This window comes from Zosterops lateralis, assembly GCF_965231275.1.
Source record: "Zosterops lateralis genome assembly, chromosome: 26".
Taxonomy (NCBI): Eukaryota; Metazoa; Chordata; class Aves; order Passeriformes; family Zosteropidae; genus Zosterops; species Zosterops lateralis.
Genome location: NC_139786.1, coordinates 4,541,274 through 4,678,984, shown reverse-complemented (window position 1 = coordinate 4,678,984; position 137,711 = coordinate 4,541,274). Strand labels below are relative to the sequence as shown.

General features: G+C 50.8%; 7 protein-coding genes across 14 annotated transcripts; 4 read left to right on the top strand and 3 right to left on the bottom strand.

Annotated features, from left to right (window-relative positions):
* Positions 1–24,371: 24,371 nt before the first annotated feature.
* WNT2B (Wnt family member 2B) lies at positions 24,372–41,290 on the top strand. 2 transcript variants are annotated; one of them, XM_083878616.1, is made up of 5 exons: positions 24,372–24,601; positions 36,568–36,788; positions 38,313–38,590; positions 39,001–39,265; positions 40,318–41,290. In XM_083878616.1, the coding sequence occupies exons 1-5, from the start codon at positions 24,444–24,446 to the stop codon at positions 40,545–40,547; spliced, it is 1,152 nt and encodes a 383-aa protein (XP_083734742.1). In that variant the 5' UTR covers positions 24,372–24,443; the 3' UTR covers positions 40,548–41,290. The 2 variants fall into 2 exon arrangements, with proteins under 2 accessions (XP_083734742.1, XP_083734743.1); XM_083878617.1 differs by lacking the exon at positions 24,372–24,601 and adding an exon at positions 35,203–35,560.
* A 7,647-nt stretch (positions 41,291–48,937) lies between these two features.
* ST7L (suppression of tumorigenicity 7 like) lies at positions 48,938–70,609 on the bottom strand (the record flags this gene model as incomplete). Its single annotated transcript, XM_083878642.1, has 16 exons — positions 48,938–49,678; positions 49,912–49,981; positions 54,823–54,962; positions 57,549–57,641; positions 57,783–57,933; positions 61,062–61,164; positions 61,883–61,955; positions 63,135–63,249; positions 63,521–63,618; positions 63,742–63,896; positions 64,702–64,780; positions 66,642–66,757; positions 67,288–67,342; positions 67,833–67,992; positions 68,943–69,025; positions 70,414–70,609. The coding sequence occupies 15 exons, from the start codon at positions 70,607–70,609 to the stop codon at positions 49,928–49,930; spliced, it is 1,671 nt and encodes a 556-aa protein (XP_083734768.1). The 3' UTR covers positions 48,938–49,678; positions 49,912–49,927.
* Positions 70,610–71,157: 548 nt separating this feature from the next.
* On the top strand, positions 71,158–82,286 carry CAPZA1 (capping actin protein of muscle Z-line subunit alpha 1). The gene is made up of 10 exons (XM_083878496.1): positions 71,158–71,243; positions 75,522–75,585; positions 75,842–75,893; positions 76,712–76,775; positions 78,088–78,294; positions 78,690–78,769; positions 79,188–79,266; positions 79,761–79,832; positions 80,414–80,476; positions 81,049–82,286. The coding sequence occupies exons 1-10, from the start codon at positions 71,205–71,207 to the stop codon at positions 81,187–81,189; spliced, it is 861 nt and encodes a 286-aa protein (XP_083734622.1). The 5' UTR covers positions 71,158–71,204; the 3' UTR covers positions 81,190–82,286.
* Positions 82,287–83,536: 1,250 nt separating this feature from the next.
* On the top strand, positions 83,537–90,309 carry MOV10 (Mov10 RNA helicase). Its single transcript, XM_083878657.1, is given in 23 exon segments — positions 83,537–83,717; positions 84,438–84,531; positions 84,628–84,764; positions 84,847–85,085; positions 85,167–85,407; positions 85,588–85,710; positions 85,799–85,952; positions 86,041–86,195; positions 86,316–86,492; positions 86,576–86,723; positions 86,814–86,975; positions 87,070–87,297; positions 87,299–87,363; positions 87,365–87,501; positions 87,594–87,713; positions 87,802–87,904; positions 88,089–88,212; positions 88,292–88,483; positions 88,624–88,698; positions 88,811–88,936; positions 89,121–89,209; positions 89,342–89,463; positions 89,681–90,309. Coding segments are annotated over 22 exon segments (3,138 nt in total). The 5' UTR covers positions 83,537–83,583; the 3' UTR covers positions 89,457–89,463; positions 89,681–90,309.
* Positions 90,310–90,725: 416 nt separating this feature from the next.
* On the bottom strand, positions 90,726–99,660 carry RHOC (ras homolog family member C). Of its 2 annotated transcripts, none has more exons than XM_083878497.1 (6): positions 99,585–99,660; positions 98,054–98,320; positions 92,397–92,554; positions 92,049–92,169; positions 91,623–91,753; positions 90,726–91,483 (listed from the first exon to the last, which is right to left on the bottom strand). In XM_083878497.1, exons 2-6 carry the CDS (start codon positions 98,073–98,075, stop codon positions 91,310–91,312), a joined length of 606 nt encoding a protein of 201 aa, XP_083734623.1. In that variant the 5' UTR covers positions 98,076–98,320; positions 99,585–99,660; the 3' UTR covers positions 90,726–91,309. The 2 variants fall into 2 exon arrangements, with proteins under 2 accessions (XP_083734623.1, XP_083734624.1); XM_083878498.1 differs by having other exon boundaries at positions 98,248–98,320.
* A 1,948-nt stretch (positions 99,661–101,608) lies between these two features.
* PPM1J (protein phosphatase, Mg2+/Mn2+ dependent 1J) lies at positions 101,609–110,105 on the bottom strand. Of its 2 annotated transcripts, XR_014591785.1 has the most exons (10): positions 108,881–110,105; positions 108,086–108,409; positions 107,495–107,607; positions 105,847–105,931; positions 104,203–104,321; positions 103,977–104,040; positions 103,702–103,809; positions 103,409–103,560; positions 102,134–103,148; positions 101,609–101,974 (listed from the first exon to the last, which is right to left on the bottom strand). XR_014591785.1 is itself a non-coding variant. In XM_083878329.1 (9 exons), the coding sequence occupies exons 2-9, from the start codon at positions 108,338–108,340 to the stop codon at positions 103,001–103,003; spliced, it is 1,044 nt and encodes a 347-aa protein (XP_083734455.1). In that variant the 5' UTR covers positions 108,341–108,409; positions 108,881–110,105; the 3' UTR covers positions 101,609–103,000. The 2 variants fall into 2 exon arrangements, 1 of the variants encoding a protein (XP_083734455.1); XM_083878329.1 differs by having other exon boundaries at positions 101,609–103,148.
* Positions 110,106–116,360: 6,255 nt separating this feature from the next.
* Positions 116,361–127,754, top strand: TAFA3 (TAFA chemokine like family member 3). 5 transcript variants are annotated; one of them, XM_083878716.1, is made up of 7 exons: positions 116,361–117,058; positions 121,763–121,836; positions 121,959–122,043; positions 122,115–122,233; positions 124,490–124,639; positions 125,119–125,243; positions 126,544–127,754. In XM_083878716.1, exons 4-7 carry the CDS (start codon positions 122,116–122,118, stop codon positions 126,553–126,555), a joined length of 405 nt encoding a protein of 134 aa, XP_083734842.1. In that variant the 5' UTR covers positions 116,361–117,058; positions 121,763–121,836; positions 121,959–122,043; position 122,115; the 3' UTR covers positions 126,556–127,754. The 5 variants fall into 5 exon arrangements, with proteins under 5 accessions (XP_083734842.1, XP_083734841.1, XP_083734838.1 ...); XM_083878715.1 differs by lacking the exon at positions 121,959–122,043; XM_083878712.1 differs by having other exon boundaries at positions 121,959–122,233.
* The last annotated feature ends 9,957 nt before the right edge of the window (positions 127,755–137,711 follow it).

Sequence of the window (137,711 nt, the reverse complement as noted above, 5' to 3'; positions counted from 1 at the left end):
CGGGAGGATGTTTGTTTTTGTAGCAGCTGGATGTGTCTCGGGGAGGGATGGGAACGTCTTCTGTCACTCGTGGGCCGGGAGGAGGCTGGCAGGGCAGGGATAAAGCTCCTGACAAGTTTGGACTAGCAGGCGAGTTGATTAGCTGAGAGATGAAAATTCACAGCTCGGCTCTCTCGGGGGCCGTGAGCTGCCGGAGGGATGTTTATGTGAGTGAGGGGAGAGCACTCCGTGGTGCTGCCCCACAGCCCGGGCCGTGAGCACAGCCCTGTGTCCCCAAGGCAGGGACATCCATGGACATCCATGGACCCGCCACCACCCCTGCCTGGGCCGGGCGGGGAGGAGGGGACCGGGAACAGCCCTGAGGGGACCGGGGACAACCCTGAAGGGACCTGGGACAGCCCTGGGGGGACCTGGGACAGCCCTGAGGGGACCTGGGACAGCCTTGGGGGGACCGGAGACAGCCCTGGGGGGACCGGGGACAGCCTGGAGGGGACCGGGGACAGCCCTGGGGGGACCGGGGACAGCCTGGAGGGGACCGGGGACAGCCTGGAGGGGACCAGGGACAGCCTGGAGGGGACCGGGGACAGCCCTGGGGGGACCGGGGACAGCCTGGAGGGGACCAGGGACAGCCTGGAGGGGACCTGGGACAGCCCTGGGAGGATCTGGGACAGCCCTGGGGGGACCGGGGACAGCCCTGAAGGGACCTGGGACAGCCTGGGGGGCCGGGGACAGTCCTGAAGGGACCTGGGACAGCCTGGAGGGGACCTGGGACAGCCCTGGGGGGACCTGGGACAGCCTGGAGGGGACCAGGGACAGCCCTGGGGGGACCGGGGACAGCCTGGGGGGGACCTGGGACAGCCCTGAGGGGACCTGGGACAGCCTGGGGGGACCTGGGACAGCCCTGGGGGGACCGGGGACAGCCCTGAGGGGACCTGGGACAGCCTGGGGGGACCTGGGACAGCCCTGGGGGGCCGGGGACAGCCTGGGGGGACCTGGGACAGCCCTGGGGGGATCTGGGGCAGCCTTGGGGGGACCGGGGACAGCCCTGGGGGGATCTGGGACAGCCTGGAGGGGACCTGGGACAGCCTGGGGGGACCTGGGACAGCCCTGGGGGGATCTGGGGCAGCCTGGGGGGACCTGGAACAGCCCTGAGGGGACCTGGGGCAGCCCTGGGGAGGACCTGGGACCGCCTGGAGGGGACCGGGGACAGCCTGGAGAGGACCTGGGTACCCCGGCTCCTGCATGTCCGGGCCCCAGGCACAGGTCACCCAAAGAGCAGCACAGTGGCTGGACATGCCCCATGTCCCCAGGCGGCTGCGGGCACCGGGCTCTGACCACCAGGCACTGCCTCGGGCGTTAATTTGGGATGAGGGCCACAAAGAAACCCGGCCCGGCCAGGGCAGGCACTTGTCAGCTGAGAGCCCGGGCTGGGCTGTGTCTGATGGGACCGATTACCCGATGATAGACAGAGATAAATGTGTACAGCTGGAGGCAGAATAAATCGATGCTATATGTTGTATAATTGTCTTGAAAATAAGGCGATGCCGGGCTCTTGGAATGCTTTGATCTTATCAGAAGGACAAGGAATACACTAATGGCTTTAATTAGACTTTGGGGATGAAATGAATTCGGCCTCCTGGGTGAGCTGGTTTCTGGAATTGACCAGTGGTGGGGATAGAAAGGCTTTAATCAGATTTAGGCTCTTTAATACCCACAGTGGTGTGTGTCTGCATGTGTGATACAGACCTGCTGCTGGGCTGTTTCCGTGGGGCTCTGAAGGCTGCCTGTGCTTGGGCTTGGAGTGCCATTGAGAGCCGGTTTTCAGTGCTCTTTTCCAGCTGAGCTTAAGCTCAGCAGAAGCTACTAGTTTCATTTATTGACGTCTAAGTTGCAAACAACTTGTCAAAAAGCGGTGGAAAGCTGGGAATCGTTTAGTTTCCCAACAGCAGGATCGCGGCAGCTGCTCCGGCAGCAAAGCAGCAAGTTGGTCATGTATTTAATTGTTAATTATCGCATTTACTGGCTACAGTTGAAGCAGGGGAAAGCGTCTTGTCTCTCCAGGAACACATCCTTGTGCTGTCCCCGAGAACACCCGAATCAGCGGCGTTCAGTGCACAGAGGATGAGCAAGGTCTGACTCAGCGCCGTGACTCACCGGGTGAAGCCCTTGCTCATCCACCGGTGCTGTGAGGAGGGGTGGGGATGTCCCAGCCCCTGCTCCCCCCGTGCCTGTGTCAGGGCCGTGTCCCCGAGTGTCCCCCGAGCAGCGTCACAGCAGCATCCCCCAGTGCCCGAGGCTTTGGCTGGGGCTGGGATTTTTCAGAGGCTGCACCTGCCCTTCCCTTGGTTATTTCCCAGCAGAGCTGCAGTGCTCGCTGAGCAGCAGCAGCCCAGATGCTGACGCTAAACAAGCTGCAGTTATTCCTCCTGGGCTGTGTTTATGCCTTCCCTGTAGTAACTACAGACTTGGATTATTTTGGTCGGTTGACATTATCTGTTGTGCTTCCCTTATGTTAATTTGTTGGGCTTAGATGAGCTCCTGAAAAGGATTTAATAACAAGAGCTGCTGCCAATGAAAGCACAACCTTGTTCAGCACTTACTGTGCAGCCAAGCCCTGGGAATGCTGAGCCTCCCGGCGTGGCACCAGCTCCCAGCAGTGCTGGGGTTTCGTGTGAGCACAGGCAGGAGCACAGCGAGGTCAGTGCGTGCCCCACAGGCAGAGGAGGTGGGACCCAGCTCTGCCCAGCCATGAGTCCCCCAGGAGCGCCCTGATGGTGCTGGGGACAGGGAAAGCCACAGCTCAGCCTCATGCAGCGGGCACCCACTATTTGGGGATTCTGGCTGGGCCATGGCTGTGGCCCCCAAATTAGGGAACAAGGATGAGGCCCCTCCTTTCCCAGATCCCCAGGGATGCCCATTCTGTATCCCTCAGCCCAGAGGGGTGAGGACACCCCAGTGTGGTGGTGGGATCCAGCCTGGTCCCCAGGGGGACTCCATGGACACCTCATGGGTGCCCCACCACCAGCCACTGACAGGAGAGGAGGATGCAGGAAGGCAAGGCCAGGAAGGGCAGAGCTGCCAGGGACAGGCAGCACCAGGGGCCTGTCCCCCCACACCACCCCACTGGCTGCATTGCCCCGGGTTGTGAGATCACCCGTGTGTGTGGGAAAGCTCCTCACCTCGGCACAAACACACACATGCTTAGTAACATAATCTCTTAAAAGCAAAATCCCAGAAATTCCTTTTTCTTCGTGGAAAATGTTGCCTGGGGGAGAAGCTCAGCATGAAGGATGAAAGCTTAATCCTTGAAGCAGAGCAGGGCTGGTGGGGGGAAAGAGTATAAACATGACAGTTGTTGCTCAGTGAGTCGGAAAAAAAAGGTGAAGGGATGAAAGTTGTGGTGGGGCAGGAGAGTGAGGGCTGTGGGGAGCCCCAGCAGCGCTTCCTCCCTGACCGGGTCATATCCATCATCCCGTGCTGGCCATGACAAATGCACAGGTTATCCCGGCAATTTCGGGAACAGAAAAATGCTCTGTGCTCTGCCGAGTGAAGGTGGGAGAATGAATGATGCTCTGTACTTGTGTAATTCACCACTGGCGACAGCCCTGGGTTACCAGGTATCAGCACTGACAAAACTGGGAAGGAGCTTTACTCAAGATCAGGCACTGAGCATTATAAAATAAAGCAGCAGTGTGTGTCAGATTGATTTTTCCATATTCTCTGAGCCGTCAGCACAGATGATGGCAGGTGATGTGACAATGCTCAGAAGGAATGCACTGAAGGAAGCAGCTTACAGCACCTCACTGCCATCCCCCAGTAACCACCACTCCGACCTGCCTTCTGCAAAGCCAGAGAAAACCTGTTTAAATCAGAGTTAAACCCTCTGCAGCGCTGCCTGGTTTAAGCTGAACCTCCTTGGCAGCAGGAGAGACAGGGAGGTGGCAGGGCAGTGTCAGGAGGAGCACACAGCTCACAGCTGGGGATGAGGACACGGGGGCCGTGCACTGGTGGCCACATTTGTGGTAGGGGAAGGAGCTGTGCTGATGGTTTGGGGCAGAAATGGGTATTTATTGTCCCATAGTTCCTGGTGGCTCTTGGCAGGTCCCAGCGAGCCAGGCCAGGCTGGAGCCATTGGGAGCCCAGGAGGTTCCCAAGACAAAACCTCCCCAGCCTGTGAAAGGGGTTTTCCTTGCACGGCATCCCCAGTCTGAGAGAAAAACAAACAAGCTCCACTTCTCTTCTTTATTTTTAATTGGCAGTGGAGCAGCAGAGGTGGGGTTACACTCTCCAGAGCCCAACCTGCTCTGTCTTTGCTCACTGCACAGAAACGCTGTTTATGGGCTCAGATTCCAACCTTCTCCTCTCTCGAGGCTGTGAAGATGTATTTCCTCTTGTGCCATTTCTCCTTCTGGCAAGCAGGCTCCCAGGTGGGTCTGGAAAATGTCAAAGTGGGAAATAAAGTTGTTCACTAAAAAAAAAAAAAGAGAGAGAGAGAGAGAGAGAGAGAAGAAAAAGAGAAAAGGAGCAAGGCCCAGAGGTGCAGTGTGAGATTTGCTGGGAGCTGACCCCTCAGATGGGAGTGTGAGGACTCAGACATGGAGCATCATCAAATTCCCACTCTGTCCCAGTGCTGCCAGCACTGGGCACCACAGCTCCACCAGCACGGCTGAGGGATCTGGATTTTTCACCCCCGGAGCCAGCTAAAAACACAGGACAAGACAAACAGAAATAAAAATAACCCAAAGCTGACATCTCTGGCCTGTACAGGACAGCAAACAGCAGGCAGGCACTGGGTGGTGAGGAGTCACTCTGGTGATGGGGTGCCCTGCACTGCTCCAGCCTGAGGAACCATCACCTCAGCCCGGGGGTGACAGTGACACAGTGACACCATCACAGCGTGGCCTGGCTGCTGGTGCCAGGGCCACCTCCACCTGCTGAGCTGCCTGGCAAGGACAGCTCAACCTGCACATGCTGGTGAGCATGAGCCGCCCCAGGAGCACCGGGGCTGGGCACAGATGCTGCAGATTAGAGAATGAAAAGCTGGGAGGTTTCTGCTGAAGACATTTTTCCATTTGTGAGGCCATGGGGTGGAGCGGGTGAGCGGGGTGGGGGGGGGGGGGCAGCGCCTGCAGCAACAACAAAAGGCAGAGCAAGGGGGAGGGGAGCACGAGGGAGAGATTTTTGATTCATACTCAAAAATTACCCAAACTTTATTGCCAGAATGTCTACATTTTTATGTGCTTAAGCACAGTGAGTTATGGAAATCTTAGAACAATGGAATGATCTCCTTCATTGCCCTCAATGCGCTCAAAGTCACCACCCCTCCTCACCAAGAGGAATCTCTTTTTCTCTTTTACTGACTTACAAAAATGCCTCTGCTATCAACACCCTCCACGTGCATCTCATAAATACCAGGGTGGGACACTGGCCTATTGGTGGATGTTTTTTATAAATCCATCTCTGCCCCAACCCTCACTCAAGAAGGTTTTTATGGCATTTGGTTGATCTGGCAAATTTTCTGCTAGAACCTGCCCAAACGAGAGGGGCTGTGAATTCCTTGATTCACGTCCAAGCTCAGAGCTTTGTGGTTCCCCTGCTCTTGTCTTTGCTCTGTGGGAGTCCCTTATCTGTCAGTCACGTACTGATCTTATAAATCCTCTGCCTCTCCATGTGAGAGCATTGCAGGGTGTGCCTTACACGCTCCATCTGCCAGGTAAGGCACCAGCCATCCAGCTCCAGCACGTGTTTTGCAGCCCTGAACATGCAGAATAAAGTAAGTTTGGGTGGGTTTTAGCATTGCAGAGCAGGCATGGAGCAGATCATTCATTTGTGAGCACCCCAGGGGCAGAGAGTGTGTGGGTCCATCCTCGGGCAGCGCCCAGAGTGGAGGAAAAATCCTGCAGACAGCAGCTGTGCCTGCACAGGGAAGTGTAAAGTGTGCACAAGGGCCGGCAGAGAGCACACGCCAGGGTGGTTTCCTTTGCTGCCGAGATAATTCCTCCCCACCCCTCTAGAGCAGCGTCCTCCCCGGCCACACAGGCCTGGCTCTGATTTACAGCCTGCCAACTGACGGGGCTGCAGGCAGAGAAAGTGCTGAGGTGGGAGAAAATGAGGACCAGACCGGGAGAGCGGGGTGGGGGGAGTTGCCGGGGAGGTTTCAGGAGCCAGAATCGTCCCACCTTGGCTGCAAGCACCGGCCGCCGAGGGGAAGGGGAGAGCTCAGCCTGAAGGGATTGGGGCATGGATGGGAAGCCCCAGTGTCTCCACAAACTCTTCTGATTCCCCCTCATTTCCTGGCCATCCTGCCCCGCCTCAGCTCGCCCAGGAGAGGGAAGCTGAGCGAGCCACCGGGAAAGGTCTCCAGCCCTATAAACTGACACCATTGTTTATAATATTCCTAAGTGCCATTGCATGATGATAGCAGTGCTCTGACAGAGGAAATTTACTTTTTTTCCTTCTTTTTAAAATAAAGTTAGGAAGCTGCAAGGCCCCCAGAAGATGTTTTGGCCATTATCCTGGGTTTGTTTGCTTTTCTGCTTCCCCTAAGTGACACAGGGAGGGCCATGTCCTGCTGCTGATGTTCTGGCACTGTCACAGCACCCACAGTGCTCAGCTGGGGCAAGACAATCTGAATCCCTGCCGGCACCAGGCTGGCAGCCAAAATCCCAGGACAGAAGCTTTTACCAGCCTCCCTCCAGACAGCCAAAGGCCCTTCCTTCCTTCCTTCCTTCCTTCCTTCCTTCCTTCCTTCCTTCCTTCCTTCCTTCCTTGAGAAGGGAGCATGGCATGTTGGAGGATGGAAGATGGACATGGAGCAGGGAGGTTACAGCAGACTCTGTCCAAAGCACCCGCAGCCTCTGGAGCCACCCACAGCTGAACTTCCTGTGAAAAAGGCTTGGATTTGAGGGATGAAAATTAAAAGCTGTTGATCTACTGGATGACATTTATCAGTGCACATTTCACATCCCGGGGGATGAAATCATTACTTTGTCATTACTATTTGTGTGCAAACACTCCTCCATAGGAGTCCCACACTTTGCTGAGGGCATTGCAATTTCCTCCAATCTCCAGTTTGCTTATATTGTGCTAAAACCAAACAAACAATCCCTGAAAGGCAGCAAGAGCTGCAGGAATCCTCTAAAAAAAAACAAAACAAACCCACCAAAACAGGAGGGTTTTATCAGGGCTTCAGTGCAGGACACAGCAGGGATTCTGTGAAGACACTGAACCCACTGATGGGCGCCCCCCAGAGCACCCAAGCCTGTGGGTGTCAGCAGGTGTGGCTCTTTCCTGTGGTCAGAGAGGGGGCTGAACGTCACTGACCTGTCCTTCCATCATCTGAGGCACAACAAATCATAGTTATGGGATCACAGGATATGCTGAGCTGGAAGGAACCCACAAGGGCCATCAAGTCCAACCTCTGGCCCTGCACAGCCCAACCCCAAAACAGGGAACAAGGGGTAGGAAGTTTCTAAACACACTGAAGGTGGCTTAGGAAAAGAGGTTATGAAATGCAATTAACGTTTTTATAAAGTGTCCTGATGGCACTCCTTGGTCACTGTATGATTTTGATCATAAATCATAAATGAGCTGGAGAACTGAAGGGAATGGCCAGAGGGTGTAGGCCAGGATTGGTGTAGGATCAGAGTGGACATTAAAGTGAGTTTGTAACAATGACTGAGCCATGACTGATGCACAGTCAAGCACCTCAAAACTTGGAAAAACTAATTGCAAAACCCATAAACACTGACTTCAGTACAGGCATAATGAGTGTGACATTTGGCTTCTCATTGCTGAGCTGCTGGTCCAACAGCTCACCAGCCAGAGGTCAAGACTCCCTGTTCCTCTTTTCGATATGCATCATTCTCGTATTTTCATGTTGCTGGACACAAGAAGGAAAAAAATCCCTCTGAATTATCCAACAGGGCGAGACTGTAAATGCTTTCCCAGCTCCTCCCTGGGCCGGGGCTGCACGACTGCCCAGGCACCCGCTCAGCCCAGCAGGAAAATGGGACAGGGAAGAAAAAGTGCTGCAGTTTGGGTTGATAAACAGACCGTGGAAAGGTCCTAAATGTGAGCCCACAGCCAAGAGCTGCCCGAGCTCTGTCCCCATCCCCGTGCCCGTGGCAGAGCTCCCAGCCCCTCGTGGCTCCACACGCATGGGCTGACCTGGAAGACATCTCTCCATCCATTACCAGTTAATGCAATGGAACTGGCTGACAATGGGCTCAGAGCCTGCCAAAATCCAACATGAGGCCTGCAGATGTCCCTGGGACCAGCAAACCCTGCTGGAAGATCCCCGTGGAATGAAAGGTTACCCTCAATTTGCTTCAGATGCTGCTCACACCACCCGACAGGCATCACTGGAGGAGGGGCCTCCATCGGAGAGAAAAGATAAATCCAGCTCTGCCTCCAGACTGTTACTGTCTCCTCTGGTTCAAATTAAGTGACTCGGGTCATTTTTTATATGTTGCCATTTGTCTTTTACCTGAGGGCATTGCGGAGAGGAAAGAAGGAAAGGTGAATCTAGCACGAATGCAGGGAAGGAGCAGAGTCTTTAGTACACAATTAACTGAATTGACATGGGGCTCTCCCTAAAACATCAAACTGGAGATTAAATGCAGGCACAGCTAATTCCTCGCCAGTGGGTGCAGTGATAAATCAGCACCAGTGGCCGTGGCTGCAGGGCAGCATCCAGCCCTGACCCCAGGGGTGGCACAGAGACAGCCCAGCTGCCCCCAGCACTGCCAGCCCCACCTCAGCACCTCCCACTTTGATCTCTGAGAGCCAGGAGTGAGACTGATGCAAAGATTCAGGAGCCAGACAGGCACAGGGTGACACCAGTGCCACCACCAAAAGCCACCATGCACTTATTATTCCAGGCAACTAAAATGCAATAAAGAAAGCGATGTCTTCTCACAGCATCTGCTCTGTGTTTCCACAGCCAGTGCCAAAGGGCTTGAAATGTGCACTGACTGTTCAGCAAGCATTTTAAGGTACTGGGTATCTGATCAAGTGCTGTATTAGAGGCAGATGAACTGCAGGAAGCCTCAGGTGAGTGAATGTCAGCACCGTGGGGAGCCCTGGCAGGTGGACCTTATTTCTTTCTGATGCTTATATCAGCCTGGCTCACCCACATGGAGAAACTGCTTGGCTGAGGGACAAAAAAGGGGATCCAGTGCCTGATATGCCACAAAAACCTGCCCACTGTCTGCCCTTCCCAAGGGTTTCAGAGAATCATTAAGGCTGGAAAAGACCTGTAAGACCATTGAGTCCAACCATTATGTGCCTGTAGAAATAAGAATTATTGGATCAGCCTCAAGGTCCACTTCCAGGAGTCAGGAGAGGCTGGAAAAGAGGCTGGGAGCCTCTTTGTCCTGCCCCCACCGGGGCTGCACCCTTGGCCATGGCTGAGGATGCTCCAGCAGCTCTGCTGCTCCCCAGGGTCACATCCCTCTGCCCAGGGAATCAGCTGGCACTGGGAGCAATCCCTGTGGGATCACTGGTGTTTGTCAGTGCCTTCCTCCCAAAGCCAGCCCAGGACACAGCCCGGGACACAGCCCAGGAGATTTATTTCTCCTGACAGGCTCCACACACGCCACTGTTCTTATTCATTGCTCTTGACACGTCTTCTGCCACACTGGGCAACCTTTGGGGCCAGCCCAGAGCCAGTGCTGGGGGTGTAAGATGTGAGTAATTTTCAGATGATTTATAAAATTAACATCCCCAAGGCATCCCGATGTTTGCCAAGGTAAATTCTGTGTCTGTTCTGGATGACTTCATTACCCAGTGACCCCTTACATAATTTTCATTTTCTTTTAAAGTAGAGAGATTACACTTGCAGCCCAGCTGGGCATCCCACAGACCCCCTGCAGCACCACGACCCTTGCCAATGTGTGTGGGAAGGGAAACCTTGCTTCCAGCACCTGAAAACCCATCCAAGCTCCCAAATCACCTGCACTGCCTTCCTGCAAGTGCATCAGGGCAGCTGAGCTCCCCATAGAGCCCTGGGAATGCCCTGGCACAGGGAGAAAAAGCATTACATTGCCCTCAAATTTCCATACTAACACCAAGCCAAAACATCTGATTCAGTGGAAATACAGAATGAAATTCAGACCTAAAGCCTGTGATCTCTGCTACTTTTATCAGAACACAAGAAGCTCTATCCCAAAGCACTCTCTTCTCAGGGTATTTGGTGATTTAATTAAAATATATATTTTTTTTTTCTCTATCAAAAGCAGATGCATCTCATGTTTCCACTGAAAGAAAATGTAAGCTTTTAGAAAACAACAGTTTGATGAAAATCTGTTTTTCCTGCCCTGTTTGGAGCACTCAGGGAGAGCTCCATCCCCACACCCGGCACTCGACCTGGCTAACCACAAACCACACGCCTGCCTTGGGTCAGGCTCCTTTTTTCCAGCACTCTGATTATTTTTTCTCCTGGGGATAGGGCTGGGAAGGACTCAGCCTCCAGCTCAAGACAAATCCTGCCCTTTCAGTAAAGTGTAATAAACTTCTTTCCCCGACACATAGGAAAATGTTTTAAGGCAAGACTTTATAGAGAGCATCAATCACTTTGGAGGTGATGGAATTGCTGCAGAATTATAAGCAAGTCTGAAGTGTCTACAGAGGACTCTAAACACTGTCTTCTATTTATTCTCTGTGTCCTTTGTAAATGTAAACTTCTGTGGAGTTCAGAGGCCCTTCCGTCTCCACGGCCTGTCAATCCAGCACCTTTCACCACCGCTAAAATCACAATTAAAAAAAAGGGGGATTACAAAAACAAACACAGAGCTCGCGCGCAGTGACGGCTGCGGACTGTTGTGGGAGCAACGCTGGGATCCTGCCCCGTGTCCTCCCCTTCCCACCACTGGAGTGCAGGAATGGGAGCCCTGCAGCCTCCTCCTGCCAGCCCCCCTGAGCAGGGACCGTCTGTCACAGCGGGCAAGGGAAGAGCTGGATGGAGGAGAAAGGAGAGCCCCTGGCTGGCCACAGCTCCCACTCCTGGTGCTCATAGCGAGGATGGAGGAGAGCTCATGGTGCCCACAGCTCCTACTCCTGGTGCTCATAGTGAGGAAGGAGGAGAGCCCCTGGCCTTACACAGCTCCCACTCCTGTGTTCTCATAGTGAGGATGGAGGAGAGCCCCTGGCTGGCCCCAGCTCCCACTCCTGGTGCTCATAGTGAGGATGGAGGAGAGCCCCTGGCTGGCCACAGCTCCCACTCCTGGTGCTCATCTGCAAACCCATCCCCACCCCTCAGGGGAGCAGGAGCAAGGAGAGAAATCCCCAGGACTAAATCCTGGGGATAGAGACCCAGCTGGAGGCAGGGCAAGTTTCTGCCCTTGCTGTGCATGGGCAGGTTTTCATCTCCCCCAGACACCACCAGCAAGGAAGGGTTACACAGTGCCCTCCTGCATAAACACCCACCGGGGCTCCAAAAGACCCTGAGGAGATCATGCAGAGGACAGGGCACTGACAGCAGGATGGAGCCGGGTGTGGGAGAGCCATCCCAGCTGGAATGCTGCTCAGAGGAGCAAGTGGGAAGTGACTTTTCTTCCACAGAATGAAAAAAAAAGAGATAAAAGCTCCATAAAGTTAGAAGATAATCTATATTTAAAACTTCTCTTTGACAAAATATCTGGAAAAATTACTTCATACAGCTGCTCCAGAGGGGAAAAAGTCTCTTTTGAAAAATACCTCTCATGAGAGACTTCCTCCCAGCCTGGAGCATCCTGATCCCAGCACAGAGAGACTGCAGGGAACACAAAGGCTGCAGGGGGACAAGTTGCAGTGTTTTGTCCCTACCCATGAAAGGTCAGGAAATAAACAACTGGGAGCCTTTTGGTTATTTGCAGTAGCAGAGGTTTTGGTAGGTACAAACAGTCTACACAAAACTACACATCCACAAGCATCACTTTAGCATCAAGTTAAAGAGGGGAATTCCTGCAAGGGTCAATCCATGGCCCACGTTACCTGTGCCTGGGACAGCCCTCGGCCCCACTCCTGCCACCTGGCCGGGGTCTTGCTCTGCCAGTCCATGTGGCACTGGCTCTTGCCAGCATCTCTAGTCCTCTCAAAAGCTCTTTGCCTCAAAACCCAAATCAAAACGCAATTATTTCATCAGAAAAGCAGCATTTTGGAGGCTCCCCTGTAACACCCTCACTAAGCCAGGCTGACAGGCCAGAGTTCAGACAGGTGACACGGGGCAGGAGCGTGGAGAGCTCCCCACGCCCCTCCTGATGGTCACTCACTGTGGTCCCCCCATCCCCTGCAAGGCTGGGGTTCCCCCCCATCCCCTGCAAGGCTGGAGTCCCCCCATCCCCTGCAAGGCTGGGGTCCTCCCCATCCCCTGCAAGGCTGGGGTCCCCCCATCCCCTGCAAGGCTGGGGTTCCCCCCCATCCCCTGCAAGGCTGGAGTCCCCCCATCCCCTTCAAGGCTGGGGTCCCCCCATCCCCTGCAAGGCTGGGGTCTCACAGCTGTGACCCGGCGCATCTCCCGCAGGTGTGCGTGCCCCCGGCCGGTAGCCAGGTGGCTCCGTGCCCAGCCCAGCCGGTGCCCAGTCCGGTCGCCAGCCAGCCGGGCCGGTAGCCAGCAGGTAGCGCTGCGGGTCCGTCCCTGGCCCCGCCGGCTCCGCCGCGTCCCTGCGACCGCCCTCCGGGGTCCGTCTGTCCGTCCCAACCCTGCACGAGGGACAAGGAGCGTGGGGGCCCGTCCGGCACTGCCGCTGACACCGAGCGGGCGGGGCCGTGTCCTCCAGCCCGGCTGGCAGCCGCTGCCTGGGGATCCCCAGGGCGGGACCCGAACAGCGGGATCCCCAACCGGGGACTCGTGTCAGGATCCCCAGCGCGGGACCAGCCACCGGGATCCCTGGTGAGGGGCGCTGCTGCTGCTCCGGATCTGTGCGGACAGGGAAGGGAAGGGAAGGGAAGGGAAGGGAAGGGAAGGGAAGGGAAGGGAAGGGAAGGGAAGGGAAGGGAAGGGAAGGGAAGGGAAGGGAAGGGAAGGGAAGGGAAGGGAAGGGAAGGGAAGGGAAGGGAAGGGAAGGGAAGGGAAGGGAAGGGAAGGGAAGGGAAGGGAAGGGAAGGGAAGGGAAGGGAAGGGAAGGGAAGGGAAGGGAAGGGAAGGGAAGGGAAGGGAAGGGAAGGGAACACGGTCGCATTTGCAACAGGTCTTTTTCATGCTCCAGAATGTTAAAACATTCCAGCGGCTTCGACATTCCGCTGCCTCCTGGCTGCACTGCAAACAGCTGATCCCTGTAGGATCGCACCCGCAGCCTTTCCCAGGGCTGACCTGGAGCATCCCTGCCTCCCCAGCCCACCCCGCGGCCTCCCGCCCTGTCTTCAGCTGGTTTGTTTGCACTGAAGAGTTGCTGTAGCAGAAGTGCAATTCCAGCAAAAACTGGCAGGGAACCCAGGGACCAAGTCCGGAGTAAATTCTGATAATACTGTGTTTACATCAGGAATTTCTTTGGCAGATTAATCACATGAATGAAGTAACAGATGGGAACTCGCTGGAGACACTGTAACAGGAATTCCAGGGCAGGGCCAGGCTGGCAGTTCACCCCCTGGAAGCACCACTACCGGGACCACCTCTGCAGGGAGGCAGGGATGGGGTCAGACAGGGATCAGGGATGGAGAAAAGCAGCACCCGGAGGGGAATTCTCCTCCAGGAGCCAGTCGAGAGCAACCAGGACAGCAGCTTGTCCCCTGGCACACACCAGCCTGCCCTTCCAAGGCTCGTCACATCCAAGAAATGACGGGCATCGAGGGCAACATTGCAGGAAAGGTGTCATGCTCCTGCTGCCAATACACGCGTCCCAACATTCCTCCGGGGGTCTGGGAGGCACCAACAGACCACAGCAGGCTCTGGGTACCACAGCAGGAAGGACAGTGCTCAGGTGTGAGGGGAAGAGCCCAGCATTACGTGGTCCATACCCAGTCCCTGGGAGCCGGGTCTGGGAGCCAAGGAGGCTTCCTGCTCTCCCCTGGGGCTGCAGAGGGGAGCATATGGGGCCCTTTAGCTGGGAGCATAAAAACCCAGGGCTGTGTTAGTCATCAGCTCCCTCATGTTCCTGCCACTGTTGGGGGACACAACTCTCAGAGCAGCAGCAGCCAACAACTGCTGGTGTTTCTGTCAGCTCCAATGAACAACCGTGTTCAACGCCACAAGGGGAGAGGGGGCCTGGAAACCCCATCCAAAAATAACAAGTTTGAAGCACGATATCCTCGGCAGCCCAATGGCTCCATCTCTCCCCCAGTTTGCCAGGCAGCACCGATGGGAAGCAGACTCTGAGGGCCAGGATGAGCCAGCACTGACTGAGCTCTGTCCCCCTGCCTGCTGTCCCAGCACCCGCCGGCTGCACGTTCCGGCTCGCCGGGCCCGGTGAGTCACGCGCCATTAACATTCTCCCAGTGACATCTCCAAAATACTTCAGGGATAAATTGGTTGCTGGCTGATTTGCAAAGCATTTAGGCAAAATTATTAGGAGGAAGGTTGGTGGGGAGCCAAGAGCTGGACCCTGAGGGAGGCTGCATGCTTGTGGGTCACTTGGATGCTCATCCCGTGGCCTTGAGGAGCTCAGCTGGGGCCCCACAGGTTGACAGCACCACCTGCCAGCCAGTAAACATGGTAAAATTCACCCTCATCAAGGGCTTAAGGGCCCTGGCGCTGTTGGATAAACAGCACCATGCTGAATGCACACAGAAACTTGGCAGAACCCATCTCAGCATCTCCAGCAGACCCCTGTGACTGCAAAGGGCACCTGGAGGGATCCGGAGCCTGGTGCCCACTGCCATCCCATTGCCTGCCCACAGCCCTGGGCCATGGGCGCGTGGTGGGATGCAGGATGCTGACAGTCCAGGGGGAATTGGTCATCAAAAACCCAGGCAAGAAAGGAGAATGCCCTAACCATGTTTTGCAAAGCCACAACTCCACATAGCCCTGCTCTGCCCACAGACCAAAGCAGTGGCACCCATCAGTCTCTCTTGCCCACTCTGCCTGGAGATGATGTGGAGATCTAGGCTGTTAGAGGGCTGGAAAACCTGAGATAGGAAGGGAAATGTCGCCCCAAATTTATTGTATTTACTTTCTCCAGTGTTTTCAGAATTTTTTAGTCTTCAATAGTTTATATTATACACATTTATCAGCTTTCCTTCAGGCTTTTAACCCCAGATTCACTGTCTCAGGTTATACTGGAAAGTGATGAAATGGGCATTCCTGGAGCATCTGCTGAAGGGGAGGGCCGTGGCCAAATTTAATCAAATGAACCCAGTGCAAGGCTGCTGCACAGTGAAACCTTCAGTATCCCTGGCACTGTGGACGTCCCGTGGATCTCCACACCCCCACAATGGCCAGAAACACCCCCCATTTTATCACCAGCTCTACCCACACATTTCCTATTCATTTGCACTGGATTCATCTTATTTTTTCAGTAGAGAAATGGGCAAATCCACACGTTATAAAAAAAAATATTTGCAACTCAAATGACCCTTTTCTGTAGCAGTCTTATTTTTAAAGGGCATTTTCAACCCTCCAAGAAGCCAAGGCAGGCAGCAGTGACACCAACCCATCCCATTATGTCCTGCCTCAAGACCCAGCCACGGCAGGAGGGCAACAGTCCCCGAAATAGGGGGAAATGACACAAATGAAGGGAGGACGTGAGCAAAAATGGCATTTAAATCCTGGCAAATGTATAGCTAATGAGTAAATTAACTCCCTGGCTGTGATCTATTGAGCAGCACAGCCCCAAAAGCGGACAATGGGATCAAAGGCGGAATTTCCCCGTGCTCTGCCCGGGGTGCCGGGCTCTGTGCCCGCCGTGCCCGGGGGCCCTAAAGCTGCTCGCCGGAGTTCAAAGGAGCCCACACAGCCCCGCGCAGCTCCCCGGGGTGGGACACAATCCCCAGGTTTTCCGCAGGGCTGTTTCCCAAAGGGAGGAGAGCGGGGCTGGCAGCGGGGCACAGACACCCGCGGTGACCCCGCGGTGGGATAATGCCGCTCCCGCTGGCAGGATTAGCCACAGAGCAGGACAGCTGAATCAGACGCTCAGCCCTTAACAGGATTACGCTGCCGGGAGCTCCAATGAAAATACAGACACCCTGCCCACGGGCAGGCCCCCGGGGGTGAGCCTCCAGGGGGTTATAAAGTCATGATAAAGCCGGGCTGCTCATGGATAAACAGGGAGTGGGCTCAGCTTTCTGCCGGCCACAGGGGATTCACACAGGCAGACACGGACAGGAGGGAGCAGTTTTAAACTGAAAGAGTGTGATTTAGATTACATGTTAGGAAGAAACTGTGCAAAAGTGCCCTGGCACGGGTTTCCCGGAGAAACTGTGGATGCCCCATCCCTGGAAGGGTCCAAGGCCCAGCTGGACGGGGCTTAGAGCAAACTGCTCTAGTGGAAGGTGTCCCTGCCCACAGCGGGGCTGGGAAGTAGGTGAGTTGTGAGTTCTCTTCCAACAGAAATCATTTGAAGATTTCTGTCATTCAGGCTCCTTGGTGTTCAGGCTTCCCCCAGAGCATCTCCCCAGCCAGGAGCAGGAGGCTGCAGTCACTGGGATGGCTGGAGCTAATCCTGTGTCACCCAGCAGCACAGGCTGCTGTCCCCTTCACCACAACACCCAGACTCGCTGAGACCTCGGTGAGCCACAGCCCAGTGCCCTCCTGGCAACAGGGACAGTGTGTGGCACTGCTGGGGGAGCTGGGATCCCACCCCAGCATCAGCAGGAGTGAGCTGGAGCCCACTGGGAGCACAGAGGCTGCTCCTTGGGACACACACTCTGCAGAGCACTGGGCAGGGAAGGGGTGTCCATCACGACAGGCACCACAGCAGAGGGGCAGGAGAGGAGCTGGGGACTCTTCTCCACTGCCAGGGTTGAGGGCCCTGCTGTCAAGTTGGGGTCTTTCAATACTCATTAGTAACTCTGGATCAAACCTTCCATTTCCATGGAAATACAAACCTTTAGGTGTCCAACCTCGGGGTCTCTGCATTCCTCCAGAGAGGCTGGATGCCTCTCAAGTCACACTCCTCACCCACCAGGATTAGCTGAATAACCAGGTCAAAATCAGTGCCTGAATTCAGCTCAGCATGGGGCTGCTCTCATTACATCTCTATTTCCTTGAAAGTGCATTTGCACCCAACGAGACATTTTTAAGGTGCGGGGAAGCACCAAGCTAAACAGAGATGTACATTTTTCCAGGTTAACAATGGTTTTCACCTGCTTCAGCCTGGAATCACCACAATAGCTCTTGACAGCAGCACACAGGTTATCAGAGCAAAGGCTGAAAGCACAGCTTGCTGCCCTGACTCCTTGTTGGATTTCTGAGAGGCTGGCAACTGAAAAGCTGATCCAATTTATCCACAGTTCATTATCCAACATAGCATGGCATTGGGACACTCACAGACATAATCCAGCTTCCTCCTGCCTTGCAAGATGTATTGACCAAAGGCAGGAAAACAGAGCATTAATAGCTCTCTGCTGTGCAGCTGAATCCGAGCAGCAGCAATGAGATTCTTTGGGCTATTTCTATCCAATCTCACACAAGAGTAAATCAGAGGCTTCTATAGACTTTTTCATTAAATTTATCCCCATTAATACCAACATAGCAGAGAACAGAATTTGTCCTTTTTTTTTTACGTTTTTCTGATATTTTAAAAAATGCTAAAACTCTTCAGCTTCTAGCTGAGCTTAAGATAAAAGTTAACCTCTGAACCATAGCAGTATCTTTCATGTAAGGCACAATACAGAGAGGGCTTTTTACAGCAGGTTTCACTCAGCAATGTGTGTTTCAGGCTGTATTTCCCCCCATCCTCACCTGATCTGGGAGCCAGGGTACAAGGAACCACTAAACCTCACCAGAAATTTCTGAGGGTGGCAAGAGGCACCAAGAGTGCCCATGGAATGAGACTGGCCAGGACTGAGTGTGAACCTTGCTCCATCCCTGGAATTCTTCTAAGCCAGTCTGGACACGCCATGGAGCACCCTGTTCCAGTGGAAAGTGTCCCTGCCCATGGCAGGGGGTGAGAACAGGGTGATCTTTAAGGCCCCTTCCACCCCAACCCTCCTGTGATTCTCTGATCAATAAGAGGAGAAAGAGGCCCCGTTCTCTACCCCCTGACCACCTGAACCACACCTGAGAGACCACATTTTGTGCCTCCCCACGGTGGCTGCTGCCCTGGCAGATGCCCCACGGCAGCGTGAGGGCTTTGTAACAACCTGTTATCTGATCTGAGCTCTCTGGCCTTTCCTCTCCGGCAGACAGCCCTTCAAACCCATTCAGGGATGATGAGTCACTGAAGAAGCACTTAAAATCCATCCTGGATGATAAGGTTAGAGCTATGTGTGGTGCATTTCCTGCCCTAGTTTGGAGTTATGCTTGGGCTCTCCACACTTCCTCACTTATTCCACCTTCTTTCTCCTTCCAAATTCCCCACCATGCTAATCTGCAAAACCTCGAGCAGCTCAGTGGAGATTCATCAGGACTGGGTGACCACACTGGGCTTCAATAGGGAGCAGGCAGCAAGGATGGACCAGGTTTGGGAAGGCACAGCATTACCTGCTTCAAAGGGCAAAAAAACCCCTGTGGGAACTTTGATCAGGAAAACTGTTGCAGTGGTTCCACCAGCCCAGGAGCAGCTGCTTATTTGGCTGAACAAAGCAAACAACCTCAATCACTCCTTGTATGGCTCCTTTAGGCCTTTCACCACCCTCATGTCCCTCATCTGGACATTCTCTAACAGCTTTATAACTTCATTACACTGTGGTGCTCAAAAGGGCATCCCGGACTTGAGGTGAGGCTGTGTAGGTGCAGTGGGTCCTCTTTGCTCAGGAGAAGGTGACCCCTGTGTCCAGGAGCTGAGTGTGGGCTCATGACAACAGCATTAAATCCCCATCCCTGTCAGGGACCCACCTGACCCCATCCCTGGCTCACAGCGTCCCCCTCACTATCAGCTGTGCAGGATAAGAAATTTGCCTTACATGAGTGAAATGATTATTCTTAATAATCAGGCACTGATCATGTTCCTGAGGAAAAGGAAACATAAATCCCTCCCTGCACTGACAGCAACAACCCACATCCCCAGATAGGGGAGAGCTAATTAAACCTGGTCATTCCAGCCAAAGCCCAGCCAGCGTGTTTGGACAAGCTCTGCGGTCAAAGCATGTGCAGGGTTTGGCCCTATTTCCCCATTTTCATTAATCACAGGGAAAATTCTCCACTTAGAAATAATGCTAGAGATATACCTGATAGGGCTTTTTTTTTTCTCCCTTGGCCACTTCCCACTTGGCAACATGGATGGAGTTCTGCCTTTGCAAAACATTTTGAAACCTGTTTCTGTTCCAATTCAGAATCACCCACCCCAAAACTTTCCAGGTTATCTGTAAAATAAAACCTAGGGAAATTAATGGCTTGAAATGCTTCAAACTGATAAACCCAAAATATATTATTTTAACTGTAATTTTGGTTTGTGTTATAAAGCAGAGTGAAAATGTTAAAAACCACAGAACAAATAGCCCTTACAAATGGGAAATGTTTGGGAATTGAAGAAATAGAATGTTTTTGCCCTGGGGACCCCCTTCCCTTTCCTCCAAAGCTTGACAGAGTTTCGCAAATCATTTCAAGTTCGATGTGCTGTGTTTTGGGGGGAGCTGGGTTGTTTCTGCTGGGAAGGGTGAGGAGAAACTCCAGGAGCAGAGAAAACATCTGGAATCCAGACAAGGTGCATCGGTGCCGCAGTGGGACCAGACCCTCCAGTTGGGCTCTAGCGCTGCTTTAGGCTCGATTTTGGTGCTCCTGAGCCCCGTTTGAGGCGCTCAGTGGAGTCCAGAGGAGGCAGAGGTGTGCAGGGAAAGGCAGCTGCTCCGGGGATGATTTTTACTCCTGTAAAAACCCACCTCAAACCCTTCCCCGGTTATAAATAAAGCAACCACTGACCTCGGAGATTAATCAGTGGGCCGGTGTCTCTGCGTGATGTCACGGCGTGTTTTTCCACAGGCCTGTCAAGGCTCAGCCGGGCTGATGTGCCGCTGACAGCCGGGGCTCGCCAGACGGGACTCGGCCCGCCAGGATTTATGGCAGCTCCCTCCCGGCTCTCCCGCACACACAATACACAGATGCCTCTGCAGGATGATGGAAACCGGGGCTGCTCGGCGCGCTCTGGGTATTTTTAGGTGTTATTGCACCATTCCTGGCCTTCCGTGACTCCTGTGACTAACACAGCTGGATTTGCGGCCATCCAGCTGAACCTGGGCGCACGGAGCTGCTCCAAACCTGCCGGGCTGTGGGCGGGGAAGGGAGGGAAGGAGCCAGGTCCAAGCTGATGCCATAGAACAGGATGGATCTTGTGATGAGAAACCAGTTCTCTCCAGTTCTCTACCTGGGACGGCACAAAAACTCCTGGCTGGAAAGCCGGGTCTGTCATCAGGGCTTTGATTTCACTATTTGACCTTTGCTCCTGCTTGCAGTTGAACCTGCAGCCTGATCCCCTTGCCATGTTCACAGGCAGGAGCTGCTGAGCTCCAGGTGGGCACATGTGGGAGGTGTCCCTGCACTGTCTGTGCCCAGACAGCAACGGAGGCCAAAGGGTTACAGCGACCACACGGCTGCAAGGCAAGGCACTGCATGTCCACACAGCAATTCATCAATTAATCTGAGAAGGAACAAAGCAATTAACACTGGAAGCAGGGGATAGACTAACCAAGCACATGCTGTCACTCTGCTAATAGGGCTGCCCTGTGCCTGTTTGTTTGGCTTCTGTTCCTATGGAGGTGGGGGTTGTTTCGAAGGGTCAATTCATTGCTCTGGTTATTTGTGTCTATCCAAAATTCTTAACATCTCAGAGCCCGGGGAGATAGCCAGGGGCTACCTGGGGACTGCTCAGCCTTTGGGATCCGTGTTCTTTTGGGGGATAAAAGACCTTCCTACCACAGCCAAGTGCTGGGCTCACTAGATCTCAACACTAACCCCATACTCACCTCTGCTGGACCAGGCACAGCTTGCAGAGTTCCCTGGGCTCCCATGGCCCTCGTGTCCTAGTGTTGTCCCTCAGCAAGGTTCAAAGGAACCCCTTACCCACCCCAGAGAGGAAACTCTACCCTGTTTCCAGCCAGCTGGAACTGCTCCTGAGCATCATCCTTGGCACAGTCTGGGGAACTGGGGGGTCCAGGGCCACCTCTGCCAACAGCAGATGCCCCAGCATGGAGCAGGACTGCCTGTCTCAAGCCCACCTCTCTCCTGGGGCTCCACTGGTGCCACTGCAGTGGGCAGTGACAATGTCCAGCACTGTGTCCCCTGCTGTGCTGTGCCTGGAAATGATGGAGGCTGTGGTCCCAGCAGCACACAGCCCCTCACAGTCCCTTCTCCACAAGTCCAGGAGTTGGCTGAGCTGCATTATCAACCCCAAAACAAGTTCCCAATAAATATGTCCATAATAGTTCTTTGTTCCCTCAGGGAAAGGGATTCCCATGAGGTGAGCCAGCCAGGCACTGAGGGTTATCCCAGGACAGTGGTTTTTCCCCTTGGGTTCCAGGGGCTGTGATTATGCAAGGCTCCAAGTTATTCCTGGGGCTGCCACGTGAAAGGTGAGCCCCCTGGCAGTGCCCAGCAATGCCTCTGCCACCTCCCCTCAGCCCCCAGCACCTGTGCCTGCACAGTCAGAGCAGGAATCCAGCACTGCAGCAGGACAGGCAGCTGGAGAGGGCAGGGCAGGCGAGATCACACTGCCTTCCTCTCCATGCAAAGGTGGGGAGACTTCTGCAGAGCAGGAGTGGCTCCGGTGCCCATCCATGGCTTACAAACCCTGTCTGATGGTGCCCTGAGCAGCCTGCAGGCTGGATGCCTCCTACCGAGCAGCTCTTTGGGGCAGGGAATGCCACAGACAGTCTTGCCCATGTGTTTACTTACCCTGTTCTCCTCCTTCGGCGTGGCACTGAGCGTGGAGTGCTCCTCTGCCCCTCGGCACAGCTCCGTGTGTGTGACACCGGCCCTGCAGCAGCCTACCCGGCTTCCTGGCATGGCCAGCCACCACCTTCAGCACCCAGAGCAAGTCTGTGGAATGACCGACCTGCTAAGAAAATAGAGAGTTCAACTCCTTTGAAGTTAATGAATTGTGAAAGCCTTTGAAAGCAGAGCCTTGTTTATTTACTCACCACAGCTCATGTGGGTGAAGCACCCAGACACCCTGAGCGCTGCTAATTTGAATGGAAGATCAAACACAGGGCTCAGCCCAGCTGGAGGAGTGAGAGCTGCCCTGGCATCTTCCCTGCCAGGGAGAGCCTCGTACAAACCCAGGGCAGTCCATGGCTTGTATGGAGAAGAGCATCAAATAAGCCACCAGGCTGACAGAGAAATTCGTTATGCTGGGTACAGAGCTCTGACATCCAGCCTGGACATTTCACTTCAACACCAAAATTCAGCTGTGATCCCTCCTGCAGACACCCCTCACCCTGCCAGGGCTGCCCCCTGCTCTCATCCTGAGCTTCATCCCCAGGCAGAGGTTTCCTGCCCAGCACCACATCCCAGCCAAGACCTGCACGTTCACATGAACATCGGGCCTGTCACCTCCTCCCTCTCCCTCCCCATGAGAGCAGAATACAGAGTACTCAGGCCACTGTCTTTGTGTGAAAACAGCCAGTAACAGAGAAAAGCCCACAAAACGGCCACAGCAGAGCCTCCAGCACTCTGCCCACTGTCATGGGTCTTCTAAACAAGTTCACAGCCTTGCACGGTCTATAAATATCAGCCTTTTCAGTGCCACCGCTTCGAGGATAAGCTGTAATGCAATATTCTGTGTGGGCTCTCAGACAAAAGGACAGCACCCCACCAGCACCAGCTTTCTGTCACTGCAGTTTTCCCAAGTATAATTGGATTATAACCATGTGTGAGCTTCCAGTCCCTGCTTCTCCCAGGCTGGGGAAGTGGCTCTCTGATCTGAGCAACGGGAATAGGAAGGAAAGAGCAGAAGGAGCTGAGCTGGCTGGAGGGGAGGGGGCAGCCAAGGGCTCTGGCAATGTGGAAAGGACTTTGGTGGATAATGGGCTTTACAATCCCAGTAATTAATCAGATATATCGCGAAAGTGCTGACAGTGAGAGGTTACCAAAACGCCTTCTCACCTCCATGGTGTGCATGGAGCAGCCAGGGACCGCGTGGGGAAGAGGGAACTGCCAGGCAAGACTGGTCTGCAGCAGCTGTCAGTGACCAGATTGAGAGAGGAAGGAAGGAGGGAAGGAGGGAAGGAGGGAAGGAGGGAAGGAAGGAGGGAAGGAAGGAGGGAAGGAAGGAAGGAAGGAAGGAAGGAAGGAAGGAAGGAAGGAAGGAAGGAAGGAAGGAAGGAAGGAAGGAAGGAAGGAAGGAAGGAAGGAAGGAAGGAAGGAAGGAAGGAAGGAAGGAAGGAAGGAAGGAAGGAAGGAAGGAAGGAAGGAAGGAAGGAAGGAAGGAAGGAAGGAAGGAAGGAAGGAAGGAAGGAAGGAAGGAAGGAAGGAAGGCTGAGGGCCCGGGGCAGCCCCTGTCTCCCTGTCCCACAGCCACAGGTGACAGACACATGTAAAACAAGGGAGAGCTCTTGCCAGATTAGTGCAGGGGCTGTGTCTGACCTTGGACACTCACAGCCGATGGTGGCTCTGGCTGTGGCCTCCCCACGCCGGGGAGTTTATCCCACTGTGTCCCTGTTCCCCAGAGCGCTGCCTGCGGGTCCCGGGCACCTGTGGGGTCTGCACCGCCCCAGCCCCACGGCCGGGACCCTCCCGCCGGCTCCTGCCGAGCCGATCTCGGTGCGCCGGCCGCTCCTGCCGCACCGGAGCCCCGAGCGCGGCTCACCTGCGCTTTCCCACCCGGCAGTGACACCTGGCGGGGGCGAGCCCCGGACCCCACATCTCACATCCCGCATCCCGCATCCCGCCGAGCTCCTTCCCCGGGCGGGGCCCGACGGGGCGGCCGCGAGCGGCGGCTCCTCGGCGCATCCCCGCGGGTGCGGGCGCGGCGGTGGGAGCGGCCCCGGTGCGGGGCGGCGGCGGGGGCAGGAGCCCGGAGGGGGCTGTCCGACGTGCCCTCGGGGAGGCGGGGGTCGGTCGGGCCGGAGCGGCGGCTCCGCGTCTCTGACTCTGCCCAATGAGAGCCCGCAGCACGGCGGGCGCCGGCGATATTTGGCCGCGGCCCCCGCGCTCCCATCCCCAGAGCGCGCTCGCCCTCCGCGCTCAGCCCTCCATGGCCCGGCCCGGCCCCGCACGGTGCCGGCCCCGCTGAGCCCCCGGCCCCGCTGAGCCCCCGGCCCCGCCGCCCCCCGCAGCAGCAGCATGAGCCCGGCCGCGGGGGCCCAGCCGGGGCTCGCTCAGCAGCGCGGACGCGCCGCGGGGCCGTGACGGGCAGTGAGTGCCCCGAGGGGAGCGCGGGCAGGACCCCCTTCCCTTCCCCGGTCATTTCTCCGTCTGGACCCCGCCCCGGAGAGATATGCTCAGCCCAAACCGCCTGGAAGCGTCTCCTGGGATTGCCGTGGCCCCCGGGCGTGCGGAGTGCGGAGCCTTCCCTCGGACAGCGGCGCCCCGGCTTTGCCTTCCCCTCGTCCTCCTCCTGCTGGCCCTGACGCCCCGCGCCGACTCCTCGTGGTGGTGAGTGAGGCCCCGACGGGCCCGGGGACACCGCGGGCGGAGAGGCGCGGGGACCGGGATGGGGATGGAAACGGGGATGGAGACAGGATTGAGAACGGGAACAGGCTGGGAACGGGGACAGGGTGGGGACGGGGATGGGGACGGGGATGGGGACGGGGAGGACGAACCAGGGGTGTCGGCAGCAGCGGCGGGAGCGCAGCGAGCCCGCAGTGCCGGAGCTGGAGCCCAGCGCCCGACGTGCGGCCGGGGGAGCGAGCGGGGACCGGCCGGGCTCCTGCGGGCTCCCCGCGGCTCCACCTGCGCCGCTCCGGCCGCGCCCTGGGCTCCCCGAGCCTTTCCCCGGGGCTGGTACCGAGGGGCCGGTACCGAGCCTTTCCCGGGGCGCCGCCGCCGCAGTGGCCACGGGCACCCCGCGCCCCGAAAACGCCGCCGCTCCTCCCTGGGGACGGTTCGTGCCGGGCCGAGCCCCGCTCGCTGCGGCCCCTCCGACAGCCGCCCATCCCTCCCGGGCACGGCGGGGACCGGGACCAGCCCCGGGGCGGGTTAGAGGGGCAGCAGCTCGGATCCCTGACCCAGCTCGGATCCCTGACCCAGCCTGGATCCCTGACCCAGCCCGGATCCCTGACCCAGCCTGGATCCCTGACCCAGCCCGGATCCCTGACCCAGCCCGGATCCCTGACCCAGCCTGGATCCCTGACCCAGCCCGGCCCCACGGGCTGCCCTAGTGCCAGCACAGTCACACTGCTCTGCTCCAGGGGAGAGAAGCAGTTGATGTCCCCCTTCCTTTAGATAAGATGAGGCTTTGTAACAGACAGACATTGCGCCATAACAAAAACCTTCTGGAAATTAGTCCCCTCCTGCCCCGGTTGGTGTACCAGTGAAAATTCATCTGTGCACAATGACAGTAATTGGGAAAACAAGGATCGGGGAGTTTTCCAAACGACCCTGTGCTGTTTCAGTAGTTCAGCAACACTGGAGAGAAAAAAAAAAAATAGTTGGCTGTGGAAAAGTTCTCAGTGTCCCCCACCCTATAAAAGTCCTTTCTAATCTTGTGGAAAACAGTGTTTTCCGTGCCAATCTCATCATCATTAACAGATCACGGTGGATGAGGCAAAACTTAATCAAATTCAACCCGTCTGCCACTGAAAGAAAGCGGCGATTTCTGGAAATTCTCAGCTACCGTGAAGCACTCTCTGCTAAGGGCCCGGGAGCACTTCACAGTCCTGCCGATAGCACAAGTATTCCCGGTGTTCGAGAGCACGTCTGGGCGTGTGGCAGGGCTGGCATCCCTCGGAGAGCCATTCCAGGCTGGGAAGGGCGGGTGGGAAAGCTCTGGGGCTCGGAGGGAGCGGGGGCTCCAGGGGACAGGCTGCCCGGGCAGCTGGGGGCAACCGAACACAAAAGCGACTCCTTCAAGAGACCAGAAAATGCTTTGGGGGGCAGATGGAAATAGAAAGAGCAAGACTATTCACAGCCATGCCCAGAGGAGCTTTCCCGAAGCCTGGTCAGCTGAGGGGAACTGGAATCACTGGGAGAGAAATGAGTCACGGCTGGGGAGTCTCAGGTTGATACAAGCACTGACCTGGCTCCCAGAGCCAGCCCTGCCCCAACCCAGCAGGGCAGGTGAAGACAGGATGGCTTCTCTGGGCAAGGTGAGGTTGCTAAAATGCAAAAAGCTGAGGAAGGAAGGAACAGTGGAGAGGTTGGATTATTTCCATTGCGGAGAGGCTGGAGAGAGGTTTGTTAGAGCTGAGGAGTGGGTGCGTGGGATAACACGGCTGGAAAAAAGGAGGAATGGAGTAGTCAGAGCATCATCTGCCCAGAGATGGGCAGTTCTGGTAACACACGTGGGTGCTGCCCGAAGAGTGAAAATTCCTTCTTTAGGAGGAGTGTTAAAACCACTATTTCCCCTGCTGTCGTACCCCACTTCTCCCGCGGTCTGCCCTCATCCCGAGTGCGTGTCGCTTCCCAGCAAGCGGGAGGAAAACCAGCCACGTTTTAAGCCTCAGTAGCTGTGGCTTGTTTGGAGGAAGCTGGATTTAGCTCCCACAGGAGTTTGTGTCCTCAGCTCGCAGGCCGATCCCCGGCTGGCAGCTCCAGGGGAGAGGAGAGGAGAGGAGAGGAGAGGAGAGGAGAGGAGAGGAGAGGAGAGGAGAGGAGAGGAGAGGAGAGGAGAGGAGAGGAGAGGAGAGGAGAGGAGAGGAGAGGAGAGGAGAGGAGAGGAGAGGAGAGGAGAGGAGAGGAGAGGAGAGGAGAGGAGAGGAGAGGAGAGGAGAGGAGAGGAGAGGAGAGGAGAGGAGAGGAGAGGAGAGGAGAGGAGAGGAGAGGAGAGGAGAGGAGAGGAGAGGAGAGGAGAGGAGAGGAGAGGAGAGGAGAGGAGAGGAGAGGAGAGGAGGGCAGCCCTGGGAGCTGGGCTTGTCCCCCACGCAGCCCCACGGCCTCGGTGCAGCCACGCTCCAACCTCTGGACATTTTTGCCAAGCAGTATTGGTCCCAAGGACCTCAAATACAGGACTTTTAAAACAAAACAAACAAACAAAAAATTAGAAATTGAATATATTAAGCTCTTAAGAGTCACACTTTCGATTGAACTTTCTCTTCTGGAAAGCAGAGCATTCCTAAGAAAAGCCTAAACTGTTGTGCTGGACATGTCAGTCCTGATAAAATAGCATGTTTAGATGAAATTGTGTTTTACTGAAAATGGTTTCAACCAGCTGTGGTTTGGGAAAAAGTTATTCAGTGATTTGCATAGGTTTCCAAGCACATCTTTAGCACCACTGATATTACAGTAAATACATTTGGTGGTGCATCATCATTCCTTATTTTAATTATTATTGCCAAATTCTTCTAGGGATTCACACACAATAAACTTGTGGAACTAGAGGAAATGCTTTTCATTTTCAGAGTCAACTTTTTAAGTAGTTTAATAGGAAAAACTGGGTCCCCTCTGATCACAGTACATGGAAAGGAAATATCAACCAAATGTTTCTTCTAAACAACTGCAAATTATTAATTTTCAGTGACGTCAGGCATGGCCCAACCGCCTCACATAAACGCCAGGAATTGGTGAACTTTGGCATCCAAAAGAGTGGCTGTGGGTGTGTGTGTGTGTGTGTGCACACGTGCTCAGAGCCCAGACCAGGGGACAGGTTGGGGACAGTGGGTTTGGCCTCTGTGGTTGTGGCCAGGCTCCGAGGCCACTGTGACTAACAGGGACAGCGGGGTGGCTGTGGCTGTGGGGAGCAGCACCCTTGCAAAAATACTTCCAAACTCCAAAGTGTTACTTAGCAACAAAATACCAGCTGAAGCACAGACAGAAATTAAGAAGGAATGCAAGGGGAAAATCCCTAAATCCCGTTTACACTTGCGTGCACTGGGGCAGGGGGAGCAGTGTGGTCTGGGTATGGCGGCTGCCAGGGCTGTGCCCTGCACTCCCTGAGCCCGTCAGGCCCCAAAAGCGGCCTCCGAAATTCCTTGGGAAAGATTTGGGAGATTAGACAAATGTTGCTTATAAATATAAACTGTGCAATAAACAAACTTGGTGTAAATAGCTAAGTAGAGTTTACTTGCTATTGGGAGCCCAGAGAGCCGTTCTGGTGTGGAAAGCCATTCTGAAATTAAAGTTTTGGTTAAAGAAAAATGTACACAAAGCCCTGTTTGCCCCCCTGCATCCCACCTTCACACACACCCACTCTCCTGCAACCCACACAGACCCCCCCCAGCTCCCCAGCACACCAAATCCTTGTTAGCTAACTTGTTTATTGCTAACCACAGCCCTTGGAAACTACAAATATTTAATTTTGTCTGGCATTGGAACAGATGGGAGGCATCAGGCTCCCAAAGAGATAAAACAAATCTGTGGAAGGAAGAGGATCGCAAGTTTGGGTGTGGGTTGGAGAGCGTGTGGGAGCCTGGCAACCACATGGGGCTACCCATGGTGCTGTCAGGATATGGGGGCTCTGAGAGAGCTGATACATCCCAGGGTGTGATGCCCATATGGGGATTTTGAGGAATGACCAGTCCAGAGTCAGGCAGCCATCATGGTCCAGCTCCCTTCCTTGGCCAGGGCAGGAGTGTGTTTATGGGCATGGAAAACATTCCAAGGGCAAATCATGAATCAGAAGTGCCCATGGCTCTCCCTCTGTGCCAGAGCAACCCCTGGACAAGGTGCTGGGCTCTGGCCAAGGGTTTGGCAAGGACACCCCATGGCAGATGGAGAAGGGGACATTCCCACCACGATGGGCTGTTGGCTGTGCTCCCACTGGGGCTGTTCTCCAGGATTTGCCATGTGTTCCCACTGTGACACCAGAGCAGTTCATGGTCCAGGTGTCATGGATGGGCACAAGGAGCGATGGAAAAATGGAGCCACACACACGTGTGGATACAGGCTATAGGAGAGAGAGGCTCATTTGAGCAGGCATCATGCTAAGGTGTGTGGGAGGGGAAATAGCATAAATAGGAATGTTTGAAATTAAGCCAAGGGAAAGGCAGCTGCATGGAGGAGCTGCGCAGCCCGCTGTGTAACCCCTGGGGTGCCGCTCCTCCCCTCCGTGCCAGGCCCAGCTGGGCAGACCCTCAGCAGCCCCCGGAGAGCTGTGCTGGTAGAGGGTCTCAAAGGCTGTGGGGGGGCTCCCAGGGCCCTGTGTCCGTGCCTGTGGTCCCTTTCTGAGCCGTGGATGAGCCATTGCCTCCACCTCCAGTGCTTCTGCTGCCCAGCAGGTCATCACCCTTTCAGTCTTGGCACTGCTGCAGGCAAGATACAGAATCACAGAATGGGTTGGAAGGGGCCTTAAAGCATCCAGCTCCAGCCCCTCTGCCATGGGCAGGGGACAAAGCTCCAGGAGCAGGACTTACCACCTCCAAGGGGAGAGGACGTGCAGCTCTTGGGACACGGAGATCCCTGGAGTGTTGGCCCCGGCTGTCACTTTGTTGTTGCAGAGCACTTTGCATGGCAATAAAAGCAGGAGGTCAGTGACCAGGAAGTCTTTATCCTGAGGCGCTCCGCTGCTTCAGCTCTCCAGGCAGCCATGCTGTGAAAAATAAGTTTTAAAGTAATGTCAGACTGATGGAGAATGAACCCCATGGCCTTTGCAAGCAGCCCCGGTGTTCTTGGTTAGGGTGGATGGAACAGATGGGTTCTCTCAGGCACTTTGCACCGTTATAATAATCCTAACTGTGCTGCTTAGTCCATTTGTCATTAGGGTCACTTTCACCTATGGGAAATCTTTCTTAGAAAGAAATGCAGAAGGAAAAAAAATCCTACTGCTTTCCAAACTCATTAGCTTTTACTATTACCAAAAGTGATTTCAGCAGTGCCATGAAAAGATCTGTGCTGGGCCAAAGCCCATGGAAACACAACTTCTTCTTGGAGTAGCTCTCATCCAACACAAAGGATGTGCCATGGAAAAGAGAATTGTACATCCAGTTTTATTACCAGAAGCTGTCTTACCTCTCCACCTCTTACCAAAGGACTTTGAGATTTGGGGAGAAAAAAAAATTGGTTCTTAAGGGCAAAGCATATTTTTAATGAGCAATTATTCTGTATTCATGCACCACCAAAAATGTCCCTGAGGAACAGCTTTCACCCAGCGCAGACTGAAGTTTTCAGGCCTTTCAGGTTACTCTTATGCAATATGCCAACAGCAAAGCCTCCCACAGGGGCCTGGGAGACAACAGACTACAGCACCCACCAGCTGCATCTCCCCTGGACCACAGTGTTTCTGTCCTCCTCACAGAAACTACATCCCAGTGACTGCACAGGATGCAGGAAAACCACAGAGAGGGGACTCTGACCAGGATGTGAAGGCAGACAACTTTGCGAGAGGGATGCACATGAAAGAGAAAGATAACGATGCAGAAAATGAGAAACAAGTCCCTTGAGTGGCACTGGTAGTCACTCAGCATTATATTAAAAATTATTGAAGTGAGACTAAGGCTCTCAACATGCAGAGTAGTGGCTCTAAGTGAGGAAATTAGGACTATTAATCACTCAAAGGCGTTAACAATTCCAGCAGGCCAGGATGGCCCTGTTCCCAGTGGGGCTTAATAAAATACTCAGGGTTTGTAATACTAAAATAATATCTCAGATGTTTATAGCACCTTGCAACCCAAAGTGTTTGGCAGTTGGCTGTAATTTGTCTGCCACAGCAGGGAGAGCAGAGGAAGGATGGTGCAGCATCCTTGGGAGGTATGCAAAGAACTCGAGGAGGTGAAATGCTGCCAGGCAGGATGGAATTTGCTCTTCAGCAGGCAAAGAGGCAAAGATGTTGGATTTGATCCTATCTGCACAAGCTGACTTCAACAGCTGCCTGCAGCTTTCCAGCCTCCCTCCAAAATACAGATTTCATGAGGACTCAGTGGGATGGGGAGAGACCAGGAGCCAGGACAGTTTTGCTCCCGAGCTGATCCTTCAGGACTGTCAAAGCTGCTAGAGGGCAATGGGGAACTGAATCACTCTTCCCAGGGGATGGGCTCCAACAGCCTCTGATGCCACCGGGAAGCCAGACCGTGTTCCCTTCTCAGCCTCAGAGCTCTTTTCAGACCTCAGAAAAGCTCTTTTCAGAGCTCAGACACAGAGACTGCCCAGAACCCCCAGGAGCAGCCAACATGGCCAGGGGTCCAGGGATTCCATGTTCCCTCAGCCAGGTGAGCACACTCTGCACTTGGTAGGGAGGAGCTGTGCCAGGAAAGGCAAATTCTCCAGCTGAAAACCCATTACCCGGGATGTCAGAGCTGCTGCCATTTCTCAGACCCTTTAGGATGAAGGAGCATCCACCTCAAAGCCATTGTGCTGAAGGGGCTCAGGGTGCTGTGTCTGGCCAGAGCTCCCTTGACCCTGTCCTCTGTCCACCCTGCTCCTCTTCCCACCCGCCTCTGCCACCAAACAGGGAGGTACAAACTGCTGGCAAAGTTTTGGGATCCTCGAGTTTTCACCCACAAACTCTCTGTACATTAATCAGTGACATCAATGAGGGAGGAAGCCTCATGCACTGGTTCTTTGTGTGTCGGGGACCAGCCATGGGCTCCCTGAGCTCCCTCACCCCTGGATCCTGCCCCCTGCATCACCAGGGCTGTTTGCACAGACATCCTTCTCCCCTGTAGAGCTGTGACAGTGATTTTAGTTAAGCTTAGCTTCTATTCATCTAATCTAAAATTGTGCCTTTAATGGTATTGGTGCAACCCACAACGGGAATTTATGACGTTTCAAGCAGCTGTTTAATTCAGAGCACTAAAATGCTGGTTTGTCTGAGAATGGCAATTCCAAAGATTTCCCTTTTAAAATCAAGTCATGTTCAAATAGTTTTTCCAGTGCCTTATGAAATGGTGAAAAATTAAGTCTTAGCTAAAGCAGAGTCTAGTGTAAATTCCATTGGAAACTGAATTAGGGCACTCCCTTATTTTGCAGGTTTGGTATTATGGAAGAGCAACAGGACAGTTTCTGATTCCATGCAATTTTACGAATCCCCATTAAATTAATTTCTTTCTCAGAACCTCATTTTCAAAGGGACATTTCCCAGCTGAAGTGTCCCAGCGAGCACACGCAGGGAGGAGCACAGAGCTCTGGGCTGTCCAGACCATCACCTGGGCACAGGGCAGAGACACACCCGGAGCCCGCGGGTCGGGTGGGCTCCGGTGGGGAGCGCAGGGCTCGGGCACATCCAACACGGAGCCGAGCCCTGGAACGGGGTTAGCACAGCCGGCACGCCACCAAGTAAATAGACGCGTCTGCCTCTGATTTGCATGTTTATCTTAGAAGCAATTTAGGTTTCTCCTTGTTTACAAGAGCCAAAGTCAGCAGACTCTCCGCAAGAACAACAACTTGGAAGGCAGCGCGTGACGGTTGTCTCCTGTTCCCCCGGCGCTGCGGGATGTGGGGACGGGCCGGCTGCGGCCTCTGCATCTCTGCGTGCACCCCTGCAGCGTGCGGGGAGGAGGAGGGCTGGCTGCAGCCTCTGCATCTCTGCATGCACCCCTGCAGCGTGCGGGGAGGAGGAGGGCTGGCTGCAGCCTCTGCATCTCTGCATCCACCCCTGCAGCTTGCGGGGGGGAGAAGGGCCGGCTGCAGCCTCTGCATCTCTGCATGCATCCCTGCAGCGTGCGGGGAGGAGGAGGGCTGGCTGCAGCCTCTGCATCTCTGCATCCACCCCTGCAGCTTGCGGGGGGGAGACGGGCCGGCTGCAGCTTCTGCATCTCTGCATCTGCATGCATCCCCAGAGCTTGCAGGGAGGAGATGGGCCGGCTGCAGGCTCTGCATCTCTGCATGCATCCCTGCAGCTTGCGGGGAAGAGGAGGGCCGCCAGGGAGGAGGAGAGCTCGACCTCGCAGTCTCCAAAAGCACCTGCCCTTGGGGCACGGAGGCTCCGTGCTCTGCTGTTGTCGCCTTGCGGGAAGGGAGGGAGGGCGGTGTCCCCCCACAGCACAGCCCCTCACACCCGGCTCCTGGCAGCGGAGCTCGGGGGCGAAATGGGAAATGCACCGAGCTCGGAATTGCACTCTGAGGTGACCCAGGGTGTCACAGGGGTTGTGCCAGCCCCTCACCCGAGCCGGGCAAACACCTCCGCGCTCAGCAAAGGGCGATGCCGGGGCTTTGTGCAGCCAGAGGAGGCAGCAGCCTGTGGAATCCCATTGCACAGGGTGGGGGATTGTTATCCCCACATGCACTTAATTATCCACTTTCTTCTCCCCTGCCACCCGGCTCCTCCTCACTGCAGGCTGACAGCTCCTGCTTCTGCCTCTCTCCTCCCAACCCTGAAGTCCGGGACTGAGTAGCCTCCAGCATCAGAAGTTATCTGTCACAGACTTTTCTGAACTCAAGGCTTGGGGTTTGTGGGGTTTTTTTCGGCTGAAAAAAATGCAGCTTCCCCCAGAGTGCAGCACTGCAGAACTGTGCCACTTCCAGCACAGCTTCATTTGTTTGAAAACAAAGTTCTGATAAGGCAGCTGGGGACTTCTCAGAACATCCATTGTCTTTCCCATTGCACTGTTTTTAAAATGTCACAGATTTTGAAAAGTAAAATTGGAAGGGATGCTTTCATCTATCCAAAACAAATGTTTGGGTTTTTTCCCTCCCAAAATTCTGCTTGGCGGAATTTTCTGATGTTCCTCGTCTTGCTCCATTTCAGAGTAACTGAACCCAACTGGAGCATTTCTCACCAAGTGGAAGCTTTTGCCTTTGCCGAGATAACCACGACCTTTCCAGGACATGGGAGGAATTTTCCCTTTAGTTGTGTGTTAGATTTCAGTGCAGAAACCCTGATGGAATCCTGTAGGTGCTGTTGTAAATCCGCTGCCACGGGCAAAGGGAGACACAGCCACTGACCCTGGCAGTTCTGGATGCATATGGAGAGGTGCTACTGCAGCACTTGGTGCCCTTCACACTGCTCTCCTTCCACTTTCTCCTGCCGATAATGTTTGCTCTGATCTGGGTATTTGGCAGGAGAATTAAGGAGAAGTAATTAGCTTCCAGTGTGAAAAAGGGAGTGCCTAGTGTTTATCTTGTCTGGAGGGTTTCCCTTGATCTCGGTCTCCCAGGGGATGGTGTTAGTGCTTTATCCATCACTCTCCAGTCCGGGAGGCAGCTCCACTGCCAACTCCTGTGTCCCAGCCCACTCACAGCCACTGCTGTGCCTGGAGACCAGTGACCCCTCAGCAGTGCTGGCACAAGGCAGGGGATGGGATCCCCACAAGGTCCCTGGTGAGGTGGCTCATCACAGAATATTTTACCTTTTCCAGCTTCCCCAGCATCACTTTTGTCCAGCAAAGAAGAGCTTTGGCTACTTCTGCACCTCCATCCTGCTGCCTCCCAGCATCTCCTCACTGCTCTTGCCAGCACAGGCAGGGATAAGCCATCCCCATCCTTGCTGGGCAGAATGAATTTAGGGCAGGGCACCCGACCATGCTTCCCCATAGGAATTCTGCAACCCCACTCGATGCCATCGTGCCATCATCCAGCTGGTGGGATGCTTCCCTGCCCTGCCTTGTCCCCATGGGAAGGAACAGGCTGCTCTCACAGTCTGGCATGAGCAAGGCAGTGAAACATCCTCAGTCAGCAGTGCTCGAGGAGCTCCTGTTGGCTTTTCTTCCCAAAACAGCTTCTGCTACTTCCCTGTTCCTCTGCTTCAGGATGAAAGGCTGCTGAGCATGCCTGTGACAATAATGCTCACTGCCCCTTGGAGTCTGGGTTTGCAAAGCCATGGGGAGCTGGGTTTATTATCCTCAGCTCCAGCCCGAGATGACCTTGTGCTTCTGCCAGCATTTAAACAAAATATTTTAAAAGAAAGAACAGATCCCATTGCTTTCTGTGCTTGCAGGGCTTTCCTGAGCCTGGGAGCTCTCTCTGGGGTGGAATGGAACTGAGAGAACATGTCCAGAGAGAGACAATGAAATATTGTCAAAGCTTATTGCTTTTTATTATTATTGAGGGAAGGTTTTTGCTTCCAGTCTGGGGGGTTAGAAAAAATCTGAATATCACCCAAACCTCATCCCTTCCAGCCAGAATCCCAGCTCCGTGCTCTGTGGCAAAAATCATCCTCAGGCACAAGCAGCCAGAGGGGTGAGCGGGTGGTGCAGGCAGGAGCTGACTGGGATGGAAAATTCCATGTTGCTGCCATTGTCCGGGATGGTGTGAGAGTGCCGGGCAGAGCTCAGATCCCTCCCCCGTGGCTGTGGAAAGCCGCCCCTGGGGCTCAGCCAGGCTCTGGCAGGCTGCTGTTTGTGCCTTGTCTTTCTGCTCTGAGTTCCTGCTCTCTCCCCAGCGAGGGCACCAGGAAACAAGCAGGGTGCAGGCAGGAGAGGAGGCACGGCACAGTTGTACCAGTTATGGAGCTTCAGGGCATGAGGATAAATGTTCAGGAGATGCACAGAGAGGAATCGACAGCTGGGGGAGAACGGTGTGAGTAAGGAGTGCAGAATCGAGAGGTGAAGACTGCTCCTCCTCCTCCCTCCCCTGCACACGCCACAGGTCTGTGCCATGGACATTCCTGATGGATGCAGGCAGGAGGGAGGGCAGAGCCTCCCTGAGCCACCCTGGGCTCAGCTGGGCTCCATCCTGCTGTGCTCAGCAGGGCTGGGTGACAGCATGGGGGTGGGATGTTGGGAAGAGGGTGGGAGGGAGGTTTTGCACATCAGCAAGTTTCTCTGCTGCTGTCCCAGGAGTTGACACAGGCCAGGCTTATGGGAGACATCCCGTGACTCACAGCACCCAGAGCTGGCTGTCTACTGGGGGACACGGGCTCCACGGACCCCTTGCTCCTTCTGCAGTGATGTACACACTGAGAAAAGCTCTGTTGCTGCTGGCTGGGGCATCTCGGGATTATTTTATCAAACAAAAAGATTGCAATGACTCAGCTGTGCCCTGTCCCTGTGTCCTCCCTGTCTGAACCACAGCCCCAGGCAGGGCTCAACACGCACCTCAGCTCACCCCTGCCAAGGGGATGCTGCAAGGGACACACTGCTGTGGAGAGATGGTCTGGGCAGAGCCTGCAGCAGCTCTGACACAGCTAGAAAGGAAAGAGGAAAAGCTAGGCTTCAATATAAGATCCGCCAGGCAGGGTGAGGACCTGGAGTCACTTGGTTTGTTCAGCTGGAGGACACTGAGGTCAGACCTCATTGGGGTCTGCAGCTTCCTCCTGAGGGGTAGTGGAGAGGCAGCTCTGATCTCTGCTCTCTGTGACCAGGGGCAGGACCCAGGGCAATGCCTGGAGCTGTGTCAGGGGAGGTTTAGGCTGGATATTGAGAAAAAGTTCTTCTCCCAGAAGACGGTCGGGCACTGAACAGGCTCCCCAGTGCATTGGTCATGGCCCCAAGGCTGCCAGAGCTCAAGAAGTGTTTAGACAATACTCTCAGTCACGGGGTGGGATTTTGGGGGTGTCCTGTGCAGGACTCGATGATCCTGTGATCAGGATACTCAGTGATTCTGTGGCTCCCCCCTGCAGGAAGGCAGTGATGAGGTACCATTCTCTCTTGCAGGTACATCGGGGCGCTGGGCGCAAGGGTGATCTGTGACAACATCCCTGGGCTGGTGAACAAGCAGCGACAGCTCTGCCAGAGGTACCCTGACATCATGCAGTCGGTTGGGGAGGGAGCCAAGGAGTGGATCCGGGAGTGCCAGCACCAATTCCGGCACCACCGCTGGAACTGCAGCACCCTGGACCGGGACCACACTGTCTTCGGCCGCGTCATGCTGCGAAGTAGGTGCTGCCCTGTCCCCTTCCCACCACCACAGGCCTTGTCTTCCTGGGAGAGTCTCTCCTCCCACCGGGCTGCCATGCCCGGTGGTTTGGATTACTCCCTGAGGAGAGCTTTGCCTTTCCTTGTAAATTAATCAAGTAGTAATGGGAGCAGAGCACTGCATTTGGAATGGCTGCACCAGATGAGATGGAGCAGGGGGAGCACTGGGGGAGAAGGGGGAAGGAGGAGACACCTCCAGAGAACAGGCTCATATGTAAACAGTAATGGGATATATAAATATTTAGAGAGCGGGGTTGGCCAGGACTCAGCAATTCACGTGGGAACTGGCCGTTCCCTCGCATGGCAAGGCAGGCAAGGCACAGATGCAGCTCCAGTCCTTGCTTCAGGCTCCAAGGTGGAGGAGGACCATGGCCATGGGGCAGGTGCCAGCCCTGCACAAAGGACTGGGTATGGCCCTGGCTGGGGGAGACCTTCCTGCTCCAGGTGAGGGATGGATACAACACAAGTGGAGATGCACCCAGGAAACGTACCCAGGGAACAAAGAGGAAAAGCTCAATGGGGACGGGGATGGAGCAGCATCGTGGGCTCCAGCTGCCATAAGAGTGCTCTGGGAGCAAACAGGCCTGGGAGCTGGCACAAGCCCCAGCACAGGCAGCAGCACTGCAGGACAGATGCTGCTGCATCCCATGACGTGCTGGGAGCATCCAGCCATGTGGCCTCCAAATCAAAAGCGGCTGAAGAGTCTTTCCACTCGCAGCTCGTATGGAGGACACGTGAGCACCACAGAAGGAGCTGGTGAGTGGGGGGCTGGCTCCTGCCTGGAGGGGATGGGGCAGCTGCCCGTGGGGTGGACAAGCAGCAGAGCCACAAGCCAGATGCCCGACCTAACTGGAGGGAAGGGGACTGGAATGCTGAATGCAGCATTCACCCTGCCATGCGGCAGCCTGCCTGCTCAGCCTCTCTGTTCCCATCACGGCACCTTTTCTCTTTCTCGCATCCTCTCCTGGCAAAGGATGGGAAATGATGAAAGCTCCTTGCCACAGCCCCATCCTGCGAGACCCAAAGAGAGCTCTTCTGCCTTTGAAGTTGCTTTCAAAGGCTCTCGAAATGAAGAGTAACATGGTTTTGATTTGCAGCTTCTTTTACAACATTATAAAAACAGCTGCGAACTTGAATCAGAGACATAAAATAGCAGGCGGCAAGCTGTGCTGTGCGGGGAGAGCTGGGCTCGGCCGGAGCTGGCGCTGTCCACGCTCCCACAGAGCCAGGAGGGAGGGAAGTGACCCCGGAGGAAGGTGCTGGCTGCCCTCAGCACCTGTGGGCACGTACCCTGAGCATTGCAATTAGTCTGAAGGGCTCCAGGGAAGCCCAGGCTGGACACTGTGGTCTGCAGAGATGGCTGGGCTTGGCTTACCCACACACAGGATGGTCTTGCTCCTCGTGCCCTGGTTCTTCCTGGGCTGCAGGCACTTGGCACAGGCTGGCACGCTCACTCCCCGTCCCTGTTTCTCTCCCCGTGGCAGGCAGCAGGGAGGCCGCCTTCGTGTATGCCATCTCCTCGGCCGGGGTGGTCTATGCCATCACTCGGGCGTGCAGCCAAGGGGACCTCAAGGTGTGCAGCTGTGACCCGCTCAAGAGGGGCCGCTCCAAGGACGAGCGCGGGGAGTTTGACTGGGGCGGCTGCAGCGACAACATCAACTATGGGATCCGGTTTGCCAAAGCCTTTGTGGATGCCAAGGAGAAAAAAGTGAAGGATGCCCGGGCACTGATGAACCTGCACAACAACCGCTGCGGGAGGATGGTGAGTGCAGCCCCTGCAGCAGAGCCCAGCACTCGCCCATCCCACTGGGACCCTCCATATGGGACTGGGCAGCCAGAACAGCCTGGCCAGAGAAACGGGACATTGGGCATCTTTGGAGGGCAGCTCCTGCTGTGGATAAGGCTGGATGCTGCCCTGCCTTCCCACTGCTCCCCTGCACGCTTTGCCCTAGGGAATGGCCCCATGGGGATGGCAAGACCTCGCTCACCTTTGCCTCCTGTGTCCTCACTGATGTTGGCATCAGTGACCTCCCTACACAGCCCCCGTCTCCCATTAGGAGCCCCATCCCACACAGCCAAGGGCTGATAAACTGCACTAGGAATGAGTGGACACTGGTGCGGTATCTGATGCCCAGGGTGACCACTGGTCCTTAACCATCCCTCTTCCCACAGGCTGTGAAGCGCTTCCTGAAGCTGGAGTGCAAATGTCACGGGGTCAGCGGCTCCTGCACACTAAGGACTTGTTGGCTGGCAATGTCAGATTTTCGAAAAACAGGGGATTACCTAAGGAAGAAATACAATGGGGCCATCCAGGTGACGATGAATCAGGATGGCACTGGCTTCACAGTGGCCAACAAGAATTTCAGGAAGCCCACAAAAACAGATCTGGTCTATTTTGAGAACTCACCTGACTACTGCGTGATGGACAAGTCAGCAGGTAAAACCAGTGAGTCAGCTCCACTCATTACCCAAAAGCAAATATTCCTCCCTTCCCAACAGGCCAGCAGCTCCCAGCTAGCCCAGCCTGGGGGCTCAGCTCCCCCACTCAACTCCAGTCTTCAGAGAGGGGTTACCCAGACCCAGAGTCCCCACAGCACCCCACTGCACAAGCAGAACTGCATTTGTCCAAAATCCCCAGGCTTTACACCAAGGCCCCAAACCCCTCAGGCTTCTGGTCATCACAGAAGTGGAGTGTATCCTCAGAGCCCATCATCTGCAGAGCAAAGCTCCCTTGAACAGGCAGCAGAGAGCCTGTTCCATGCACAGGCTTCTGGCTGCTCCTCTGAGCACAGCCTGAGGCTGGGATGAGAGCAGGAGAGGCGTCAGGGCTGCTGGACTCCTGCAGAGATGACCAATGGTTTCTCAGCCTGGGGCATTCCCAGTTTAGTTCTGAGCTCGGTGGGGAGCACATGGTCCTGCCATCCCTAGCCTGAGCAGAGAGGGCATTCTGAGCTTTGCCAGCTGCAAAGCCTGGCTCAGTGGGCACACACTGCTCCAGGGGTCCCCTAAGGCACAGAGGGGCTGCAGAGAACCCATCCCTGTCCCCTACCATCCCTGTCGCCTACCCCCACCACCCCTACCGCTCTGGCAGCAGCAAACACAGGCTTGGGCATGGGAAAGGGGCCATGCAGATTGTCATGGAAACCCAGAATGTTGTGGGTTGGAAGGGACGTGAAAGATCATCTCAATCCACCCCTCCGTCATGAGGGACATGAGAGACACCAAAGCTGCATCCCTGGCTGGGCTTGTGGCATCTCATGCCCATAAAGCACAGCAAGTGCAGGAGTCGAAGTGGTGCCTTTGGAGACCCCAGTGCAGCAGGTGCTGTGACAGAACAATGAGATTTCCCCCCTAAAGCAGCCACACCCAAGGTCCCCAGTGCAGACAGAGATGCCCAGCCTCAGTAGGAACCCCTGCAGGTGGGTGGGCAGGGAAGTGTTGGAACAGGATGGAGAAGAACACCCTGACACGCTCTGGTTCCCCCCACAGGCTCCCTGGGCACGGCGGGCCGGGTGTGCAGCAAGGTGTCCCGCGGGACAGACGGCTGCGAGGTGATGTGCTGCGGGCGCGGCTACGACACCACGCGCGTCACCCGCGTCACCAAGTGCGAGTGCAAGTTCCACTGGTGCTGCGCTGTGCGCTGCAAGGAGTGTGAGGACACTGTGGATGTGCACACGTGTAAAGCGCCCAAACGGGCCGAGTGGTTGGACCAGACCTGACCAGACAGGAGCACTGAGGGAAGAAGCCACTGCCATCCCCCTTGCAATTTTTTTTAAACCCACTGTGCCCTGAGGGCCACGATGTTCTGGGAGCTGTAGTTCAACTGCATGGCTTTTATTTAATTAATTCTACAAAGCACTAAGTTCCCAGGAGGTACTGTGGGCCCTTCAATGTGCTCAGCAAAACTAATCCCCGACCTAGCAGGAGGCTGCGATCCTCACTTAAACTGTGAACCTGCAAAGGTTCTCTTGGCAAAGGGATCGTGCAACCAATACAGACTGGGAGGACTGACTGTCGTGATGGACGTGATGGTTGAGGAACCCTGCACCTCCCCAGAGAATCTACGTTACAGTAAAGCTTCACCAGCAAAAAACACTAGTTCAGAATAATCCACTCTTGCAAAAGCATTCTTGCTTTTTCTTTTTTGCAAGGCCAGAGGAACGGTGTTGTGAATCCGTAGGACAGTTCCATGATACCTGTGTTTCCCTCAAGCAGACCTGGGACATCACTAACCCCACTGAGCAAGGGTCACCTCTGCGTGAGGCTTGTCCCTGTGTCCCCAGCACAGGGAGGAAGTGGAGTTGTAGCTTGGAACTGAACCCTGAAGGACTGCACAGAGACAAAGGCCACCTCTAGATGCTGGTGGGCACAAGGGACTTGAGAGAGCAAATGAAACCTGTGAACTTACTGGTAGGTTCTGAAGTCAGCGATACAGCAGCATCTCTGTACAACTCACGTGTATGTTGTGTATACTGCTTATTATTTTAAGTCAAAATTCATTATAAACCCATATCAGAAAATTATGTCCTTTGCTTTTTGAATTCCTACACACGCAGTAGGGCATGTCCCCAGAGCAGGAACCAGGCCCCAGCATTTCTCTTCCCCACTATCTGCAGCTCCTGCTCTCCCAAAGATTCCTACAGAGCTGAGCATCCAAAGCCCCAGGGGAATCCATTCTCAGGACATGTGGATGCCCCATCCCCAGAAGTGTTTAAGGCCAGGTTGGACAGGGCTTGGACCAACCTGGCTGAGTGGCATCTATCCCTGCCCATGGCAGGGGGTGGAACAAGAAAAGTTTTAAAGTCCTGTACCACCCAAACCATTCCACGGTTCTACAGCACTGGGTCGAGCAGATGCTAGATAAATCTTCCAAATCTTTCCCATTAAAAAATCCCCAAACACTCCAAACATAATCAACTAAAATTGAAGCTGATGAGAGGAGGAGAAGGCAGCTGCAGAGTTGGTAGGTACATTATAGGGATCCATGCTTCATCTCTTCAAATTTCCTCTTTTCTCCACCAATTTGAGCAAGCAAACATTACAAAAATGCTTTATTTAGTGTACAGATAATTTATAGAGTCTGGTCAAAAGGTCCCAATCCACACAAACAAATACAATGTATAACAGTTGGACCTGGAAACTAAACTGACCCAGGTAAAAAAAGAAAAATTATCTTAATCATTGCAATTCCTGAGGCTGAGGGTGCTCCTGCAGTTTCCCCACCTGAGCTAGGCTGCACATTGTCCCAGGCAGAGCTGTGCCTCTTCTCTGAGCCAGGAGAAATGGGGTTCATTTTCCTAATACTGCTCAGCTTTGTGCTGATGGGCAAGTAAGGACGTTTCACACAGAGGAAGTTTTTATGGAAGTTCCAAACTCACAGCAATAAGGCCAAGTCAACAGGGACATTCACCTGCAAATTCTTTCTGCTGGGGTCTGCTTTACTGCTGCCAGAAGGCATGTCAGAGGTCTCCAAGAAGCTGGGGTTTTCTCCTGGAAGCAGTGAGATGTGTGGGCAGGAGGGAGCTGAGCAGGCTACAAGAGCAAAGTCTGAAGGAAGGTCAAAGGAGCAGGATGGGATTAAGGCAAAGAAGATTATTGCAGTCCTAAGCCACCCATCGGCTACTGCACCAAGAGCATCTCCAAGCAGGGATTTTACTCAATGGCCCTAGGAAATAGTTTAAGTGGGGAGAGAAATCCACTTTGAAACCAGCTTTGATGGGGGAACTGCTCAAAGAATTAAAAGAGCCTGCCATGGACTGGATTAAACACCTTCCTTGATGCCAAACCCCCGAGAGTGCTCATGCCGAAAAAGGATCTTTAGCAGAGCTGCAAAGCCACAGCCAAGCCAAAAGATGACACTTTAATGGAGCTCTTAAGGGAATTACAAGAATCCCACCTCCCCACTGCCTAACCTGTTTCCTACAGCATTAAACCAATTCCCTAACAGCACAGGAGGGTTGTGCAGCACCTTCCCTGCTCTTGCATTGGAGCTGGTGTTTATCCAGGAAACTTCTGGTCTCCCCCCAGGCCGTTCCAAGATCTCTGAATTTCAGGGACACACAGTTTGCCCATCCTGGCTGTACTGAGGAATGCTAGCAGGTGAGCAGGAGGTCTGAGGCAGGCCAAAGGCATCCCAAGGCAGTGCAGCATCCGTCAGCACGGGCTAATCGACCGGGAAAAGCCTCTCATTCATCTTCATTACTGCTCCACCTACTCTCAATTTACGACAGACTTGAAAAAAATGCTGCCCCCTCAGCCATCAATCCAAGCCTCCCTCCCAGAGCAGGACACACTCCCTGGGCTGGGAGGGACCCAGTGCCTGGGGACTCAGGGTCAGCCATCAACAAACTCTGCTTTTGCAGAGGGCCCCTGGAGGGGTGTCTGTAGGATATCTGTGGGCCCACCTGATGAATAACACCTTAATCAATGGCTGCTGCCTAAATACATCTTCCCCTTGAGTGCAGATGTTCCTACTCTAAAACAATGAGGGAAACTCCTGAACACAGGTTGTCTTGGGTTTACTAGCTTCCCCCCTTTCTTGTTTTATCACTGAGATGCTGAAATTGGATGCCTTCAGTGCCCTGTAAAGTAACCACAGCTGAGACAGGAACCCTTCCTAGTCCTGCCAGATCCTCCTGTGCAGCTGCATTCCCCTGTCACAGCAGTAAATAAGAGGAGTCAAACTACTTGGAATCAAGTGCTACAGAAGTACCTGGAGAAGCAGTCATGGAGACAGCTCATCGAGCCCAAGTTCACCCAACACAAGAAGTGAGTTTCTTCTGCAAAGGACTGTGCAAGGCTACACCCATTTATTAACAAGCAATTAGCAGAAAACCACAGCACTGGAATAGAAATACATCAGTCAGCCAGAGCAAACTCCCAGTGCTTGTGCAAGACAAGATCCCACTGTGGGCCAAAGGAAATTCAGACTGGTCAGTGCCCTACTGCAGATGAGCCCCAGGGAAGCTCCCCTCAGCACACTCATCCTTGGCAAGCAACTGTTTTCCATCTCAAAATATTTCTGAATATTCTGATGAGGCTCCGGCCTCATCAGGGAACACTCAGTCCCTCGCAGAAGTCCCTCTTAAGTAATCTGCCTAAAATGTGGAGAGATCCTTTTATGCAAGTTCATCTTCTAATTATCTTCCAGTCAAAAACATGTCTGCACTCAAGGACAAAGTGCAGAATCAATTGCTTAATGAGGTTCTGAATATATTACCTTCTCTGAAGCAGCTGCACAGGACATATAGGAGGAGGCAGAAGGTGTTGGAAACATGGAATCATGTACAGGGCCAGGAATTGGACTTGACATCCAAATGTTCCTTGTCTCTTCTACAGTCCAGGAGACTCTATGATTCTGATTTTCTCTATGTGGGTGAGAACAGGCCTTAGCCTAGATGACACCATAATTTTTTGGGGTGGAGGTAATGGCAAGATCCCTAAGTTCTTGAGCTCAGTACTGCAGGTGAATACATTGCCAAGCTACATCCCAATCCCAACACCCCCTTGTCTCCCCGTGGGCCTTTTCTGTTCTCCACTGGGTTCATAAAGGCACAGAAGGCTTTACTCAGGTACCTGTGATCAGTGCAATCCATGGGGGGATCACCTGTTTTAACAGGCCCAGCCCACAGGGGCAGATTTATTGTGGCATTTGGACTAAGACTGGTAGAGCCTGTCAAGATGCGTGTGCAAGCTCTCACATCCCATATTGCTGAGGCAGAGTCACAGAGAGCTACTCCAGCCAGCAGCAGGGGGGTCACTGCTCTGGAATCACAGCCCGTGAGTCAAGGCAGGAGAATGCAATAGTCACATACTGTGTCACTCTGTTTTATAACTGACGAAAGCCCACAGCCAAATTAGCAAAGAAATCAAGAGGTTCTTAAGAGAAGAGTCCAGCCGATGAGGCTGCACTGTGATTTCATAACTCAGTGCATCCAGAGTAAAAGGAAAATGTTGCTGGCCAGAAATAACCAAAGGGGAAGATCCCAATGGAGGAACACTCATCGTGGTGGATGCACCCTCACCGATGCCGTAAGCAAGGGTGTGTTATCAACTCTCCCCAATGACCAGACTCACTGAAGATCCCACCAAAGAGCACACAACAGCAGCTGAGGCTGGAAATGAGGAAAATTCCAAGCATATGAGCAGCATCCCTGATCAGGGTCTTGTCCCTCCAGTAAGGGCTGGGGCATGCAGAGCACACCCTGCCAAGGAGGCTCCAGACAGGGAGGAGGCAGCCAGAAGACAGAGCTGGAAACTGAAGCTGCCTTTACTCTTTATCCACCTTTACTGTAAGATGGGTGAATTCAGAGCACATGACACTGAACACAGAAGCCCACTGTGATTGTTACTGTCATCCTGACTGATCTGTACAGATTTTTGACCCAAGAGCAGGTGACAACAGCTCATACATCACCTCTGCAGCCATCCTAATTAAATGCAGACAAGAGGAGTCTGTCCCTTTTAAGAGCAAGACAGGGCAAGTTGGGCACTGCTCAGAGGCTGGTAGAGTTTGAATACTGGAGAAGAGGCTTAGACTGGGTATCAGGAAAAGGCTCTTTCCCCAGCGGGTGGTCAGGCACTGAACACGCTTACTAGGGACTGGTCATGGCCCCTTGGCTGCCAGAGCTCCAGGAGTGTTTAGACAATGCTCTCAGACACAGGGTAGGATTGTTGGCATGTCCTGTACACAGCCACAAGCTGAATTTGATCTTTGCAGGTCCCTCCATCAGCTCCAGATATTCTGTGATTCCATGACCTCCATCTGCCCTGCTGGCCACAGTGCCCTCTGCACAGAGCACAGCACAGTTCCCACGTGCTCCTGACCTGCACAGCTGGGCCCATTCCGACACCTCAGCACTGCTTCCCAACCACACACCCCACACATGAGTGTTTGGGAGGTGCTGCTCCCCTCACTGTCTCATCTCTGAGCAAGGGGGAAGGGCAGTATTAATTTATGTCTGGCCAAGCCCCATACATACATCTCCTTTCCCTAAGGGAGTCTGCTCTCATATTTAACCTCTTCATTCTGCTGGCACTGGAGGTGGATGATGCAGCTTGGAGAGGTGCAGGCACTTCCCTCTCCCCCTCCTCCTGGAATCTTCCTCTCACTTGTGGTCCTTGGGATTCACCCAACGTTTCTCAGGAAAAAAAGAGAAGAAAAAAAAAAAACCCAGGACCTCTAGACAAGTATGTATTTAATAAGCAGTGAGACAAATAAGCTCCAGTTATCCCAGCAGAATTACAACACCAGAGAACAATTTTCTGCATTCCTCTGAAGGCTTGAAGGAACCCAATTGCCTGCTCTCAGGCTAAATAGGTACCAGACACCAAGTGCTCCATAAGCAAACAGAGCCCCCAAAGTGCAAAAATGAAATAAGTAAAAAGCTTCACATTACATATAAACCAGCCGTTTGCACCTTGTTATTAATGGTCTCAACTATGACCTTTACACCCTGCCTTGCTCAGAGTCATGGATCTATGAGGCTTGGCACCCTCGCAACAATTCCAAGATGAGGAGCAGGGAATAAACACGCCTGGCCAGCACTGGAGACATGGAGGAAGGGAACTGGCCTGTGACAAATCTGGATGGAGAACCACCCCAGGGCCATCTCCATATGAATTTGTCCCCATAACCTCAGTGACCAAGGTGTCCGACAGCATGTAAAGACCTTTTGCCACATACATATATACATAAAAGCTACTAAAAGGAATCTATTCCAAATTTTAGAAATGAAGGGCTCCCAGCATGGTAAATATCTGTCAGAGATTATTCCCCAGAATTCTGGTGTGATTTATAGCCCACATGAACTAGGGTTGCAATGAACAGACCTTGTTACTCTGAAATATTTATTAGTCTAAACTGCCTCACCTCTGCTGTAAGAGTGTTATTATTCTAACAGTGCCAATAGCCAGTGGAAAGTTTTGCTCTAGCACCCACTGTACCATCATGGTACACTACATTGAAATGCTCCTACTTCAGTAGGTACATGAAATCAAATAGCCATAGCACATAAGCATCAAACACCTCAAGTCAGACAACATTAGGAAGCTGTTTCAGCAACGTGTTAATTCACATTTGTGTCATCTCTGCAGATGCACATGCAATAAACTCTTGATTCAAAAAGATCTTTAGACACTTTTCATTAAAATCAGTGGTAAGACAGGGCAAATTCACACAGGAATTCAGTTGTTTAATTGCTTCACAAACAATAGTTCTACTGTGATAACACTTCCCCCTTTCCTACTCTTCCTGTCCTTTTTGGAAAATACTCCTGGAGAAGTCAGAGGCTGGCAGGAAGAAATGCCGCTACATTCTCTTCCTGGACATCCTGATCACAAACTAACTTGTCCTGACATGGTGAGACACTGTGAGCACCCAAAGCCACCCAACAAATCAAACTCACCCCAAACTCGAACTCTGTCTAAATGATCAAAGAGACTATAATTATCTTGGTTTACAAATACACAGATCCAGATATAGAAATAAATGCTGATCTTCAAAATTTGACTTTCACTGACTACTCTGAATGAACTGAAATGAGTCCATTAATGCCACATAAAGGCCTGTGAAAAAGCCATTGCCATCCCAATGGCTGTCAAGTCACCACAGTTCTTGTTTCAAGGAAGTTACATCAATATTCATCTTGTCCTGAGTCATAATTGTAATTTTTTATGTATACATACATATAAATACATATGTGTATATATACACAGACACAACATAACTGATATGGCATTACTAAGGTATGGGTCAGGTGCAAGTCCCTGCTCCTAAGTGGGAAAGGAACACTCCACAAAAACACAGACGATCCTGCTGGAAAACCATAGCATTCCTTCCTCAAGAACTGCTGGCACTCCTAGAGACAGGAAGATTTTCATTACACAGCCTGCTGCCAGCTCTCCTTTCAGAACAAGCCCATCCCCTTTCTGTTACTGTTATGTCAGGGGAGGACAGTGAGAGAAAGCAGCTCTTGGGATGATACATGGGAGGCAGAGCTTCATTTATAACCCCACACAACTGCTGGAAAAGGTTCAACTTTAAAAAGCATTAGCCTGGTTACCTTATGGGCCCCTGCAGATCACAAAGTGAAATCACATGAACACAACAGGCCTATTAATCACCACAGTGATTCCAAAGTGAGAAACAGCCCCAATGACCAACTGGAAAGAAAGTTGAGAAAATTACATTCTAGTAGTTAGGTAAGTCTAAAAACACTGGTAGTATCTTTCTGTAGGGCTTCCCTTTTGATTCCTTGATGAATTCAGACAGTTAACCTGGATTTAAGTCCAGTCAACAGAAATATACATTGGAGAGCAAACAATGGCATTTCTACCCCAACAAGTGTGTTTCCCTTCAGTTAAGAATAAACTACACTTACATGATATGCAGAGGTGACTTTCTGTTCTTCACAGAACTTGGTTTACAAGGTAAAGGAGGATTTGAAAATAAGGGAAAAAAACCCTGATTCTTGATCTTCTGTGTAAAGAGGTATTTTATGTCAATTCAAATGACTTGTAATTGACTGACATAGGAATTGTTTCAGAGAATACAGTAGGCTACGGCAAGCTTCTTCCATCCAGGATTCAGAAACTGGATTAGTTTACACCACTTTGGAAGAAGCCATCAATGTCACAAATAGTCACAAAGACAATAGAGATCAAACATGTAAAATCTCCCCAGTTCTTAGTGGCAAGTATATGTGCTTAGCTGCAAAAAGTAAGATTATGGATTTTCATGTGCTCAGAGTGAGCATTTATCCACAAGCCTGTGCTATTTTTTCACTCCCCTTCTAAGCAGCCTGGGCTGATATGACTTTGCCGCCCCCATGCCAAGCAGCAGACCTGTGTGGGAAAAAGACTTTTGCTCCAATGGGAGAGTAGAAATGGAAGTCACACCAATTACCTCAGACCTGGTGGCTGTCACAGCCATCTTTTCACCTCTGCAGTAAACAAACCCTCAGGGCTGCTCTGTATGTGAAGCAACTCCTTTGAAGAGCTTTCTGCATCTCCATTCTCTTAAAGTCTTCACATCAATAGCAACACTACTATGGACTAACACTTGAAAGTTCAAGTCTCCCAACACACTCCCACAGAGATATCACAACACTTTGGGCAGTTTCAGAAGCCATCCCATCTTTTGAAAAGCTTTGTCTTGAAGAATAAAAGATGCACAATTAAACCTAAAGAAGTAACATGAAATAGAGAAATTTACCATCTCCGTGAGTAATGAAAGCTCACAAAACAGAGAAGAAACAAATTTTTGTTTGCACATGATAATCTATATTAAACAGACACTTAAGAAGTCAACAAATTCAATGTGTTAAGTAGCAACATTTTAATAAAGAAAGCAGAACCATACTTTGCTGTTAACAAATATTTTGAAAAAGGCTTATAAAATTAAATCTAAGCCAAGTATCCGGTGCATCTGCAGCTCAGAAGGAAGCATCAATACTCCAAACACCTGCTCAGTTTGTGTATTCTCCTTTCTTACAGAGGAAGTATGAGCTTCCAGTTGTCCAAGTGATTTAGAGAGCAATAAACTATTGCTCAATAAGAACTATTTTCTTAGATGATTACAGACTAAGGCCAAAGAAGAAATTCCCATGTTAAGCACCATCAACATGGAAGCCTGTCAAGGATATTAGTTTGAAGAGCTGAGATTTCTTCCTTGGCCCCCAAAGCTGGGGGTCAGCCAACCACCAAGTGAGGCTCACGAGAATAAAATCAAACTATCATGGAAAATACACTCCAGTCACACTAGAGTCAGCCGATGCCAGGGGCAGGACAGCGGCAGGTCCTTAATGTGCTCCATAGTGAAGATGAAGGGTGAAAGAAGAGTCCCAAAGCACTGGAAGAAACAGAACACAACAACAGATCAGCTCAGTTTCCAAACCAACTTCCTTCTGCAGATTCAAGGTACGAACAAAAACCACCCTGTGTCTTTCCCTCAGGGCAACAGAATTCCAATCCCTTCACTGCTGATGCCATGAAATAGGCTTGCTGTAAACATCAGATACTAATGAAGACACAGAGAAGAAGAAAAACCCTCTGAAAGCCCCAGTTCCAGCCTTGCCCACTCACCCCTGGCACAGTCCACTCAGCTGGAGGCCAGAACACTGGGAGCACTCACCGGCCACAGCACCCGCAGCACCTGGGCAAAAGCACGAGGGTTAGGATGGCATTCCTCCACACCACAACTCTTCCAGCTGCTCAGCACTGTGCCTTCAGTGCTAAACACACTAGGGAGGGGAGGACAGGGGATTTTCAGAGAATCACAGAACCATTTAGGTTGGAAGGGACCTTAAAGATCACCTCGTTTTTTCAATATTCAGGCACAGATTATTTACAGGTCACCAACTCAAACTGAACAGCCCATCCACCAAGACCAGTCTGTGCTTCCAGACGGGATCCATATTCTAGATGCCATCTAAACAGTTCCAGAAGTAAGATTAGGCTAAAACAAATTGTGCAAACTCCCCTGCACCTTCTCAACCCATCCCCCAGATATTCCACTGGCACTCAGGTTATCCTTGTGCAAACCCTCATTTCATGAATTTGCAACAACAGGACTCATTTACTTTGAAAGTTTTACTTTGGCCCTCCTGGCTTCTATCATAACCTCAAATATTACATTAAAAATGCTTTTAAAACATAACATTCACAGCAGTGAATGAGCTGTAGGAGCTTTTCCTTGCAGTGGGCTTCTTCCCTGCCTGTTTGCGTGTGGCACCTTCACATTAAGTGCATGAGTTAAGATGTAGATTAGCAAGGCAAGAAACCTTTGCCCTTGGCATCGACACTCAGCTCTGACAGGAAACTTCAGGCTTTTTTTTCCCTACCAAGTGTAGAACCACTCATTACACATTGGCAGGGAAGTGCACATCTCCAAACTATACACATTTTCTCTTAGATAAGCAAAAGACTCAAGTGTTTATAAATATGAAAAGTTCAGCAGCTGGATAAAAAGTTAATTCTCCAGTCTCACTTAATGAGCTTTGGGGAAAGTGGTAGGGGGATTTGTTCTTAAAGTAAAGCAGAGTGTCACACAAAGCAGGAATTGCCAGACACGGCTCTGCTTTGCCCTATTTTCTGTCCCTAGATGGTTGCCACGGACAAAATGGCAAGGAATCCTCCAACAGGGAGCTAGGGAACAGCCAGAATGAAAAATGTCTTCTCCTAATCTTACAATCATAAAAATTAGCCAATTTTTAATTTAAGTCCCATGACTTCTTTCTTCGTTGTGAAAGTATCAAACAATCCGTACAAAACCACATTGGAACAGGGACCGTCTTAGGATTTTGTCCAATTCCCTGAAAAAGAAAGTTGTTTTCAGTAGGCTACAGCAGGAACACTGCTCCACTATTTTTTCAGTACTTTAGTGATAATTTACATTGGTCTATTCCAGTAACATAAGGTTCCGATGTAAAAAATGTGATTGATCTGCTTGGAATTGCCAATCTGTATCACTGGTGTTCCTGCAGACTTCTTGGTGTCTTTGTATTACAGAAGGAATTGTGCAACCTCACTTTTGCAAGATGATACATGCCCACCCAGTCCTCCATCTAAGCAATTATTTAAAAATTCATACTAAATGAAAAAACAATCAGACTCTTCTGTCTGCAATTTTGACAGAAGTTGGTTTACCCTAGCAGTGTTTTTTCAGCTTGTTCAGAGAGCTGTTCACATTATCGTCATTTGCGTACCTTCCTCCCTTCTGTCACTTACTGTGAAGAATCTAAACGGTAACTACTTCAGAAACAGAGCTGTCTAATGATCAAGAACAGTGTGATGTTCCAAGAGATCAGAAATCTGAATAAAACAAACAGCGAGGCCCAGGGAGCACCTGCTGGTACTGCAACTGCTGTGGATCCTCTACCACTGCCTGTTCCACTGTCCTCACCAGCACCAACTCATGCAGATATCAAGGAATCATAGAATAGTTTGAGTCGGAATGGACCTTAAAGATCATCTAAATTCAACACCTTGTCAAGGGCAGGGACACCTTCCACTATCCCAGGTTGCTCCAAGCCCCATCCAACGAGCCTTGGACAGCAGGGATTTGGCAGCCGCAGCTCCTCTGGGCACCTTCCCAGGCCCTAAGTGCATCAGCAAATGCCCAACATTGTGCCAGGAGCAGTCCCCAACACCTGCAGCCCCCCCGAGCCGTGGGGGGCACCAGGAATCCGCACGGCGCTGGTTCCCAGGCGGGAGCAGCAGCGGTGCCAGCGCTCCGGCCGCGGCCGATGCTCCGGCCCTCTGTGTACATTGGAACCAGCAAACGCTTCCTTGTGATTTTTGGCCACTTGGAATATTTTTAGCAATTTGCCAAGGTTTACCCCGTGATTTATTATGGAGGAAACAAACTCAAGCACTAACAAATGAAAATATGTAAACTCAGACTTTTCAAGTCAATAGAAAGGTATTCGACTTCTTAAATCCCTTCTGAGACATTCAGCTCACTGTGGATTCAACTGCTGGAAAAACAGTTTGATTAAGAAGTAACTGAAATGTAATCTAAAGAGTCACTGCTTGGAGATTTATAGTGAAAAATTCCATATACACAATACTTTCCTAAAACTGTGTTCTAGGTTTCTTGGAAATTCAAGAGTTGGAAATACATTTTGCATTGCTTTTATCTATGGCCAAAGCATCTCCAGATATACCAGCTAGAACTTTATTTTCTCAAAGTACTATATGTAATAAATTAAAAAACAGTAAGATGAAAAAATACTTGAAGAAATAAAGTACGTAGGAAAAAATAATTTTAAAAGCTTAAAGCACTGAAATGACTTGAAGATATAATGCTCAATATAGCAAATAATAACTGCTTTATTACCGTATGCCTGAGTGGAAATGCTGGTATCATTAAATAGAAGATAACCTTCCATTTTTGGTATGAAAATTCAAGTATATGCTACTATTACAGACCTCCAGAAAACAAGAGAGTATGTATAAAGTGTTAGCAACCATCACAGCATTATCTGTAGTTAAACAACTGAAGCAATCTATTAACTAAAACACAGAATCATAGAATGGTTTGGGTTGGAAGGGACCATAAAAGTCATCTAGTTGCAACACTGCTGTTGTGAGCAATAAAACCAGTATCATTGTTTCTTACAAGTTTTCTGAATCCCTCTGAAAACATCAGGAGTGGAATCATGAGTACAATCATCTAATAAGTAAAATATGGAAGAATTTTTATCATTAGAGTACGATTGAGAGTCAACATTAATTCTAGCTAAAATAGCAGAATACTGGCAGTTGGTATTTCCTTCTCAGCTGTCAATCTCAAGAGAGTAATACATTCCCTTCTTGCCCGATGATCTCAGTACACAATTTCAACTTTTGCTGATAATGAACTGCCACAGAGAGTGTCAAGGGCCCCTTTTCCTGTGCCTGCTACCACTGATTTGGTTGGGGCAATGCTGTGGCAATGTGCACTCTTCTCGATCATCTATTTTTTTCAGCTGAACAGACACTATCCATCTTTTCCTAAAGAAAATAAACAAAATAAACACACTGCCTAATGACTAAACCCTGGGAGGCTTTTCCCCACACTTGGACATGTCACTGGACATCCCAACTGCAAAACCAACTCAATTGTACAAAGTCTTGTCTTTTTTTTTTTTTTGGTTCAAGAAACCCAGCAGAGAGAACTTCACCAAGCAACTCTTTGTTAGCATAACATTTGACCTGGTATCTCTTTGGAAATCATACAACTTTGCTAATGCAGCCCTTACAGAATTAATCAAGCAGATAGTTAGCCCCTAGTTACTATGAATCCAGCCAATTATGAGCAGCACTGAAATTTGTCACTGGCATGTCCAACTACATTTTCCAGCATAAAGATCAACACCACTGAGTGGAAATGAGGCCCCACTCTCAGACCTGCATGACTTGGACACTAGACTGGGCTCACTAGAAAAGCCAACACTTTTAGGAACAAAGTATTCTTTAAAAAGAAGGGCTTTCCTCCTGGGTCTCCATTACCTGCTGCATTAAACCAGCCAGGATGCAAAAGTCTTTTACCCTCTATTTTGATTAGCAAAGCCAGAATAAATGATTCTGTTAAGAGTTCAGAGCTCTCTGCTCTACTGCAGAAGATCCACAGTTCAATAAAGGCCAAACTTACTGCTTGGAGTTGTTTGAGAAGCTGGAGTGGGAAGCTGCCTATGCACTTTGTTTGTCAGCTTCCAGAATCCAAGGTTAAAGAGAGCAGATGCTAACAAACTAGTAAGGGAAAGAAACCCTAAAAAGACCAGGGCAGAGAGGGAGAAAAGAGACAGGTACAGAAGGCACCCACAGGAACAGACATATTTAAGATACATTTAAAGCATCACAATTATTACCAATGAGTCCAACTTCTAACCTTGAAAAGGTACTCAAGTGACAGAACTGTGGTCACTGAACATTCTCCACCTAATAAGTAAAACCAGATGAGATACAAAACCACTGAGCTCCTGAAAGGTTAAGTGACAGCTAAACTCAGTTCTGAACCTGGTTTGAAGCAACCAGTTACTTTACCTGTTCTCATCCCTTCCATTTACATCATGCTGTGGGTTTTCAATGCTCAGAGAAACCTGTATACCTGCAGTTGAGCCCGCCTTTTACTCACTTCTCAAAATCTCCAGTCAACAAATTTATTTTTGAGGCTCTCCCACTGCAATCATGCACTTCAACAAGGATAAAATCCATACTCACCTCAGTGTTCTTGTGGAAAAATTTCTCTGGTGCTGAAATGCTGCTGTCTCACCATAACAGTGCAAACTAAAGCCATGGTACGTAATAGTAATAGTTCATCTCTTGTCAAAATACATATTGTGCCCAAATTTCAACGTGTGTTTGTCACTATGTAGATTCTTACAAAAGCAGGTAAAATAGTTTATGCTCCACAAGCATGAGATTGACTAGAGGCTACTTCATCCTGGACCTCAAAATTCCCAAAAACCCAGGAGATACCTTAGCAAGCCCCATGATAGAGACAGTACTTACAGCTTTTGCAAAAATGACCATCAGCTCAGGGAACTGGTGGGTCAGTAGGGCCAGCATGGCTGAAAAGGAACACAGGCCTGCTGTGAAATGGATGAAAAAGGGAAGCTCCTTCTGGGGATAAACGGAGACTTCATGAAATGCTGAAAGGAAAAAACAGAGAATGTTGACATTTGATAATCAAGGACTGCTTTCTGAATTATTTATGGCCTTGTAACTCATTTCTGGACTTTCAGAAGGAAAGACTCTTGCAGCACACCTTAGGTTCCAGTACTTTAACTTCTTAATTTTTTTTCCCCTACATCACATGCTTTTTTAAATTATTAATAGTCTTTACATATTTGTTTTTGTTATTAATATTCTCTTCCCAGTCTTCTTTTTCACTTTCATGGCATTTATTTTTGAAGCATTTCATCAGGCTCGGTTTTTGGTACCTACTTTTCTAACAGGACAGAGGGAACACCTGTAAAGTTCACAAGCTGTCAAAATTACCCAAACCAAATAAAACAATTCAGGTGTTTTCAACTCTCTGGAGCTCTAATCCTGTTACCTGAAAAGAACAACACATCTCCACACCCCATAAGAAGCTGAGCAAGTACAAAACGACCAGCATGCTGTGTTCCCATGTATTTCTTAGTACTTCTTGAAGACTTCTGGTTGTAGACTACAGTAAATCTGTTCAGAGCAGCTGACAGAGCAGACCTCAAAGAAAACAGCACTAGGACTGGGTTATAAATTCTGTACATAGCAGCTCCTTGCAATTTCCAATCTCTGGTAACAAAATCCAAAGCAGGTGATTAGCCAGGCTAAGGGTGGCATGTGGAGCTTTCAGCACTCACAACACTACTACTGGTCACTCGCCCAGGACCTGCTGGGTGAATTTGCAATTACTGGCTCTGGATACCTGCAGCTCTGACTTCTATCCAATGATTTGAAAAGATTTTTAAGTGAAGAAAAAAACAGTTTCTATAGACATAAGTAATTATAAAAGCACTGCCCTTCTTGACAAGCTGTTTTTAAAATCTAACCAAAACATAAATTATAAATGAGTCTTTTTTTGTAAAATGAGAAAATACAATTGCATTCTTTCTTAAACTGAAGTCTGTGGAGGAAAAAGACACTTTACCCTCCCAGTTACTGCTTCTGAATGCTAGCACATTAAAGCACCATTAGAAGAGTAAACCCAGCAAAGTGTCTTGTGCTCTTGCAACTCATTAATGGCAAACTGCTCAGGGTTTGTTTTGGTTTTAATGATAGATTTTGAAGCACAATTAAGTAGGATATTTGGAGATCCATGTCTAACATCCATAAGAGATGTTAATGGTACCCAGAGATTCCTACTATATAGAAACTCACCTCATTTCTAAAACATGGAGAATACAATTTAGGAAAGTATTTTAAAAATAGGAACTAATTCTTTTAGCAGTAGCTTCTCCTACACTGGGAAATTAAAACCAAATTCAAAATAGGTAAAGACAAATAAAGCTAATTCTATACGTTCACAGACTTTTAAGAAGCACTACTCCTCAACTACTCCTCAGACCAATCCAGGTTTTTTGAATCATTGATTTGATCAACATTATTTTAAATAGATAAATTTTTCTTAAATTAGGCGTCAAGATTTCTTGAGGAAGTACTGCAATAAAAGTGTTAAGATGATTTTATTTATAGGTAGTTTTATATTTAAAACATAACAGGAATGCGTGAGTGATCCTGTTGAAATATCTGCATGTGTTGGTGTTTAATTATGCTGGGAAGTCTACAATTTAGGGTTAGTTGCTAACCAAGGAATTCCTTGTGCAATATCCTGCATAAGTGAGAAATGAGTAATTTAAAGCAGTCTGGGGGCAAATTTAAATTACACATTTTAAATATAACTTCAGGCTTTTAAATAGAAACACGTCTGTGCAGTTTTCCTTTCCGCAGCTGTGGTCTCTGTAGGGCTGCTGGTGCTTTTGCAGTAGCCCTTTCCAGTCCCTGGGGAATTGTGTTTCTTCAAGATATAGAAGTTCAACCTCAAAGGAATTAAATTAAAAAGTATAATTAACAGTTCAATTCTAACCTAATTAATGCTATTTTCCTAAATATCATGAGCACAGGGAGTAATGATATAGTTTATTTGTCTTGCCCAAAGGAAAAAAACATGTAGGCTCATAATTGCATAAAGTTTTGGATAAGACTTTTCAGTAACAAATGTTAGTATAAATCCATAGAAATACATGAATAAGAAGTTCCAGGAGGCAGCCAGGAGATAAATAGACCATTGAATTAACAACAGAAAGCAATCCATGTTCTATGAAGCCACAGATTATCCAAAGATTCTCTGTAAGATCACAGACAGGTTTTACTGGATACCCAATGCAGGACTAGAACCATGGACTGATTCCATGCTGCAACAGCAGTCAAATCCATGAATTCTTTTAAAAGCAATTTTTAACAAATGGTCAACTTGGTTGTTCTCAAAGTTAGCCAGACTCAGTCTGGCTGTACCACACACAGATTTCATCTCTGAAGGACTCAGGCTATTACAGCATCAAGCTGACATTTACCACACACACACACACATCAAGTGCTTCAGGATCTGTTGGGAGGGACATCAACAAACAGCTGAACCCCCTTCACAGGAAGCTCAAACTAAAAAAATCACAGTAAGGTAAATACAGAATACCACAAACTGAATATGTCCTTAGCCTGTGTTTTATTATCATTACTGCTTAGAAACCACTTACTTGGCAACAGCTCTCTGTCTGCTGTTTCTGTGCAGCTTGGGTAGGGATAGAAAAGATGTCCTTTCTCTAATGGGTATGGGATCATCCTAAATGCTGCAAAAAAGGGTGACTGACATTAGATCTGTACCTGATCAGGCAACCTGCTTCTCGCAAAGAGAACCAATCATGTTTGAGGGGGGTAAAGGCAGAGAGACTAGTCTATTGTACAGAAAAAAAATAAAAGGAGATACTTACTGCCTTCCCATGTGCAGTGCAGCAGATTTAGAGCCCCTTCTATCCTCTTCCAGTGCTGGAGGTGAAAAAAGGCATATGCTACTGCCTCACTATCCCCTCGCTTCAGAATGTGCTCTGGAGGCAGCACGAGGCTTTTCATTTCTAGTAAATACTGAAAGGAAAAATGGAAAGCACACCTGGTTACATGGAACGTTCCAAAACCTTTCATTGCGAAACACAAAAGATCATTTTAGATGTAACTAAGTGTAGAAGGAGCCAGTTTCTACCACACAGCAGCCAGGCTGCACTAAGTGGGAAATGAAAAGCAACAAAACACACTCCTGTGTATATGACTCTTAAATTAGGCTTTCACACACAGACAAAAAAGTCAAGAAAAAACATACAGCTTCAATAAGACAAAATATAAATACATTCTTGTGGAACAGACATTAAGGATAATGCTGCAGGTGCAACACCAATGAGGGACAAATTTAGGCTGGTATAAAACCCCAAACCAAAGGTGTTTTTGCTCATTACTTCATGACTGAAAGCTTCAATGTAGGCAGTTGAGAACTTGTTAGCTCTGAAGTATGAGCAGCAAACCTGAAAGTGTCAGTGTGCTAACCAAAAGAAGAATAATAAACCAAACCCAGGAAAACCTTCTTTTGATGTGGTCTTACTGGGCTACCACAAAGTATCTTTGATTTCAGATTTTTTTCAGTTTCAGCCCTCTCCCTCCATCAGCAGAAAATCTGGTGCTCAGAGGGGTCAAAGAACACAAGGATTAGTCATTTCATATTTCTTTGCGACACAACATGCAATTTTTTGAATGTACCACATTTTCTCATAGTATGTTAAAAAAGTCAGGTATTCATTTGAATTTTAGCTTTCAAAAACAGATGACTGCTTTTTACAAGAACAAAATGACAGTTTCAGCTCTAGTATTTACCTGTGAGCTGTCCTCTCCTACCACATAGTGTCTCATTCAATAACAGCCAAAGTTAATCCACATCTTTGATCAACGTAGCTGGCAATTCCTTGGAGTGTCCCCCAAAGTGTAAGAATGCAGCTAACTCACCGATTTATTTCAGCAGATGCCACAAACTATGAGATTATTTACTAATCCAGTTTGAGGACTTAACTTTTCCCATTCAGACTCTTCAAGGAATGTAGGAGGGGTTGTGCCCCAGCCAAATAAAGCACATTTGCTGCCTGGCTAGGTTCTTCTCTCAATGCCTTGGGCCTGCACTCCAGAGGGTAATATTCTTGCTAATCCTCTCTAATCCTCTTCAATTTTTTTTTTTCTTTTTTAACACAGTAAAGGATCACTCACACAGCACTGCTGTGGGAAAACGGTCTCAAATATCTGACCCCTGACCTGACTCCTCATGCTCTCCACAGTGCCCACTTTTCCATTATGCTAACTGGGAATATAAATCCAGCAGTGGTGGTGAAGCCCCACTGCAACTATTGCCACAACACATCAATGCTCAACTCCAGGCTTTGGCCCTCTCTGAGCCTATGTTACCACATAAACAGAAAAATTCCAGTCTGGCAGGTTTTCACATCCATGTTTAAGCATAAAACAGGCAAGGTGCCAGTGCTGAAGCTATCTCAGTACTGAACTAAAGGTTTTGAAGTCTTTATACACAATAAAAATCTCTAAGATATTCAGAAGATGACTGCAAAAGACCGTTTCATAAAGTATCAAAATGCAGTTACAAATTTCTAATTTGAAATGGTTTAAGAGGACCACTTTTCTAGCTGGTTCTAGCTTTCCAAAAAAAAAAAAAAAAACCCAGCCTTATAAAAGCAGAACAACGACAACAAACCTTATTTTATTTTCCTTATGCAAAATGTTACATACAAAGACAATCATTTTCATCAGATGTGCAAACAGAGATTTCCTGCTTTACAGACTCGTTTTTAGTCTATGGGACAGAACAGAGTGGAAATTCGAAGATGAGATTTTCTTCCCCCTCTGTGATCCACTGGACAAGTTGCTTCACTCCTCTGCCCTTATTCATTTGTTTGCTTTGACCATAAACATTTCAGAGTTTTAAACAGCCCGCACCAGTAAAATTCTGCTCTGTCATCCAATCAATTAGTGCCTCAAGGCAATGTTGTAATAAAAAACCCATGAAGAATGGATAGATGTACAATTAGAAGAGAAAATCAAATTACTGAAACCTGGAATCAGTTTCTGAATTTGTCTGCAGAACTATAGACTGTATTTTAACAACGGCCTGTTTGAAATGATCTCTAACTTCTTTAAAAAGGTATATGAGGCTCCAGAAACAACTGGAGGATACCCAAAACCAAACAACTTTTAGATAATGATAATGCATTATAATCTTCTGCCCCTAAAGGCAGAGGCTAAAGAAAAATCTGTCTGAGACTGTCTGAAATGAACTTGCTAGGCTCTTGATCAGTCATGCAAACAAGCAGCAATTTCTGCCAGCAATTAGTTCCTGAGTGCACATTCTATTGGATTGGACAGGCAGACAGGACGGAGCGCCCGGATCATTCCAGCCTCCCCAGCAGCAGCCACTGGGGCTCCAGCATCATTTCCAGAGGATTAGACCCTGCACTGAGCCAACCTCCTGCTTCAAGGTTTCATACTGAGAGCATCACTGGTACAGTAAAAAGCGATGCAAGATGTTATATTTTCACCCAATGCTCCATGGAATCTGTGTTTTGATGCCAGACGTTAAATTACAGCCTGTGGTGATACAGACTCTTAATCTTGTTTACACGTGGATGAAGAAAATAAGTGACTGCAGCTCTTTCAATAACCATGGAGCCATGGTTGAAAGCCCAGCAGAATAAAGGGGTTTGGAATACTAGAGTGATTATTGTTTGGAGAACTTAATTGGCTTCAGGGACTTGGAAGCAGGGTGCTGGAATGAGATATCCTAAAGGTCCCTTCCAACACAAATCATTCTGTGATTATTTTATGACTTTAAATATCTAAATTTGTATTTATTAATGTCCACCCTTACTGAGAGTAAAGCATCTTCAGTAATACATTACTGGATTTTCCAACGGGTTAGGAAATTCCAAGTATAAATTTTTGTGCAAAAAAACCCTGTCTGAACATCAGCTATTACTTAAAAAAAAAATCTGGCCACAAAACATTTATGATATAAATACTAATGTTTTAACAACTCTATGGCTGGAGTTGTAACCAAATTGAAGAAAATATGTGGCTAGAACGGCTCCAATAACAAAATTATATTATAATATGGTATTTTTCAGAATACATTACAAGTGGTCCAATAGGAAATAAAATACTCTTACCTTTGGAACATGAGGGTTAAATTCCACAGCTCTGTGAATTGCTTCCACAGCATTAATTTCTGCTGTACTAAGCCCTCTTTTGGAGGCAGTTTCTGGGGAGAACCTGAAGAGAAAAACCCACCTTGAACAAAAGTAATAAATAACAAATGCTAACCAGGTGTTTATTTGCACTGCAAGCTTGGAGTTCATTAAAAATTGGCTGATTTATAAAGAAAGATAAACAAATCCTTCCAGGAGAAAAATGTTCATGTGAAGTCAGGTATCTTACTGTTATCCATGCCCATATGACATATGAAAATTCATGTCAATCATGTCAGGTGAGTGCCCTGACTTTCAGCTCCCTGTTACAGCATCACCTGCTGGGAGCTGGGGCTGGGCTCAGACCACAGTGAAACACCAGCATCAACCACCACAAATACCCTGCGCCCACCCCAAAAAACAAATCCCAAGCAAAACACTGAAAACAGAATTTACAAGAAAGCACTTGGCCAATACATTGGCTTGTGAAAAATATCCCCACCTGTACTAACTTTATGGATGCTTAAAAGTAGTTTTAAATTGTGTTCTATTACACACACATATATGTGTATATATAAATACACTCAGCTCGCTCTTAGAAATGTAACTGCTACATATCTAGGCATAATCAGGGATTCCAAAAAGACAAAAAAAATAAAATAATCCTTGAATCGAAGCAAAGATTTCTTTACAGATTAGAAGTAATTTTAAAATTTAAAAGATTTAGACCTTTTTCCTTCATATTTTACATCAGAACCCAAGATTAGCAACAAACAGTTATTTTCACACATGTCCTTGCTTACCTTTCTGAAACAGCTCTGGCTTTTAGCAGAGCTGCTGTGTAACATATTGCTGCTGATTTGGGAAGACTGATATCTGTGATAAAATAAAATAATTATTTATCAAAGCTGTAAGATTCTAAGGCAATACAAACATTTTAAACCTACATCCTTTGAGTTAAAGATTTTTCCTTGGGTATGGGAGACAATGAATGTAACATCTGGAACATTTCAGCTGTGATTAAAAACTCTGAATTTCTTTGCACAGTCACCAGTCAGTCTCAGATCAAAAATTCAAAGTTGTATTTAGGTAATAAGAGTCATTTTTTGTTCCTAAATGTACCAACACACTGAAACTGAATCCAAAAAGAAATGTGCATATAAATACACTTAAGAGCAGAATGTATTTCCTGTATTAATCCACAAAGATTTAAAGTCAGCTTCTAATCTTTATTTAATTTTGCAACTGTATATTAACAGAGTCTTATACAATGCTGAGAGACTGACCATGAGCTGACCACAAAAAATTACATTACAGACAGGTAGATGAATTTTAACAAAAATGCATTTTCCGTTCTTCTGCAGTTCCATGGGGAAAATTCTATTAGTTGTAGCTTTGTAGAATATCTGAAGCCAAGTCTGAGCTGACAATTACAGATTAGAAGGTTAGCACTCCACAGTGTAAGTTTACTTTAAAAGCAGACAAAGTCTGGGGTCTAATTCCCAAGTACCACGTTGTGTATAGTCAGATGGTTCTTGCTTTTTTTGTAAAAAAACACAGGCCCATCCTGGGCCTGTCCATCACTTACTGCAAGTCTGGCTGTTGTGTCAAGCAAAAAACACAGGGGTGCTGCAGGGAGTTTGAAGCTGGTACTCATTTTTCCAGATGCTCAGAAAAAAAAGTCAGCAATGCTTTCTTAAGAAAGTGTCACAATTCCTGGTATTACCACAAAGAAGCACTGGGCAAAGTGGAAATAGTTTTCATAAATTAAAAAGAATCCACCTAGAAGAGAATCAAGGAATGGGAGCAGGGTGCTAGGCTGGCCATGTACAAGTGGCACAGGATTTGGGCAAAAACATCATAGCTTTGATTCCCTGAGACAATGAAGAATTGACTTAAGAGAGAGCTCAACAACTGAGAATAACTGTCACAAAATACTGCTACATCCCTCCATTCCAAAGGTGATTTAAGGCCCTGCTTTGACAGACATCCCTTGACCATCTCACTTACACTCTTATTCAAAAACATCCAGATTTTCCAACAGGCATCACTTACCATCATACTTGGCTAAAACTGCCTGGACATCTGCATAAGCCTGTAACTCCAGAAGGGCCTCTAGGAGGTTTTCATGGATATTCAGCATACTGAGAAGTGGAAATTCTTTCATCAACTGCAAATCAGTAAAGAGAAATAAACTACATATAGCATTGCAGTTGAATCACTGAAATACTTAATAGCAATCAGTACAATAATGTAGGATTTTTTAATGTTCTCTTGCCTCAGAGTGCTAGAAACTGGCATGGAGGCAGCATGAAAAGAACAGCATCCAATCATGACATGCAAATCTCATGGGAAAATAATTCAGTTAGACTAATTATGATGCCTAGGACAATGTGACTGAAAACTATGGTTAACTCAGGGATTTTTTTACTTTTACTTACGTCTCTCATCATTTTTACTGCTTCTCTTATTCTTCCAAGTTTCCTGGCACACATAGCTAGTCTCCTTTTCACATACACCAATACATTGGTGTCTCTTCCTGATTACAAAGACAAAAAAATGTTAGCCTACCTGTTTCAGTCCTTACCTCACCTAATTATAGCTTTAGTTTTACATTTCTGCTCACACAAACCCAAGAGTTCATGTGATTCCAAGTCCTTACTCAGCTGTGCTTCATGCTGGGGGCTCTGAGAATGGCAGTTCTGAGATTTTCTGTAAATCATTTCTCCTGCTTTCAGAGCCTGCTTGAAATACTTCTCAGCATCCACAATGGTTGTTGCCTCTTCCTCAGCCAGGAGGACATACGCAGTAGCACAACTGAAATAAGAGGAAAAACCTACCAGTTATTTTGAGGGAGTAAGTTTAGTGTTTTTAGTAGTGTTAGAAGCAAAAAAATGGTCAAGATTCTCTTATGTTTAAGACATAAGCACTGACGATATTAAAATTCCAAACCACTGACTTGAGTTCAAAGGGGGAGTGACAGGAAAAAAGAAACCTTTTCCATTTTACAGAAAAAAACCACACACCCCCCTCTCATGTGGAGAAAAAGCAAAGGAATGAATTGTTAAAGCAAGTTAAATTATTTTCCTTGAAACTGTAAAAATGGTCTGTAATTGTCTGGAAAGATTTTTTATTTGGTTCGCTTTTTCAAAACCAGGAGGTTTTAAGACATTTTGTGCAAAAATAATAAGGCAACATAATCACCCAGATCACAGTTCTGGGTGAAATTCTTTGGTTTATGTTACAGAGTATTTTTAAATCCTTTACAGGAGTGGCATCTGTGAACTCCAAATACTATTCTACCACAATGTCATCTCTGAAATATATTATCTTATATTCAATTAAGACCATTCCATACCTGAATAAGATTTCTTATTTGTTATTGCCACTAATACAACATTTTAAGAAAAAAAGCAGCACAACAGATGTTTTTAGTAGAATAGTTCAATACTTCAGGGCAATTTACAGCCCCATGTGCAATTCCCAGTCCAAAGAGTCCCCCCTTAAGCATTCAGAACTTTGCTAAAAGTGAATTATTAGACGAAGAAACTGATAATGTGCTCAGTATCCTTTCACTTAATCCTTCACACTAGAAACACAGCAACTAGACTTATAAACTTACTCATTGTTCAACTCTAGAGCCTGATATGCTGCTTTAATTCGGGCCTGTGGGTTCCTCTCTCGCCACGCTTTCTGCATAACTGTAAAAAACCATGGAAAGGCTGATGAGGGACATGGACACCTGTGAAAGACCTGGGAGCCAGTGGAGGCCACTCTCGCTGCTTCGAGCCAGCTCTAATTAACATTCCTTTCCAGCCTGAAAATTCCTGTTTGCTGTACAATTGTTACAAGGAAGAACAAACAAGTGTTTTAATTTCAGCCTGTTCCTACCACAAGCATCAAATTCTTGCAACAGCTCAGCTTGCAACGTCCCAAATTTAGTTTAAGAAAGCAACACCACCAGGAAGATTCCACACTGACCATTTCAGAACTCCTACACAGAGCAAAGAAACAGCTTACATAACCAGGCAGATGTACAACTTTTAAATTGCTACAGATTTCTGGAAACATTTCCCAAGACCTGTTGAAAGCTTGGCAGGAGCAATTGTTAAACACAGGTTCTTGCATAGACCTGCACAGAACTTTAATTTAAGCTTTCAAACAGAACTTCAAAGAAAATAGTGATGGAGTAAGTGGTGTCTTGCACAGGTAGAGTTTTGTACTTAAATATGAAGTTGGTCAGAATAGCTGTGGCTGCCCTGGACCCCTGGATGAGTCTAAGGCCAGGCTGGACACTGGGGCTAGAGCAGCCTGGGGTGGAGCTGGATGAGCTTTAAGGACCCTTCCAACCCAAACTATTCTGGGATTCTGTTCCATGATTATTTTTAGACAACTGTCAGATCATAAAGGGTTATCAATTTCTTTTTAAATTTACAAAGCACATTTGAGTGGCATCACATGGCAAAGTCAATTCAAGATACACATTTATCAGCTTATTAGGAAGTGTTCTAGAGAACGAGTAAAAAGGGTGAAATTATTCAGAAGTGTCCTTTGAACTACAACTTGAATTCAAAATTATTTCAATGCAATGACTCTAAACCCCTCCCCACCATGCTTCCATTTGTTAAAACTGGAAAACACAAACTGAAAACCAACTTCTAGGAAAACAACACCCTCGGAGCTACCATTTTCTATGCAGGATTATTAACCTTCACACTAAAAACTAGTTCTGAAAGAACTCCAAAACGTTCATGGAGTTCTATATCTGGCCTATCTCAAGGATGATAAGAAAACTGAAGAATCTATACATGTTTCTTTTGGAACAAAACCTCCTGCTGTCAAGCAAGAATAACGTGGAAAAATATTTGAGTTTTCTTTCGGAAACAAAATATTAGTCTTGGCTCAGCAAGCGAGACAATTCACTCCCTTTTTTTGAAATAAAAACATATCTTTCATATCAAACATGTCACAGCCAGCTGACAAGGAACACCTCCGGAATGTGACAAATTGACAATAATTCACACCCACACTGACAATAACCAGGTAAAGAACATTTTCTGTACTAAACATGTGGAACACAAGGAAAAAAAAATCTGGAGACTGCACAATTCATTACTATGGTTTAAATTAGACCACATTTTGGCTGTTGAGAATATAATCCAGGTTTGCAACATCGTGTCAATTATTTGAGATGTGTGTGATCTTAAAAAATGTCAGGATCCTGACAGCACTAAAGTTGTAGAGAATGCACAACATGAAACAACGTCTTTCCACTAAATTTCACAAAACACTGAATTTCAAGGTCAGGGGGCTTGGAGCAGTCTGGGATAGTGGAAGGTATCCTGGCCCATGGCAGAGGAATGGACTGGATGGGCTTTAAGGTCCCTCACAACCCAAATCACTCTATGATCCTCTACAGCTATTAAACCTCTTTAGGACTTGAGAGATGCTACAGTTTCACAAAGTATTTGACATGATAATAACCTGCGCTACTTTGAAGTTTACTAAAAACACACACTCGACAGTGCCCAATGCTTACACACCTTACACAGACATCAGTACCTGTGTCTGAAGGCCGAAGGGCATCCGTGTCACACGTGAAAAAGGTTTGATGATCTTGAGCAGACAAATTCATGTCATAGTAAGTAAGAGGCTCCTTCCCAGTCACCCACATGTACCTAAAACAACAGAAATTTCAGTAAGAGGCATTCCTAGTAATTAGCAATGCTGATAACAAGGGGATATCTGATGTGTCTAGTGCAAAAAATCAGTAATAAAAAGCTACTAACGCAAAGTTTCAAGCACTATTGTTCAATAATCTCTAAAGTTCTAAACAACTTGGGAACTAGCTTCCTAGAAAGCAGCTTTTCCCATGAAGTAACACTAGGGGACTTACAACATAGTTTAATTCTCTTTAATAAAAGAGAATTTAGATTGAGAATCACTGCCTCAGCCTCTGAATGAATTTTTTTTTCCTACTTTACTCTCAAAAAGCCCTGATGTTACAGTAATATTTTTGTTCTTAACACTGAAACAGCCAAAGCTTGGCTTGGTGCCTTTTAAACACAGAGTTGGTATCAATCACCCCTATAATCTCCCAGGCCTCCAGCTGTCTCCTGACATTATCAGTGCAAGCTCTGTGAAAAAGGCATGTGCATACCCTCGAATAAATATAAAATTATGCAGTGGAAAACAAGATAACTAATACCTGCTATACTCTGCCCCTCTGAAAAGATTGAGAGGATTTCGCCACACTTTGCACTCTGAGGAATAAAAAAAAAAAAAAAGTACTTTTAAAATTAAAAACATGGGAAATATTACCTTGGCATTAAAATGCAGTAATACAAAAGCAGTTGTGCTTTCGAAAGCATCTTTAATTTATTATTATGCAATCATCACCTTCATAAACTTCTGCTATTCCATAAATATTTTTGCTCCCCAGCATTGCTTAGGATACAAAAGCACAGGATGGGAAGATTAGGCAATGCATGTACGTACATTCATGCAGATATTTAGAACAGTAAATAACTAATGTTACTGAAACAGTTTTAGCTAAATGTATAACATCTTCTAAATCATATTTTTAACAATGAATGGTTTAGAGTTAAAAAACATTATTATTTAGCTTATTTTTACCACTATTAACAAACCACTTTGTAAGATGTAGGCTTTTTGTCCATTTTTTACAAGCCAAAGCCTTTAAAAAGCCACCTCGAAGCTTAAGGAGAGCTCCTGGAACTCATCAGGAATCACCTGGCATGTTCTGCCTGCTGGTCTCATTCTCCCCCACTGAGAAAGCTGCTGGGGCTGGGGGGCTGTTCTCTGCACCCCCGATGAGGGGCCTCAAATGGCTCACAGACACCTGCTCAATGAAAGATGTGCCGTATTTTCGGAAGTGCCACCACTCAAACACCTGCCAGGGGAGAAAAAAGCACCAGAAATTTCCTTAGGTGACACCCTCCCAGCAAACAGCAGGGATGAAGAGTGTTCACAACAAGTACATCCCCTTGCAAACGATCAAGGATGGAACTTATCTCCACACAGAGTAACACCAATGACCTGGTTTGGCCGGTCTTGTCATGTAGGAGAACTCAAAGAACAGGAAAGAGAATGGACAAAACCCAGAAAAATTTTAGTCAAATGTTACGTTCCTCCCTCCCCGGGTCACTAGGGTAACCCATAAACCTTTCCAGAAGTGTCTGTATAGGGAAACTGGGAACAGAACCAAAAATCCATTATATCCTCTTTTTCTGGTAAGAATATTTCAAGCTGTAGCCCTACCTGTAGTACCAAACTTCTAGTATTCAAAACAGGTGTAGCTTTTTATTTCACAAAAATAATCTAAAAGAATAAAGGATAAAATGGCCCATTAAACTGAGATGTTCTGCTAACCAGAAAGAGAGAGGCTAACAAAGAGAAGGCTAAGTTAACAGCAATGACAGTCATTTGGCAGAAATCTTGGGCCAAAAATATTACCATCTCTTTTTGAAGCTATTAAAAATACCTGCCTATCACAAGCCCTCAAGGACTACACCAAACTGTCAGCCCTGGACCTGGATCCTGTGCCTGGATTAGGTACTGGTCTCCTCTCTGGTGACCAGTGGCAGGAGCCAAGGCAGCAGCTGGAGCTGTGTCAGGGGGCATAAACCATTCTGGCATTCTGTACAAATCATTTTCTCAGACTCATGCAGTCCCAACATACAACACATACAGCAAAAGAGCTGCAACAATACAGAGAAGTTCCTTCCCAGCACAAAGGCACCCTCTAGAGTCTGATATTCATTCCCTTTACTCCTCATAAAGTCATCTGAGAGGTGCTAAAGTTGTTAAAAAAAAAAAAAAAAAAAGAAGTGGACTACTTACAAATATCAGTCCAGATATAAAAGATGAAGTTACTGTAAGGGCAAAGTAGAATTTTGGAGTCAAAGTGCTTAAGAACACAGTCACTGTTAAGAGAAACAAAATCAAAGACTTAATAAGTAGGACTGAAAAACAAAAATAGCTTGTCTATTAAAGAATGCTGAATATCATGCAAATATATAGTATACTACAGCCCTAGTAGCTTTATAATGCTACACTGTTAAGGGAATCCTCACCACCTATTATTTTGTTTGTATCTCCCTGTGACAGTCAATTTTTATATCTAACCAAAAAAAAAAAAAAAAATCCACTGTACATTTCTAGACAAAGCATCTTATGGATTCACCCATACAGTGGCTGGTAGACCACAACAATTTAATGTATTCTTTCACTTTAAGACAAAATCATCCTGTTTTGATGCAAATTTATATTCAGTGCTAACATACATTTTACGCAGACCTCTCCCTCCTGCTATCAAGAGCACAGCACAGGGAATGCAGTTATCTAGTGGTGCTCTGAGCATGGTCTGGACTCACAGTGCACATCAGCCCTGTCACCTGCCCCCAGCACAGGCTGGACAGAGACAGGGGCAGGCAGGGCAGGCTGTAGCCTGACAGAGCCCCAGGCAGGAGCTCAGGCAGCACTGGGGCACAGCCTTGGCTGCTTCAGCTGCCCCAGGACTGCCCAGGCTCAGCCGTGTCCCCAGCCCTGGGGTTAGGGACAAGCTCAGTGTGTCACTGGGCAAAGGTGGGATGCACGACCAGCCCACAAGCACCACTGAGACAGACTCACCGATTCAGAATATCAATTAGTTAGGGAAAGACCTATCGAGTCTGTGACCTGTCTCCACCTTGTCAACAAGACCAGAGCACTGAGTGCCAGGTTCAGTTATTCCCTGAGAACTACGAGGGGTGGGGACTCGACCACCTCCCTGGGAAACCACCCTGGGACTCCGCCACCTCCCATTCCAACGCCTGACTACTTTTTCACGAAGAAATTCCCCCGATGTCCGACCTGAACTTCCCCTGGTGCAGCTGGATATCGTTTCCTCTTGTCCTGTGCCTGTTCCCCGGGAGCAGAGCCCAATCTCCCCTGGCTGTCTCTTCCTAACCCTAACCCAGCCCTTCTTGTCAGGGACTTGTAAAGAGGGAGAAGGTCTCCCCTGAGCCTCCTTTCCTCCAGGCTGAGTCCCTCCAGCTCCCTCAGCCCCTGCTGGTGCCCCAGACCTTCCCCAGACCCGTTTCCTTCTCTAGACACACTCCAGCCCTCAACGTTCCTCCTGAAAGGAGGGTCCCAGACCCAGACCCAGCACCCAGCCCGGCGGACAGTCACGGCCCCGCTCCCCGGGATAACCATTCCCGGTACAGCCCGGGATGCTCGGGACGGCCGGGCCGAGCCTGCCCTGCGCGACCGCCCGGCTCCACAGGCAGGGTCCGCCTCCCCCCGGCGCGCCGCCCGCCCCCGCCGCCCTCACCGGCCGCCAGGCCGTCCCGGAGCCGCACCGGCACCCGCAGCACCGCGTACAGAAGCCCGAGCCCGGCGGCCACGGCAAGGAGCCCGCGGGCCCAGGGCGTCGCAGCCCTCCGCCGCAGCTGCTCCCAGCGCCGGAAGGCCGAGGCCGCCCCGAGGCACGGCAGCCCGCGGCCGCTCCCGCCGCCGCCCTCCGCCATAACCGCCGGCGGGGCACGCTGGGACAGGGGCGGGCCGAGCACCGGGGCGGGACTCCGCCAGCGTGGGCAGTCCGTTCACCCACCCCATTACCGCTGCTCCAGGACAAAGCGCGGGCCGAGCGTTCCCCACACCACAACTGGGATGCCCGGAGGCTCTGGGACGCGACAGGTCTGCCGCCGCCGAGTTCCCGATAGCGAAAATCCTGCCCGTTCCTATCGATGGGCATCACGGCGTCTGCCCGCAGCTAAGATGGCAGAGGCCGTGCTTCCGGTCTACAGCTCCCGGACGTCTCAGCCCACAGGGCACGCCGGGACGGGGCCGGGATCACCAGGACGGGGCTCCTCTAGCGTGGGCAGTCTGTTCGTCGAGTCCATCACCGCTTCTCCACCCAAGCACATTCCACACAATGACCGGGAGCCCCGACGGCTCCGGGAGACGGCGGCTCTGTCAGCCGGTACCGCGAGAACCCGCCCGTTTCTATGATGGCGGCAGCGCGGCGTTTGCCCACAGTTAATATGGCGCCAGCAGCGCTTTCGGGCCGCTGCCCGGCGCTCCCGTCATGCCCTGTGCGGGGCCGGGCACACAGCTGCCAAGATGGCGGACCTGGAGGAGCGGGTGTCGGATGAGGAGAAGGTAAAGGAACGGGGTGGCCACCCCTCCGCTGTGGGCTTGCGCCGCTGCCCCCGGGAGGGCAGTGGGTAGGGAGTGGCGAACGAGCTCGTCTGGTGCCGGTGTGCCAGCCTGGGGGTGCCTCGGGGCGGGCGGGCCCCCGAGACCACCGGGCCGCCGTCGCCGCCCGGCTGTTCCCTACCAGCACAGCGCCTTGCCCTCCGATTTCCCCGCTGCCTTCCGATTTCCCCGCTGCCTTCCGATTTCCCCGCTGCCCTCCGATTCCCCCGCTGCCCTCCGATTCCCCCGCTGCCCTCCGATTTCCCCGCTGCCCTCCGATTTCCCCGTTGCCCTGCGATTTCCCCGTTGCCCTGCGATTTCCCCGTTGCCCTGCGATTTCCCCGCTGCCCTCCGATTTCCCCGTTGCCCTGCGATTTCCTCGTTGCCTTGGTGCAGCTGAGGCGTCTCGCCCAGTCGTTGTGCATGAAAATGGACATAGTCTCAGCCTAAACCAGGGGAGGTTTAGGTTGGACATCAGGAGGAGTTTCTTAACAGGGCGATTAGACATTGGAAGGGGCTGCACAGGGAGGGGGTAAGTCTCCATCCCTGCTCATGGTCAAGGAAGGAGTGGACGTGGCACCCAGTGCTCTGGTCTTGTAGACAAGGCGCAGGTCAGGCACAGGTGGATAACTTGATCTTAAAGGTCTTTCCCAACCAAAACGATTTTGCTAAAATGTATTTTCTGCGCTGCTTTTCCCAAATCAACAAAGTAACCAGCGTATCTGTAAGATGCTCTGCAACCTCTTCACTTCCTAAACACCCTCTGAAGTGTGTTGTCGAGTTTTCTGCTCACCCCAGCTGCCGACAGGAACTTTGATGTAGGTCCTACAAATTACACTGTATGGAAAGGACTAAGTAGGAGCAAATAGAGCCATAATTGTCTTAGGAGAGGGGGAAATAAGTAGTTTGTTCCTCTTGTGTAGGAATGTGGGAAAGTTGCAGCCTGCAATTTCTCTGATAGGTAACACACTGTTGTCTACACACAGTAGTTTAAAAACATACTGCTTCTCTTCCTTACATCACAGAAGTCTTACATTTAGTGCTTGCTTTGTTTCTTAACATTCTGGAGGAGTTGTTCAATTCAAGGATCCTACAAGTCCAGGGGTTGCTTTCATTTTTCCCTTAACTGCAATTTCATCTTCATTTCAGTGACATGATTTGTGAAACAAGCAGAGCTTTAGAGGTGCAGTTCATCCATTAGTCAGTATTTTAGGTGATGTTGTTTGAAATAAGTATTCCAGAGCAGAATTGATATGAACATTCAATTTCAACTAACTCCATGCCTCACACAGGCAGAGAAGAATAACCTTAAAGGAGGATCTGAAAGAGAAACATGTAGGAAGTATTTACTGTAGTATCCATTTTCTGACTATTCAGATGAGTCTAGAAATTTATAAATGTTAATTTTTAAGGTCTGAGTTTACCAGTACCTTAAAGTCAAGCAAAAAACCCCAAAAAATTAGTTAAGCAACAAAATTAATTCATTCCATCCTCCAAGCTTCACTCCTTTATACTCTGTGGGTGTATTTTAGGTGAGAGAGTCATTTCTCAGACAGGCTGGAAGAGCTGAGGGTGCCCAGTCCAGAGAAGAGAAGGCTCCGGGGAGACCTTAGATCCCCTTCCAGCACCCAAAGGGGTTCCAGGGGAGGGACTTGGGACAAGGGTCTGGAGTGACAGGACACAGGGAATGGCTTCCCACGGCCAGAGGGCAGGGCTGGGTGGGATATTGGGAAAAATCCTTCCCTGGGAGGGTGCTGAGGGTGCCCAGAGCAGCTGTGGCTGCCCCTGGATCCCTGGGAATGTTCCAGGCCAGGTTGGACACTGGGGTTAGAGCAGCCTGGGACAGTGAGAGGTGTCCCTGCCCATGGCAGGGGATGGAGTGGGATGGGCTTTAAGGTCCCTTCCAGCCCAACCAGTCTGTGATTCTGTGATTTTCTTTTAAGTTCCTCTGAAATCTCCCCTGTTCTGCTCAAGCTCATTCTGCTGCTGTTTTGATAGTTTAAACTAACGGCTGAGCAGCTTCCCTTCCCCTCAGACACCTTCCCCATTTTAGAAGCAGGAAGTTGATGCTGCAGAGCTGAAATGGCACCTGAAATGGCCCCGGGGGCCAGGAAATGGGACAGGTTGCAGAAAGTCCTGTTTTGGTGTTTCTGCAGAGGAGCATCCTGACACCACCCACCAGGAAACCAGCTCTGAAAACCAACAACCGTTCAAGTGCTTGACATTTCAAATTAATCACTCCCCAGCCTGTTTCATGCACTCCTGATTTCAGTAGTTTGACGGAAATGTTTTTGTATTTTATTGATCTGTGAGAGGCAGGGCAAGGGATAATTATCCAAGTGAACACTTGCCACTTGCAACCTTTGCTTTGTTCAGAACTGGGTCTGTAATAACATCTGATTGAAGTGCAAAGGCCTTTCTGTGTTGATTTAATTTTGTTCATCCTTCTGAGTGAGAGAATTTGTGGAAGACTAAAAATTTCTCATGTAACTGTTGGGGTTTTTATCTGTTTGTTTGTTGTTTCTCTTCCTCATAAGGATTTCCTTATGAGAATCCATTGATCTAAAGTTCAGCCTATTAAAACAGTGACCCCTTTTGCAAGGGTTTCATGTTCTGCAGCCACAACATCATTGCATAAATTTATAAGATATTAAATTTTATAGCTTTTTAGGGGCCTTTTTTTGCCATATGTTGAAGCACCTTATAAAAGAGATTCTGTTCATCCAGGGAGTTAATTTTCACAGTGTATTCCAGTGCTGTCTTCCCACTAAGAGACATCCCAGCATTAGTGGTGGATACTTGAGAGAGCTTTAGCACAGTGATATTCTGTGCTGTGCTCACAGTTGTCCTCGCAGAAATCTTTCAGCCTTTTGGGGCAGACTCTGAGCAAAGTCCACTGAGGATACAGAGCAGCAGGGTCTCCCTAAACTATGCCAGGCTTTCTTCATCACCACACAAGTTTCTGACAACAAAATTTGACAATATTGTGGCAGCAATCTCTCCTAATTACAGCTCTTTAAATAGTGAAAGTTTTCAAACAGTTAAGGAGCTCCATTTTTAGAATTGTTGTGTACTCCACCAACCTAAAACCAGCAGATTAAGAGAAAATGGTTTTATGTCCTGCATCGTATCAATTACACAAGATACTGTGTTTTTAATGTTTTCTTCGTGTTGCTCAATTACTTCAGGCACAAAGAATGTATATCTATTTTTTGAAATCATTGCTAATTTGGAAGACAATCTATTTTTATCTGCAGCTCAATCCAGTTAAGGCAGAGTTGTTACTTGATCCTGTTGAAAAAAGGCAATTAGCTTTTGTTTGGAAAAGTGTTTATCTCTTTTTGTGGCTTGCTTTAAATAATTATGTGGCAAACAATACAAATAATTTCTAATTAAAATAGGGAAGACTGTTGAGAGAAGCAAGTTATTTCCAGCTCTGGTGATAACCCAGGTGAGGCAGTTGGATATACATACACAATTCTTTGTTTTGCTGCTCAAAATGAAAAGTAGAAAGTAATCAGAGTTGCAATGAGCAATTCTGCAGTGACTTTCAATAAATGTCTTGTTAGACCAGAGAGCTCATTGTTCAGCTTTGTTAGCTGGACTTATCAGAGGAAATGGGGCATTTTTATTATTCTAAGGGAGAGGTTTCATTTTGTGACATTTCCTCTTTCATTTCTTCCAAGAGCTTTCTATTACTTTTGGTCCTATAAAAGCCATAAAAGATTTGATAATGAAAACCATAAACTCTAACAAAGTCCAAGAGAATCGATACCTGACTACCTAAATTCTAACAGTGCAAGACATGTATATTGGATTTCAGAACACGTTGCAGTTTTATTACACTTTTAGAAAGATAAGGGGAGTGGTTTCCAGATTCAGAGTTTCTGGACATTGAAAGTTGGCCTTTTCAGTTATTGATGCCTTCATCATCACAGTTCCACATGCCTCCATAGAATCCTAGAATGGTTTGGGTTGAAAGGGACATTGAAGATCATCCAGTTCCACCCCCTGCCATGGGCAGGGACACCTCCCACTAGACCAGGTTGCTCCAGGCCCTGTCAAGCCTTGCTTTGAACAGCCCCACAAGACTATTTCTATCTTGACAATGCAAGCCTAGATTTCTCTCTAAATCTGCCACTTTCTGTCACTTCAGAGTTGGTTTTGTTGGTGAATTGCTTCAATATGGATGAACTCAGTAAATTATCTTTTGTCTTTAATTACTTTTCTGCTTCATTGTAGGTGCGTATAGCTGCGAAATTCATCACTCATGCACCCCCTGGAGAGTTCAATGAAGTATTCAATGGTGAGCAATTAAGGAAAAAATGATCTGTGGTGTTTTCTTCATGTTTTATCTATTACAAAAATCTAAGGCTGTGTCACATCATACTGCTTTTAAGGTTAGTGGCTAGGGAAAGAATGCAGTCCTTCTGGACTACTTCTGCTTAATGAAATTATTTAATCATTTTAATCTTTGCATTTTTACACTTGAAAACGAAGTGCATAAATAGAAACATTTGTTTAAAAAATCCAGTAACACACCTGAACCCTTTCTTCTCCAGATGTCCGGTTATTGCTTAACAATGACAATCTTCTCAGGGAAGGAGCAGCACAGTGAGTACTAAGACTTCAAACACAAGTCACATTCTGTTTTCTTACACCCATCGTTCTGTGAGAAAAAAACCCCAAACATTTGCTGTATTCAGAGCAATCTTCTGCAATTCCTTACCCCACCTAACAAAATCTATAATGAAAGGAGTGGATTATTCTTTTTAAAAGCCCTAAATTGGAATTTGTGCTGTGTAAAACTGACAAGAGGGCGCTCCGCCAAAGAGTTTAACTCTGTAGCAGCAGCAATGTCTGATCATGTTGAATCATCTCATTTATAAAGTGAAGCCTGAAATTCTGATTAATCTATACTCTAAATTTAGAAAAAGAACTGTCCTCAAAAAAAAGTTTTCAAAATTAGTGATTTACTTCCACAGCTTCATCAGAAGGTACTTAAAGATTACACATACAAGCTTTTTGATGCTAAGATCTATTTCAAGCTAGGCGACATCAGTCAGCAAGTCTTTACATAAGAAAGCTGTTGTAGATATTTGTCTATTCATTTGTTTACCTTGCTGCTGTCTAAATTGTAGCTAGGGTGTTCCTGTTTTGCCTTGGCTTGCTCACATTGCCCCAGGCTGCCTGCTGTTCTACTTTTGAACTCTATATTTTCCTTGTCATCACTGAACAAACCTGCTTTTAGACCTGGGGTTTATAGCTATCTACAGTAAAAGGTATTGAAAAATCCTTTAACAGTGCTAGTGTGTTTTATTTGCCCAATTAAGTTAATGTTTACTGTCATATAATCACATGTGGTACTTATTCTTGAGTGAAAATAAATGTGCATGTGCAGCTAAAGTTCGTGTTCGTTTGATCCTCAACAGTGCATTTGCACAATACAACATGGACCAGTTCACTCCAGTGAAGATAGAAGGGTACGATGATCAGGTAAGAGGAAACTTTGTACACTTGAGGTTTGCATTACTGCACTGTGAAAAGGCAATAAAAATAAAAATGTTGTTTCATCAGGATGTTGGCTCACAAGTCAACATCACCATCAGCTGACTCACTCATTCTGCTCACAAGGTGCCACCCTTTCTCCTTCCCCCACATATCATTATCATTTCCTCTATGAGAAGCATAAGCACAATATTCTCTTTAAGTTCTGTGTGGTACTACTTAGTAAATCAAATTCATTGTTCCTTAAAGCTCCATGATGAAGTCACTGGAATTTTACTTAAAGTATGGATGATTAAAGATTATTGTCTATTTAAACGTCACCTAAAAATCCTTATGTTGCTACTTGCTTACAGTTCCTACTGACAATTGATAGTAGATTCCTAATAGTTTGTTTGGTTTGTTTTCTACTATTTTAATCCATTCCCAGCTACCCTAAAAAACAAACTGCATCTTTGTTTATACTAAATCATTGATATGGTGTAGGGATTATACTTAACACTATCCAATCTATACCAGCAAAACAAGTTGTTTCAGGGCTTTTTAAATTTTTTTTTTAGAACAAACACCAAGTCATAGAGAAGACAGAAAGCTGCCTGGCCATCTGCTCTGTTCTCTGAGCCAAGCCCTGACCCAGCTTTTCTGGTGTCCCAGATATGTTCATGGGAGGCATATATTAAGAGGGCTGTTCGTAGAAATAGCTTTGATGAAAAGGTTACAGTACAGCTTGCAAAAGGAAAAGCCCCATCCCAATAAAGTCAATATTTGGGAAGCCAGAGAATTAAGGTGAAAAAGAAGAAAGAAGGGAATGTGCAATGCTGCTTTGCTGTGTGCTTTATTTGGTGTATTTTAGAAGTAGTCACATCTGTGTACCCTTCTTGTCCAAAAGTAGAGCTATTACAACACAGAACATGGCAATAAATGGTAGATTCCAGAGTAAAAGTCTCTGTTTCCTTTAGAAATGAAGGAAAACAGCTAAAATAATTTTAAAGGCAAAGCAACCTGCTTCTATTGTGAGGATACCCAATTTTAGTATCTCTGGATACCCAGATATATACATTATTATAGTTAAGCCTTTTCTGGGACAGAAGTCTAAGTGCAGTATTACTGTGGAGAGCAGAGTTACCTTCAGCCTCACAACAACCAGTCATTTAAATTATTACTGAAAACACTTGGGTTTTTTGATGTGATCTTACAGGTAAATGAAAGAATCTATTGTAACACTGATATGCAAGTAGGGAAAAATGCAAAGTAACACATCTATAGCAGCCTAAATGTATTATCATTTCAACTTCTTTTACAGGTCTTAATTACAGAACATGGTGATCTTGGCAATGGCAGATTTTTAGACCCAAGAAACAAGCTTTCTTTTAAGTTTGATCACTTAAGGAAAGAAGCAAGTGATCCCCAGCCCGAGGACACAGAATCAGCTTTGAAACAATGGAGAGATGCCTGTGACAGTGCACTGAGAGCCTACGTCAAAGATCATTACCCCAATGGCTTCTGCACTGTTGAGTATCCATCTTGCTTCCCTGGAGGTGTATTGCTCTGAGTCAGTCAGCCCTAGAGCAGACTCTGCTGGGCAGGGCAGAGCTGTTAGAATTCTCCATTCTCTCTGGTGTTTTAGCTAGCTTTGCAATGATGTGTTCCAAAGAGGGTGCAACTGTCTTGGTACGCAGACAGAGGTAAAGATGGGTCAGACCTTTTTCATAGGCATGACTGCCAAGCACCTTCACACCTGCCAGTAATGAAATGGCTGCCAGGGGAGGTGTTGGACAATGTAACTCGTGGTGCATGTTCCCAGTGAGGTACCACTGCAGCAGCCTGCACCCTGCTGCCAAGAACAGAGATTGAGAATGGCTTTCCTTAGCTCTTGGGCCTTTTTAACTCTTTTTCTAAATACAGGTTTATGGTAAATCTATAGATGGACAGCAGACAATTATTGCCTGTATTGAGAGCCACCAGTTTCAGCCCAAAAACTTCTGGTAAGATTATTTCAACACAGTGTGTTTTTTTCCTTTGCCTTGTTTCTCAAACCAACCCATCCTCTAGCTCTGACACAGTCTGAAGGACAGGGAGTTTTGGGCTTCCCAAGAAGTTCTTTTCCTTCTGTAGTCTGTTTTCCTTGCAGCCCCCTTGGCACTTACCAGAACTCTTCCAGTGACCTATCCAGAGGAAAAGGCATTAGCAGAGATGGATAGATACTCCTTTACATCTCTGGAGATTCTTTGTACTGAAGCTGCATTATATTCAGCTGGGCTGCAGAAATTTAACTCCATGCCATCTAAAGCACTAAATCCCATGTGGCATTGGTGATAAGACAACATCAGAAATGACTTGCTCATTGATTTGGTTCTGTTAGAGCTTCTTGGAAATAGTTTTTTATACTTTGATTGCTTTTAGGAATGGGCGTTGGAGATCAGAATGGAAGTTTACCATCACACCACCAACTGCTCAAGTGGCTGCAGTGCTCAAAATCCAGGTGAGTTATTTTTCATGGCAGTAACAGGAGGAACTGCGTTGTGCTTCTGTTACACAAATACATTTGGCTCAGAATGAGATGCTGAAATGCAGCAGAGATGTCCTTCTCATGTCAGGATGTTATTAAACTAATCAATTAAAGAAATTAATTCTTAAATCTAATATTTCAAGAATAGTCTCAGATCTGGCCTGTGGTTTATTATGCAGCATTACCCTAACAGGCCTCCACTTTGCTTCACTTTATAGGGCTGAAACCTCTACCTGGAGTCTTTTATAATTGCTCTTATCTCAGCTCTAGGCATTTACTGATTACCATAATCTTGAACAGTCTTGACAAAAATGAAACCTTTTAGAAAATCCATCTTGCACTTAGTTTCCATGTAAGCAGAGAAGACTGGCATGATGCTCTGTTGTGTGATTTTAGTAGCATTTGGGGGCTCAGGAATTCTGGAGTGAGTGGTCATGATAAAACCTGCATTCTGTCTTTTTCTCCAGGTCCATTACTATGAAGATGGCAACGTCCAGCTGGTTAGTCACAAAGATATTCAGGACTCTGTACAGGTGTCAGTAAGTATGCTAAAAGATTTTTATGATAAGCAGCTTTTATTCCTTAAACAGCTCATGAAGCATGCACTGCTATGACTGCATTCTCTTGACTTGAAAGTAATTTTAGGGTGAACAGTCAATGTGGTGTTTAGAGTCACGTAGGAATCTGGTACTGCTTAAAATTCAGTCTTACTAGAAAGTCTCTATTGGAAAGCTTCTCTTGGAAGTTTGGGTTCAAGAGGACAGAATATGCTTTTCTATCTGTGCAAGGGAAAGGAACAGTATGAGACATACAGTAAGAGAAATTAAGAAATCCTCTAGTATGGCAGAGGGAGCAACAGCTGCAAAGTGACTGATTTTTACCATGAAGGTCCACTTGCTTTTTGCTCACTAGGGTGCAGCACTGTTGCAGTTTGGAGCACAAGCTCTACCCAGTACATAGTGAAAGGAACTACACTACATCAGCTACAGCCACGAGGCACAAGCTGATGATGTTACCCATTTTATCTGTACTCAGCCTATCATTTGAGAAGAAATCTATTGTGTAGTTTATGTAAGTTGCTCTTAAACGTACAAACTTTTTTTTTTTTTCTCCTTTGCAGAGTGATGTCCAAACTGCTAAGGAGTTTATTAAGATCATAGAAAATGCAGAAAATGAGTACCAGGTAAGATCAGTGGTAGTTAAATAAACCATTTGCAGTTAATGGAAATATGGAGAGCTGACTTCTGGTTCTTTTCCTGGCTTAATCTGGTATTGACTGTAAGAATTGCTTAGAAAAGGGCAGTAGTATTTGTTTGAACAATATAATTATAAAGCTGTAAAGTTTCAAAGCTGTGTTGTAATAAACTGTCAGGTTTGCTGTATGGGTTTTTTTAAGGGTTACAAATGCTACCTGGAACAAGCATGGGAGGGGAGTGGGTCAATGTATTTTCCTCTGTGACAGTTAAGAATACTGAGGAGGGAATTTGTGCAACAGCTTTTACATTGTCCCATCCCAGCATGTGTGCAAGGAAACTGGAAAGAGATGTGTCAGTGAAAGGCCTAAGGAGATGCTGCTACATTACAGGGGAAGTGAATAGAAAGCCTTTGACTTGTACACACACCAATGACTGCAATATTCATTTAGTTAATAGTGTGCCTTACACCTTACAGAAAGGAGTTTGTGGCTTTAACACTGACTTGAGCTTTCTCATAGTGTTTTATGAGTGCCCTAACCAAATCTGCTTGCCCTTGCAGACAGCAATCAGTGAAAACTACCAGACTATGTCAGACACCACTTTCAAAGCCTTACGCCGGCAGCTGCCCGTCACCCGCACCAAGATTGACTGGAACAAAATCCTCAGCTACAAGATTGGCAAAGAAATGCAGAGTGCTTAATGCAGAATCAAGGAGGTGTATGAAACATTCGTGTGTGCAAAAAAAACAAATGTGGTCCTATGCCAAGTAGACAGTTTCTAAACCAGAGCAGCATTTTTTAGGGCTTTCAAAGTTAACAGGTTTTCTAGCCTGAGAGGGAACTGTGGAACAAATAGTTGTCTTTGTGTTTTGTGTTTCCTGCCACATAAACTTCCCGTTGTAGCTGCATTTAATAGGTCATTTAAATTCAGCCATTCATGGCCCAGAAGTATAGCTGTTTTCAGTCACTGGCTGGAAAACTTCCTAGCTGGAAAAGCCCTATTATTACCAGGAGAGGGTGCAGAGCATTCCTTTCACCTGTATCCAGCACTCCAGGTATCCAGTAAGTTTGTCAAACCTGCCAAGAGCTCACAACGCTTCAAGACACAGTAAGTGCAAGACAGTGAATCCTCGTGTATCCCTGTTCCCAACCTCCACAGAGCAGATGCCTGCAGGCTTAGATTTTACTGTAGAAAACGAGTTTACAGGATCCTTTACAGAATTCCCTACTGACCCAGCTCTTCCAGGGATGTAACTTTTTTTTTAATCTGAAGATTTGAGCCATGTTCCCTAAAAGTGAACATCTTTTTTCTCCTCTCCCTCGTGTACGTACGGTTACCAGACACGTGCATTTTTACAGAACTACAAGATGAGTCACTGCTGATCCACAAAGGCTGGATGGTGATTAAAAATGCAAATGTCTACAGAATAATAGGTATGTTGTGCTTTAATGCTTTGTGGCAGGTTCATAGATTTGTATCACAGGTGTATGGATGGATAGTGTACAAAATAAATAAACTTGCACCAAAGTGAAAGAAAAAATCCTTTCCATTTGTCTCAGTTGTGGACAGTTTCTTGTCATGCTTAGAGAGAGAAGATGAATCTTCTGCATGGTTGCCCTGCATTACTATTTTCCCCCCTCTAACATCAAAACTAGCAGTCATAACAGTTGTCTGAAGGGGAGGATGAAGAAATACACACATGCCTTTCTCAGATCCTGGAACATGGATTCACTACAAAGTGAACCTCCTTTGGGTGAACTCCCTTTGCTTTGTTTGCACTTGGTTATCACTGGGAGTCTTGCAGCTTCTGGTTTTTAAACTGGCTCATGTCTTGTTTTTAAATACATAAAGGAAAAAGGGTTGGGAAGAGAGGAGGGGGGTTGCCTGTGCATTACACTTCAGGTTTTGCACAGTAACACCACAAAAGAAGTGTTTTTCCTTTGTGAGTTTCATCTAAATAAAATATATTTGTATTTGCTGCTGAGACTGACACTTCATCCCTCAGGCATCCTCTGTATCAACCAGTCTAGTGCAAATTGACCAGTCTTTGTTTAAAGCCATTTGTCTGTTCTTTCATGGTCTCACTCCTGTTAATTCCTCAAGTCTAGGAAGTGGTGCAGTCACCGTCCCTGAAAGTGTTCCAAAACACGAATGTTGCACTTGAGGACATGGTTTAGTGGTGAACACAGTAGCGGTGCTGGGTTGATGGTTGGACTTTAATGATCTCAAAGGTCTTTTCCAACTTTTAAAGTTTGGCAGTTAAGGCTGGGATGGTATCACTCCAAACCCATGGGTGTTGCTTCCACCCTGCTATACAGACATGGGCACTGGAGGGCTGAGCTTCCAAATTAAAATAAAAACAATCACAAAGCTTTAATGCAGTTCCTCACGCTGGGAAAAAAGGCAGCAAGGAGGTAATTCCACTCATCCTAAGTGTCTCACTTTAACACCTATCTCAGACACTGGTCATACCCTCCATGGGACAAAGCAGGGCTTTTTTGCAGGGTTTGCACAGTGCTGTGCACGGAGCTACTCAAGGACAGTTTGTTCAGAGGGTCCTGCCTGCGGCAGCACCCAGGGGAGATGAAAGGCTGTGTGTGCCTCAGGTGCTGTGGGCTGCGGCCCCGGATCCATCCAGGAAATCGCTGCCGCAATTCCAAGAATGTGAATCCGAAGCAAGGCCCAAGATAAGACTCTGCACACGACAGCTTTTATCTGCCTCAAGGCTAGTCTTCTGCTCCTTGGTTAACACTGGAGGCAGTTAACCTGCGGTGTTCCAGCCTCAGGAGCGTTTCTATCTCTCTGTCTCTCTCCGAATCCTCAGCTAAACATCCTCTAGACTGACTCGTTCCCTGCCGGCCTCTTCTCCCCGTCACCTTCTCTGCCGCGGGCTCCGCTATTCCCCCGCAGCCCCTCCGGCCTCCCGGTGCCGGGGGAGCCCCTTCGGCCCCTTTCGCTTTCGTTTCTCCCTGTGACACCAGCCCGGGGTCAGCCCAGCCCAGCCCAGCCCAGCCCAGCCCGGCCCGCCTTAATCGGGCACTCCTCGACTCGGCACCATCTCAGCGCGGCTCTGCTCGCTCGGCTCGGCTCAACCATGCCTCGGTTCACCGTGGCGGAGGCCAGTTTTTGGGGGTCTCAATTCGTGCAGTTCTTGCAGGACACGGGCCGGAAGGAGGTGAGTCTGCGGGAGACGCTGCGGACCATCTACAACCAGGAGTTCCGGGGCAGGTGAGAGTCCTCGGCCAGACCCAGGCACCGTCACCTGGGACAGACCCCTGACCAGCATCTCCCAATCCCCGGGCCAGCATCCCCAGGGCCTGGCCAGCTTCCCTGGTGCCCAGCTCATCACTGGGGTCCCCAGGCTCGTCTGTCTGACCAAAGCCCTGCTGGGGATGATCCCCAGCTCCACGGGCCCCCAGCAGCTGCCTGGGGATGGCCTTGGACACCCACTGCCCACCATAGTCCCCCACCTCACCCTGCTGACACCGATTACACTGGCCTTTGTGCAATATCACTGCTGTTAATCATTGGCAAAGCCGGGGCTCAGTGCACCGGTGGGACTGGGAGGAGGTACCTGGAGGGTCATCACTGCTGGGACCACAGTGGCTGTGCCTTAGCAGAGCCACCATCTGTGCCAGCTCAGTTCCTGAGCACTAGCACGGACAGGGACTGCGGGCTGGGACAAGCTGGAATGGCTGTGGCATAGCTGGAACAACAATGGCACAGCACAGAATTGCTGGAGCAGCCAGCAGGGATGTGAAATTTGCACAAGCCAGTGGGAATACCAAGTTCTTCTTCCTCTCCTGGAGTAGGGGGGACCTGCTGAGAACTCCCTCACTGCAGCCTCAGTGTCCTGCTTCATCTTCCCACTTGCCTCACCTCAGCGTCCTGTGCCCATGGCAGCCAAGCCACACTCTCCCATACAAACCCTGTCCTCTGTCTCTGCAGGACTGACACAAAGACACCCAGCTTTTCCAGCATGTTGTATGCACTGAAGACAACCCAGCAGATTCAGGTGCGCGGGGAAGTGGTGAAGTTCAAGGTGAGTTCATGCTGGGGCAGTGCCCACTAGGACTGGCTCCTCAGGAGCTCCCTGCAGGATCCCAGGGCCAGGCTGATTTCTGGCTGCTCCTTTCAGGTGATGAAGAGTCATGTGGTGGTGGCAGACCAGTACCGGAGACGCAGAAGGAATGCACAGACATCCGTGTCTACGTCTGCCTCGGGACAGCAGCCCAGCTCCACTCCACAAATGCCCCAGATCTGTGGCAAGCAGTGGTATGACCGGCAGCACCCTGCCCTGGTGTGGCTCCTGGATCCCCCACCCCGGCTGGGAAAGCCTGACCCTCCCTCCCCACAGGGCTGAGCTCATTCGTGGGAAGCACGGGGTAGAGATCGTCTCAGACTATGACCAGGGCAATGGGAATATCCGCTTCCCAGTGGTGCCAGGTGAGCCCCGGACAGTCACTGTCCTGGTGCAGAATCGTGGGACAGAGGTGGTGACACTGCAGCGGTTCCAGCCACGCCAGCAGTCACGGGAGCTCTCCTTCACCGATGAGCAAGGGGCAGTGCAGGGCCAGCCCCTGCTCTTACACCCCGGTGGGTCCCATCCCATCCCCTGCCCCGTGCCCTGCCCTGCTGAGAGGATGCAGGACCCACTCTCACCACTTCACCCCGCAGGTGGTGAATACCCCATCCAGGTGCGGTGCCTCACCACCTGCAATGGGCACTTCAGTGCTGTGGTGATCTTCGAGTTCACCAAGGAGCCAGACGGGCCCTTCAGCATCTCACGCTATGTTGCTGCCATTGCCGAGAGCCAGCTGGCCAAGGACCTGGGGCCCTTGGCACCTTTCCAGCCCTACGAGGCCAGCCTCCAGCGCCATGTCACAGTCATCACTGAGGATGGCATCCCCCCCGACAGGTATGTGGTGAAGTCACCTGCTGCCATCCTGAGCATAGGGCCCAACTGTTCTCCAGCCAGGACAAGGTTCAGCTCCTTGACTGTCTGGCACCACAGGACAGTGCTTCAACCCTGTAGCTAGTGATAGTGGGGTTGGGGACACCATGCAGTCCATGCAGCACTGCTGTCCCCTCCACCCAGCGCCCTGAAAAACGAACTGGAGAAGGAAATCCCTCTGGGCACCTACCAGTACCCAAAGAGCCTCAAGGACACGATCCTGCTCGGACCCAACACCAGTGCCAGCTCCAGCTGGGCTGCCATGCGGTGAGTGCCAAGGGCTGAGAGCAATGCTGAGGTGTTCCTTGATTGCCAAGCTGTCCCTGGGACACAATGACATTGCTGCTGCCCTCAGCTCGCTGCTGGAAGCACCTCTGCAGGCTGAGAACTACCTCCAGAAATTCCAGCTGCTGCTGCACCTGGAGGAGATCCAGATGGAGGTGGACATCCGGCGCTACGACATGCAGGATGTGACCATGGTGCAGGACAGGGGGCTGCTGGTTCTCGATGTGCGTAGGGGGGTGAGGGGTGGGAGGGGTGCTGGCACAGCACTGGCACTCCCAGAGTGCCTGGCATCACACTGGCCCTTTGGCACAGGTGCCTGGCGTGGCCGAGAACCGCCCGTCCCTGCTGAGAGGAGACCACCTCTTTGCCCACCTGAGCAGCGAGCGGGACCACTCCCCGCTCACCCAGTACAAGGGCTACGTGCACAGTGTGGAACTGGAGAAGGTCAGACTGGGCTTCTCCTCCAAGTGAGTGATGTCTGGTACCAGTAGCCTTTCTCAGACGTGCCAAAGGGCAGGAGTGGGTTGGAAAGGGCCAGGAGGGCATGGGAGCGGGCCCTGTGCTCTGCTCACACCACTCCTATCCAGGCTGCAGAAGAAGTTTGTGAAGAACCTGAAGTTTGATGTGACCTTCACCTTCAGCCGGCTGCCACTGCAGGTCCAGCATCGGGCTGTAGTCCTGGCCATGCGCCGCAGCTTGTTCAGCCTCCTCTTCCCCTCTGCGTCCTGCCACAAGTCCCTCTTCCCAGGCCCCTTCCAGCCCCGGTGAGTCCCCAGCTCTGCAGGGTGGGAGGGATGGAGGGGATGGAGGCGATGGGGCTCCAGCAGCGCAGCCTGTGCTCCCACAGGTGGTTTAACCGCAAGCTGGAGACCAATGAGGAGCAGCGCAAAGCCGTGACCCACATCGTGACGGGGATGTCCCGGCCAGCCCCATACCTCATCTTTGGCCCCCCTGGCACTGGCAAGACGGTCACTATGGTGGAGGCCATCAAGCAAGTGAGTGGTCAGTGCCCAAATCCAGCCCTGAGTATTGCTGTCCACGCTCATCCATGGGGCTCAATGCTGTCACCTCCTCCTCCCACCTAGGTATGGACATGCTTCAAGGATGCCCATATCTTGGCCTGTGCCCCCTCCAACAGTGCAGCAGACCTGCTGTGCCAGTGCATCATCAAGGACATTGCCCCTCGGCATGTCTACAGGCTCATTGCCACTTCCAGGAACTACAGGGATGTGCCCCCTGATATCATGGTAGGTCCCTGTCCCTCCACCCTGAAATCCTGTCAGCATGTCTGGGCTGGTGTCCCCCAGGATAGTGGGACCTCACCCAATGCCTGCACTCCAGCCCTGCTGCAACTGGGATGATGAGCAGAGCAGCTACGTGTACCCAAGCAAGGAGAGCCTGAAGCGCTACCGGATTATCATCACAACACTGGTGACAGCAGGAAGGTCAGAGGAGCTGGGATTGTCCCCAGCATCCATGACAGGTGGACCCAAGGCTGCCTTGCAGCCAGGCTGTGAAGGCAGCCCCTCTGGGACTCAGCAGGGAGGGGTTGGAGGAGGGCAGGGAGCAGGGGAGGAAATCCCTCCTCTGTGGGAGGATGAGGATGAAGGGTAGGAGGGGGAGGATGGCCAGGTGGCCAGGATGCTAAGACAGCCTCATTCCATCTCTCCTGCAGGCTGGTGTCAGCCAACTTTCCCCCTGGGTTTTTCTCCCACGTCTTCATTGACGAGTGTGGCCAAGCGGTAGAGCCAGAGAGCATCGTCGCCATCGCGGGTGAGGGTGCCCAGCTGCTCTCTCAAGGACCAGCATCTCTGCATAGCCTGGGGTCCCTCCCATTCCCCACTGAGCTCTCTCCCTGTTCCCAGGACTCCTGGCTCCCATGGATGAGGAGACCAACCCCAATGGGGGGCAGCTGGTGCTGGCAGGAGACCCCAAGCAGCTGGGCCCCGTCCTCACCTCACCTCTGGCCATCCAGCATGGTTTGGGTGAGTAGTGACAGGGGTGGGAGTGCTGCAGGCACCCCACAGGGGCTGAGTGGCCTTATGGGAAGCCACAGGATATCACTGGACACAGGCACCTCGCTGCTGGAGAGGCTGATGCTGCACAACCCCCTGTACAAGAAGTCGAGTGGAGGATATGATGCACAGTTCATCACCAAACTGCTCTGGAACTACAGGTGGGGACAGGGATGGTGCAGGAAGGGATTGAGCCAGGCAGGGATTGATGAGCATGGCACTCCAGGATCTGTTCCCCAGAGCCTCAGCTGGTGTGGAAGATGGGAGCACACCTGCTGTCCTGGGTGCTGAGAGGGTTCTGGACCCACATGGCACTCACCCTGGGCACTGTCCTGCCTCTGCCAGGTCCCACGAGGCCATCCTCAGGATCCCCAACGAGCTCTTCTATGACAATGAGCTGAAGGTGTGCCACAGCAACGGGCTTGACATCCGGAATCTGTATTGTACCTGGGAGGAGCTTCCCAAAAAAGTGAGGGGCACAGGAGGGACTGACCCAGGGGGATCCCCAAGGGACAGGCAGAGCAGAGCTAAATGTTCTCCATCCCCAGGGCTTCCCCATCATCTTCCATGGGGTTTGTGGGGAAGACCAGAGAGAGGCCAAGAGCCCCTCATTCTTCAACACGTCTGAAATTGAGGTCCTGGTGCACTACCTCAAGAAGCTGCTGCAGAGCCGGGGCAAGGGAGGCTGCCCCAATGTGTCCCCCAAGGAGATCGGCATCATTTCTCCCTACAGGAAGCAGGTGAGGGACACAGCTCTACAGGCAGGGCATAGGCCGAGACTGCCCCAAGGGGCAGGGAACACTGGGATGGATGGGCAGCCCCAGGGCTGGCACAAGGATGGCCCTGTGGTGGCTGGATTTTGCCACATGCCTCCACCCAGGTAGAGAAGATCCGGAAAGCCATCACCTCCCTGGAGCCCGATCTGCGGAAGCTGCCGGACATCAGCCAGTTGAAGGTACGTGCTGGGCTTGGAGAAGAGAGGAGCACACCCTGCCACAGGAGGAGGGAGCTCTGCCAGCCCCAGCCCAGGGGTGTTCCTGGTCCCTCACCTGCTGTCCCTGCCCCAGGTGGGCTCTGTGGAAGAGTTCCAGGGCCAGGAGCGGAACGTGATCCTCATCTCCACCGTGCGCAGCTGCAGCACATATCTCCAGTTTGACCAGACCTTCAGGCTGGGCTTCCTCAAGAACCCCAAGGTACCGCCTTGCCCTGAGCAGCCACTTCTTCCTTGGCATCCCCTTCTTCCCTCTGGTTCTCACAGGCAGGTAGAGCTGCTCTGGGTGCTCAAGAGCTGCACCAGAGCTGCCTGCACCCAGGTGGGGCTGCAAGGCAATGAGAGGTGTTGCAGCCAGGTAAAACCCTCTTGCTTGTCCTCTTCAGAGGCTTAACGTGGCCATCACCAGGGCCAAGGCTCTGTTGATCGTGGTGGGTAATCCAACCGTGCTCAGCAAGGACCCGCACTGGCACAGGTGAGCTGGTCCTGGCCCTTTGCCACAGACAGTGAGCACCTGTCCTTTCCTGCTGCTGGCACACGGTGCCTGCCCATACCCAGTGCCACAGGCCAGTGCCACCTCGTGCCCACACTGCCTCTGCACCTGCAGGTTCCTCAGGTACTGCAAGGAAGAGGGTGGCTACACAGGATACCCCTACGAGGATGAGAGCACAGCTGAGGACAGAATCACCAATGAGCTCCACAGGCTCCAGCTCAATGTTTAGTGCCCAGGTGAGCAGAGCTGGGCACTGCCAGCAGGGCCCCGACAGCAGCAGGGTGCCAGCCATGCCATGCCAGCACCCTGAGGCAGCAGCATGGCCAGGGTTACAGCTGGGGCACTGGGAGGATTCTGCTCCAAATGGAACAGGGCTTACAACGGGTTTTTGCTTAGGGGTTGCATGTCTGTCTTGAAGTCAGGGGCCAGCTCTGTCATGAGGTCTCTCTGCAGGAAACACACCTGGGAAAGGAGGAGAAACCCCATGAAAACCCCTTTAGCCTGTCCCTGGCCTGCAGCAGCTCCTGCTCTTTCTGTCTCAGTCCTGGGGTGCTCTGTGCATCCCTGTGGAGATGAGCTGAACCCACTGGACCAGAAGGTGTTGCCAGCCTTTGCTGCAGCTACAAAGCCCATACCAGCATCAGACTGGGACAACTCTCCATTTTAATCATTTCTTCAGCCCCTTCAGCCTGTCCCTGGCCTGCAGCAGCTCCTTCTCTTTCTGTCTCAGTCCTGGGGTTGCTCCATGCATCCCTGTGGAGATGGGGCTGAACCCACTGGACCAGAAGGTGTTGCCAGCCTGTGCTGCAGCCACAAAGCCCACACCAACATCAGACTGGGACAACTCTCCATTTTAATAATTTCTTGACATGGCTGTGGCAAAAAAATTCTCTGTGACTGGTCTCACCATTCAGTGAAAGGCTTAACCTGGAGACTCTGGCCTCCAAAGTGGATCACTGGGTGCACAGGGGAGCCCACTGCTGCTGTAAAGGGTAACTGGGGAAGGCAGGGACTTGGCCTGGGACAGGCTGGCTCGCTCTCCACTGGGCAGCTGCCTGGTCTGAGAGCTGGCGTGGCTGTGCAGGTACTCTATTTCCCTGGAATAAATGTTTAGAGAAAAACAGTGTGCTTTTGAGTCCTGGGTGGGCCTTGCTTACACAGACAGGCTTCAGAGCAGCATCAGGCTCACTGCAGCCCTGCCCTGCTCCAGAGGCAGGATGGCTCCAGCAGTGATGGCAGTGCCCATCACCCAGGGACTGGGTACTGAGAAGCTGAGACGCTCCTGCCAGGCCCTTCCAGTGTAAACTGCTTCCTGGATCTTTTGCAAGCACAGGGTACTGAGCCCTGATCCTCCACCAGCAGCTGAAGCGAGAGGGGCTGGGGGCCAGGCAAGTCCCCACCCTGCAGCACAAGGCCCCAAGCCCCGGGCAGGAGCCTGGAGCAGCGAGGGGCACAAAGGGGATCCAGAAGAACACCACACAAGCAAAGTTACAATTACTAAAACACCAGTTTGCATTTATTCTCCCAATTATGCAGTTGGGTTTACTGCTGCCAAGTCCATGACGGAGGCAGACTGGAAGGCGGCAGCACCGGCAGAGCTGGGCACACGTCCCGGGAGGAGCTCCTGGCAGCAGCTGAGCCCAGCTCTGCTCACAGACAGGGCTAAAGCTGCCCAGGCAAGTCTGTAACACTGGTGTGTGCTGCCTGCACAGCCAAGGAGAGCAGGAAAAGCACACCAAAGGCCTGGCACACCCCACACGTGAGTTGTGACTGGCACCTCTTGCTTCCATGGTGCCTGCCCAGAGCTGGGAAGGAGAGCGAACACCACAGCAATGCCCACGGGAAAGGCAAAACCAGGGAGCTCAGTACAAAACAGGGCAACACAAACACCCGGCCCATGGAGAGCAGCAGGTACTGAAGGCACTGGCCCCTCGTGGCCCCCAAATGGCACAGGGACACCCTGCAGGTGTGGGTGGCAGCTCTGGTGCAAAGGGTTCAGGGCAGGCAGTGGCAGCACAAGGTCCTGCTTGGGCCATCCCTCCCGGGGCAAGGCAGGCAGGTGCCGGTGCCAGCTAGGGCTGCTCACAGCAGTGGGCACCCTCTGCGCTTCTTGTTCTTCCGCACCTGCAGCCCAGCTCGGGTGGCCATCTCAAACACCTCCCGCACCCCCTCCTTCGTCTTGGCCGAGCACTCAAGGTAGCCAAAGGCGTTGATCCTGTTGGCCATGTCCCTCCCCTCCTCTGGCTTCACCGGCTCCTAGGAAGCAGTAAAAACAGTGTTTGGAAACACTGCCAGAACACAACAGCAACTGCCATTGGGGCTTCCAGCCCTTCCAGCCAGGATCTGGTAGGGGTAGAGGCGCCTTGCTGGCTGGGGAACCCAGGGCTGTCCCCACCTGCTTCATTTTGGCCAGCTCCCGCCGCGTGTGCTCGTCATTCCGCAGGTCCTTCTTGTTCCCCACCAGGATGATGGGCACATTGGGGCAGAAGTGCTTCACCTCTGGCGTCCACTTCTCAGGGATGTTCTCTACAATAAGCACACGTGGAATCTTGTGAGCTGAGGGGCTCCTACCCCAGTGTCCTCACAACCCCAAGCTTTCCCGTTGGAGCAGGGAGAGCTCACCCCACAGAGAGCATCGTCCTTTCCCACCACCTCTGCCCAGTCAGAAAGTTCCCAGCACTTCCCTGAAGTGCACACAAAGTCAGGGAAGGCTCTGGCAGCCTCAAGGTGCAGCATGGGGGCTTCCCAGACCCCAGGGGGTTCAGTAGCAGCATCGAGTCCTGAGGGAGCCCCAGGTCCCCCCTCAATCCCCAGTCCCTACCGAGGCTATCCGGGCTGTCAATGGAAAAGCACATGAGGATTACATCTGTGTCCGGGTACGAGAGGGGCCGCAGCCTGTCATAGTCCTCCTGTCCTGCTGTGTCCCACAGGGCCAGCTCAACCTGAGAGGGGAGAAGGACATGGCTCAGTGGCTCTGCAGGCCAGGAGAGACAGATTTATCTTCCTCAGGTATAGTTGTGCTCTTCCTCAAACTGGGGCAGGTTCAGGGTGACCCAGAAATGCCGGAGCCATGGGGCTCCTCTGTGCACACAGAGCAATCCTGGCAATAGCCCTGGGTGGTGGCACCGCCAGCATCGAGCAAGGAGATGGGAATGGCAACAGCCCTTACCTGCTTCCCATCCACCTCTATGTCAGCAATGTAGTTCTCAAACACAGTGGGCACGTAGACCTCGGGGAACTGGTCTTTGCTGAACACGATAAGCAGACATGTCTTTCCACAGGCACCATCTCCCACAATCACCAGCTTCTTCCTGATGGCTGCCATCGCTGTGGGGACACATGGGTGCAGCTGAACAGGACAGAGTGCATGGGCAGTTCATGCTCCTGGCCCCTCAAATTCCTGTGCACAACAGCTGGGAGACACAAGGACCTGGGCACATGCCACTGTGAGTATCCAGTGACAGACAGGACAGGGGGTCCCCCAACCCTTGGCCAGACACCCCTCCAGTCTCACACACATCAGCTCATGGGCACCACAAGAACTGGCCTGACTGGAACCATTCACACCCAGCACTGCTGCTGTGGCTGGGAGAACTGTCCCCGCTGTGGTCAGTGCTGGTGGCTGCACGCAGGGACCTTGCGGGAGGTGACAAACCACTCTGCCTTCCCCAGACATCCAACCCTCTCTGGCTTTGCTGTGCTACCACCCAGGTAACCAGGATTTTAGACAACCTCAGAGTTCCACACACATGCTGGGTTCATTTTAAATTATAAATCCTTCAGGGCAGAAACTGTGCTCCAGGTTTCACCTCAGCACACTCACCAGACCCCAAATAATCTGATCAGCAGCTGCAACATGCCAAGCCAAGCTCTTGGAGGTCTGGGCAAGCAGGACTGAGTGTCTGGCACTCAGCACTGGTCTGGCCCCATCCCAGCCTGTCTGAAAAAGGAGCCTTTGCCACAGAACCAAGAGAGCCCATGCCAGTCATCACTCAGCAAACAGAGCTGAAACCCCACAACAAAGCAGCATTCTGCCCCAAGGGAAAAGGATGCAGTTCTGCAAGGAAAACTATGCCTGTGCATCCCTCACTTTCAAAAGGGGTTTACAGCTGAGCCTGAGAACCAGCCAGGACGATGCCACAAAATGCCTGGCACAGCATCTGAATGAGGCATGAGAGAATCAGCCATCGTGGGATCACCTGCCCCTCGAGACTTGTGACCAAAATCTCTTTTCCATCCCTGGAGTCCCAGTCCAAAGAGCCTGACCCACTCCTTACATGCCTTCAGCACATCACCTGTCCCTGCACACATCCTGGGAATGACACAGCTCCCTGTCCCTGCACAGATCCTAGGAATGACACAGGCTGACATGTCAGGGTTAATCCCCGAAAATTCACACTGCTCTGGGGGAAATTACAGGCGACAATGAAACCTCTCCTGAACGCAGGGATGTTCCATGCTTTCCACCTCAGCCCATCCCTCTCCAAACCCTCTGCCCAAGCAGCAGGATGGGAAGGAGCCATTCATGCTGGGAGCCTGGGGAAGGTTCACAGGAAATAACCCCGTGAGAAGGACACACACATCATTATTGATGCACTGAGCTGCAAGCAGTGGGAGCGGATCATGCTGGGATCACTCCAGGAGCACTGGGACCACCTTGGGAAGGCCAGAATATCACAAGCCTGGCCTTTAACCAGGGCACTCATACTGAGCCTTAACAAAGACCAGGAATCTGTCCCTGCCCCAGTGATCCCACCCTCACCCCGTGCCAACAGAAAAGGGAGGAACAGGGTAAAACAGGACTCCAGCTGCATCATAATTAGCTGAAAATGAAGAATTAAGAAATGGGCCTGAATGGCTGACTCGCATTCCAAAGGCAGGCTGCAGACCTACCTGCCTCCTGGACCTGCCTGGCAGGTCACCCTGTCACACAAACCCCGGGGAACCACCCCAGTTTCACAAATCAAACTGCACAAAGGCTTGGGCAAAAGAGAGAGAGTTTTCACCCAGACCAGACCCTGCTGTAGCCATGGACCTTTGTAGGTTCCAAGCATTTTGGCTCACAAGCTGAGGCAGGAATGGTTCATGGCTGCTGAGTGCTCTGGAGCTGTTAACAAAAATAGAAAGCTGGCAACTTGTAAGGTGAGAAGAGTGAGAATCAAGGGCTGCATCCGGAAGGATGTAACACTCCTCAGCTGGGATCCTTGGTGCCAGGCACACAATCCCAGTGCAGCAGCATGTCTAAAGGAAGGTGATGACATTTGTACAACACTGAAGTCAGAGAAAAAAAGAAAAAGGTGCTCCAAAGGGTCCCTTTTAGGGAGCAGGGGCCCTTTTTAGGGAGGCAAGCGCTGAGCACGGAGAGGGAAACAGCTCCTGTCCCTATTCCTCAGACCCTGCTACTCCAGCCTGTCCCAGCTGGGCCAGGCAAACCCACAGTGCCACAGAATCATTGAGGCTGGAAAAGATCTCCAAGATGCACAAGTCCAACCCTAGTTGCAATCCATCCTTCTTGTCTGACCAAAGGCTCATCCTCTCTGCAGCACCATGTCCACAGCGCAGAAAAAGGAGAGCCCAGGGAGAAAAAAACCTGTTTACTTGGACACAAAGCTGCTTTGCCCAGAGCAAAACATGATATGCTGCTTTGTGACTCTGTATCTCCAAGAGGAAAGGCAGTGTGGACCATGCCAATATCTAACCCACACCACCACACAGATAACAACATCTGCATTGTGAGGAGCAGCAGATGCCCAAGGACACAAACACCCACTCCCAGATGGACGCCAGGATCTGCCCAGGCCCAGTCTGCAGACACTGGATGGAAACCAAAACCAACCAGAGTGGCACTGCTGCTGCCCAAATGCTGCCCTGCCCACACAGTGCCCTGCGAGGGGGACGGCAGAGTCCCCAAACTGAGCACAGACACCACACCCAGAGCTCCTTCCCACGGCCTCCAGCGCCCTCCCTGACCCGGGACGGCTCCAGCAGCTCCCAGCCCGGCCCCCGTGGTGACTCAGAGGGCAGAGGCACTGTCCCCACCCAAAATCCCGGCACGATTCATTCCATTACTCAGGAGAGCCATACAGAAATAGCCCATTACTAATCCAGAGCTGGTGTGCAAAGGCGAGCAGGGCAAGGAGGCTGGAAGAGCTGTGAGCCACAGGGGTCAGCTGGGTGCCCCCAGCCGTGCCCTGGAGCCAGCAGCTGGCACGGCACCAATACCAGGTGCCAGCAGCTCTCTGTTCCAGGGGAGATGAGCTTCTTCACCAGGGGATGCTCTTTTGCTCAGCAGGATGAGGCCAGTCCCTGGGATGAGGATTCTGATGCAAAGATCTTTGCACTGTTGCCAGATTATGAGCACATAAAAAGAGTGGAAAACATGAAGACAATTTCATGAAGACAAACAGGGCAATCCCAAGTACAAATGAAGGAGAATTAAGTGACAGCAGCCCTGAGAGGAAGGACTTGGAGCTGCTGGTGGATGAGAAGCTCTACATGACACAGCAGCGTTCACTGGCAGCCCAGAAATGCCCACGTGTGCAGGGCTGATCCCACAGCATGGGCAGCAGGGGAGGGGACAGTTCTGCCCCTCTGTCCCACTCAGGTGAGACCCAACCTGCAGAGGTGCCTCCAGCCCTGGGGTCCCCAACACAGGGACAACACAGAACTGCTGGAGCCAGGCCATGGGGCTGGAGCCTCTGCTCTGGAGCCAGCCTGGGAGAGCTGAGGTGTCCAGCTGGAGAAGAAGAGCAGGCTCTGGGGAGACCTCAGAGCCCCTTCCAGAAGAAATTATTCCCTGAGAGGATGGTGCCACAGCCCTGGCACAAGCTGCCCAGAGCAGCTGTGGCTGCCCCATCTTTGGAAGTGTCCAAGGCCAGGTTGGACGAAGCTTGGAACAACCTGGGATAGTGGAAGGGGTTCCTGCCCATGGCAGGGGGTGGAACAAGATGAGCTTTAAGGTCCCTTCCAACCCAAACTATTTTGGGATTCTATGATAATCTGAGGACAGCTTTACTACAACTGCCATCAGACCAAATGATTAAAGCACACAGTCATCCACAGCAGACATGGAAACTGAGATTTTAAACTCTGTCAAGCGCAAACCACCCCAAATTACAGCCAACGCTGCCCAGCCCATGCTGGCAATCCAAACTGGCAGCTCTGGGGTGTGAGCAGCACTTGCAGGGCCCCGCTGGACATGCCTCCTGCTTATCCATGGAGATAACAAAAGGGAGCAGCAGCTGTGGCAGCATTTCCCACTGCCAAACCCCGCAGGGCTCCCATGCCCATCCCCGCACCTGCTGCTGCAGGCAGGCTGGGCCCACACAGGGATGGCTCTGGGTTTAATCTGTGCCACCACTGCCAGCCCCAGCCGAATCCTGAGCAGGCATCTCCTTCAGCTCACCAAAAGGCTGCAACATGACCCCAGATTGCTCTGTTCTACTTTCCAAGCAACTATTTTAAAGCCATCACCATAAAACAGTCAGGCTCCAGGGCAGCCTTTGTGTTGCTGGTCTCTCCCAGCTTTGTGCCTCAAAATGTGAAGTTCCTGCTGAGCAGGATATGGGGAATTCCTCTGGCAGCAGGATGTGTCCATCATCCCGCGTCTGCTATGGGGACTCAGGAATAGCAGAGAAAGATGTTAATGCTTTGAAGGACTCCAACCAAGAACAGAAATCTTTCAATGAACCTCCTTGGCCAGACTCTACTTCCTAGAGGTAACAGAAGGGTTTTGTTCTAAAGCAGAAATCCCCAAGCACTGCTGACAGCCCCACCCCCGTCAGACCGGTCACACCAGGGATCACAGCCCTGGCCAGAGGCACAGCTCTGAAATCTGGGCAGGGCTGAGGGGGAGAGGGCTGTGCTGGGGGCAGCCCCTTGGCTGGGACACCCCCCCACAGGGATACCCTCAGTGCTGTGGGGCAGTTCCACTACAGAAATGGGTTTAGCAGTTTGGACCCACTGGTACAATGATAAAGTAAGTAAACTTCCAAATTAAAACCCCACAGGAATGCCCACTGTGGGGAATTTCATTTGCTGAGACACCTAAGCCATGGCCGTACAGGACAAATCTTGGCCACTGTTGCAAGCACCAGAGGGACTCTTACTACTGAATCACAGAATCATTAAGGTTGAAAGGCAGAAAAAAATTCGAAGAAGGGCAGGAAGCAAACAGTGATGCCAAGGGGAAATGCAATGGGCAGGGCAGAGCTTGCGCAGATCGCAGCTCAGGACCATCCAAGTGGCTCTGGCTCTGACAAAGCAGCATCTGTAATTTCACACTCATCCAGCTGCTGGGCTGGCCCAGCTGTGCAGTTTGTGCAGCACAGACCAGTCCTCAGCCCTCGCCCAGCCCAGCAACCACCACTGGCACCCAGGGCTGACCCGCACCCACCCACACCACCCCTGCCCACTGCTCCATCCTCCTGCCTCTGCTGCCAAAACCCAGCACCAAGGAAAACGCCTGTATTTACCACTGAGAGCTGCCCAAAACCTTCCTCAGACCTCTAGACCTGCTATATCCAAACAACAAGTGATGGTCAAAATAGGAACTTGACCCAGTGCTTTTTGAGATATTTTTTGAGATATTCTTTGGGCACTACCAGGCAGGCTGGGCTTAACACACACTCCAGCAGCAAAGGGCACCTGTCCAGACCCAGACCCAGAGTAGGGCATCCAGGCTGGCTCATTTTCATTGCTAAATCCCACAAAAAAAAATCCACAAGCAAAAAAGAAAAAGGAACTGGGAACAGAAGAATTTGAAAGCCTAAAAAAAGTTCAAACCACAACTGTTTGAGCATTGTGGGAAAAGCTGCCTGCCCTTACCTCCTTTTCCAAAGGACATCATGCCATGTTCTTATTTTACCTCCTGCAGTAGTGACAGCCTTCCCAGCCTCACGGTAGCACAAGTGTCTTGCTGAAAGCTCCAAATAACATGCCACAATCTCAGCAGATGCCTGAACTTGTGCAACGCCTGCCTGCCCCAGCGCCGACCAATATCTGCTAACACAATTCCTTACTTTTCATGGCAATACGCCTCTCCAGTGCAAACGGCAAGTTGGGAGGTGAGCCTGGTTAAACGCTCCTGATCACCTGTAGGAAGACAGTGATTTGGCTTACTTTCCACTTTTATGTTTCCCTGGAGAAGCTGTAGCTGTCAGGAGCCCGGATGCAAGTGAAAGTCCACAAAATCTCATGCAGTCTCTACCTGAGCTGAGGAGGAGGAGCTGGACATAAACTGAAACTTTGGACTTTGCAAAGTAGAAACAAAATGCAACTGATCCCCATGACACAGAGCCAGCCAAACCGCTACCTCCAGTCTCCAGTTTCCCAAGGGGAACACTTTCCCAGGGATGTCAGCTCGGGGGGCTCAGCCCTGCTCCCAGCCCACCCCACGCAGAGGCAGCCCAGGGATCACAGCCCCCTTCTCCCGGGGCTGTTGAGAGGCCGGGGCTGGGTTTGGGGAGGCTGCTGAGAGACTTGGCTGCCAGACTGCCTGTGCTGGAAAAGGCCACGCAGTCATGCTTTTGGAATGCTCCCCTGCTCCTAAGACATTACACAATTATTTCCCCTCCCCGCAAGCCCCCCTAATATAAATGTTTAAGAATGAGCTCAGCAGTAAGGAAAGGGAACTTTTTTTTCCTTTTTCTGAAGAAAACACAGAGTGGCCACTCCATAAGCAAGGCTGTACGTGGGGACACTGCTGGAGCGGGGGCTTTGGGGAGGGATGTGGGGAGGGATGTGGGATGGGGCAGCAGCCCCCAGGCTCTGATCCCAGCTACAGACACTGCCTGGGAGACAACCGAAAATCGGGACCCACAGCCCAAGCCGCCCGCAAGGGCTGACAAGCCGCAGTCACTGTGGGGTGCAGCTGAGCCACCCTCACCACACCCAGGGACCCCCACCCAGGCACACCCACCCCACCCTGTCCCGCTGGGCCACCCACCCTATGCCCTATTCCCTACCCCTGCCCTGACCCTACATCCCAATAGCCCCACCTTGGAACCCACCCCTTACCAGAATCAGGAACCCCACATCCCACTGGCAACCCCACATCTCAATCCCTCCAATCCCTACGAACAAACCTCTGATCCCAGTTCCCCCAAGCCCCACCAGCAATGACAAAGCCCTGTTTCTCCAGACTCCACCAGTAACTCAGACCCCATCACAACCGGTAATCCAGACCTCAGTTCGCCCAGATCGCAGCTCTGGCCCCACTCCTCACCAGCAGCGCTCCCCACCCCATCAGCATCCCCATTCCCCAGCTGCCCCCTCCAGCACGGACCCCAGCCCCCGCAGAGCCCCCGCAGAGCCCCCGCAGAGCCCCCGCCCCGCCCGGCTCCCCCGGCCCCCGCACCTCTCTCGGCCGCTGCCCCGTCCCGCTCCCCGCTCCGGCTCCCGACTCCGGCCCCGGCGGCTCCGCGCGGCTCCGGGCACCGCCCCGGCCAGGGCCGCCCGCTGGGGGCGGAGCGGGAACGCGGGGCTGTGCCGAGCCGTGCGGGGCTGTGCCGAGCCGTGATGGGCTGTGATGGGCTGTGCCGAGCCGTACGGGGCTGTGCCGAGCCGTACGGGGCTGTACCGAGCCGTACGGGGCTGTGCCGAGCCGTGCGGGGCTGTGCCGAGCCGTGCGGGGCTGTGCCGAGCCGTGATGGGCTGTGCCGAGCTGTGATGGGATGTACCGAGCCGTGCGGGGCCGTACCGAGCCGTGATGGGCCGTGCCGAGCCGTGATGGGCCGTGCCGAGCCGTGCGGGGCTGTACCGAGCCCTGATGGGCTGTGCCGAGCCCTGATGGGCTGTACCGAGCCGTGCCGGGCTGTGCCGAGCCGTGATGGGCTGTGCCGAGCCGTGATGGGCTGTGATGGGCTGTGCCGAGCCGTGCCGGGCTGTGCCGAGCCGAGCCGGGCTGTGATGGGCTGTGCCGAGCCGTGCCGGGCTGTGCCGAGCCGTGATGAACCGTGCGGGGCTGTACCGAGCCGTGCGGGACTGTGCCGAGCCGTGCGGGGCTGTGCCGAGCCGAGCCGGGCTGTGATGGGCTGTGCCGAGCCGTGATGGGCTCTACCGAGCCGTGCCGGGCTGTGATGGGCTCTACCGAGCCGTGATGAGCCGTGCCGGGCTGTCCCACACCGATCCGTCCCGGGCCGTGCCCCTGGCAGCGCTGCCCCCGCCCGGCTCGGGGACACTCGGACCCCCCGGTGTTTCCCCCGAGCCCGAGGCCGCCCCGAGGCCGCTCTGCCGGTCCGGGTTCCCGAGCCGGGTGGGCTGAGCGCTGCAGCCCAAGGCCCCGGTGCCGGGTCAGAGCGGCAGCCAAAGCGCTCCCTTCCCACCGGGACACGGAGCTGGGCCGGACGTGCCCTGTCCCCAGGGTCCCCTGCACAGGGCACGGGCACAGGGACTGTGGTGAGTTGTGCCCCATTAAGGTGACCGCAGTGCCCCTGGGGGGCCTCGGCTCCCCGCGCCCACCGCGGCCGGGAGGACCAGGGGCTGCTCCCCCCGGGACATCCAGCTGCAGGGCAGAGCTCCTGTCCCCCAGCCAGGGAAAGGCAGCTCCAGGAGCCTGGCCCAGGCCCAGGCTCATAAACCGCTGCTATTTTAAGGGCTTGCAGACAATTTTTCTTAATTTATCAAGCCCCAGGCCAGGAGTTGGTTCCAAAGGAAATGTTTCCTTAGTAAAAGAGGGAACCACAGAGGAAGCTTTAAATGCAGCAGCCTCTGCCTCCTTGCCTCATCCAACAGCCGGGCAGTGACCTGGAAAACCAGAGGCGGTTCTCAGCCACCGGCATGAAAAGGAATGTGCTCGGGGAACAGGGCTGTGCAAACAAGTGTGAAGAAAGCATCGGGTGTATCAGGAGTAGCAGACGGCCGTCAGGGAGACGGGGGACAGCAGGGATGCTTCCAGCAGGCAGCCCACCCTCGAGACCCAGGGAGCTGCTGCTTGAGTGCCTGAACTCCCAGAGAGGGACAGTCACATTCCTTGGAGCCGCAGCCTGCCCCTTCCCTCCCCCACCGACAGGAAAACCATTTGCCTTTTCTCCCTTCCATTCCATGTGTGATGTTTCTGTCCCCACCAGACTGGCCACTGCTGCCACCCCCCAGCCAGACCAGGGGTCCAGGACCCCCAGGCAGCCCCACGCTGAGAGAGGCAGCACACCAGTGGTTCCCACTGCCCCCGGGCGCTGCATGGACACTGCATGAGCCCTGACCAGTGCCAAGGGCAGATGGACAGCACCTCACATGGCTCTGCGCAGGCCTGTTTGCCTGCCTACATAAATTAATCAAAGCTAATTGGCTTTTCAGTAAGTCTTCTTTGCAGGAACTCTGCAAAGAAAGGCTTTGAAGCAGGACTGCAAGTGGCAAAACCTTTATTTAAACACACAGTGCTACACAAGGACAGGCTCCCGGCTCCAGCGCCCCTCCCTGCTCCCTTCAGCGTGGATGCCAACAGGTTCCAAATTTCTGCACAACTTTCCCTTTCCATTATGTGCACCCAGTTTATTTACATCTCACTGGTTACAGGAGACAAACAACATTCACCAGAGGTGACACTTGACAAGAGCTGGTTGCACCCAGTGACAGGACACAAACCACTGGTGCCACAGAGCCTTTCCCAAACAAGAGACCATGGCCCAGCCCTCCCCATCCCCACAGTGCCAGGATGGGACAATCCCTCGTAGTTTAGGAGGATGCAACACTCTGCAGAGGTCTGGGAAATGGATGCTCCAGGTCAGAGACATGTGTGATGCAAAAATCCTGTGCAGAGATGAACTGCTCCAGTTCCCCTCTGCATTGAGATCTTTAAGGAAAACATGGGAGCTGTCTTTCCCTGCCCTGGTCACACCAAGCTGCTTTTACTGTGGGTTCCCAGCCCTGGGCTAAGCAGATCCAGTGCAGTTAAGCTGTTAAGCTCACCTGAATAGGGCAGCTCTGTGTGAGGCTGCTAACTCAGAACGACTCCAAAATACAGACATACATTCGTAGACACCTCACACCAACAAAGGATTTAGACATTTCCAGCTCAGCTCTCCAGTTAATAAATAACTGGCTCCAGAAGCACTGCAGTGATCCAAGGCACGAGAGGATGGGGGCAGAACCTGTGGCAGAGCCAGGGCTGGTGCAATGGCTGATCCCTCCTCAGGACTCTGGGTGCACAGCAGAGCTTGGTCACTGCTCCAATCTCCCGGACTGGAGACTGAGACAAGGTCCCTGACAGAATGAAGGTGTGTGGGGCTGAAAACTGGGAGCACAAGGCTGAGATGGCCATTGTGGGGCCACAACTAGACTTGGGCCAGGCTGAGCATTGCCCAGCTGCCCATGGGACTTTAGTCCCAGTCACATCCCATCTGAGCCCCAGCTCCCAGCCCCAGCAGCAGCTTCAGTGTCACTGGCCAAAGCATCACAGGGCAGGAGACAGGAGGGGACTGCAGCAGGTGTGACTGCCTCAGCAGCCCCCAAGCTGTCACACAGCACAGCCATGAGGCAAAGGACATGCTGAGGAGCCAAGGAGCCCTCAGGCTTTTCACAGCATTGAGGAAGTAGCAGCATAAAAACATCCTTCAACCCCAGTGTTCATTCTCCGTCCAAGGCCTCTCCATCTCTGCCTGGGACTGGGATGCAAGCAGGTGGAGGGGGATGCTCTGGACAGGAGCACAGACTGAGGCTCTTGCAGCTGGCTCAAAAAACAAGTGCTTAGAGTAGGGGTGGCCTTGAGGCAGCGTCAGTGTCCCGCTGGTCTCCACCCAGGCAAGGTGAGCCCAGCGGCCCCAGGCTCATTCAGCATCACGTGTAGTTGCCGGGGCCACCCAGGGGGATGACAAAAACAGAGATGTCGTCGCCAGAGCCCAGCTTGTCATTGGCCAGCCGCCAGCCCCGCTCCTTGAGCACTCCCCGGGACCGCACCACCAGCTCCTGCGCCACCATGGTGTACCTGGAGGCACAGCAGAGAACGGCTCAGCAGTGACCCCAGAGCCGCTGGGGCAGCGTCCTGGCAAGGAGGGAGAAGCTGGAGCAGCTAGAGGAAAGGAAAGGGCCCCTTGGAGGGATCCAGGCTCAGATATGCACATCCAGGGGAGCAATGCGTGCTGTGGAGCCCAGAGGGATGCGTGGCCACAACGCTGCTCTGAGGAGCAAGGCCAAGGGGAGGTGGTGGAGGGTACATGCCTGGCCCCCTGCCCACTTGCAGCTCACCTGCATGGGTCATTTGGCTCGTAGCTCATCAGCACCTCCATCACCACACCAGCCACCTCTTTGTCATTGGTGACATCCCAGAGCCCGTCGGTGCCCAACACCAGAACATCGTCAGGGCAGTGCTCATACTGCGTGAGGTCATAAACCCTGACCTGGCAGGACACAGGGCAAGATGCAAGCGTGAGAGGCAGAGAGCCAGAGGAGGCTCCTGTTACACTGGGCATATCGTGGATCTGGTCCTGTTGAGTGGCTCTGGCCATCGCAGGAACCCCTGGGCTGACAGCCAGGCTTACCTCGGGGAAGCAGGACAGGAAAGGTTTGATGTGGATGTTGGAGCTGAACACCTTGAGGTCGTGGTCTCCCAGGCCTCTCGTGACCCCTATTGTGGCCATCATCCGAGCCTGGAGAGTGGTGGAATCAAAAGAGAACTTTGAGCAGCTTTATCTCCAGCTCCATCCCCAGCTCAGAATTGGTGATGACAGCACTAACAAAAGTGGGCTGAAATCCCCCAAAACAGGGAAAGCAGGCAATAAACCACCCCTGCCAAGCTTCTGACACAATGCTTTACCTTTTTACCTTCCCCAAAAATAAGTGGAAACTTCAAGTCATCCTCTTCTATCTTTTTGTAAGCCCTGGTTGAAATAAGCCAGAGACAAGGTGTCAGCAGTTGAAGGCTTCCAGCACTGAGCACCCGGGACCTGGGTACCCAGAGCCCCCTGCCCTGTGGGATGGGATGCCAGGGATGAGCAGCCACCACAGCAGGACCCCAGTGCCACCAGCAAGTTGGGGGTTACCAGCCATTCATGTTCTGGTCCCTGTAGAGCATCTTCTTCCCCAGCTCCTTGGGCTGGATCCTGCGGGGGAACTCCAGGTGCGTGAACTCCTTCCCCAGCAGCTCGGGCCTGAGCAATGCCTGCAGGAAGAAGTGTCGGCTCAGCCATAGGGCTGGGAGAGTGGGATCTGTGGATCCAGCCCTGCTCAGAGGAGGATCCACCATCCACCAGGACTTTGGCTACAACATTCTGTGCTGGGAGAACTTCGGCTGCTCCGGAGCCACTTGAACAGGTGCTGGTAAAGCAGCTTCAAACCACCCACCTGTGCTAAGCCAGAGGGGAAACAAGCTGAGGACAGCCATGCCAGCACTCAGCAAGAAGGTGAAGCTTTTGCACAGAGAGTTTTGGGAAATAAGGATCTTCAAAAGGGATCAAGCAATCAAACCCCAGCAAATTCCAGGAGAAGCTGGAATTTATCCAGAAGGAGTCATAGCTGCAAACCTCCCAGGATCCCAGGCTCAGTGCAAGGCATGGCACTCACCCAAGGAAGACTGACAGGTCTTTTCTGAAACAGTGCCCTGGCTGTGACCGTGACAAGGATGAGCAGCAGCAGAGCCCTGGCCAGGGCAGCCCCAAGCCCTCATGGAGCACAGTGTGAAGGGGACTGGGAACAGGGAGTGTTGGAAAATGCCAAAGGGAAAAGAACAGCAGGAAGAGGAGATCCCTTGGGAAGATGGGGTGGCAGGGGCTTGGTTCAGAGGCGTGGAGACCCCCAGCCCACTCTGGGAGAGTCCTGAGGCAGGGCATCTTGTGGCAGAGCAGCATGTGCCTGTCCCCAGCCTGCATCCTGCCCCTCACAGCCAGCTGAAGAGGATTCTGATCACAGCAGTTTCTACTTCTCGGTCATTCAAAAATAGATTCAAGAAAAAAACACTTCAGTGTTTTTCCAGGTACATTGCAAGCCAGGAAATTTCATCCAGCAAGACCTTCTCCAACACAAACTCCTCCTCCCCTGTGCTGCCCTCAGAGAGGTCTTTATAACCTTAAAGAGACTCCCTGGGTGGCACCAGAGAATTCCTCCAGGAGAGGGACAAGGAGCTTTCAGGGCGAAAGACAGAAACCCGTTGGCACACGTCAGCTCCAATGCTCCAGGGAGCAGCCAGGGAAGAAAGCAGGACTGAGCAGGAGCACTGCAGCTCCTCTGACAGTGAAAGGGAGCACGATGGATGGAGGGAAGAGAGCTGCTCTCCTCCAGGTCACAGGAGCCCAGGCAGGGGATGCTCCCTGTTCCCTGGACAGCAACAGGACAAGATGGACCAAACTGGTGCCATGCAAACGTACCAATCCAGCCCCATGCCAAAAGCTGGGCTCTCCATGTCCCAGCTGTGCCAGGCTCGCAGTCACAGACCCTCACACTGAGCCCACAGCAAACCAGGGCTCTGCCAGCCACAAGATGCCCCATGCCAGCTCCCTGCATCCCAGTGCCTCTTCTCATCCCAGGGAGCAGTCTGGGATGGATAAGTGCCAACAGCAGGTCTCAGCCATGGGGCTGCCCTTGGGTCCAGAATCCCCCCACGGCAGCAGCCCAGCAGGCAACACAGGGAACTGGGAAGAGGCCAGGAGGTGTTTCAGCAGGAATGAGGTTAGAAGAAAAGTCTTTCTTACTAAAAACTGTAGCCTCTGCCTCTCTGTCTCTGGAGTAAACTCCCTGGACATTGGAATGATTTCCCCATTACGGATGATAATGGCCCTGCAATGAAACATGGAAGGATGAGATTAGAGAGAAGGAGACTTGGCTGAGGAGCTGTGCCTGGCTCTCCAGGGCTGATTCCCAGAAGTGGTGCAACCCCTTCCCCTCTGCTGCCCACCCTTTTCCCAGCCTGAGGTGGGAGCTGCTTCCTGGATTCACTGTCCCCCTGGGCAGAGCACGGCATCCCTCCCTCCTGTGCAGGAGGGGGACAGGAAGGAAGGGAAATGGGAGAGAAGCATGGGGCAGAGAGGAATGAAGCAGACCAAATCAAAGGATAGGATATGGTTAGAAAAGGAGCATCACAAAGGTGGGGCACCATCCTTTAGAGGGGAGCTGCCGGGGCAGAAATTGCCTGCAGCAGGACACAGGTGCACATGCCCATCCCACACCAGCACTGTCACTTGCTGCTGGGGCTGCTGTTACAGTTTAATGTCTCAAAAAAACATAAAGGTCTGATTATGAGATGTTTCCAGATGTCATGGTAGGGTCAAGGATCTCCAAGACTGGTGTCTGTGAGTCTCCTCCAGTGATGTAAGGCCAGGCTGAATTCAGCTCTGGCAATGTTTGATACCTGAGAAGGCAACACAGACTGTTACCCAGTGTCACAGTTACAACCTCAGGACCCTGTGCGTGCTGCCATCCTGCATGGCTGGTGCCTGGCTGCTGCTGCCATGGAGGGGGACCTGCATCCACAGAGGTATGAGGGATCTCCTCCTTCTCTGTCCCAGAGCTGGAGGTACATCCAGTCTCAGAAAATTGACCAGAGCCTGTATTTGCTGGTCTGACATTGCTGAGGACAAGGCAGCCTGCAGTAAATACCCAGAGCAACTGTAGCTTGGAAATGTTCAAGGCCAGGTCGGACAGGGCTTGGAACAATCTGGTCTAGTGGAAGGTGTCTGCAAATGGCAGAGGGTGGAACAAGATGAGGTTTAAGGTCCTTTCCTATCCAAAACATTCTTTGATCCAATGATAAATACAGGGCAGTTCAAACCAGCTTCACCTGCAGTCTCACTTTAGTGTAAGGTGGACCTTCTGCCATTGCTTGTGGGTATGGGCACACACATGTGCAGTTACAGTAGCCCACCCCTGTAAATACATATGGAAATTAAAATTCTTGGGCTCCAAGCTCCCACTGCACGTGTCTGCACATAGATTTGTGTCCTTCTCCTGAAACAGGTCACTGTTATGAAGTACATTCTAAAATTACTTCTTGCCCATTTTTGAAAGCTTTGCTGAATGCAATTTCTGGTGCCAGCAGCAGAGGCCAGGCTGTGGTCCAGAGCCATCTGGGTAGCAAAGAGGATGTTGTTAGGAAGGAAGGGAGCACATCCCAGATTTTGGGAAGCAATTCTACAGCCCTGTCTGTGCACCCAGAAAGCACAGAGATCACAGCAGGGTACATTGACCCCAGGGCATGGAGCAGGCAGGGGATGACTCTGCCCAGTTCTGCCACCTTCACCCTCCCCTAGACAGGGATGAAGCTGGGTGTTCCTCACCAGCCATGCCTCTGGGGTGTCCCCAGTCACTGAGCAAATGGTGAGGGCTGCGCTGTGGGGGCTGTACCTGCTGTCCCCAGCGTTGGCCACGTAGAACTTGCCCATGAGGTAGATGGCAGCCAGGGCACAGCAGCCCCCGGGGAGGTGCTGGGACGCCCGCTCCCGCTCAATCTGGTCGTCCTGGGGAGACACAGAGGCTGCAGGGTAACCCCAAATAGCACCTGACTGCTCCAACAGCACCTCACCTCCAGATGGGAAGCCAGGGGGGTACCTTTCCCCACACAGCCATGGAGTGGCTGTAGGGTTTGGGGGATGGAGGTCTTGTGGGGCAGCCAGGGATGTGGTTTCACAGGGGCAGTGGGACAGGCAGGAAAGAGCAAGACAGGAGGGGAGTAGGTGGGCCTTCTGGAACAAAGTGTAATGAAGCCTTCTGCACACACACAGAGGCCTGGAGCCCAAAGCCTCTGCATTCTCAAAGCTCAAAATGCGAAGCATCACAGAACCCTCTCTGAGATCACCAGGCTTGGAGCCCTCTCTGCCATCCCCTCCTTGCTGCAGAGCTGCCTTTTACCAGTGGGGTCAAGCCGATGCAGACACAGACAGCAAAAAGGTGCTCCCAGGGGTGCCCTAGATGATCCCACAGGCAGAGGATCCTCACCATGTGCTTAAAGGCGTTCTCAATGGCACCGATCACCAGGCTCTCATGGGACACTGCTTTCTCCAGGTGAAACCGTGGCACAGCATTGTTTGGGACCTCCCCATGGTCCTCTGTAGAGGACACCTGGTTTGGCTCTGCAGAACCTGCCCTTGTGTCATGCGGGAGGCAGATGGGAGGTGGGGAGGGGTCCTGCAGGATCTCCACAAGGTCCCGGAGCTGCTCACAGATGTGCAGGTGGAGCCTCTCAGATGCCATGACAGCAGCACCACTGCCTGCATGGCCATCAAACAAGGCCCAGTAGTGGAAATAAAAACCTTTCCTGCCCTGCAGGGAGAAGAGGGACGGTTAAATGAGCCTGCAAGGAAGGGAATAGGATGGGAGAGTCAGAGCAGCTGGGGCCACCAGCTGAGGACAGTGACACAAGTCTCACAGGTCTCAGTGCAGGCAGGAGCAACGTGGGCAGCTGACCAAGGGTATTGGGACACACCTGATCCCTGGCTGGAGCCCACCCCAGATACCTCATGCCTCTGGCAGCCTCCAGGGAAAGGGAGGCACCACGGCACCAGCACAGCAGCCATCTCTGCAGCCCACCAGGGCACGGGGGCCACTGGTCTCCCTGGGCCAGCCAGCCCTGCTGTAGTCACACAGGGATGGAGGATGGTAGCAGCAGGCAGAAAGAAGGGCCACAAACCAAGGGAATCCCCAGTGTGCACATTGCCACGTGTCCCATCTCATGCCCTGCTGCTGGGCATCTTCTCTGTCGTGTCCCTGCTTGTGAACCACCACAGCTCTCACCCCATCCAGCTCCCCGGCGCCTTCCCTGGATGACAGCCAGCCCCTTGGGCTGGGCCTCTGCTCCACAAACACCACCTCACAGCATGCCTGGTCCTCATTGTGCTGGCTCTTCCCTGCATTTATCACCCTGCCAGGAGGAAAAAAGATATAAAGGCCCTTTCTTTCACATCATGTTCCAGCAAACACCATCCCGCAGCACCTTTCCCCCCCCCCACCCCTCCACTCATGTCCCCAGGGATGCCGTGTACAGGTGCTCGTGTCCTGTCCCAGGTGTCCCAGACCATTGTGTGGGTTGATGTGGGTCCAGTGGGGAGCAGTTGTCCACACACCTACCAAGGGAGGTGACAACTGGGTTTGCTGAAGGTCCCTAGTACTGCCCCAGGCAGAATAACTGCCCCAAAACCTGCATCAGCCTCAAAAACACACCCCCAGGACACACCAAGAAAATCACAGCCTCACCCACGTCCCACCCCTCTTGGAGGGAGCAGGGCCTCAAGGAATGAGGGGAGAAGGTGATGATGATGATGATGAAAATGGCAGAACTTTTGCAAAAAGATTCACACTGACTTTTTCCAGCCTGTGTTGACACAGCAGATTTCAGGTCTAGATTGCAGACCCTGCTAGCAGGATGAAGCTCTAAACACAGCACGGTGATTTCTCTTTGGGCAGACCCTCCAAGTGGTCCACAGAAAGAACTCTTGGAACACCGAAAAGTGGATTTTTTTCACTCTAGGTACTCCTACCCCACTATTTCCTGGGGAAAAACAACACCTGATAAAGCTCTCTAGGATATGGGAAGATCAGCCCGAGGAAGGGATGCAGGAGTGGACTGACAGCACTCAGCAGCAAAAGCCTTCAAACTCTGACCTTCCCGCCCGCTTTCACTTAGGGCTGAAACTCGCAGCTACTGAAAGAAGACAACCAGGTCCTTGAAGGGGGAGTCTCAAACAGTCTCATTTCCAAAAAAGCCCCAGCTCCCTGCTCCCCCCGAGTCCTGCCAGAGGCGCCGCAGCTCCCTCGCCCTCGGCACCCATCGGTGACAGCGGGCGTTGTGCAGAAAGCGCAGAAAACAAAACGGGCAGAAGAGCCTGAACCCCTGGTGGGTCGGTAAGAGCACAACCCCTGGCTGATCCCACCTCGGGCATCCACAGCGCCCGCTCCTCGCTGCTGCTGCTGCTGGAAAAGGGACAGACGCAACTCAACGCCCTCCGCGACCCATTTTCGTCCCCAAGGTCCCCGGGCGGTGCCACCCGGCCCTCCCCGGGCTGCAAACCCGCCCCGGCCCCGCTCACTCGGCGTATCCCGTTCTCCAGGGCAGGCGGCGCCGGCCGTCCCGGGGGCTCTGCACGGCCCGGCCCGTGTGGTCATCGGCGCGGCGCAGCTCCTCGGGGGTCAGCTGGAGGAAGGCCGGCCGGCTGAAGGCGGCTGGCGGCGGCGATCCCCGGCCGGGCCCGGCGCCCCGCGGTTCTGCGGGGGGCTGCCCGCCCGGCCCCGCGCCCAGCCCCGCCGCCAGCTGCGCCACGGCCGCGCGCACCCGCAGCAGCATCCCCAGGCCGGCGAGCGGAGCCGAGCCGGACCGAGCCCAGCAGGCCGAACCGAGCCCAGCCCAGCCCCCGCCCCGCCCCGCCTCCCGCCCCGCCGCCGTGCGGGGGGAGAACCGGGCGCGGCAGCAGCGCCTTAGCGCGGACCCGCATCGCCCGCCGTTATCCCGGAGCCGGGGGAGAACGGGCCCGCCCAGGGGATGGGCCCCCGCCGTTATCCCGGAGCCGGGGGAGAACGGGCCCGCCCAGGGGATGGGCCCCCGCCGTTATCCCAGAGCCGGGAGAGAACGAGCCCGCCCAGGGGATGAGCCCCCGCCGTTATCCCGGAGCCGGGGGGGAACGGGCCCGCCCAGGGGATGAGCCCCCGCCGTTATCCCAGAGCCGGGGGGGAACGAGCCCGCCCAGGGGATGAGCCCCCGCCGTTATCCCGCAGCCGGGGGAGGTGGAGCTCGAGCTGTCCCGGGGAGGGACGCGGCGCCCCGCCGGTAGCCCCGGCGACACGAGCCCATCCCGGCGCAGAAAATGCTCCAGGAAAGTCTTTTCCCGGCTGGAGGTGGGGCTGCGGGGCGACAAATCGCATTTTGCCGATTTTCCCGGCTGGACAGTGCCGGGACTCCAGCAGAGCCGCCTGCTCCGGGACAACATCCCGGCCCGGCGCCGGGCGCTCTGTCCCCGCTCTGGAGCTCAGCACCCACGCCCGGCCATTCGGGCTATTCATACCCGGGACGCGCCGCGAAAGGGCACAGAGCCGAACCTCTCCCTCCCTTTCACCCAGGATGCTGCGCTCCAGCGTGAGCAGGATGCGGATTTAGCTGATCCAGAACAGCACATCCTCCCTGGCCGGGAGGGGAAGAGTCGCCGGGTAAACGCCATCCCTTGCACAGCCCCTCCCTGCCTTTGGGCTCCTGACAGCAAACAAACAAACAAACAAACCCAAACAACGGTACTTGCCTGCGGTAAAGGAAAATTGAGGCTGTTTCTTAAAATTTGTGTGCCCCAGTGCCTCAGTTTCACAGAGGAACCACCGATTCCTGTCAACACAGGGCTTTTGCATTGGAAGTTTCAAGCAGAAGCAGCACTGAGAAACCCTCCAGGCTTCAGCCAGAGACCTTCAAACTGCGCCAGATTATTAATTAGGATCACAGTACAGAAGTGACTCGGTAGTACCTGTATTCCCACCTTCTAACCCCAAGATTTAAGATCTTCAGTACATTTTAAAGCTCTTTCAGTGCCCTTCAGGACTTGATCTAGTGGGCAGCATCTCTGCCCATGGTGGGGAGTCGGAAATAGGTTGTTTTTAAGGTCCCTTCCTGGGGGGTTGGAAATAGGTGATCTTTAAGGTCCTTTCCAAACCAGCCCTTCCAGAACCCCTCTAGTCCCTCTCCAGCAATCACGGGTACTCCCCCTCAGCTCCTGATGCCTTTCGTGTCCAGCTGCAGGTCACACATGGGGTGCTCTTAGATATCGAGTGCACTATTATGGTGTTATTAAGGCTGAAAATCACTGGATTCTCCAGTGAATGTGTCTCCCCGCTGTGGGACTGCCACTCTGCCCGTACTGCTGAGTCACCAGGACGCTTTCCTTGGAAAGAAAGAATTGGCAGTTTCCAGACTGACTCCTGTGACCCTGCTCGATATTTGTTATTTCCGTTATGTTGAGCACGGCATGGAAAGAATGTCTGACAAATAAACACGTTCCTGCAGGAATGCTCCCTGAAACAATGCGGTGCTGAAGACTGTTTTCCAAGAAAGAGGGCTCCATTTCCCCCCATTCATCCTGCCAGACAGATCCATGTGAAGTTTTCTTCTTATCTGCGAGGCTGATCTTCCTCTTCACAAGGTTTGCCTGGCACAAGGCCTGGGGATGCAGATGTCACAGACTGAGTCAGACTAAAGAGTTGGGGACAGGCCAACGCCAGTAAAGAGCCACTTTGGGTGTCAGCAGCTCTGCCCTTGGCCCTTCCTGTCCCTCTGTGTTGTGGTTTGAAAGCAAAACGAGTGAGAGGCTCCAAGTCAGAGATATAATTTAATAAGAAGAAAGGTAAAAACGTAAAAATAAAATAAAATAAATGCAATAACACAAAGGATCACTGACAGAGTCAGAACACACCCTGAGCAGGGTGGGGGGAGCAGTCCAGGTGAGGGGCTCTTCCTGAAGCAGTGATCCCACAGAAAGGTCTGGGAGCTCTGCTCCTCTGGGAATCCAGTGGGTAAGTGCCCTTGCACTGTCCCACATACCAGCTTATATCCAGGTGAGAATGCTTGGCTCCTCCCCCTGGGCAGAGCATCTCACAATAGCATGAGAAGTGTGAAATGGGTCCTTGATGGCCCATTAACAGAGATAACCCCTGGAGGGAGTTACCTGTGACTCATGGGCCATTAGCAGAAGACACCCCAAAAGTCATTAGCAGAAGAGGCAGGGGGCTTGGGAAAACAGTAGCCCACCTGGTTTCAACAGTTCATGAAGATGGTGATAGAATAAATACTTTGTGTACATCCTACACTGCAACCCAGGACACTCTGGGAGTCCTGCCTGGGATGCTCATGCTCTCCCTGTCTCACCCAAAGTGTCCCTCCCTGAGCACGGGGGTGTCAGGTACTCCCTCATCTTCCATGGGCACAGCTTCAGGTGAAGCTCCAACTCCAGCGTGCTGCCATGATAAACAGTGATTCAAAAATTACCAACACAGGAATTAGCCGTAAATTATGCTATTTTAGTTAATTTCTCACTCAACTGCTTAGCATTGAAAAAGCCTTTCTGTTTCATCTTTCATCTACGTTGCTGAGCCCTGGAGGAGGTAGGATGGAGCCAGGGATTTTTCTTTGTGAAAGAATGACATGTTGGTAGCATTTAAGCCAGAACAGAAGTAAATTAAACATCAAGATCATAAAAGTAACAGAGGATGTTTTAAAACAGGCCCTTGCAGCAGTGCATTAGTTGTCTGTAGAGTCTGAGTGTGTAATGAGTAATATATTAATTTATAATTAGCATAATACAGTGAAGCTCAGCAAATAGCTCTGTGCACTCTGGAAAATTCATCAACGAAAGAAGCAATTCTTAACGGTTTCCAAGGTTTGTGTGTCCTCTGTAATTGGGAACTTCAGCATTTATTTTTATTTTTTTGAAGGGATAATTTGATTGCAACCATAAATCTTTATTCCCTGTCTGTTTCTGCTGGAGTGCAGAGAAGCCTTTGGAGGGTTGCTGCTCTGGGTATGTCTGTGACCTCTCTGCAGGTGAGTACATCAGTGTTTTGCAGAGCAGATGACCTGGATTTGGTGCAGATTCCCAGAGGGTTTTACCCTTTCCTCTCCCTCCTGCAAAGGGGAGGGGGGAAGGAGGTGCATTAACCTCCTTGGGTCACTTGGCTTTTCCCCCTCTGCTGCTTCAAAATCTTCCGTGCCATTTTCATACCTCCCAAAGGACCTTCATTCACAATGCTGCTCTCTAAGTCTTCTGGAGCCTCCTGCTCTCATTTAATATTACCTGGCAGTAGAAATACAGAAGAAGAATAATAAATGTATAGCAATAACAGTCACTGGAATTTACCGAGCCTTTGGGGAACTTACTTTTCAATTTGGAAGCTCAGCCCCACATTCCAGACAATGCAGGGAGGAGGACTACTCCCTGCTTTTGCAGCAGTGCCCAGGCTTCCCAGAGATCCTCTCCCCGGCTGGGAATCTGCACTGAAATTCCCTGTTGTCAGCAAAACCTTGTGAAAAGGGAACAAAATCCTCAGAGGTGGATACCCGGTGCTGAAACAGCCTGGAGGCACTGAGGCCTCCTCAGATGAAGAGGATAAATAAACGTGAATCTTAACACAGTGATCCACTGAAAACAGGGTGTGATAAATCTTCCCCAGGAATAAAATGTCAGGAGTTCTGCTTTTTCCACCTTTAATAAAATAATTTGTACCCTTCTGCCTATTGGCAGCTGTAGATAAGTTGATTGCAGTGAGCATTTGAAGTCTTCTGACATGTCCATCTGCCTTTGCATAACCATTAGCCCCTAACCCTTCTTGTACCCTAAGCCCCAATCCATGAGTTTCCTTCCTGAAAAAGAAAAAGAGCTGGTTGCTCACCTGGAAGGCACAGAAGGATTCCAGGCATGTGACAGATTTCTTACATGGGAGCAGGATTTATCACTAAGAATATGTCAGGAAACATTGCTGGAGTTTTCTTGGGCAGCTCCTTTCCTTTCCAAACTTGGCTTGTTATGGATACTGGAAACTTGGGTCCCCTCATCCAGTAAAGTACTGGGCTCCTTGAGGAGTCACAGCCAGGGCAGAGGGCAAGGCTGGAGGCTGCTGCTGCACACTGAGTAAGAAGTCAGGATGATGATGAGAAGGAATAACTGTGTTTACTTCCAGCAGAATTTAAATTAAACCAGTTTTACTGAAGTCTTAATTCCTCCCCTGTATTTAAATGCTGTGATCTGGAAAGTAACAAGTGTATATTTCTGTATCATTACATCAATAAAGAGCTGGACTTTTGTAGGCTTCCTTATTAAATAATCTGGCCTAATTTAATTGGAATTTGGCTGGTGTGGAAAATAGCTTTGATTTAATTTGCTCTTGATCATTCCACTAAAACTTTGTGATCTGAAAGTAGTATGTTTGTATTTACTTATCACAGCACTAGAGACCTGCATTGGCAGGCTCCTAATCAAATTACCTGATGAATATAAACAGCAGATTCAATTTAGTTTCATATTGATTTTTGTCATTATTATTGAAACCCTCTGATCTGAAGAACGAGATGCTTGTATTTCCTTAATATCTTATTACTGGGGTTTGGGTTAATCTTATAGAGCTTTTCCTTTTTCTTTTGAGTCACCAAGTCTAACTAATTGGAATTTAATATATGGCAATTTTGACTCTATAAAAGGGGAAAAGGAACTCAGTTTCCTAGGACAAAATAGCAAAGTAACCTATTCTTGTCAGGGGCTGGGGTACTCTCCCCTGGATGCCCATGTGCATTTTGGGGGCTGTGGGTCCCCCAGGACTGGTGGGTCACCCCAGGGCATCCACCTTGCCCCCTGTCTGGTGCCCTGGGCAGGCTGCCCCAATGTGGCACTTGCCTGGGACTCACAGCAGGCCCTTTCCAAGGGGAGGGAGAGGGGATGCACAAAGCCTTTGGGATCCCACGGAAAGCAAATGGCTGGGAAATTTACAACCTGCCCACATATGTTCCTCTGAACAGCTGCTGTTCACCCGTAACTCAGCTTGGTCCTGGAAATGATTCCACACTTTCAGCTGAGCAGTGGGGTGGAAGGCCCAGGAGCGAGCAGTGAGCTGTCTTCAGAAACCAAAGGCTTTCATCAACGTGCAAACGGGTTTGAACAAAGCAACAAAAATGAGTGCGTGTAACTTCAGCCTCTCATCTCAGCTGTGCTGAGGTTGCAGGTCTAATTCCCGGTGACAATTGCGAAAATTTAACCTTTGCTTTTGCTGTTTGGTGTTTTAAAGCTTGTTGCTGCCTATTTCGAGCACAGCCATGCAAGCTGTGCCCTGGGGACACACCAGGAGAGGTTTTCTAGACAAGCCTGGAGCTGCCTTGGGGAAAGAAGTGGCCCAGGTTGGTGTTGTGGTCCCAGATGCTGCAATCCCCTGTGTCAGGGGGAGTCTCCTGCAGAGCCCGATGTTTCAGTTCCAGGAAAGCTGAGTTTTGGTGGCTTGACACCAAAGCCAGTCACACATTTTGAGGAGAAGAGGGCTGCAGGAGTGGGTCCGTCTGTCTGTCTGTCCATCCCCACACCATTCAGTGCCACTCCGTGCTAGCGGAGCCACCACCACACCGTTTTTGGCGGGGGAAATTAATTTTTGGGTAAATCAGCTGTGACCAGGCTCATCCTTTGAGAAGGAGGATGCCAGGGCGAGCAATCAGTCTGGCTGTCCGTCCATCCATCCATCCATCCATCCATCCATCCATCCACCCATCCATCCATCCCTGCACCATTCCATATCCCTCGGAGCTCACGGGGCCATCACCCCCGGTTTTTGTTTTTTTGTTGGTTTTTTTTTTTTTTTTTTTTTGGAGGGGCGGATTTTTTGTTTGCTTGTTTGTTTTGGGGGGTTTTTTGTTTGTTTGTTTGGTTGGTTTTTGGTTGGGTTTTTTGTGTGTGTGTGTGTGTTTGGTTTTTTTGTGTGTGGGTTTTTTTTGTTTGTTTTGTTTTTTGTTTGTTTGGGGGTTTTTTGGGGGTTTTTTTTTGTTGTTGTTGTTTTTTTGGGGGGGGTATTTTTTGGGTTTTTGGGGGTTTTTTTTTGGCGGGGGGTAAGGGGTTGTATGTGTAAATAATTTTTCCGGTAAATTCTCTCTGCCCGTTCCCCCTCCCCGAGCGCCTTGCCGGGCTGAGCGGGGCGGGGCAGCGCCTGGCGGGCGGGGGCGGCTCGGAGCGCAGCCGGTGCCGGTGCCAGCCCGGGATCGCGGGGCCGGGGGCAGCGGCAGCAGCAGCAGGCGGCGCTGCGCCCCTTCCCGCCGGCCCCGGCCCCGCCGGGCTCCGCTCGGCCCCGCGCCCGCCGCCCCCGCCCAGCCCCGCGCCGCCGTGCCCGGCGATGCCCCGCGGCCCCCGGAGCGGAGCGGAGCGACCCCCGGCCATGGGCAGCGCCCGCCCCCGCCCGCACCGAGGCCACCACCAGGTACGTACGGAAAGTTTGGCGGGGGGGACGGGGCGGCGCCCCCGAGGCGACTCCGAACGCTCCGAGGGGACGCCGAGTCCCGGCGAGGGCTGAGGAACCCTGAGGGCTCGGGGATCCGGTGGGATCGGCCGGTGAGCCCCGGCGGCACCGTCCAGGGCTCCGCCGGGGGTCCGGCGCTCCCGGCTCCACCCGGCCGCCGCTGCCGGTCCCCGCCTGTCCCGGTCCCCGCCTGTCCCGGTCCCTGTCGCTCCCCGGGGCTCCTCGGGGCCGTGCGGGGCTCGGCAGGGCCCTGCAGTGAGTTGCTCTGCCCTGCGCTCCGGTGGCGGTGACTCCGGCAGCAGCCGCGGCCCCTGCCCGCCCCCGGCGGGGATTCGGGTCCGGCGGGGCCGGGTCCGGCCAGCGGCTCCGGGCTGGGCTCCTCACGGATGATGTTTTGCCAGCACTGCGAAGCTGCTCGCCTTCTGGGAGGCAAAGCACTGCTGGAGAGACCGCAGATTCTGCAGACGAGGATGCTCCTTTGCTCCAGAAGGGGCCGTGGATCCCAACTGCTGCTGCCTTCAGCACGAGTTGTCCCTGTGGCCAAAACCTTGAGCAGGACAGGATCGGATGGGGGCTTTAATCCTCCTCTACTTTCTCCCTCCCTGCTGTAGCTCCTCCTGGAGGCCGGGTTTGCCTCTGGCCAGCACAGGCTGGAGTGGGGCAGTGGCACAGAGAGGTGGCTCCAGGGACAGAGTGTGAGCCCGGCTCAGGTGGCCCCAGTGGATGGCCATGGGTCAGACGGTCCCATCACCACGAGCAGAGGCTCAGCGGCCCAGGGGAGAGTGTGAACAGCACCAGTCCCATTCCGGAGTCATGAGTTTGTCCATGCCATGGGTGCCAAGGCAGGGAATCAGGACTCTCCTTCTGCTCATGAGCCATCCCTGTTACTCCAGGGAGAGGCTTGGGGGGCTGTTCAGTGTGTGGGTGTCCTTTACCTGGGAGAGCTCATCTGGCACACCCACACCCCAGCAAAGAGCCTGCACAGGTGAGATGCTGTATGAACAATCCTGGCGCTGGATGAAGCTGAGGTTTGGGCTGTTTCTGCTGATTATCTAGTTGACACGGACTTTTGCAAACAGTGCTTCAGACTGGCAGGACTTGGAGCATAATTTGGCATGACGTTATCACTGTGGGGCACTGGGCAGTGCTCCAGCAAACTGCAGACCCTGGCTGAAGGTTCACAGTCCCACACGTGGCTTTAATGGAGGAGAAGGAAAATGTCCATAGCTCCTGTGTCAGGCAGTGGTCACTGTCTGGGAGGACAGCAGGGAGCTGTTCCTGTAGTGTGTCTGTGCTGGAGAACCCCGATGAAGCTCCCATGTGGCTGATGGCCCATGCCCACATGTGCCTGCAGGGAGGGACATGGGCCCACACAGAGGAACCATCATCTCTTGACACACTGGTTGCAACTGGGATTGATAGTCTGAGAGACTGGGGAACTTGACAGTTCCTTCAGGTCCCAGCTCAGACCCAAAAGGCAAAAGTGGCTAAAAAATGTTAATGAAAAAATCCAAAAAATTCCAAAAAGTACATAACAGATTGGCGAATACCAAGATTTTCAGTCAAAATTAAGTGTTTTGACATGCCAGAACACCACTCTTCATTACACTGACATTCCAGGCTGAAAAATCTCAAGTCAGGCCAAACATTTGTAGTTGTAATCTCAGGACACTGGAGGTTGATAATTGTCAAAACAGCAATTTCTGCGGAGCTGTGTTTTCTAATGGGAGTTTGGGCATGGGTGGGAGCTCTGAGAGCATGGAGCACTGGGATGCACCTTGTCTTTGTGCTCCCTTGAACGACGTGTGCTCTCCCAGCCACCAGCATGGCTTCTGCTCAGCTCAGTGCTTTCCCTTCAGAGTATGGCATGGACAGTGTGGATTGCATTATTGATAACACTGTCATTTATTTATACTTCCTTGGTTATAGCAAACAGCTCGGCCTTTCCGAGCTAAATATACTTTGCGCTGGGAGAGTGTTGCTGTCCTCTGTGGGATGGAGTGGCCAGTGGAGTGCTTGGTTTTTGGTCCAGCTGAGAGGTTTAGGGATGTCTCCTGGAAACCTCACATGGCCTGGAGGGTCCCATAGGCAGGAGCTGGAGATGGGCTCCTCCAGAGAGACTCTGGTGTGTGCTGGGGGGCTTGTGCCTGGTGCCTGGGAGCTGGGCTGTGCTCCCTGCGTGAAGAGGTAGCCAGAGCTGGAGCAGCAACCAGGAAACCAGTGTCTCCTGGTGGGGACCTGCCTGCTCTGCTGGAAGGTGCATGGGAGGTTCGTTGGCACTGGGGACCCACTCACAAAAATTGCACTGGCATTGTGTCTGCTGTCCTCACATCTGGGCTGCTGGACATGCCACACCATGGGGCAAGACAGCTGTGTGCTTGTCCAGCTGGGACACAGCTCCTGCAGTGTGCAGGTGCAGGATGGCTGGGCAGGGTGACCCTGGGTGACAGGGCACAGGCCTCACTCCTGGCTGGGTGCAGTGCTGTGGCACACGCTGCCTCTGGATTCAGGTGAAGGACTGAGCAGCTCTGCCAGAGCTGTTTGTTTTGTCGTTGAGCAAATATGTGACATTTCTTCATGTCTGAGCAAACAGTGCATGCTTTAAACTGACATCAGTATTTACACAGTGGGCTGTCACGTCTCCAAAAGGACTCCAACAGCAGCGGCTGTTGTTTGATCCCCCTCTGAGAAGCCTCATGCAGAGCATATTCTGGGAGCACCAGAGATCACCTAAATATGGTGAGAGAGTCTCAGGAGAGAGTCTCTCAGTGCCATCACATCACCTTGAGAAGCAACGGTTTTCTTGCACATTGAGTCATACTGGATTCTTTCTGGAAATGGAAGGGCTGGAGCAGGAGCAGCCCCTCATCACCCAGAGGGCAGGGGTGGAGTCAGGACAGCAAGGGTGATGCTGCCAGCCACTCTTCAGTCTGGTCCTGGCTAAGCTGACCATCCCACAGCATTAATTAGAAGTATTTCCCTACCTCTAAATTCTTTTTGTACCATAAAATATGTCCTTTTGTCAAGATACCTTTGTTTTTTTTTCCTGGGCAAATGTCAACACTTTTAATGACATTTTCTGATTTTTGTTTTCCAGATGGGAGAATCAAAGTGCAAAATATCACTTTAAATCATCACTTCAGAATGAAGCATTTTTCATTTTGAAATGTCAGTTTAAAACAGGACAATTCATTTTTAAATGCTTCAAAACAAGAAATGCCCTTTTTACCACTTCAAATCACTTTGTTTTGATTAAAAATGTCAGCATATTGTGTCCTGGCTCTTCATTAGAGGAATTTGTTTCGTTGTCTCATAGTCCAGAGGAGATAGAAATTTCAAACATGGTTGAAAATTGAAGATTTCTTCTCTGAGAGGTGTGGGTTTGTCCAGTGCACTGCTGGAACTCTGCACTGCCCATGGAGGAGACTGTGGATGCAAGCTTGGCACAGGGCAGGGGTACCCCTGGCACCTGGGCTGGTTCTGGCAGCACTCCCCAACCTCAGTGTCATCCCCACTTGTCTTTGTAGTGTCTTGTTAATGAGGTATGATCCAGCAAACTTTATGGAGGACGTGGTTGTTTGCTGGGCCTGGTTAGACCCAGAAGGTGATGATGGAGGCTGGGAGGTCACCGTGTCACTTGGCAGATGCAAGTGGTGACGTCGCTGTTGGTGCTGCTGCCTGCACCTGGAGCTGCTTCCATCTGAAGGGCTGTGGCTGTAAAGAGTGAAGAGAACATATTTAAAGAACTCAGCTGTAAAATACGTTAAAAATCCCCTTTTGGGATTTACATTTTTCCCTGGGGAGTCTAGATGATGTAAAACTTGGCTTCTTCCCAGCACATGCTGCATGGAGTGGGAGTGGTGCCAGCGTGGTGCCAAGAGTGGTTATCTGTGTGTCCAGAGGTGGCTGATGCAGTTTTGAGGGTGTGGTTGCATGAACTTGGCCTGGAAGAAGGAACAGCCCCAGAAGAAGGTGACACCCTGGGAGAGCAGACTGCAGGTCCTGGTGCTGCCATGGGCTCTGTGTATCCCACTGGCCATCAGCTAGATATCCTACTGGCCATCAGCTGGATATCCCACTGGCCATCAGCTGGATATCCTACTGGCCATCAGCTGGATATCCCACTGGCCATCAGCTGGATATCCTACTGGCCATCAGCTGGATATCCCACTGGCCATCAGCTGCCCCCTTCCTCGGCTTCCTGTGGGGTGCTGGCAGCAAGTGGTTTGCAAATGCCAAGCCTTGGGCATCACTGCGAGGGACCTCAGTAACACTAGAACAGTAACAGCACGTAACCATGCACAAAAAAGGCAGAACCTGAAATGACTCTCTGCTGATCTATCTGGCTCTTCCCACACACACTGGGTGTGCATTTAGTGTTTGTCATCTGCTTGAATAACCTACTATAGAGGAACTGATTTTGTGCTCTCAGCAGTAAAAATCAGGAGCAGCTCTGCAGGTCCTGCTGTTCAAAGGGGTGAATAGGGTTATAGGCCGAGCTCCTGGAGAAGTTTCAGTGGTGTGATGGGCACATGCTTATGTATCTGAGAGTGTGTGTCCTGAAGTGGGGCTGGTGAAATTCCCAGGTGTCTCCAGCCACTCACAGGGACACAGTGGCTTACTGATGGCTGGTATCATTGCCCATGTCCTTCTTTCTCCTTTCAGATGTGCTGATGTCTGCTTCTGACCCACCTGAGGTTGGCAGATGCACAGATGTGAGCGTGAATCCCCAGTAAAAGGTAATCATCACTCACCTGTACTACTGCTGGTGGGATCTCTTTCTGTCCTGCTGCAATGGCCTATGCTGCTGCTGAATTCTGAGGTCATCTGAGGGTGGTGGGTGAATCCCTTCCTCTCCCAGGGCCATGTTCCCACAGCTCAGAGTTGTGAGGACACCTCAGTGCTCACAATGTCCAGGAGTCATACCACTGCGTGCAGGAACATTGGTGAGTGGCTCTGCACCTCCCAGCCCTCCTCAGTCCCTCTTCCTCCACATATCTCTTCTTCTTTTTGGTAGAATGAGTGAGAGAGATATACAGAGCCTGAGCAAATGGGTTTTCGTGCTCAGCCTCTGCCTTACCACGCTGTGGGGACGACTGACTCTGGCCTCCACACATCATCACAGAAGTCATTCAGGTAGGGGGGAAAGATCCTTGGAGCGTGGTAGGAGGACATATGGGGAGGTGGATGCTGGTGTTGCTGGTGGTACTGGTGTTACTGAAGTTACTGGCAGAGCTGTGCAACCTGCAGCATAGGCAAATGCCTGGATCCTAGGGCACCTGCTGTCTGCTTCATGTCTTTGCTTGGAAAGGGCATTTATAGGTTAATTTGAAACCATTCATGCTCTTGATTGACCCCACACCTAACCCTGTCCTATTTCTGTCATTTTTGCCTGACAGTTAAAGCAGTTCTAATCCTATAATCCTCACCCACATTGCTTAAAACCACAGCACATCTTCCGGAGTGACTCCCTCACCCAGTCAGTCAGCAGCTACCTGCCTTTCCCCTGTCCTAACCCTGGGTACCCCATCCTTGGAGGTGTCCAAGGCCAGGGACACATCTCCCTGTGGCAACCAGGTCTGATAATAGAATTGTAGAATATCTTGAGTTGGAAGAGATCCACAAGGATCATTAAGAGCAACTCCTGGCCCTGCACACAAAACATACCATGTGCCTGAGATCCCTTGTGCCTGCCCAGCACAAGGAGATGCTGCTCTGCCCAAGCAAAGCACTGCTTCCTACAGAATGTGGTTGGATTTAAAGAGCCACATGGATCAAGCATGGTCATTTGGAAATGGAATAGGAGAGTCCTCGGTGAAGAATGATTCACCAGCAGTTTAATCCCCTGTGTAACGTGGTGAGGTCTTCATGATGAGCAAGGCTGGAATGTCTGGACCCAATTCCCACAAAGGTGGCCCCAGCACCTTCTAATGCTGATAATCAAAGGGCTGTCTTTATCCTTATTTATGTTCATCACTCAACCTGAAGCAGAAGTAAAAGGCATTTAAGCCAGCTGGGACTTTTTCTTTTGGGAAATGAGGCTCTCTGGGCATTGCCTGCCACTTACATGCATACAACTTCTCTTCATTTTGTAGCTCTCCACCAGCAAGCAATATTTTACACTGAACATGTAGAGCTGTGCCCACACTCCCTGAGACACTCAAAATGTGTCAATTCAGGTTATGCCATAAAAATCCCATGTTCTGCTGCTCATTTAAAGGTCAACCAGAGTAGGACAGCATTTTTATTTTATTTTTGCATGCAGGATTCAAAAGCCTTTTGCTCTTAGAGTTCTTTTATGGTTCCACAAGATAAGCTGTGTCTTTTTAAAAAGGGTTGCAGTGGGGAAATACCACTTAAATGGGAGGGAGAAGCATGCCAGAAGCTCTGGAACTTATCCCAGGCTCTCAGGAGGTTTCCTGCTGTCGGTGTTAAACACACCATCCATCTGATATGCATTTTGTTCCAAGTTTCCTGCTGCTCAGCTGAAGGAGAAGCAGCTGCAGGGAGCTGTGGAGCCCATTGCTCGCGTACCCAGGGCATGTCTGTGTGTGGCTCTGCGCTGCTCCTCCAGTGCTCATTAAGCAGGACCTGCAGGGACCTCTGGGGTCATGGGAATGAAGTCTCTCAGCCCTTTTTTGGCTGATTTGTATTGTGCTTATGCGGGCCATTACCCAGCCAAAGCACTGATTTGAGATGCTGACCAGCTCTAAACTCTGATCCCAGAGGTGATCAGCCAGCACAGTGGTTTTCTACTTTCCTTAATATTTTAATGACACTAGGAGGGGAGCAGCAGAGCAGCTTGGATTGCTGATCAGCACCGTGACATTTCTCTGCTGCTGCAGGGTGGAAACACCATCCTGATCCTTCCTTCTCCAGGCAGAGGGTGGGTGATGGCAAGGTGGAGGCATTTATGGTAGCTGGGGTCAGAGGTGATGATGCTCTGCTTGAAGCCAAAAGCAGCACAGTGCACTATCCCCTCTTGTAACAAAGTGCATCTCATTATCAGCTGCAATTAGCTAATGAGTTCATTAGTTTGAATAAAGCTCTTGGCTTGGCGTTGGCGAGAGGGGATGAATTTTGGAGGGCAGGATGGGAGTGAGGGCCATCAGGAGTAAGAGCTCAGATGCCAGAGGTGCAGAGCAGGAACCACCACTTTTCCTTACAGGTGGGCTGGGAAGATGCTGTGCCCAGGCACCTGTGTGTCACCAGCAGCCCGGGGGTGATTCCAGAGGCCAGGACAGCACTGCGTGTACTGGGCTCTCCTGTCCCTGTCACTGCTCACACCAGCAGGGCCGTGGGCAGGAGGTGGTCGAGGGTCTTCTCAAGGCACTGGGCAGCAGATGACCTGAGGCCTCTGAGGTCTGATGGTGGCTGTTTCTCCTCCTCCAGTGCACGTAGAGCCCGGCACGTGCGAAGTCATCGCTGCTCACCGGTGCTGCAATAGGAACAAGATCGAAGAGCGCTCCCAGACTGTGAAATGCTCCTGTTTCCCGGGGCAGGTGGCAGGGACGACACGGGCAGCTCCCTCCTGCGTGGACGGTGAGTACCCCACAGTGCAACCCCATCCTTTCCAATCCCTGACCTCATCTTCACATCTGGTTGTTGTCCTCAGCTGCTCAGGTCATATTGTTCCCAAATATAAGAGAGCCCACTCTGGTTGCCCAAACTGGAGGCATGAATCATAAGACCCTAACAGAGCAGAGTGGTAGGAGACAATCCCTTTGCTCTGTAAGTGGAGCCTGAAACAGGTTATTGAACAGCACTGCTCTCTCTGGGAGAGAGGACACTGGGCACTTTTTTCCTGGGTTGTGGGTGAAAACAGGGTGTTCCAGAGGCAGGTAGAGCAGTTGAGTCAGGTGAGGCCAGGCAGGTGACCAGCAGCTCCTTGTCCAGGGCTCCTCAATGTGAGGTGTGCTGGAGAGAGGGGCTGTATCTCCTGATGTCACCCAAAGGTGGGCAGAGCTGCTCTTCCACACCCTGTGCTGCAGCCTGGCCACTGATCCCCTGCTCTCCCCCAGCCTCCATTGTGCTGCAGAAGTGGTGGTGCCAGATGGAGCCGTGTCTCCACGGGGAGGAATGCAAAGTGCTGCCTGACCTCTCAGGATGGAGCTGCAGCAGTGGCAACAAAGTGAAGACGACCAAGGTACATCCCCAGCAGGTGATGGGGGGAATCCAACTGTGCCTTCCCCAGCCTGGGGCAAGAGCACCCACAGTTCTGTGGGGAAGGAGAAAGCTCCAGCTCCTTCAGGGCACACACTGACAAGGACTCACAAAAACAGAGCAGAGGGTCTGGGCTGTGCACTTGTCACTGGTGCTGGAGGGGCTGGCAGGCATACCACAACCCTGAATGGATCCCACAGCTTTTCCAATTGATAATTCTTGCTGGGAGGCTCAACCCCTGAGCAAACATCCTAGGCGTGTCTCTGTAACATCCCAGGGCTCCCAGAGTGTCAGGTTGCTCCCCAGCACCACTCACTGCTCCGGGGCAGCAGGTTGTCCTTCCCAGTCCAGTGGCACAGCCCTGAATCTGTCCCTGTTCCCCGTCTGAGGCAGTCATTTGTGACAGAGCACTACATGATTATTATTTTCATGGCTTGCTGAATCCCCCAAGGAACAAGGTGTAATTAAAATTTTATCAAACTCATTAGTAATTACATATATGCCATGGCTAATCAGTTGCATAATTTTGTAATCATTGTTCCTACTGTTGAGTGTAATTATTCCTTATGCTTTCATTTTCCTCACCCCACATCCCCCACCACAAAATTATTGTATTAAGCAATGTCGGGATTTTTTTTCATTGCTGCTATTATTTTTGTGCATAGAAAGCACTTTAATGCTGAAGTGTTTTTATGGACATCCAAAAAGGTTTCTTCAGCCCTGAACATCCGTCACTGACCAGTAACTGCAGCACTACATTGAGCTGGTTGTCTTTTTCTCCTTTTAGTGTTTTTTGGTTGGTTTCCCTCAGCTGCTAACTTAGCCCAAAGCCTCTGTCTGGCTTTGCTGTCTTTAATTCTCACTGGGACCATTCCCATCTGGAATGGGAGAGGACTCAGGAACTTCTGCTCTCCTGCCTCATCCAGCAGATCCCTCCACGGCCAACCTCTTTTTAGGTGCTGTGCCCTTCCTTAGAGAGGTGGCAGTTTGGAAGCACAGACCCACGTTTTGAAAAGGACTTCTGGTAATTTTATGTGACTTTAGTGGCTTTGGAATGGTGCCAAAGGGCTGGATTTGCATCTCAGTCCCCTTTGCAGACAGACTTCAGTGGGAGCTGCAGCCAGAGCCCAGAAATCACAAACCATCCATAAGGCGACATTTGGAATGGCCACTCCATTAAATGAAAGATCAAATCTTATTTGCACCTCTTGAGGCTGTTTGCCAATAATTCATGAATGGGGAATCAGCTGGATGCATTGGGTAACTTCTCCTGTCCTCCACAGGTCACTCGATAGCCTCCGTGCAGCTCTGCACTGGCTGGCCAGCCTTGGCCTGGGTCCTGGTGCCCCCCTGAACAGCAGGATGTGGCCCAGTTCCTGCAGCGTGGGATGCTCCAGGGCTCCCATCCTGCACCTGTCAGCAGGACTGTAACAGCAACTGGATCAGAGCATCCGCTGAGCCCCAGCGTCCCTGGAGGCCGCAGGCAAGGAGCCCAGTGCAGCTGCCAGAATCCCGTCACTCCACGGTTTCCTCCTTTGCTGTGGACACACTCACCAACAAAGAAATGGGCTCGTTTTCCAATCTTCCTAAATAAAATACTACCACCATGTAAGAGCTGCTGACAGTACAGACACAGAGAGGCAGCAAGCCCCCAAAATGGGCTTTAATAGCTGAATATCTTGAATAGCTGAAATCATTGCTGTGAGTCACCTTTCCCTATCTCCCGAGATGCTGAATCCAAGTTGCAGTCAGGAACTGGGAAGTCAATGGTTATGTGAAACCCTTCCCTATGTTCCTTCTGGCCCTGGGGTTCCATGGAGCTCCAGCCTGATCCCGAGTCACTGGTCTGCCCTCAGAGCCCTGGGCTTTCCCTAGCCCCCAGGGATGGTGAGATGTCACCATGGCGCATGCTGCTGGTTTCTCCTTCCTCAGTAATTGCATCAATCAGGTTACAAATTTAATGTTTTCCACCATGCAAGTCCCAGGCACTGAGTTTCTGCTTGCTTTTGCAATTGAATTTCAGAATTGTGTGAGGGGATCTCTCTGTCTGCGGCTCTGGGGTGTGTGGGGCATGCAGATGCCCAGACAGGGCCTCAGACTGAACCAGGTTTTGTTGCAGTAATCCACAATAAAGAAAAATGTACCACCTCCTGGCCCTGAGCTCATGACCTTCTCCAGGACACACAATTTCCTGTGGAGCAGCAACTCACAGTGGGGGAGAATGTGAGCTCTGTCCTCCCCGTGTCAGAGGTGCTTGGGACCCTGGGGCTGTCGGATCAACACCTCCAGCCCTGCTCTGGGACTGCTCTGGGAGCCTGCAGGGGCTGTGCAGGTGCAGGAGGAGCTGGGGATGGTTGTGGGGCCATGGCAGTGAGGGGGTCACTGGTGTGTTTGCTGCTATCTGCCTCCTGCCCTGGCTCCCACCACAGGACTCATTATGGAGACTTTTTGTAATGGGGTATGTAATACCCTCTCCAGATGTGATGTAAATACCAGACTGTGAAATAATAAATTCATTTTAATCTCTGCAAAAGATCTTTTCACTCAGCAGCAAAGGGAGGCTCTGGGAGTGCTTCTCATGCTGCTGAATCCGAGGTGAAGGGGCTGGGAACTCTGCCCTGGCCATTCCAATTCCAACCAGCTTGTACAATGGAGGAGAGCTGAAAGTCTGTTGTGGCCAGCAAAGGCTCTTTAGCTCATAGTGATCCTAAAGGAAAGTGCATCAATTTCTACAGGAGGCTTTGCTGGGAGCTTTTCTTGCCCTGTCCCTCGTCCTCCGTGTGGGACCCCCCACTGCTGCAGTGCCATGTCACAAACCCAAGGCCAGACTGTGATTGTAAGGTCCCCACCCAGAGTCCTGTCCCCTCTGACAACTCCAATGCAGAGTGGGAATCTGTTATTTCCAGTAGCAAACACCAGGCTGTAGATGGGAGCATCCCTGCTTGGCTGAGCATTTTCATAGTTGGCTCATAACGTGAAGGATCCCATCTGTGGAATTGTTGAGCTTGACATCTACATTGATATAAAAACATTCTATTGTCTGCATAATAGGTACCCTTGAAGCTTATTTTTCACTTACTGCAGTCCACAGTTTAGTGAGGAAATAGTCTCTTGGTGTCTGTGCTGAGTGCTGACGTCGCTGCTACCACACCACCAGAGTACACAAATACTGCAAATTGCTGCTGCTCTTCTGGCAGGTAAATGCATTTCCAAGGAAAACACTCCAGCCTGCAGGACTGCTGGTGTTATCCCTGACTTCTGAGCAGCCAGGGAAGGATGCTCCTGCCACAGCTTCTGGCCCTCTGTCCTTCTTCCACTCCCTGTATTTGCAATATTTTCCTTTGGCCTGGCAGACAAACAGTCCTAGCAGGAGGAATAAACCAAGGAAGAGGATGATGGTGATGGGAACATCTCTGGGGTGAAGCAAGGACTTGGATGCCCTGTCTCTTCACTGCCTCAGTGGGACAATGCCACCTGCATGGTCCCCAGTGACATCCTGATCCCTTCTCTCTACATGTGACCACACTGCTGGTCCCTGAAGCACAAATCAGCCCCTGCAGCTGCATCAGCACCTTGGAGATCCCAAATTCTCATGTCAAATCCACCCTGCCCAAGGCCCCCTTTCGGCGAGGAAGTTTATGCCATGTTCCATCTTGGCAGATCTGTGCAGTAACTGACTGGGAGCTTGCACTGATGAGATTTGAGGTTGCCCGAGGAGTGATTAGCCAGAGGAAACTATCACAGTTAACGTACTTTCAATATCATCTCCCTGGGTATTATAATTACACCCCACTTAATTAGTCTTCAGGGAAAAAAAAAAGCCTTTTGTATTAAGATTTAGTGGAGAATTATTAGAGAGTGAATTAAAAGACAAGGATTCCATTTTACCTACAAATACTAAAAGCATAATGCATAAAATACCCCCAAATTACAAGCTGACTAAATTTAGAGCAGTGCTAGGAGGTGAAATGAAAGGTAAAATGAAACCCTTTGAGCAGTACAAGGTGCAGTATTATCAGAGAAATACGATGGAAACATAATTAACCACCCAGCATTATGCTGAAAGATGGCAAATAGAAATGGGAGACAAAATTAGTGAAATTGCAGAGCAGGCTCATTTATTTCTGCTTTATAAATCAATGCTACCTGTCAGCAGTGATGCCAAACCATTCCAGAACAGCTCTACAAGGGATGCTGTTCACAGGGACTTCACCTTGTCCAAGCTCTCCTGGGTGGTGAACTCTGTGTCACTGCAGGAGCATGTGATGCCTCCAAGGGTCCCATCTTTGGTGCCCTTTCCTTCACCCAGCCATGGTGCATTCAGGCCACGTCTGGTCTGTCCTCTTCCCCAAAAGCCGCTTCTCCTTCCCTGGTGCTTTGCTGCTCTAACTAGTGCCACCCTTGTGACTTTTGCAAGTGTTGCTCTGGTGGAATCTCACTAGGCAACCTACTGTCAGTGGCCGCTTGCACTGATGAGTTCAAGTCCAGTTTAGGGTTGGAGGAACATTTTCTTTAAGTGTGCTAAATTTCCTCCTCTCAGGCTTAATTGGCTCCTGTTCCCTTTAACTTCTGCCCCCTCCACTCTCCTGTGGAGCAGTTGCTCTGCTTGCTCCTCTCTCCCCGTTTACTTTATTGCTGCTTTTCAATTAATTCAAACAAGAAAAGCATTGTCTTTTCCAAAAGTAGAAAGGTTTTTGTTAGAACCACCTCAGCTATGCAAAAACATCGCCGTGCATTTCCTGTGCTGTGCTCAGGAATGGAGAAACCTGGAACTGGCTTATCAGAGAAGCAGAATCTGTCTTGTCCAGCTCACAGAATTCACAGAGGTGGCAGGTGCGTGTGGCTGTTCTGGTACTCATTTGTTTGGACATGAGCATGCGAGTCAGGTTTCTTTCTACTTTGCCAATACCTTTCACTAGGAAACTCTACCTTTTTTTTTTTTTTTTTTTTTTTTTTTTTTTTTTTTTTTTTTTTTTTTTTTCCTCTCTGGCTTTTTTGTAAGTAGATATATCCCTGTTTCGGGGATGTGAAGCAAATGGCTTCAGCATCCAGACATGCTGCCCCATCCCTCCAGCACTCACAGCTGCCACTGTGGATGTGGGGACAGGTGGCCATAGGGACATGGGCACCTTCCCCACTGCCTTGCATGGAAATACAACAGCACAGTCTTTTCTCTGGTTAATACACTGCAATGGGGCTGTTTGAAGTGTTAGATGACTCTTCCAAAAATGCATCCTCATGTTTTATTCAAATGTGCATTTGTGGAGAGGTTCTTAAGGGAATGAATAAAATATTTGTTCAGATGCTGCTGTGCAATAAGGACAGTCAGGGCAGAAACCATGCTGCTGGGCCAGGGCAGAGCTGGCCCTGCTGCAGGCAGCCTGACTCCTGACAGGCCCCAGGAGGATCCTTGGGGATCATAGAATATCCTGAGCTGGAAGGGACCCACAAGGATGATTGAGTCCAGTTCCTGGCCCTGCACATAACAGTGCCAAGAGCCCCACCATTTTCCTGGTGTGGATGAGGAATGCTGGCCCTTGCTGTCACTTGCCTGGGAAACACCAGCTCTCTCCAGAGGCTCTGGCACAACCCTCCATGCAGAACTCATGGATCCATCTGGTCCTGGAGCAGTCACTGCTGATCAGGATGGTGAGACACTGGCACCAGTTGCCCAGAGAAGCTGTGACTCCCCCATCCCTGGAATTGTTCTAGGCCATGTTGGACGAGCCTTGAAGCAATCTGGTCTGGTAGAAGGTGTCTGCCCATGACAGGGGTGGAACAAGGTGGTCTTTGAGGTTCTTTCTAATCCAAACCATTCCATGGTTCTACGATTCTGTGGCTGCAATTTTCTTCTGTCCAGGGTCAGTCCGTCTGTTCCACGCTGAGGCAGGTGACATGGGACAGCCAGGGGAGAGCTGCAGAGGTGGCACTGCACCAGAGAGCAGTGCCCATGTCCCATCTTGCTGCAGTCAAAACCCCATCCCTGACTCCCATCCCAAGCTGGCAGGAAAACTCAGGAGTCCCAAGCGCCATGTGTCTCTCCTGTCCACCTCCACATCTGGACCCCTGCACACTTGGCAAAGCCAGATCACAGAATCATAGAATCATGTCTCCACTCCCCAGGAGAACATGAGAGGCTGCACGGACATGAGTTCATCCTGGGCAGACTCTGCTTACTACCTGGATCAGGGATTACATAGAGGCTCATTTTTATAAAGGGATTTCTAGCCTTGTTTTCCTGCTGGGGCAGCTGCAGTGGCCACAGCAGAAATAGAGTCATTGGCTGGGGCAGAGCAGAGAGGGAGGATGCAATTTAATTTGTGCATTTCCCAGCTTGTTAATCTCCTGACTTACTGCTGATATTTGATTTCCATAGCATTGCTTCATAATAAAGGGATTAGCCTGGACCATAGGTCTGCTCTGATGCTCATCTACTGGGGATTACTGAGAAATTTTGCAGTTAGTTAATGGGTCAAATAGGTAGAAATGAAAATATGTGTATGGTTTTGCTGACATTTGCAGAAGCATTCAGTCTGTGATCTAGCACTGGCTCTCCTGACCCATTCAGCATCCCCTGCTTCCTGTGTCATGGGAGTCCTGATCTACAGTTTCCTGTTTCACAGGGTTCCCAATACCATGGTCCCTGTCTCAGAGGGGCCCCAATCCCCTGCTCCCCATCACAGGATAGTTTCCATTCCCTCTTCTCTGTCTCATTGGCATCTCAGCCCCTTGTTCCCAGTCTCACAGGGGTCCCAATTCCCTGCTGTTGGGCTCAGAGCACCAGAGTCAGGAGTCTCAGCACCCCTCCATTGTCGGGGTGATGGATGCTGTGGTGGCAACCAGTGGTGCCTCCAGCTGCCAGTCCTGGGCATGGTCAGGAAGTGCCTTGGGCAGTTTGTAAAATCCCTGTGAATTGTGGTTTGAATTTTTCCTGTGCACATCAGTGACACCAGAGGTTAATACATTAGCAGACTGACCTGGATATGAGCAAGTCAGACATCCCTAATAAATGCCTGCTAACTGAAAACACAGACAAATCAGCACATGCTCCATTTCCTTCTAATGCCGTGCTTTTTCTGGTCTCAGCTTCCCCATGTGTGTCAGGAGCCAGCTGTGCCAGGGTTCCTGTGAAGTGGGACTGGCCACCTCCCTTTTGTCACCTCTGCAATGCTCCCAGCCCAGCCTGGCCCTCTGAGCCACCAGGAGTGAGATCCTACAGGCAGAGAGGTGCATAAATGATTTATTGGTAACATGATATAGTGCACAGAGCCAGGATTAAGTAATGATCCTATTAAACACTCCTGGATGTATTCATATTAGTGAGCTCTAAGTCAATCAATTATTTAAATACAATAATACTTAAATACACTGGGAATCCTGTGATTATTACAGAGGCTGAGACCATGTTAATTAACAACAATAATAAATATTGTGTAAGGACTGTTCCGTAAGGACTTTTCTTCTATGAGTTCTGAAAACAATTCCTGTGCAGGAACTGCAAGGCTGGGAGGACATGAATATGGATCAGAGGGATTATTACATACACCATCACCAAGGGACAAAATTAGTGTTTAAAATTCCCTGCAAAGACAAAATGTAAAATACAAAAGCTTCTGCAATCAGTCATAATAATGAAATTTTGATTAGAAAGCCAGGATCATACATAAGTTACTGAATCCACCCTCCAGGCCAGTGTGTTGAATCTGTGAATCCAGTTAAGAATATTTTGACTTTGAAGAGAATTTTGGCTTTGCAGTGGACACAGGAGTACCCAATCCATCCAGAATGCAGGTGGACCACAGGCCTGAGTGCTGGGCTCTGGACACACAAAATTGCCTGACCTGACCTGGAGGAGGACAAAAAGGAAGAGGAGGAGGAAGATGAGACTGACTGCCTGGTAAGGAGTGACTTTCTGAAACATCCTCTGTTGGGTACATGCATGACCATGCTGAGAGCTGCAATCTTCCTTCAGGGTTTTCTGCTCTTACATAGCAGGGAAATAAAAATTTAAATTACTTAAGCAGGCAGAAGATAACTAAATAATCTGGACTCTGTCCAGGTTATAGCTCTGCAACAGCATTAATCTTACTAATTATTTAATATTACTAGCATAGTTTTCAGTGAGTTCAACAATGTGCTCAGTGAATCCAACACTGAGCAATAGATGTAAAGTGATTGATTCTGAGTTGGAAAGCCTTGTGGCTTGTGGAAGGAAGGTAGGACTGAATCCACTCTCCTGTAAACACCAACCAACATTTCTGAAGCCACCAGACAACCCAGCCCATTGTTTTCCAGTCTTTTTGCTGTGCAAGTCACAAGAGCCTAGGGAAATGAAAAGGTGAGAACACATTATTGATTAATTACTTAGTCATCTCCACATGGTTATTGAGCCCAGATGCGACTTTGACAAATTACTCCTCAGTTTTTGTGACTGATATACAATTTGATTAATGAAGTTTTACAATACTCCTGTCAGAGGGTGACACAGAGTCTGATTCCAGTGCCTGGCAAAAGGCAGTGGTGTCATGTTCTCCATATCTGGTGGCATTTGCAAACGGTTAGCCAAGACATAATTAAGCAATGTGATATTTTGTTTGAAAGGAACAGTGGGTTAATAAATTGAGCTGCAGGTGGAATATCAACATTATCTGATCAGACTGACACTGATTACTGTGAGCTGATGCCCTCGCCATGCAGGGTGTCTGAACACTGGTGTCAGTGTCAGGAGATTGATATTGGCTGATGGCAAGAAGACCTCAGAGCTTTGCCCACCCAAGTGTCTTCCCTGCAGAGCCCCAACAGAGGGATGTCCCTGGGCAGAAACCCTTCCCACTTCAGCCCCATTTCTGCCTTCTCAGGACTCATATAGCTCCTGGGAAAAGGCAGGACTGAGCCGTAGCACTCTGGGGTCTGCTCAATATTTGGTTACTATTTGTGTTTGGCTTTTCCACTTTCACTTTGAATCAGGAACATTGCACAGCAGAGCCCAAGAAGTGCAAGCAGAGCAAACCTCTCATTTCCACCAGCAAATGTTTTCAAAATCCTGTGCAAGAAATGAAGAGATCAACAACCTGTAGCTACAGTGCCTGGAAATCTTCATCTGCAGCATCCCTCACTTTATCTTTAAATCCTCCAGAGCAGCGCCTGTGGAGCAGGACTTTGGGGTGGGGGACAACAGGCTGTCTCTCTAACAAATAAAATAGTACTGGGGATAACAGGGACTGCTGGATGCTGCAAAAGGCCCTTCTTGTAGATCAGAAGGCAAGTGGCTTCATAAAGAAGGATTTCACACTATTTGAACAATAAAATCCCCACTGACTGCCGGGGAAAAGTAGCCTTTTAGCGTGGATAACATGTGATGTGACAATATTGACTGTCAGGCGCTGTCCCCATAGAGACTCGTTGTGAAGGGAAAAGCCAGATAAGCCAGTGTCATAACGGCTCTTCACAGACATTAATTACATCCCTGCCTTGGTGCAAGGACTTGGAAATGTGCCACCAGATGTTGGAAGTGAAAGAGAACTAATCTGCTTCCTCTGGGACTGGATAGGAGCGCTGAGGACTGACTGCCCGGTGTCCTGCTCCCTTGTCCCTGCCATCCTGCCCTAGGCTGGCTCCTCCCCGACTCCCATCATGGGGAATGGGCAGGACGGTGCTGGGGGTCCCATCCCTGCTCAGGCAGGTGGGTCCATGTCTGCCAGGACACAGCTGATGATTGATGCCACAGTCACCACTTCCAAATCAATATTCCTAGAAGTATCCGTCACTCATACCCCACCCAATGATTCTGCTTGTTTCCTCTCTGCGATAATCAATAACTTGCTTTTTAAACAAACTGGCTTTTTTTCCCCTTGAGAACCATTTCCCCAAGTTCCCCTCAGTGCTCCACATACTTTAGGTGTTTAATAAGTGTCATGCTCTATGCTTTTCCTACAGAGTCCTTGTGCAGGTGGTTTTTCCTGTTGCTTGTGCTCACCACAGGGTTGCTGATGAGGTGTTGGTGTGGCCGTTCACTCCAGTATGAGCTGTTTCTGCACCTTCATCTCTCCTGTTAGCACCTATTCCATTTGAGGCCTCATCTGGAAAGCTGATGCCTGGAGCAAAGAATCCAAGACTCTTACAGGCAGCAAGGCTATTAATTAATATTTTGACTGCTTTGCTGGAATAAATTCAAGCTTTAATGAAATAAAATGAAACCAGTGGCCTGGTGCAAAATGAGCACAAGGATGGAGCTTATGTCATATTGTAGTGTCCCAGTGGTGAGTTTTTAAAGAGAAGCTGCATTTCAGGCAGAGCTCTAGCTGTCAGATGGTTTTCTCTGTATCACTTCCAAAGGCAGTACAGCTGCCTTGGAGCCAGGAGCTGGAGATGTGCCACCAGATGTTGGGAATTAAAGAGAACAAGCAAATCTGTGTCTTAAAAAAGAAGCCACTATTATTTGGGATATGGCCATGGGACTTGACATCAGATTCTCTCTTCTATTAATCAGTATTTGTGCTGGGTTTAATTACTTTTGATTGCAGTTTACAGATGTAAATGTGTCTCTCATGGCAGCTCCCTCACCTCCTGGGAATATGAAATGAGTGTTTAGTGTAACAGCATTGGAGCGATGCACAGGAAGGAAAACAAACAGAAGAGCTCCATGTACATCCTCAGGGTTTCTGCTGAACTCCACCTCAGTCTGGGGTAACAAACAGAAAAGAGAGAAGATCCTCAAAAGGAGAAGGGCAAGGAGAAAGGAACCTCATCTTGATGCTCCTGGAAAGCAGTGTCTGATGCTCCAAGGAAAGGTCCAAGGACCATCCCTGTGTGAAGTCTGCAGGAGTTATGCATCGAGCTGTGCTCCACAGGAGGAATCACAGCTGTGCAGGAGGAACGTGTCCCATGAACAGCCCAGCAGTGACCCTGAGGACACCGTGCATCAAGCTGGGAGGTCTCTTCTGTCTGTCAGATGAAGAAAGAATTCCTCACCAGGAGGTTAATGTGCTTGATTCACCCCCCCCCCCCCCCCCCCCCCCCCCGCCCAGGAATATGATCTTTCTTATTAGTGTTTGCCATTTTATAGTTTAATTAAGGTTACCCAGTGGGCCTGTAAATGACATCTTAATTAATAGCCTGTGGTATCTGCCAGCACCAGGCAGGCTTGGCATGGAGTGGGTGCCTCAGGAGGAGAGTGAGACCTGAGGCACACCTGGAGTTCTTCCTCTGCAAGGAGAAGATGTTGGTGCTGATTCCAGAGTGCTCCTGTGTGTGACAGGAGCACCATGGCTCTGCCTGTGAGTGCTGCATGTTCCCAAGGAAGGTGCTGTTTGATATTGGAACCTCAGATTTACACCTTGACATTTACTCCCAAACCATGAGACAGAGCAGGGGTCACCTCACCAGCCCATAAATCAGGATGTGTGTGATCTAACAATCTGCTCGTGACTCAGCGATGTACTCAGATCCATCTCTTGTGATTTATGACTCAGCTTGGTGACTTATTTCAAGTCAGTCAAGTGCAGAGACAACCTATAACTCAGACCCATCACATATTCATCAGTGACACAGGACTTGGATAACTTGAGGATAACTTCAGAATTAATTGTATTACTTATGAAGTTGCTGACATGACTAATCAATTGCCACATGGCAAATAAATCAGCAAGACACTTGAGAAATTCATCATCTTTTTTTTTTCCAGTTAGAAACTTCACATGCCTTATAAATCAGACATTGGAATAGTTTGGTTTACATCAAACCCTTGGAAAATGGCCTTTTGGGGTGAATATATATGAAATATCTGTCCTGAACTCACAGAAGGAGTTAAAGAAAATGCAAGGGCAGTGGGTTGAACATTTTATTTTACAATCATTATCTGTGCGCAAGCAATGAACTAGGAACTTGCCACAGTCATGGCTGGTGGTTCAGGTCAGTGCAGGGCAGGGGTTGTGTCCAGAGCAGAGATGTGAGCCATCCCCTCTATCCCACAATCGCCACCATCCTGGGGTGAGCTCCTGCTTTACCCTGGGCTCTCAACCAGAGCTGGGAAGATGTGCATGGAGTTGACCTTCAGATCAGATCAGGCTGGGAGAAGCTTGAAGCAACCTGGTCTAGTGGAAAGTGTCGCTTCCCAGGGCAAGGGATGGCACCACAGGAGTTTTAAGGGCCCTTCCAACCCAAACTGTTGTGGGATTCTGATTCCCAGGTTGCACACAAACCCTCCTTTCTCTGTAGCTCAGCAGTGCTGTCATCCTGTCAGCCCGTGCTCACCAAGAGGAGCAGATCTGGTCTTAATGATAATAATCAATACATTCAATGAAGAATCAGATTTTATTTAATGTGCAACTCACTTAGAGTCTGACACTTCTAGATTTATTAAAGCAATTCTTGTACATTGGTACTGATTGATTCCTTGAAATGCATTTTACCGGGGACTTAAGGTCCCAACAAGATAGACATTTTCTATATC

What these genes read in the sequence shown, in the direction of transcription:
- WNT2B (XM_083878616.1), top strand. Translation starts at nt 24,444, where the DNA reads ATGCTCAGCCCAAACCGCCTGGAAGCGTCTCCTGGGATTGCCGTGGCC. An exon ending in CGGCCGCGTCATGCTGCGAA is followed by an intron (nt 36,789 to 38,312) that starts GTAGGTGCTGCC and finishes TCCCCGTGGCAG; the next exon opens with GCAGCAGGGAGGCCGCCTTC. An exon ending in CGTGATGGACAAGTCAGCAG is followed by an intron (nt 39,266 to 40,317) that starts GTAAAACCAGTG and finishes TTCCCCCCACAG; the next exon opens with GCTCCCTGGGCACGGCGGGC.
- CAPZA1 (XM_083878496.1), top strand. Translation starts at nt 71,205, where the DNA reads ATGGCGGACCTGGAGGAGCGGGTGTCGGATGAGGAGAAG. An exon ending in GGGTGTCGGATGAGGAGAAG is followed by an intron (nt 71,244 to 75,521) that starts GTAAAGGAACGG and finishes GCTTCATTGTAG; the next exon opens with GTGCGTATAGCTGCGAAATT. An exon ending in ATGCAGAAAATGAGTACCAG is followed by an intron (nt 80,477 to 81,048) that starts GTAAGATCAGTG and finishes TTGCCCTTGCAG; the next exon opens with ACAGCAATCAGTGAAAACTA.
- RHOC (XM_083878497.1), bottom strand. Translation starts at nt 98,075, where the DNA reads ATGATGTCCTTTGGAAAAGGAG. An exon ending in GATGTCCTTTGGAAAAGGAG is followed by an intron (nt 92,555 to 98,053) that starts GTAAGGGCAGGC and finishes GTGTCCCCACAG; the next exon opens with CGATGGCAGCCATCAGGAAG. An exon ending in AGCTGGCCAAAATGAAGCAG is followed by an intron (nt 91,484 to 91,622) that starts GTGGGGACAGCC and finishes ACTGCTTCCTAG; the next exon opens with GAGCCGGTGAAGCCAGAGGA.
- PPM1J (XM_083878329.1), bottom strand. Translation starts at nt 108,340, where the DNA reads ATGGCATCTGAGAGGCTCCACCTGCACATCTGTGAGCAGCTCCGGGAC. An exon ending in TTTTTGGGGAAGGTAAAAAG is followed by an intron (nt 103,810 to 103,976) that starts GTAAAGCATTGT and finishes ACCACTCTCCAG; the next exon opens with GCTCGGATGATGGCCACAAT. An exon ending in GAGCCAAATGACCCATGCAG is followed by an intron (nt 103,149 to 103,408) that starts GTGAGCTGCAAG and finishes CTGTGCCTCCAG; the next exon opens with GTACACCATGGTGGCGCAGG.
- TAFA3 (XM_083878712.1), top strand. Translation starts at nt 121,963, where the DNA reads ATGTTCCCACAGCTCAGAGTTGTGAGGACACCTCAGTGCTCACAATGT. An exon ending in TCATCACAGAAGTCATTCAG is followed by an intron (nt 122,234 to 124,489) that starts GTAGGGGGGAAA and finishes CTCCTCCTCCAG; the next exon opens with TGCACGTAGAGCCCGGCACG. An exon ending in AGCTCCCTCCTGCGTGGACG is followed by an intron (nt 124,640 to 125,118) that starts GTGAGTACCCCA and finishes GCTCTCCCCCAG; the next exon opens with CCTCCATTGTGCTGCAGAAG.